The sequence below is a fragment of the Drosophila novamexicana genome, unplaced genomic scaffold, assembly GCF_003285875.2.
Source record: "Drosophila novamexicana strain 15010-1031.04,08,12 unplaced genomic scaffold, DnovRS2.1 tig00000770-arrow-pilon, whole genome shotgun sequence".
NCBI lineage: Eukaryota > Metazoa > Arthropoda > Insecta > Diptera > Drosophilidae > Drosophila > Drosophila novamexicana.
The window spans coordinates 1,883,556-2,023,614 of NW_020824821.1; the positions used below are offsets into that span (position 1 = coordinate 1,883,556).

The 140,059-nt window shown below is 41.1% G+C and overlaps 16 protein-coding genes and 1 non-coding gene across 51 annotated transcripts in view; 7 read left to right on the plus strand and 10 right to left on the minus strand.

The window, feature by feature from the left end:
- Positions 1-2,381: 2,381 nt before the first annotated feature.
- Positions 2,382-50,203, minus strand: LOC115763644 (afadin). 7 transcript variants are annotated; one of them, XM_030706279.1, is made up of 20 exons: positions 49,795-50,203; positions 35,049-35,303; positions 34,882-34,990; positions 34,614-34,807; positions 33,693-34,226; positions 33,542-33,623; positions 18,418-18,770; positions 15,710-15,831; positions 15,165-15,219; positions 14,815-15,092; positions 14,275-14,487; positions 12,326-12,791; positions 11,715-12,239; positions 11,410-11,657; positions 11,229-11,347; positions 7,082-7,369; positions 6,744-6,960; positions 3,634-5,719; positions 3,435-3,556; positions 2,382-3,369 (listed from the first exon to the last, which is right to left on the minus strand). In XM_030706279.1, exons 2-20 carry the CDS (start codon positions 35,151-35,153, stop codon positions 3,177-3,179), a joined length of 6,309 nt encoding a protein of 2,102 aa, XP_030562139.1. In that variant the 5' UTR covers positions 35,154-35,303; positions 49,795-50,203; the 3' UTR covers positions 2,382-3,176. The 7 variants fall into 7 exon arrangements, with proteins under 7 accessions (XP_030562139.1, XP_030562140.1, XP_030562141.1 ...); XM_030706280.1 differs by lacking the exon at positions 7,082-7,369; XM_030706281.1 differs by lacking the exons at positions 14,815-15,092; positions 15,165-15,219.
- On the minus strand, positions 27,313-27,440 carry LOC115763911. Its single transcript, XR_004017963.1, has one exon. It is a non-coding gene; the product is annotated as a U4atac minor spliceosomal RNA (small nuclear RNA).
- A 407-nt stretch (positions 50,204-50,610) lies between the features above and the next one.
- Positions 50,611-52,367, plus strand: LOC115763660 (RAB6A-GEF complex partner protein 2). Its single transcript, XM_030706332.1, has 5 exons — positions 50,611-50,962; positions 51,016-51,230; positions 51,288-51,559; positions 51,610-51,990; positions 52,055-52,367. The coding sequence occupies exons 1-5, from the start codon at positions 50,817-50,819 to the stop codon at positions 52,337-52,339; spliced, it is 1,299 nt and encodes a 432-aa protein (XP_030562192.1). The 5' UTR covers positions 50,611-50,816; the 3' UTR covers positions 52,340-52,367.
- Positions 52,368-52,535: 168 nt separating this feature from the next.
- LOC115763665 (vacuolar protein sorting-associated protein 37B) lies at positions 52,536-53,411 on the plus strand. The gene has a single exon (XM_030706336.1). It carries the CDS (start codon positions 52,645-52,647, stop codon positions 53,314-53,316), a length of 672 nt encoding a protein of 223 aa, XP_030562196.1. The 5' UTR covers positions 52,536-52,644; the 3' UTR covers positions 53,317-53,411.
- A 231-nt stretch (positions 53,412-53,642) lies between these two features.
- LOC115763653 (katanin p60 ATPase-containing subunit A-like 1) lies at positions 53,643-57,960 on the minus strand. 2 transcript variants are annotated; one of them, XM_030706321.1, is made up of 7 exons: positions 57,824-57,960; positions 56,620-56,778; positions 56,282-56,344; positions 55,604-56,219; positions 55,417-55,538; positions 54,452-55,011; positions 53,643-54,387 (listed from the first exon to the last, which is right to left on the minus strand). In XM_030706321.1, exons 1-7 carry the CDS (start codon positions 57,833-57,835, stop codon positions 54,189-54,191), a joined length of 1,731 nt encoding a protein of 576 aa, XP_030562181.1. In that variant the 5' UTR covers positions 57,836-57,960; the 3' UTR covers positions 53,643-54,188. The 2 variants fall into 2 exon arrangements, with proteins under 2 accessions (XP_030562181.1, XP_030562182.1); XM_030706322.1 differs by lacking the exon at positions 57,824-57,960 and adding an exon at positions 57,193-57,361.
- A 165-nt stretch (positions 57,961-58,125) lies between these two features.
- Positions 58,126-62,019, plus strand: LOC115763649 (MMS19 nucleotide excision repair protein homolog). Its single transcript, XM_030706316.1, has 7 exons — positions 58,126-58,541; positions 58,597-58,820; positions 58,878-59,261; positions 59,322-59,671; positions 59,738-61,192; positions 61,259-61,681; positions 61,763-62,019. Exons 2-7 carry the CDS (start codon positions 58,736-58,738, stop codon positions 61,952-61,954), a joined length of 2,889 nt encoding a protein of 962 aa, XP_030562176.1. The 5' UTR covers positions 58,126-58,541; positions 58,597-58,735; the 3' UTR covers positions 61,955-62,019.
- A 4-nt stretch (positions 62,020-62,023) lies between these two features.
- LOC115763667 (MORN repeat-containing protein 4 homolog) lies at positions 62,024-62,850 on the minus strand. The gene is made up of 3 exons (XM_030706338.1): positions 62,759-62,850; positions 62,416-62,695; positions 62,024-62,354 (listed from the first exon to the last, which is right to left on the minus strand). The coding sequence occupies exons 1-3, from the start codon at positions 62,784-62,786 to the stop codon at positions 62,087-62,089; spliced, it is 576 nt and encodes a 191-aa protein (XP_030562198.1). The 5' UTR covers positions 62,787-62,850; the 3' UTR covers positions 62,024-62,086.
- A 318-nt stretch (positions 62,851-63,168) lies between these two features.
- LOC115763651 (tetratricopeptide repeat protein 30 homolog) lies at positions 63,169-65,495 on the plus strand. Its single transcript, XM_030706318.1, has 5 exons — positions 63,169-63,281; positions 63,337-63,515; positions 63,575-64,573; positions 64,625-64,841; positions 64,912-65,495. The coding sequence occupies exons 1-5, from the start codon at positions 63,222-63,224 to the stop codon at positions 65,422-65,424; spliced, it is 1,968 nt and encodes a 655-aa protein (XP_030562178.1). The 5' UTR covers positions 63,169-63,221; the 3' UTR covers positions 65,425-65,495.
- An 87-nt stretch (positions 65,496-65,582) lies between these two features.
- Positions 65,583-78,241, minus strand: LOC115763652 (putative cysteine proteinase CG12163). 2 transcript variants are annotated; one of them, XM_030706319.1, is made up of 6 exons: positions 77,955-78,241; positions 70,502-70,894; positions 67,199-67,329; positions 66,387-67,130; positions 66,146-66,327; positions 65,583-66,083 (listed from the first exon to the last, which is right to left on the minus strand). In XM_030706319.1, exons 1-6 carry the CDS (start codon positions 78,036-78,038, stop codon positions 65,818-65,820), a joined length of 1,800 nt encoding a protein of 599 aa, XP_030562179.1. In that variant the 5' UTR covers positions 78,039-78,241; the 3' UTR covers positions 65,583-65,817. The 2 variants fall into 2 exon arrangements, with proteins under 2 accessions (XP_030562179.1, XP_030562180.1); XM_030706320.1 differs by lacking the exon at positions 70,502-70,894 and having other exon boundaries at positions 77,955-78,238.
- Positions 67,375-68,101, minus strand: LOC115763671. The gene has a single exon (XM_030706341.1). The coding sequence runs from the start codon at positions 67,902-67,904 to the stop codon at positions 67,662-67,664; it is 243 nt and encodes an 80-aa protein (XP_030562201.1). The 5' UTR covers positions 67,905-68,101; the 3' UTR covers positions 67,375-67,661.
- On the plus strand, positions 68,180-80,884 carry LOC115763655. The gene is made up of 4 exons (XM_030706323.1): positions 68,180-68,546; positions 78,820-79,285; positions 79,348-80,320; positions 80,381-80,884. The coding sequence occupies exons 2-4, from the start codon at positions 79,030-79,032 to the stop codon at positions 80,829-80,831; spliced, it is 1,680 nt and encodes a 559-aa protein (XP_030562183.1). The 5' UTR covers positions 68,180-68,546; positions 78,820-79,029; the 3' UTR covers positions 80,832-80,884.
- LOC115763663 (enolase-phosphatase E1) lies at positions 80,874-81,874 on the minus strand. Its single transcript, XM_030706334.1, has 3 exons — positions 81,436-81,874; positions 81,121-81,377; positions 80,874-81,044 (listed from the first exon to the last, which is right to left on the minus strand). The coding sequence occupies exons 1-3, from the start codon at positions 81,786-81,788 to the stop codon at positions 80,905-80,907; spliced, it is 750 nt and encodes a 249-aa protein (XP_030562194.1). The 5' UTR covers positions 81,789-81,874; the 3' UTR covers positions 80,874-80,904.
- Positions 81,875-82,052: 178 nt separating this feature from the next.
- Positions 82,053-89,976, plus strand: LOC115763659 (egl nine homolog 1). 2 transcript variants are annotated; one of them, XM_030706330.1, is made up of 5 exons: positions 82,053-83,035; positions 88,229-88,514; positions 88,579-88,659; positions 88,719-88,858; positions 88,922-89,976. In XM_030706330.1, exons 1-5 carry the CDS (start codon positions 82,554-82,556, stop codon positions 89,337-89,339), a joined length of 1,407 nt encoding a protein of 468 aa, XP_030562190.1. In that variant the 5' UTR covers positions 82,053-82,553; the 3' UTR covers positions 89,340-89,976. The 2 variants fall into 2 exon arrangements, with proteins under 2 accessions (XP_030562190.1, XP_030562191.1); XM_030706331.1 differs by lacking the exon at positions 82,053-83,035 and adding an exon at positions 87,047-87,574.
- Positions 83,137-84,072, minus strand: LOC115763664 (probable mitochondrial import inner membrane translocase subunit Tim17 3). The gene has a single exon (XM_030706335.1). It carries the CDS (start codon positions 83,907-83,909, stop codon positions 83,235-83,237), a length of 675 nt encoding a protein of 224 aa, XP_030562195.1. The 5' UTR covers positions 83,910-84,072; the 3' UTR covers positions 83,137-83,234.
- A 3,819-nt stretch (positions 89,977-93,795) lies between the features above and the next one.
- LOC115763646 (TLD domain-containing protein 2) overlaps positions 93,796-140,059 on the minus strand; it is a 59,766-nt gene continuing 13,502 nt past the window's right edge. Inside the window, exons 3-21 of one of the 26 annotated variants that reach the window (XM_030706312.1) lie at positions 132,973-133,281; positions 132,378-132,889; positions 122,954-123,025; positions 118,675-118,778; positions 117,083-117,394; positions 115,809-116,312; positions 115,637-115,743; positions 115,417-115,571; positions 114,523-115,081; positions 114,284-114,447; positions 113,902-114,033; positions 113,508-113,662; positions 113,285-113,447; positions 113,015-113,216; positions 112,446-112,535; positions 95,460-95,581; positions 95,232-95,391; positions 95,010-95,179; positions 93,796-94,933 (exon numbers count right to left, since the gene is read on the minus strand). In XM_030706312.1, the coding sequence (XP_030562172.1) occupies positions 94,798-94,933; positions 95,010-95,179; positions 95,232-95,391; positions 95,460-95,581; positions 112,446-112,535; positions 113,015-113,216; positions 113,285-113,447; positions 113,508-113,662; positions 113,902-114,033; positions 114,284-114,447; positions 114,523-115,081; positions 115,417-115,571; positions 115,637-115,743; positions 115,809-116,312; positions 117,083-117,394; positions 118,675-118,778; positions 122,954-123,025; positions 132,378-132,889; positions 132,973-133,233 (4,080 nt within the window). In that variant the 5' untranslated portion in view covers positions 133,234-133,281 and the 3' untranslated portion in view covers positions 93,796-94,797. Of the gene's footprint in view, positions 94,934-95,009; positions 95,180-95,231; positions 95,392-95,459; positions 95,582-99,976; positions 100,157-102,298; positions 102,915-107,284; positions 107,681-112,445; positions 112,536-113,014; positions 113,217-113,284; positions 113,448-113,507; positions 113,663-113,901; positions 114,034-114,283; positions 114,448-114,522; positions 115,106-115,416; positions 115,572-115,636; positions 115,744-115,808; positions 116,313-116,604; positions 116,769-117,082; positions 117,395-118,674; positions 118,779-122,953; positions 123,026-124,420; positions 124,471-132,377; positions 132,890-132,972; positions 133,282-140,059 lie in introns of those variants that run through there. The other 25 variants (XM_030706289.1, XM_030706288.1, XM_030706290.1 and 22 more) reach the window with 25 other exon arrangements.
- Positions 96,088-98,650, minus strand: LOC115763650 (putative uncharacterized protein DDB_G0271606). Its single transcript, XM_030706317.1, has one exon. The coding sequence runs from the start codon at positions 98,433-98,435 to the stop codon at positions 96,360-96,362; it is 2,076 nt and encodes a 691-aa protein (XP_030562177.1). The 5' UTR covers positions 98,436-98,650; the 3' UTR covers positions 96,088-96,359.
- Positions 119,202-120,134, plus strand: LOC115763668 (probable mitochondrial import inner membrane translocase subunit Tim17 1). The gene is made up of 3 exons (XM_030706339.1): positions 119,202-119,609; positions 119,665-119,879; positions 119,943-120,134. Exons 1-3 carry the CDS (start codon positions 119,288-119,290, stop codon positions 119,961-119,963), a joined length of 558 nt encoding a protein of 185 aa, XP_030562199.1. The 5' UTR covers positions 119,202-119,287; the 3' UTR covers positions 119,964-120,134.

Here is a 140,059-nt window from a genome sequence, read left to right on the forward strand (position 1 = left end):
GGTTTTTAATCAAAAATCTGGTTTTCGACCGATCGCACTTATGGCAGCTATATGATATAGTGGTCCGATGTTGATAGAATTTTGTATATATAAGAGGAGCATAGGTAAACTAATAAATGCCAAGTTTGGTCAATATATCGTGAAAAACAAAAAAATTGTCCATACATCAACTTAATTTTCGACAGATCGTTCCTATGGCAGCTATATGATATAGTAGTCCGATCTTAATAGGATTTTACATGCATATGAGGAGTATAGTAAAACTAATAAATGCCGAGTTTGGTCAATATATCGTGAAAAACAAAAATTTGTTCCATACATTAAATTAATTTTCGACCGATCGTTCCTATGGCAGCTATATGATATAGTAGTCCGATCTTAATAGGATTTTACATGCATATGAGGAGTATAGTAAAACTAATAAATGAAAAACAAAATGTTTTTTCATAGAACTTAATTTTCTACCGATCGTTCCTATGGCAACTATATGATATACTGGTCCGATCCAGCTGGTTTTGACATATGTGCTGCATGCAACAGAAAGAAGGAGTTCTGCAAAGTTTCATTAAGATAGCTTTAAAACTGAGAGACTAGTTCGCAAAAAAAAGAGACGGACAGACGGACATGGCTATATCGACTCGGATGTTGATGCTGATCAAGAATATATGTACTTTATGGGGTCGGAGATGTCTCCTTCTATGCGTTACACATTTCACGACAAAATTATAATACCCTCTGCAAGTGTATAAAAACGCACCATAATTCAGGACGGAAAAGATAGAAGAGAAAACTTTACAATTGTGTGGTAACTGCTGACGCCTTTTGTTTTTCTTTTCTTTCATTGTTTTCTGCTTTTTTTTTTGGCTTTGCTTTACGGGTTGGCAACTATAATTTTCCGCGATTTTCTTGATTGCCCTCGCCGCCTTTTACGTAGCTCATTTATCAACACGGCAGACCAAAGAAGCCGTGGCCAAAGTTTTATGGCCAACTTTGAATTTTCTTTGCACATTCTCATCTTTTGTGCACACCTTGCGCTTTTCTCGTAGCCATAGCCACAGCCACTCAACAGACAATTTACAGCTGGACATCGGAAAAACAGATGAGAGAGGAAAACTGTAGATGGAGCTGAAAGAAAGGTAACAGCCTGACCTAATCACTTTCTGATTTATTTTGTCCCAATTGTGTTCATCTTCTGTTGCTTGTTGCTCTTATGCGGGGCATTAGAGTTGGAGAGAATTATCATTACAAAAAATATATACAATAAAAAAATAAATACCTTGGGAACAGATTACAGCAAATGTCAACAGAGCTTTTCTTTGAAAAGCATATCAAAAATAAGTGTGTTTCAATTTTCACGTAATGTGCCCACACATACGCCCAAGTCCGTAAAATTTTCTGCCCACATTTTGTGGCCTTAAGTGTTTAAAGTTTGCCGTCTTTCACTGACTTCACTTCAGGCCGAGAAACTCGGCAGGCAACTTTGCCTAGTTTAGTCAGTAAATTGGAATGAAGACTGCCTGACTCATAATCTCTGCCTGTCCAATTAACTGTTCTGGCAGGCATATCCTTGCATTGTTTAAGGAGCAGGCTGAAATGGGCAACAATTGCAATTGGCTCGGACTTGAATATTTACCCCCCTAAAATGGTAAATATACAAGTTGTTAACTTATATGAAGCTGATGCAAACTTTTTAAAAGAGTTTATTTTTTTTACCCTTGCCTATCTCATAAATAATGCATTCGGGTAGTTCAATTCCAACACCTGTTGCAAACTGGGAACAAATCACTGCGCATGCTCCGAATTCAAATCTGTTCTGGGCGCCAAAGCTGGCAACTGTTCCCAGCTAAAAGTATCGAGTACCGAGTAAGTTTCAAGCTACAGGAATGAGAGATGTGAATTAAACATAGATTTATGTAAATTTATGTAATTAATTTAATAACCTTTTATTTGCATAAATATGCACAATATGTTATTCGTTTTGTGTTCGATATATTAAAATTTGTTTAAATTTAATCGCGCTTAAAGTTGAACTAAAAGGAAAATCTAAAAATTGTCATTATTTTCTTGCCTTTCTTTTTTTACGTAATATTCAAAATGTTTTAATTTGCATTATATATATTTGAAATACTCGGAATGCACAAAAATAAATTGTTGCTCTTTTGCTGTTGTAAGTGTATTATTTTCATTTTTTCGAATAAATTGTATGCTATAACAAATATAGGTGTATATATTCTGTTTTAAAGCCATTAGGTTCTTGTGTAGTGAAATCCTATTTGATTTAAATTGGTACATTTCGTCTATGCATAAGTTTTTTGTTTCTTTGTTTGTTGCTCTTAAAAGGTGTACGAAAATGTTTTAATTAAAAATGTATATGTATATATATCGAATCATTTGTATGTTTGTAAATATACATTTTGTTATTATACTCTTTAATAATAATTGAATAATTGGACCATTTGTTATTTGACGTCGTGGCTTATCATTTCCTAATATATTAATAATAATAATAAACATTTCTTGTGGTTCCGCACAATTCCCAGGTAAATATCTCTAAACTAACCCACATCATTTACACGTTATCGATAAGGTAAATACTAAATATTTTAATCTGATGCAACAGTTTGTCAAATATATATATATGTATGTATTTATATATATCTAATATATGTGCACATAAACATATACATATATGCATAGGCATACACTTTTTCGGATTGGGTAAAGAATTATGTTTAAAACGCTTTACAAATGTGGCTCGCCCAACTTTAGTTGCCCCGTCTCCAGGCTTTATATAATTAAATATAGATATATTTATGTATAGACTATTGATAGAATATGCTAATTTTGCTTTTCACTAATTGAATTCAGTTAACGTTTTGTCTGTAATCAATCAACTTGTTAAGATACACATACTACATAACTATGCGATCTTTAGATCGGATTAACGCAATAACTATGGATTGTTTATTGCCTTGCTAAGCAAATTCGTTAGGTTTGTCATATGTCTGCTATGTTTGATAAATATGTATATTATATTTTATATATATGTATAGCTATATAACGTAACAACTTGGCCCCCAATTCGTACTCCTGATTAGGTGATTCGGTGATTAGGTGTTTCTGGTTCTGTTTCTACTTTTGGAATTTTGGAATTCGACATCAACATCAACTGATCCTTAGTGCACTGCATCGATGTCTCTTTGCGCTCGCGATATTTTCAACTTATCCTTGGGCGTATTATCCTCGCCCGATTCCAGGGCAAACATCTTCATTTTCTCCTTGAAAGACAGTTTCTCTGGCACCGCATCTCCAGCCCGTTGCTGCTGTTGTTGTTGCTGCTTTTCCGCCAGGCGACGTGTTCTCGGATCTCTGCAAATATTTCATACAAATCATTAGCATCCATACGGGGATAATACCGCTATCGAATCACTTACCTGTACACCTCCTGGGCGCCAATGACGCCAGGCGTTGATTGCACGCTGGTGTTCCAGAGCGCCGCATCTGGCGTGGCCGGCATCGAGGGTAACATGGAGGCATCTATATTGTGCTGCATATACTGCGACGAGCGAATAAGAAAATGTGTGTGTCAGTAGCTGAAACATTTTTAGGTACCTTTTGATTAAAATAACTCACGCTCGCATCCTCGCGTATGGGGTCCAAATCCTGATGCTCCAGCGCGTAGCTGTCGAGCAGATATTGTTGCTGTTGCAGCTGCTGCTGCTGGATGACCAACAAGTTGTTGTCCTCATCATGGAAGCTCACCCGCTTGTTGTCTCGCTGCAGCAACGGTGGCGGCGGTGTGCCCATGCTCATCCCCGTGCCCGTGGCCGACACATAGGCGGCATTTAACTCCATCGCACTCGGCGAGGCTTGCATCGTATTGTTGTTGAGGCTGCCACTCAAGTTGTTGTTGTTGTTGTTGTTGTTTGTGGCGCCGTGCATTGCCGCCTTTTTGACCTCCACAGCGGCTGCCTGATTGCTGGTGGCCGTCTTAAGCAGTCCCATTGAGCTGGAGCTGGAGCTGCCGCCAACACTCGTCCGCATCTTTTGCTGTGACATTATCAGATAAGAGCTATTGCGTTCCGGCGGCGGCGGCGGCACCGAACCATCCACCGCGGCCGTCTCATTGTTGTTGTCCTTGTCGAGCATGGTGAGCTGTGTCAGCTCCTTGACCAGACTGGAAATGGGATGCTCCGTTTGCAGATGCCGTTCGTCCGCAAAGCTAGCCGACTTCTGCGACTTGGAAGGCGAGGAGGGCGCACCAACCGAACTGATACCAGAGCCGCCCTCAGAGTAACGATTATGCTTCAGTATGCTCTTCGGTTGCTGTGTTCCAGCTGCTGTTGGTGTTCCAGCTGGTGTTCCAGCTGCTGTTGCTGCTGCTGTCGCTGCTGGTGATGGCGCCGCAGGTTCGACGGGACTGCTCTCATTGATCTCGGCCAGCTTGATTTCCGTCTGGCGGTAGCTGGTTATGGGTGTTTGTATGGCACTGACCTGTACACCGCTGGCTGACAAACGGAACAGCTCCTGCACGTTGTCCTTATCGTAGGGCTGATCCTGGTCCTCCTCCTGCTCCTGCAGCTCCTGGGCGCGCCGCTCAAAGTCACGCTCCAAAATGAGCGTCTTCAGCTGCTCCTCCTGCTGTGGACTGCGCGCCAATATGGCCGACAGCTCGGCAATTTGCTGCTCACGCCATTGTCGTATATGCTCCCGTCGCATTTCCAGATCCTTTTCGCGCTCCTCACGCTCCCAAGGATTGCCGCCACTGTGCAGTGATCGCGCTGCTGTCTGATTCGCCGGCAAATAGCTACCCTTAGGCGGATCCAGTGTGCTGGCCACATAGTTCATGCCCGGCGTCAGCTGCTGCTGCGTCGCCTTGAACAACGGATGCGTCGCTGTTGGCGGCAAAGGTGGTTTATCCTCGCCCAGCAAATGGCTGGCCAAATAGCCTGCTGCCTGCTGCTGGAGTCGCTGCTGTTGCTGCTGCTGTTGCTGTGGCTTGGGCGCGGTGCTGGGCGGCCCTGCTGGCTTACTGGGCGATTGCAAGCTGCCAATCGGTTTTGGTGGCAACGTTATAAAGTTCGGCGACGCCTGCTGCTGCTGCTGCAGTTGCTGGTGTTGCAGCTCGTAGAGAGCTGCTGCCTCATGCAGCTGATTGCGTCGCGCATGTTGCTGATAGTCCAGACCGCCGTTTTGATAGCCTGCCACATATTCGTTCACATTCTGCATGCTCTGGCTGGCGCTCACCTGCTGCTGCTGCTGTTGCTGCTGCTGTTGTTGCTGTTGATGCTGCTGCTGTTGCTGGTACATGTTGCTTATGTTGGGCATGGATGGCGCCAACATTTGCTGCATGCGCAGTGTGTGCTGGAAGTTTTGTTGGCTCTTGGCGCGATTGTTGAGCGTCAGTTGTTGTTGTTGCTGCTGCTGCTGTCCATTCAGATTGTTGCTGCTGTGTGCGAATTGTTGCTGTTGCAGAGCATGTTGCTGTTGCTGCTGATGTTGCTGTTGCAGCTGCTGCTGTGCACTTTGCTGGCTGTGATAATAGGCGGAAACGGGACGACTCGGCAGATTTGCGCTAGCCTGCAAATGTTGTTGGTAGGGTAACGCCTGCTGCTGCTGCTGCTGCTGTTGTTGTTGCTGCTGTTGTTGTTGCAGTGCAGCAGCATGCGGGGAAGTGCCATTGTAGGCGCTCATGGCGGCATGTGCAGACATGCTTGGTCTGTAAATAATAAATAACACGAAGGCTTATTTCATTTTCTTCAACCAGCTGCTGTTGCTGCTGTGAGTCACATGTGTTGATGTTGTTGCCGTGTTCCTAGCAATTTTAGCCATTTGCAACGAGTTGTGTAATTGCAAAAGGAGTGCCAACAAGGTGCCCAATAAACTTGTGATTCGTGTAGCTGTTGCTCTTGAACTTCGTTTGCAGGTGCGCCTGTACACAGCAGCAACTCACATAAATATTGTCAACGTGAACAACAACAACATGTTAATTACTCACATTCCGCATTTCTACCACCTGATATTCACTTTGTATGGGAATAAAGCCATATATAATTTCTTTACACGCAATGTCATCCTAGAATAAGCCAAGTAATTTTTAGCGTGTACTCACAACAGCAACATGTAAAAAGATAAACCCAAAGGAAACAATTGTTGCTTAATTTTAAGTGCACCCTGGCATTCAGATAGGGGCTGAATTAACATTAGACTTTGCCCTAGAAGGTTTCATATCTGGATTGATTCAACAACGAAATATTTTTAACTTGAAATAATACAAAATAAATAACTTAGACGCTGCCCCATATATTTCTTTATATTGAAGCGTTCTTTTAATTGGATAAAGATTCGCTTCTGGTTTCATATTTGAATTAATACGACATCTAAATCTTATTGAAAACCTTCTTAAAAAGCTTAATATGGCAAATATGACACTTGTTCATAGAAATCATAAGAATCATAAATACTCATAAATACAACACTCAGTCTACGTTTAAAAAGGAAACCTGATTAAATTAATTAACCTAAACATGTCAAATAAAAAAAAATTCAAAAACATCAAATTTCTAAACAACTTTTGAATAGAGTAGAATAATATATTCCCTTCGGCTGGCACGAATTGCAGGTTTGAAATAAGTAATAGAAATTGTAATACTGAGTCTTATTTTAAAAAGGTAATTTGTTCATATTTATATATTTTTAAATTATATATTTAAGTTGTTTGAGTTAAAAGATGAAACACTTACCGCTCATTCAAAATGGGTTGACTTTGATTTTGTGCACGATACACGCTTAAATTCTGGTAGAAGCCCTGCTCGTTGCCATTTCCATTTCCATTTGCATTTGGATTCGAGTTCGGATTTGGATTGTTGTGACTGCCGTTTGCCTGACCTCCGAGGACGCCACCTCCGCCCGCATTGTTATGCAAGCTGTGCGTGCTGCGTGACTTGGAATTGGCCAGGGCTGTGGGCCAGGTGAACAGAGAGAAGGGCGAGAGAGAAATCAATTAAGACATGTACAGACAGTCGACAGATTGTTAGTGCGGGGGTGGGGGCAGGGTGTAAGCAAACACACACAGACTTACATATGTTGCCAGATCCCGTGTGATGATGCAAGGCCGGCACCGATTTGCTATTGGGCAGGTGTGCAGCTAGGGGACTCATGATGCTACCGCTGATGTGGTTGTTGTTGTTGTGACTGTGACTGTGACTGTGGCTACTGTTGATGTTGCTATTGCTCAGGTTTAGGTGCTGGTTGAGGCTGTGACTCGTGTGGCTATTGGCAATGAGCGGCCCACCGATGCCGCCCAACGATTTGGAGGATTCGGCGCCGCCCATGCGACTCAAATCGCGCTCAGACATGCGGCGATTACCTGATGGTTAACCCCATTATCCATAGATAGATAGTGGAAGGGGAGGGGGAAGGGAAGGGTATGTAGTGTTCGCATTGTGGGGAAAGAGATGGTAAAAAGATAGTTTGTATTTGTTTTAGTAATCTTCAAGGTAAGGCTATAAGTAATTATGTGTATGCATGTGTGTGTGTGTGTGTTTTAATAATTTTAATGATTAATGCATACAAAATGTAATTATAATGTGCAAATACAACTACAGAACAAACGCAAATGCAAATACAAATACGGTTATTAAATAACAATACACATATTACCAAAAATTATATGAATATCTAATAAAAATACAACATAAATGGATAATAGGCAGCGCGCTGATAAAAACCAAAATTATTACGCATAAATTGCATTTTAATTGCATTAATAATAAATGAATAGCAACAACAACAGCATGCATTAGTTATCTGCTGGAGCAACAATAAAGTAAAGGTCAAAAGGTGAACATTTCGAATTCCTTTGCTGAAATAAAAGAGTTCTAAAAAAAAAAGCGAATACCTAACTAATAAAAATAGCCTCAAATCGAAAGCACTTTTAAGCACACACAAAATTAAATCTATAAAATAATTTATAACTATACAGTTCTCTAAGGCGCGTAAGACAAGCCGAAGATTAGATACCCTTGCCGACAAATAGGATAAATGTATATAGACCAGTTCTTTATCTGGGAGCTAGTTACACGATAAGATTTGAGTCTGTTTTAAATATCGTAAAAGGAATCGCAGTAGTTATATATATATAAATATATATAGTGCTCCAATACGTTAAATTTCGAAATCTGCCACAAAAAGACAAAACTATGCCAAGTTGCAAAAAGAATACTGTATGACAGACAAACGATATATCGGCTCGTCTGTTCATGCTAATCAAGAACTTGAATACTATGTCCGAGTTGCATGTCGTGACAATATTATAATATGCTCTGGAAATGTAGAGTATTCTTAAATCGATTATAAAACAATATAAAATTGAATTGTAATTAAATACAAATAAAGCGCCTAACTGAAAAACTAAATAACGCATTGCAAAAGTTGGAATAAGAAAAAATAGACAGGCAAACGATATATCGGCTCGTCTTTTCAGACTAGACTAGTCAAGAATATAAATGCTTCTATATATATTATCTATTATATGCTCTGCAAGTGTAGATTACTTTTAAGCGATATATCGGCTTGTCTGTTCATGCTAATCAAGCATATAAATGCTTGTATATATTATCTATTATATGTTTTGCAAGTGTACAGCATAAAATCCAATCCGAAATAAATATATATCGCCTAACTACAAATAATACAACGCTTTGCAAAAGTTGGAATATTATATATACAACAACAAGAAGAACAAGAACCTCGGTGCATTGCAATTGGTTTGTCATCTGTAAGCTGCGCAGAGCAAAGTCGTTGCAGTTGCTCCCAAGCGCCCAGTTCCTGGCCTGGCATTGGCATCAGCATCGGCATCATCTTTATTATTAGCTGCGCACTGTACGCAATCGGATGAGGAGCAGGAGCAGGAGCAGGTCTCATCTTCGTCATCATCGTCGTCGTCCTCGCTACAGCTGCAATTGTTGCTGCCGCTGGCCAAAGACAGCAGCAACTTGGCCGTGGAGGGCGTTGAGCCGGTTCGCTGTTGTTGTTGACGTTGATGATGCTGATGGTGGGGTGGATGGTGTGCTTGATGACGGTGCTGATGTTGGCGTTGGTGGTGCTGTTGGTGTCGTTGCTTCTGGCGCTGTTGCTTGTTGCGTTTCAATTGGCGCACGCTGTGCGCCTGACGATTGTTGCACATGACGCTGCGACGACAGGGCAGCTGACGTGCCAGGGCCAGGGACTGGGTTTGCGGAGCAAGTGGCTCCTTGTCTGCCGCCTGGCAGCTGTCATAGCACTTGAAAGTGGCTGTCACATTGTCGTTGTTGTTGTTGCCACTGCCAGCTGCAGGCCGTCTGTTGCTGTCGACGCCACGACAATGCTCACAACAAGGACATTCGCAGCTGAGCTGCGGCAACTGTACGTTGTAATCCTTGCCAGCGCTGCCAAAGAGACTCCACTCCTTCAACTGTTTGATAATGTCGTCCTGTTCGTTGTGCGTCAGACGCCCACGGTCAACGACGGCCAGCGCCGACGTGGACTTGGATTTGGGTTTGCTGGGCGCCAGACTTTGCTGCGCATCCAAATGGGCGGCCATTTCACGCACCATGCCCTGGCCAAGGGGTGGCAACAGAAATCTAGGACTGAGATTCGTATGACTGGAGGCGCGACGGGTGCTGCTACGATTGCTGCGATTGCTGCTGTTGGGAAATTCTGTGGTGCTTGGCTTAAGAGTTGTTGTGCTGGCACAATATAGATTGCTTTTATGTACATTTTGTGTGCGGGAACAAGCACAGGAACTGTTACTAGGAACTTGTAGGCTGATTAAAGGATCACCAGCAGCAGCAGCTGCTGTTGTTGTTATTGTTGGTGTTGTTATTGTTGTTGTTGTTATTGTTGTTGCTGCTGTTGCACGCAACCCTGACCTTGTATGCGAACGCTGAGCGTTGAGCTGACGCCGATATGGCGACTGTTGCTGCTGTTGTTGTTGTTGTTGCTGTGTTGGCTGCCGCAGCAGTGGCATCCGCTCGATGGACTCGCTGGAGGAGCGCTGGCTGTTCGAGCCGGAGCCACCGGAGCTGTAATCGACTGCGGAGCAATTGGTGGCACGTTTCGTGTTAAGCTCGCGTCGAATTTTTTGTATAAGCGGCATCCGTTCAGACGTCTGCTGATCGGTGAGCAGCGACTCCGTTGAAGAGTTGCTCACGGCAAAATTGCTGATGGCATCGTGCGTATGATATCGGCGATCGATGCTGGAGCCGGCTGCTGCAGTTGGCGCAGGCTGCTCCAGATCAAAGCTTACGGTTTTCCGATAGCCAGCGGCCGGATTGCGTTTCACTGTGGACAACGGGGCAAAGCTGCTGGTGCTGCTGCTGTTGTTGTTGGCAGTGGCAATGCAGAGACGCTGCTGCTGTTGTTGCTCCTCCTCGTCGTCAATGAAAGGTATATCGCCCGAGTCGGCCATGGAGGCGATGCCCTCCTCGTTGAGCGGCTGATGCGCATCGCTGTAGCTGGCGAAATTGGTGAACGATTCCTGTGAATTGCGCGCTTCCTGCTCCAAGGGCGCCGGCTCATCCAGATACTCCTCAATGTAAATGGAGGGCGGCGGTGTGCGGCGCAGCGGACGCATTGGACTAAAATGCGGCGCCGCGACAGGCGGCTGATAATAGCCCGAATTTGGCTCATTGGACAAATATAAACTGCTCGCCGAACGGGCTATCGGCCGGGTATCTCTATAACGTGGATCGATGTGCAGCTGATGGCCCAAGGCGCACAGCTCCTCCTGCAAACAGGAGGCGCTCAGGCGACGCACAGGCGGCGAGGCGGAGCGCATGCAGGCAAAGGACTCGCGACGACTGCGATTCAGGCTGTCGTCCGATATGGAATTGTTGTAAAAGCGCGCCTGCTGTTGATACGAGGAATGGCGACGTTGTTGCAGATGTTGTTGCTGTTGTTGTTGCTGCAGTTGCAAATAATTGCTACTGCTGCTGCTAGTTGCATCTTTTTGCGGCGGCATGTTCAAAGAGCGAATGCGGGTTAGGGGGAATTCAGTTACTTTGGATTAGCTTACACAACAGCTTGACAAGACCTGTGTTCGCGTGTGTGTGTGTGTGTGTATTTATTATTGTTATTTACTTTTGTTTAGCAGCTACCCAGCACCATGTCTGTGTGTCTAATGTGAGTGTGTGTATGGGTGTGTTTGTGTATATTGGCTGGGCGTGGCCGAAACTCCAACTACTCACCACGCTGTATAACCGGACTGGGCTGCTGCAGCAGCGTTGCCAGACCGTGATAAATGGCGCCCTGTTTGGCAACTTCCAGACTGACAACCGGACCCGTGCGCACCAAATAGTCCGCAGCACTGCATATATTTTGGGGGAGAAGGGTATAAAAAGGTCGAATTTTGATTTGAGCCACGCTTACCGCTCCTGTGTTATGCCAATAAGGCTCTGGCCATCGACGCGCAGCAGCTGATCGCCCGCCTGGAGACGGCCGTCAGCATCGGCAGCGCCGCCGGGCACCACGCTCTTGATGTAAATGCCCAGACGCTCCTGGCCCGCACCCTTGGCGGCAACGATGGACAGACCCATGCCATTGCTGTTCTTGTGCAGCTTGATCAGCTGCACCTCCGGCTGGGGCAGCTTATTGGACATGGCGCTGGAGCTGCGCGCCTGTTTCGAGATATATATATATAGAGCTTGTTGGGAATATTTAATAACAGAACTCACATTGAATTGATGCATATAAACCGTCCAGAGTCCAATTGATGTGGGCTGGGCCGCCAGACGGCACATGCTCTGCTGCTGCAATGGATTCAAAAAGTCCACCAGGCCGGTGGGAATGCCGCGCACCACATCACAGCTGAAGCCATCGTCGGGCAGCAACAGTGCCAGATGCAGTTCGGGTGACTCCTCCAAACGCACTTCGCGGCCATCGGCACGCGTTAGCTCATCCGCCACGGATTCGGCCATGCGTATGGCCGTGTCCACCAGATTGCGTGGTATCTTTTCCTGTTGCAGCAGTGCACCCATTTGCAGCGAGTTCAGGCGAAAGCAGGAGCACGCCAATTGCTGTATCTCCTCCACTGAGGATTTGGGCGCCTGCAAGAATTGTGCACACTGATTGATCTTGGCCAGATGACAGTCAGCGGCCAGCTCCAGGCCCTGGCGCTCAGCCCACAGCTCGAGCAGCTGCAAGCGCTCCGTCATCACCTTGCCCCACTCCCCGGTGCACATGTGCGAGTTGGCCACAATCTAAGATAGAGGGGAAGATAAAACAATCAGCATGGATTCATGTGGGGGCACTCGGAAGCCTCGTTCGAACCGCCAGCGCCGCTCACCGTATTGAAACATATGACATTGATGTAGTGGAACAGCTGCGAGAACAGCTGAATGGTCAGAGCGGCATTCACACGACAGCGCCGCAACAAAGCCATGGCCGAGCCGAGCACGGTGAGCACCAGGCCCGCAGCGGAGTCATGATCGATAGTCTCCGAGAGGAACTGATTCAGTGTCTGCGAGAGCTCCAGGCGAAAGCAATTGACCAGATTACGGAATGCCGTCTGCACCGCCTCGGCGAGCACCTCCTGCGCCTGCACGCTGAATGCGCTAATGTGACGATCCGATTTTAGGAAATGCAAAAACTCCGAGCTGTTGGCCATCCAGAAGGCGAGTATACGTGGATCTGTGTACTGCTCCTGGACGACGCTATAGATCAGATTGGCCACATGATGCAGAAATATGGTCAACTTGTGGGCTCGCTCCGTGGGCTGCAGCTCGGGACGGTAGTGGGTGGAGGCGCGGTATCTGCAAGCAGTAAACAAATAATAATTTTACGTTAATGAGCAGCTCATTATAACCCAAGCGAAGCCATTTATTGATTTCGATACCCTGTAGCGCGATCAAAACGGGGTATACAGTAGTTTTACAAAAGTGTGTAACAGACGGATAGAGCGGCATGCTTGAGGTAAAAAAACATTTATTTATGGTCTGTCTGACAGGAAAAGTCGATCAGAGCTAATAATTTCTTGAAAGTCGATAAATACCGATAACCGTCCTCAGTTTTCTGGGTTTATCTCGTAAAATCTAAAAGCTAGTGACACAACATTTTGAATGTAGCTTCTTGTATGGAATATAGAGATCAAAGTTGTTTTAACTTTTGAACACTTCCTGAGCTTTTATTATAAATATTGATAACCGACCTCAGTTGTCTGCGTGTATCTCGTAACTTACCAAAGCTAGTGACACAACATTTGGAATGTAGCTTCTTGTATGGAATATAGAGATCAAAGTTGTTTTAAATTTTGAACACTTCCTAAGCTTTTATCATAAATATCGATAAATATTGATAACCGACCTCAGTTGTCTGCGTGTATCTCGTAACTTACCAAAGCTAGAGACACAGCATTTTGAATGTAGCTTCTTGTATGGAATACAAAGATCAAAGTGGTTTTAACTTTAGAACACTTCCAGAGTTTTTATTATTATATCTTTTACTAGTTACTAAAGGCCATTTTTAGTACCTGCAAATTAAACAATGATCGGACAATAAACACAAAAGTTATCCACTCATGAACTGAGAGTAATGTCTATAGGGTATATCATAGTATGTGACTTTCGTCTAGAGCACACTTGTCATTTATTATATTCGCTCTACTTTTGTGTGGCCTTGTCAAATGTCAATTGGACTACAGCATGTGGCTGCCGCAGCGCTGCAATTTCCTGTGTTTACATCGAAACCCCTGCACTCCCCACTATGTCCGGTCAGTATTAATATTAATAGCGCACAAATTGGGTCAGCAGCCAGGATAAATCATAATAATTGATAATGAATTGTTGATATTGGCCACGACACAGCTGGGAATTCAGCAAATGGGAATACCAAAATAGCATCAGCTCAGTCAAGAGCTCAAGTCAAATCAATTCATTTTAAGAACGCACATTTGTTAGCTACGCCTAACGACCTGGCTTAGTCTTGTGGGAGCATTGATTTCGGGCTAAGATTAAATACACTTTAACGGTAGTTGGAAGAAAGAGCTTAAAAAGTGCAAACTATTTTTTGGATTCGACGTCAGAGTTTATTGGCTTTAGATAAAGACGAATTATTAGACGAATTATTACTCAGTGTGACCGCATTTCTGTTCTAACAATAAAGATAATATAAAGTTATATAGATAAAGTTAGCAAAGCTAGCAGGCCAGCACAAAAATATAGCACACTTTTTAGCCAGGCAGGTTAACATCAAGCTATAAAAATTCAGTCAATTTTATTTAGGGGCGTTTTTACGTACCTGGCACACAGGTACAGCGAATAAACTGGCGCCAGCTTAAAGTGCGGCACATTCACATCCAGTTCGCTTATAATGTGGCGCAGAAAGTTCTCCTGATGCGTCTCGGGAAACTCCAGAACAGCTGGCAAAATGGGCTCCTGCCCCTGGACATCACCAGATCCGCTGCCGCCAGCGCCGGAGAGAAGACCACCAGCGCCTGGCAACTTGGGCGATCTAAAAAGCGTTTAGTTTGGTTGGTTAAGGTTAAAAAAAATATATTTATTAGTCAAGCGGCAATTCAGATGAAAGAGAATGCATTATAAAGCACATAAAATAAAGCGCTAAAATATAAAAGTGAACGTAAAAAAAAAATTAAAGCGCACACGCACATTAAGAAACTGCACAGGTGATACACATAGGTATTTATGCGTGTGAGTGGGTGTGTGTATGTGTGTGTGAGAGAGAGGTGTGAATGTGTGTTACGCTGTTGGCATTATTTAAATTTTGCTGCTTTAATAGACTTTTGTAGTTAGACGACGTTTAAAAAAACCGTATTCTTACCTGTCCTGACTGTTGGAGCCATTGGATTTCATGCTCGATATGGACTTGATTTCATTCTCCAGATTACCTTCTAAGCTCTGACCATCATAATTGCCGCCACCTGGGCTTGTTAGCTGCTGCTGTTGCTGAAGCAGCTGCTGCTGCTGCTCCTGGCCGACATGCTTGCTGTCCACCACATCTCGCAGGTTGTGCAGCGGCTGCGTCTCTGCGGAGCTGCTGTGGTAGCCGGCAGAGGATTGATTCAGCTGCTGATGCGGCTCATATTCGCTCTTCTGCGTCTACATGGAAAGAGATGGACGAGGACGACTTGACTCCAGACTGATTCGCACACCAGATGAACCACTACTCACCGAACTGAGCGCCCCATCCTCATCGTTCCAAGAGCCCGGCGATGTTGGCGACCGACTAAAGTTCCGTTTTTTGTCATTTGTGTGTGTGAATTGTAGTTGGTTGTGTGTTGTTGGTGTGTGTTGTGGTGGAAATTGGTTTGCATATTTGTTGGCGAGTGCATGGACGGATTAATGTTGTACACAAACAATAAAAACAAACAAACAAACAAACACGTAACGAACATAAAGCCACATAAAAATATAAAAACACAAAATGCGATCGCATAAATATGAATTCGACTTAAATCACAAATGCCAAAATATCGAAGAGATTGAGATACATGTAATGTACATATACTCGGGGAAAGAATATTGCTGCTTGAATTATCAATAAAACTTATGCCCAGCATTATTTTGACTTTCTCTCAAGCTCTTCTACAATTAGCATTAAATAAAAGCCAAGTAAAAAAAATTAGAATTACAAATGAAATAAATTACACTTAACTAAAGCGCAGCATTTATAGCACACACATTTGAGCATTTGATAGCACACGTTCCCAACTCACCTTTCGTAGAGGCAGGCCGAGTCCAGCTGGGATTGCGACAGGGCCAGATTATAGCGTCCATCCGTGGGCGAGTCCAGGAAGCGGTAGGAGGCGACCCGCCCGAACATGACAACCGAGCCGTTCTGTGAAGGCCAGATTACATTACATTAATTACAGTGTACACGCATTATGATGGCTTAATATGATTTCATTAAAGCACTTCAATTATATTTTTCAATTCACTTGAATGCGACGATTATTTATAAACTAATTAACATAATTAATGAAATCGACAGCAAATTCTCAGCGTGCGTTCGTTATGAACCCTTCTCTAGCACTGCGAAGATTCGAAAATCTCAATTGGAACAAATGTGGGGCGTTTCGAAACTAATGTCATCGATCGAGACGCCCCCCTTTCACAATACCCTGCCCAAGTGCGGCACATGCATTCAGGCATTTAGGTTTGTGATATCATAAATGGTTAAATAGAGCAATTCTTAGTCGATTTATCTGACTTTCGTTTGAAAAAGGTTTTTTTTTTATTCATGAAAAACTTCTGAAAACATTTTCAAACTGATTTTTTTTACTTGCTTTACAAATTTGTACAAACGAAAAAAGTTTTTTTTTTTGTTTGTTTTTAATTTGTTTCCAGTTTGGTTTTTGGACATTTGTGAATATTTGTTGTTTGGGTTCAGTGAACCGCAACCGAATCCAATTTGCCAATACTAGAACAAAAATTAAAACAAAAACAAAATATATAACAACGAAACAATCGAATGAAAAAATAGAAAACGACTGCGACATACGCTGTTCAGAGTGTTAACAAAACATGAAGAACGTGGGCAATATAGAAAATAGAGATTTTCACTATTAAGTCGCCACCCCCATGGTGGGCGTGGCCAAGCAATAATACAAATATAAACACATTAAACTTACAAAAATAAATTTTTCAAATGTAGACTCAACTAGCCTAATGGCAAGAAGCTTTTTCACATTGTGAACAGTGTATAAGAAGTCGAAATGATAAATTTTGTTCACTGAATTACACAAAATTTATGTCTAGCTAACTCGACCACACGCCCCCCGCTGCCTGCGTCTCTCAAAAAGAGTCTCTGGAGACAGTTTGACGTTATTGCCAAGCATTTGAGGCTTATCTCGAGTGCGTAGCAGGAGGGGCAGGGGCAGGAGATTGTCTCTGTCGCTGTCTCTCTGGTTGGGGCGTGAGGCGGGGGCCTCAAGTTTAGTTTTGTTTATTTGGTTTCGAATTCATCAAGCGGAAAGTCAGAAAAGTTTTTACACTTTTATTTGTTGCTGCTGGGGGTTGTGCATTTGGCCAAATGCGTGAGAACGCAGAGTCAACTTGTTGTTGTTGTTGTTGTTGTTATTTGTGTTGTGTGCGTCGAAAAGCTGTCAAAACAAAAGATAAATCAACTGCGCCCCGAAGGTTGTAAGCATATAAATCCAAAGTTGTGTAAATTAGAGGAATGGGTTGATAATGAACCTGAGTAGAGAATGTGTTTGTAACTGAACGCGATTTCAAAGCAAATCGACTACCCATAGAGTGAAATAAAAGTGCGACAGGTAGACAGTGCCGAATAGCAGAGGTTCCCTAGGTTCGGGGTACAATTGGGCACTGAGTAAAAGATCATGGACAATATCAAGGCTCAGTTTCGAGTCCTATTCAGTCTACCACTGCACGAATCTTGAGCGTTTGAGCTGGTTGCTAAAGGCAAGCAAAAAAAATCTCGATCCAAAACAAGGTACTTATCTATAAGGTAATCCTTGAACCTGCGTAGCTCCATGTTTATGGCACGCACCTAAACAAACTCCGCATCATCCAAGCCAACACCTTGCGACCTTAAGGTTCCAATAATAGGTCACGTTATCAACGAACAAGCAGCAAGCTATCTGATTAAGCTCCGCAAGCACCCTAACGTCCTGGCAAGGAACCTGCTAAGGAGCCGAAGAAATAAGAATAGGCTTAAAAATACCTAACCTATAGACCTGGCTAACAGACGCCTTTAGTGAATCAAAATAAACATGTTCATAAATATCCTACACAATGTAAATATTCTAATTAATATCTTCTATCTATAACCAAGATACTTATGAACCCCTGATCCTCACACTGATAAAAGTTGCTAAGCTTCCTTAACAGCATATTAGCTGTAAATAAAAGAATTTTTATAAAAAAAAATAATAATAATAATAATGAACCTTCCACAAAATGTAAATATTTAAATCTATCGCAAATCTAATTTCCCGTTTTTTTGTTGTTTAAAAACATTTTAATCTGGCTATTGTCAGTGCTGTACTTGAACTGTACTTTCGTATTTAATCTTCATAGAACCTCTTCCAGCTAATTTTGTTTGGCACATTTTCAACTGTCTCTTAGCAAACGGAAGGCTGTAACAATAACAAATGTCTGCACTTTAGTGGACTCCGGGCTTATTTTTGGCCGGCAATCTTTGTCGTTTTCCATTACACTTGGAATACATGAGCAATAAAATGCGAAAAGCCTGAGCACATAAAATTCTGCAAATGTGAAATGGAATTGCGTGACAAATGCCAAAAGACAACAGAGCAGGAGCACAGCTAAGACTTTTTGTGGGTCAAGGTTAACAGAATTAAGTGGAAAACTTGGGTCTTTGAGAAATGGCACCTAAATTGCGTGTGAGCCGCGTGTGAATTTTCGGGACTTAGAGAAATTAGGTGAAATGGCAACTCACATGCAAAATGGTCGGCTGGCTTATGTGATGTCCGTTGACGAAGGTCAGCGCATCCGTGTGCAGCGGCGTTACGGTACAGACACCTTCCAGCAGCGAGATGAGGCAGTGCCTCGGCTGTATCGAGGGTCCGAAGAGCTGCAGGCAATTCGTGTTCGCTGAACCGACCTCAACCGGATCGCTGCCCAGCTTAATGCGGCGTCCGCCGTCGCCGCTGTGCGTCACCTCCACTAGGACGGGTCCCTCGCGATCGCCGGACATGTGATTCGCGCCATTCGCAGATCCCAATGGTTTTTTCTTGCGTCGACGCGGCTGCGAGTCCGCCGGACGGCGTCGCACATGAAACATGATAGAACCTGCAACAGAACGAGAGAGAGAGGGAGAATATTTTAAAAATGTTCCAAATACTTAGTGTACACATTTTCGCCAATGGCTCTTTCTAGATGTCATACTAAGCCACAAATGCAGCGACAGCATTTTTCAGCTATTCAGCTTTTCGCGCCCTTTGTGCTGTGAATCCTTTCTAAAAGTGCAATTTAGACAAAACATTTATTGCCACAACAGCTGCCACAATATCCAAATATCTTTAAAAATCACAATGACATTATACAGTGTTGGCCGGTTATATTGTGACAGGCTGAGCTTAGTTGTAAAAGTAGAAATACAAATGTTAAAAATTGAACTACATATTCCAAAAAGGCAGAAGAAAAAGAAGTTAAGAGCTGCCTTTTGTAAAAAATTCAAATAAATAGTATAAAATATTACAAAATAGTCAAACTAATCTCAAATGGATAGTCGCACATTTCGCACACGAAACTGGCTGGACGACACTGTTAAATTGCAATTTCGCACAGCTCTTCTCGCAAAATCTGAACTCATTTTGTGTCATCGGCTCATTTCAAATAGATATTTCCAAAAACGACATCCAATCAAATGCGGGCTGCATATACAGTGGCGGCCGTGCACATTGTGACAGGCTAAGCTTAGTTGTAAAAGTGGAACTACAAATCTGAAAGCTATTAAAAAAGAATAAAACTGAAGAATAAAGAAAGATAATAAAACTGTAACAAAGACTCGAATAAAAAGTATAAAATAGTTTGAAATCGTCAAAGCAACTCCTTACGATACTCGCACATTTCGCACGCTATACACACTATTGCTGAACGGTACTGTTAAATTGCAATTTCGCACAGCTCATCTCGCAAAATCATTTTGAATAGATATTTCCAAAAACGAAATCAAATCAAAATCGGGCTGCATAAATTTCCGTTTCATTTTCAGAGAAAAAAAAAATCATTAAACAAATCCGAAAGTCGGTTTAAGGATCTGACAGGCTGACAGACAGGGAAACTGCAGGCAAACTCGTTCACTCCGAGAAAAATCAAACTAAATTATAATTCAAATAAATTTGGAACCAAATGGGTTTGAAAAATTCTGAATTTTCGTAATCGAAATAAGTTGGAAGCATTTATAGAACCGCATTAAGATATTTTATATTGAAATTCCGGCTTCGTCAGAAAATCCTGATCTCAGACAGTGAGAACTTGATTTGAGATGTAAAATTCAGAATTTTTGGCTGAGTGTAAGTATTAAATTCCTATATGTATGCTGCTGTGGCAGTTGCAGCTGAGCAAAATCGGCAGCCGTGTATTTTGCCTTGCTTTGCCTTGTTGCTTGTTTTGGCATCGTACAGAATGTTAAACCAACCATGCAAAATATGATGCCAGAGAGATGCCCCCGGATGCATACCATATAGTAGCTTTAGTTTTGGGCGAACCAAATGAAGAGTGCATCGTCTGGGCAGAAGGGCGTGCTGAGTGGGAGAGACTGTTGTCCAGGCATGGAACATGGCTGGGGCTTGTCCGGATCTAGCTGGGGATGTGGGGCATGTCGAGCTAAAAAACTTATTAAAAACTAAACTGAACTCAACTCAGCTGAAAGTGGAAACGTGAGCAACAAGACCCGAGCACCGGGCGTATGAGCAATGTAAAAATTGGATTTTGACACTGGGGGAAAAATGGCAACGCTTTCAATTCGACAACAAAAAAAAATAATAGAAAATAAAAAAGGCACACTATACACACACATACGACAAAAACACTAACAACAAATACAAATGTCATATACCTTTTTTGCGCAACCAAAAGAACCACATTTGATTTATATATGGACGAAAATTTGTTCTCTAGTTTGCTTTTAGTTTGTTTGATTTATTTTTTAGCAGCAGCAACAGCTCAGAAAATTGCGTAGAATTTAAGAATAAGTAATACAAGAGAAATCAGTGTCGGGCAAAGGAATATGAAAAACGTAAGAATAAAGGTAAAGAGAATTTATAGAAAAGTTTAATTGGTGATTCATAAAATAAAGCTTAAAATTGGGAAAAAAATTTTTAAGAGAAATAAGGTTTCTCAAAAATTTTGTCTTTAGCAATGAAGTAACATAAGGTAAAGAGAATTAAAATTAATTTGAAGACAGCTTAATTGGTGATTTATAAAAAAAAAATCGAATTTAGAAAAAATAGGGGGAAAAATGCATTTAAAAGCATTAAGTTTCTCAACAATTTCGTCTTCGGCAATATTTTAATTTATGTACAAGTTGAAGTGATACATATAAGGTAAAGAGACTTAAAATAAGTTTAGAAAAGTTTAATTAGGGATTCATAAAAAAAAACTTGAAATTGAAAAAAATGGTGCATTGAAACAATAAAGTTTCTCAACAATTTCTTCTTCTGCAATATTTGAATTCATGTACAACCTCAAGTAATATAAGATAGGGAGCATACAAATTAATTCGAAGATTGCTTAATTAGTGATTCATACAAAAAAGCTCGAAATTGGAAAAATACATTAGAAAACAAAATAGTTTCTTGAGCAATATTTGAAAAATGTGAACAAAATGCTTCATTTTCAATCAGACCTTGACAAGACCTTGACTCTTAAACAGAGTCTTTTATAAGGAATATGCCGAGATGCATATGTATGTCAGTGTGTTCTCCTTGGCAGTTGACATTTGGAAAAAAAGTCATAAAGCATTTTAATTGTTCAGTCAAAGGTAAACGCCAACGCAGTACAATACACACCCACACAATTGCGCCCCGCACACACACTAAATGTTGACAGTGGAAATTTCGAGGCAATGGACACAATAGGGAGCTAAAATGCCTGCGAGCCATGAAATTGATTTGGTCAACAATGCGCCAGGATCATGTATAAGAGCTGACATGTGTGTGTGTGTGTGTTATTGTGTGCTATTGTGTGTGTGTGGGCACGTGCATAAGTGCGCATAAATTGGCAACAGGACGAAAGCAGCGAGAGAAAACAAATTTGTGCAATGTTCAAGCTGAAAACAATGCAAACGACGCGCTGCGATGGGAAAATTGCATAACATGTTGAGTGAATCTCCCCCTAACCCTATCGCCCGCCCGCCTCACCTTGCCAACGATTCCCCACTCAGGAATGCCACAGTCATGTATGTATGTTGCCACACAATCCTTCTACACCCCTTCAGGGCGTGTATGTGAGTGTGAGGAGCAGCCAACGCCGTGCACATTAATTTTAATTAGCCCAGCTTTTTTTTCTTCTAATGACCAACGTAATTTACTGCGTTGCGGTCAAAAGCTTAGCCCTTGATGGACTATGAGCTACCCTAAAAGCAAGCGAGTGTCACTTAAATCTAGACACACTTGACTTTAAGACAGGCAAATGGTATTTTACTTAAAAAGTAGTCAGATGTAATCGACTGCGAAGTTCTTTGTCGCAGAGCAATAAAAGCAATACAAGTTTATATAACTGAGTCTTCTTCTATAGTATGAGAATTCTTGAGTCCTCGGTTTCTTCATGTCCGCCCTGCTCAACATTATAAATCCTACTATAGATAGATACAGACGTAGATATAGATATAGATATAGATATAGATATAGATATAGATATAGATATAGATATAGATATAGATATAGATATAGATATAGATATAGATATAGATATAGATATAGATATAGATATAGATATAGATATAGATATAGATATAGATATAGATATAGATATAGATATAGATATAGATATAGATATAGATATAGATATAGATACAGATATAGATATAGATATAGATATAGATATAGATATAGATATAGATATAGATATAGATATAGATATAGATAGATATAGATATAGATATAGATATAGATATAGATATAGATATAGATATATATATAGATATAGATATAGATATAGATATAGATATAGATATAGATATAGATATAGATATAGATATAGATATAGTTATAGACATAGATATTACTAGTAATGAACATGTGTATTAAACTCCTATATTATACAACTCTCCATCCGTATTTTAACAGAATCTTTATAGATTTTTTGATGCAAATGACTTCTGGCTAAGAAAATATAAACTCTTCTTAAAAAACCCATAATTTCTACAACGCTTTTAAACAATGAACTCCTCACTTTCTGAACAGAGTATTAAGTAAAGAATTTAGTTAAACGTGATTTTAAAAAGTTTTCTTAAGCTCCTCCAGTCGCCGCTTTGAATTATGAGTACTTCAATGGGCCGCATTTTGTTTAGCCTAATTGAATCAGGCTTATAATCAGGCTGACGGTGTTGGAGCTAGGGGTGCGTTTTGGATTAGTGTGCAGCTTCCGTCCGGCATATAGATTAGCCAAATTAGCCGAGAAATGTGGCAATGTTTTTAACTTTGGTCAAGAAAAATCGCAAGCGTCGAGCAACTTAAATCTTTTTTTTCTTTGCTTAACATGCAGCTATTTAATGTGCACATGTCTGACACCGGCACACACGCACACACACACAAATGGACAGCTACTGAAGTAGTCAGAATACTCGACCGATCACACACACACGAGTTGCGGTTGGCGTTGTGCAAATTAAAGCAATGAAAATTTAATGGGCCAAGTTTTCTCTGCCAACCCAAGGATTGCGCTTAATCCCTGGTTAAAGCCTGGACACATGAAGTCATTTCAATTGGCGAGAACTTTGTAACAAGGACACGAAACAGCTCTGTGTGGCGAGCACATTTATGTTGGTATCTTGGTGAAAAGTTCAACATATATAATTGGCATCTGTATAATGTCCAAGACCAGACTTTGGCATAGTTTTATAAACTTAGTTGAATAAAAGAAAGGCCATTAAGGTGTCTTTTGGTATTTAAAACAAGCTTATGCACTTAAAACTATGCCAACGAACACGCTTATCGAACGGACAATTTCTGCTAAGCCTTTATAAAGCAGGCCATACCCATTCTCTTCTTCTATTAGGCGGGCACGGCATTTCAGTTTTCACTGTAATAATATTAATACTTAAATAAAACTCGTATCTTTAATTCCCTGCCTTTAAACAGGCAGCTGAGAGTCCTTTCTTTATCCTTCATAAATAATGTTCGGCTGTCACTAAAGTTAGGGAATCATTGCACAAAATCGAATTACACGTCGAGCTATTAAGCATGTACACGCGTTCGTGCATGACCTTTCGACCCCTCGACCCAGCCGGGAGACCGAGGCATTCCGGCCTCATTTGAACGCACTTTTGTGCCGGGCCATTTGGCCAAGTGCCGCCCGAGGTGGCTATCAACAATTTTGCTAGACAATTTGGCAGCAGCAACAGGGACAATAAAAATATAATTTCCACACTCAAAAAGCAGCGGGAGCAAAGAATTAAAATGGAACAACATTGTTAGACATAACGCAGATAACGGCAAAAGTTGACAACCCTTAACAAAATTGATTAGTTTCGGTCAGACAGGACTGCTGTCCTTTGATCGAAAAAGCTAAAATGATTTGGCTGTACGTCGAGTACATTTCTGTTGTCATAACTTACGAAATTTATTGATTTTTGTCTGTTGTTTGTTTTGGCCGGGCCATAGACGGAATAACACGGGCCAGGTTCAGCCCTTTACATATATGGCGCAATAAAATTACATTTATTTTATTTTTATTTTTTTATATGGCTTCTGAAATTAATGGCCCGGACCGTACTCCCCTGTTGCCCTTTTGACGCCGCAACGCTATGAGCCTTGACACGGAGGAGCAGGAGAATAAAATGTGGAAAACGAATAATAAATGTAAACCATGCGAAAATTCAATTTGCGCTTAAAGGAATGCAACAAAAAATAATCCCCCAACGGGCACAATGAAATTTAAATTAAAAGCAAAATAAAGCTGTCCGCGCATTAAAAAAAAAAACGATAAATTAAATTAAATAAATTGCAATCGAATTAAAAAGAAAAAAAACTAACGCACAGACACAACAACACTTTCCACACGAAACAGACGCGACAAAATTAAATTATTTTCTTTTTTTTTAAATATTTTTTTATAACTATTTCGTTTTGTAGTGGGTCGAGTGACTAACCGTCTGGTGGATACTGAGCTGCGCTGAGCTAAGCTTCAACGGATGCCGGGCGGCCACAACAATACGTTGACACAGCGCAAGGATAACTGAGAACTGAGAACCGAACACCAAGCACCGAGCACGGAGCACTCAGCACTGAGCACTGAGCCCTCCCAGCACACAGAGCGTATGAGAAACGCGACAAAAGGCGCGCCGACTGACTGAGTCACCTACTGACTGACTGACTGACTCACCAACAAGCAGACTGACAAACCGAGAGACTCACTCACAGCGAATGAATGAATGAATGCACGACTGAATGAACGAATGAATGAAATAACGAAACAAGCAAGAATGCGCAAGTATCAGCTGCTCCGACCAGCAGCTACCCTGCTCAGCAGCAAGCTGCCAGGGTGTTCGGTTAGAGACTGCCCAACTAGGCGATAGCCTTTTTAGTTGCGAACTATCAAATACATTTTCAGCAGTTCTGCAATTGGGCTTCTTCTTCGTGATTCCTTCATAAGATATTCTTTAATAATTTGTATACCCTGAACGCATTAAAAATGGGTAAAAAGCGTATATTGTATTTGTGCAAAATGTAAATGTATGTAACAGGCAGAAGGAAGCATCTCCGACCCCATAAAGTATATATATATTCTTGATCAGCATCAACAGGCGAGTCGATCTAGCCATGTCCGTCTGTCTGCCCGCCCGTCCTTCCATTTTAGATGTAGTTCCTCCTAGTGCCTGCGCAGATCGAGTTTGTTCCGATAATCGATAACTTACTCCGTTTCCAAGCAATCGACAAAAATCGATATCGAAATCCTGTTTTTGCAATTTTCGTAAATAATAAGAGCTAGAGTCACCAAACTTGGCATGTAGCTTCTAGAATAGTATAGATATTTGCATTTGGTGTTGGAAGAAGAGGGTTCAGGCTATCCCCTAGTCGGGGCTCCCGACTAGAACCTCTTACTTGTTTATTTATGATCGTATTGCAACTTTTTGAGCTTCAATTTTAATATGTGTAAATACCAAATAATTATATGTTAAACTCATAATTTTAAAGATATTCTTAATGTATGCCGCCTAGTTTGTTGCCTCTTGCTCTGAGACACGACGAGTAACGCTCAAAACACATGGTTATCGATATTAATCGATTTTGTGGCATTCTTCTGCCTGTTACATACATTTGCATAACAACAAAATACCCCTTTTCTTGAATTGAAGTACAGGGTACAAAAATAAACAAGGGAAGTACAGTCTGGTGTTAGTAAGAGAAAAAAAAAAACATTTAGTTTACACTGCATTCAATGGGTGCGTTTGCTGTGTGCGTGTGCGTGTGTGTGTATATGTATGTGTTTGTTGTGGATTGTCTTTGCGCTGCTCCGTGTTTGAGCTTAAGTGCGTTCGCCACAAAGTTACTTATGTATGCGTGATACAGGACAAAGACAGTAGCACGCCCCCATAGACGGACACACAATCCAAAAGCATGCGGCCAGTACAGCCAAATAAATGCTCGACAACTAGGACTTGCTCAGGTATCACATTTTGTATAATGCGTTAAAGAATTTAGGATCTTACAGCACTTTGAATATGTAGCTTCGAGTAAAAAGATTTTGGTAAAAATCCCAACTTATCGATTTCAGAATCGCAAAGTTTTTGCTCTTTAATATTAAAATAGAGTAAAAACATGGCGTATATTATTTATTGATTGCTTACACTAATTCTACCAAAGTTGTCAAAATAAACCTTTTTAATTTTTAACTTGAAATTATTTTCCAAGTTTAATAATTTTTTTCTACATTTATTTTTGATAATTCATTATTTTATTGTTAAGTTCATTTAGTGATAGAATAATCCTCGACAAAAAAAAAGAATAATTTGAAATACTTTTTCCTCTTTTTGGTTTAAATAGGTATACACAAAACCTTGGTAGAAATAGTGTTAAATCACAACAATTTACATTTTGCACGGTGTATATCACAAATGCTTTGCTATCATATTCAGATTTATTCGAACACACACCCCTCCAAACACAAACACACACACACACACACCCACACACACACATAGCCCGCATCATATGAGCGCATAAATCAAGCTGAGCATATCATCATCATAATTTGATGCTCTTCCAAACAATCGATATACCCAGCCCAGAAACACGCAGAAAAAACAAAGTGAATTCAGCAACAATGAAGATGTCTGTCCGTGAGTTAGTATGCGGGCACACACAAACACACACTGTTTATATATGTATATATATATATGTGTGTGTATATATACTTGAAGCTACTTTTCGGCTTACGAGCAGCGCTCAGTTAACGTCTTTATTGTTGGCCAACTTGCACTTGAGTTGGTTTTCTTCGTCTGAGTTTCGGGCTATTAAAATTGTGCAATAAACTCGCGGCGCCATAAACTTGAAAGCCACAATATTTGATGGTAGCGAAAACCAGCAAATGCAGCGCTGAAGTTTTTATTTTTACTTTTTGTAATAAATGCATTCTATAGACGACCCCCTATAAAGTAAGGGAGTCTATTTCCAAAAATTCCGAGCGCCGATCAAAGATCAGCGAACGGGGGTTTTTTGTTATATCATTGGTGTCAGCAGCAATGTCCTCACTAGACGTTCATTGGACATTTCTGCTCCCCAAGACAAGGAAGGTCGATTGTTGGCAGTTTGCGCAACCTAATGCGACCGTAGCCAGAACCATTTGAGAATTGCAAGCGCAAAAAGCACGCGAACGCGTGTAGAAAACATTGCCTATTTACCAGAGCAGACGCTCGATCAGTGCAGATCGGATCGAGGAAGGATCGTAATGACCGGTTTCTGCACAGCTTTGGGTGCTGCAAAAACAATAAAAGCTTGTTTCGTGCAGGGTGTTTCCCAGTCAACCCTTCCACAAACAACCCCTAATAGATAGAAATATCACAATTGATGCTATACATTAAATGAATAGCTATAATTTCTGTTTGAGCTCATAAGTAAACACCCAATTTCCGAGCACAATCACAAAACTACGTGTAAATAATTCAATTTCAGCAACAGAAAATATGGGAATATATTTATCAAATGCTTGAGCTTGGGCCTGTCTCCGCGCATTGGCAAGGAGCCAATAGCTTAATTTGCATGCTATTAGCCATGATTCCAAATGGCTAAGTGTGTGTGCGTGTATGTGTGTGTGTGTTTGGGGGGCCAATGGGCGCAGTACTCTGACTGTTGGCCCAGCTCATCAGCTATCCCACAGGTCTGCTCTCTTCAATCAACTTTAACAGCTGACAAGTGACGCACAAGAGAAATATGAGAAAGCAATTGAGCAGCATCATGACAATTGTGATGAGGACTGTTGACAATAAATTGGCTGTTGATAAAATAGATTCAAATGCGCCACCCTAAAAATATTACGCATTGAAAAGAAAGAAATTAGATCGTGCAGCTACTATGTGATAGACGACGTTTCATCTGGCACACGACTTTCATATTCGAGGTCACTGAGCAAGGAATAAGCAACAGCAAAATATAGTTTATAGAGATTATGGAGTGGAACCATCTTCACGTAATCTAACCTAATCTGGAAAGATATTCAGAATGACATTTCAGAGAAAAAGAACATTAAAGTTTTATAACAATTTTCCAACTGAAATACATTTCGATTTTTCTGCCAAAAGTGTTTAGATAAGCTAAAGGAATTTCTTCGTCAAAATTAATTAATTTAATTTTCTTTAAGTTTCACGTTTTCTGTTTAGCTATAGTTATTATTTATTTTTAAGGGTTCGACAATAATCTCTTAGATACAATTCTAATTTCAATTCATAAAATAAATATCTCAAAATCAAGAAAATATCTAAAGCCCGTCTTGAGTATTTTTGGCAATCCAATTACTATTAAAAGCCGAGCGCTTTCCTCCAAATTTCTAATGGCATTTATGCCGCCTTTTTAAAGCTTAAAAGCCCAGCAATGACAACAAGGACAAGCACAATATAGAAAAAATATAAGAAAAAGGAACAAGTTGTTAACCCAATTTGCTGTCTTATGGCTTCGCATCGCTATCAAATTCCTAAGCGAAGCAGAAGCACAAGTCTGAACAGGAGCAGAAGCAGGGGCTCAGGCTGCTGAAGAAGAAGCACGACCTTCACAATGAACTGCACTAGATGAGTTTCGCGGGGAGAACAGCAAACGATAGAAAGAGAAAGAGTTGGGAGGGGGGGAATTATGAGTTGTGGACTCAAATGTCGCATAGTTCAACAGGGCTGAAGGTGGCATCAAAATTATGCGCGTGCATTTTGCAAGACTTACGGGCGACACAAGAGCGTGGTTGGGTGTGAGTGGGCGTGGCAGCATATTTATGAGCAGCCACGTTCTAAGCACTCATTAGAGCAGAGTCCTCCGAGCTTCATTAGACCTATTCAATCGCATGACTGGTCATCAGCTGCTGATTCTGATTTCTATTATTTGTAGCAATTTCTTTTGGCTGTAAATGTTTTTTTTTTTTCGAACGCAAACGAAATGTCAACAGGGCATTTAGCAGCGTCATGGTCCGATATCCTGAATTATATATGAATGTGTCCTCGTAAGCACACGTCATTTAGCCGCAAGCGATGACCAGAGGATGGTTAATCGGTAAATCAAATTATTATGTACAAGGACATTAGGTAAAGCTTTTTGTGTTTCGAAGCAATTGATCGTACAAATTGTTGATTTGCGTCAGCTTTGTAATTGAATTTAATTACATACATAGATATTAATAATGAATAATAGGCGAACAGTCTAATTGCAGAGTATTCGGTCTTTTCGTTCCTTAACTCAATAAAAGTCAATTCAAAACACTTGAGAACTTTTTGACAGCAAAAAAAATTGTATATTTGCTGAGCAAGCACTTTATTATGCAGCAAAGAGAAATGTAAATTATTTTGTTGGCAGAGCAAAAGAAAATTATTTTAAAAATGCAACGAAAATTAAGTTTGCACAAAACTTTGTCTGGCAAACAATTTCGCATTTCGTAGCACACTTTTTGGCGATGCAGCGTTTCATTAGGCGAAAGACAAACTGAGAGCCAAGCGAATGGCTGATGGCTAAGCAAATGGTCAACATCCCGTGCACGCCACTTACGTCTTATGCCCCAATCCATCATTTTGTTGCCTTTGTTGTTGGTGTCGGAAATTAAATGGCTGGCGTTGCTGTTGTTGTTATTGTTGATCGATTGCAACTGTATGGCAAGTGGGCAACATTAGCGACAGGACAAGCTTTGAAATGCAGGACAGGAACCGGCTGCGACTAAGCAGCAAAAGGAACAACTTCCATCATAGCTAACAGAGCGCACTTTTGTGCGACAAGAGCAACACGAACAAATTGAATTGAAGCGTTTCTAATTTTGACAATTTTATGTATGCCTCAAGGAGCCGCCGGGACACGCAAAGGAAACAGAAACACGGCACAGCACACAGCACGGATACAACAACTACAACAACAACGACGACAACAACAACACAAAAACTGTTGCCGCCGCTAGGGCGCTCGTCGCTTTGCCAATTGCGATGCCGATTTGAGTTGCGATTCCGATTCCGTTTCTAATTCCGCTTCTCGATTTCCCGGGCTGTGCTGCTGGCCCGAGCAGCATTTACTTCATGACTGAAACCGAAACCCAAACCGAAAAACTGAACTCAAGCGCACAGACACAATGCGCTGCCGACGCCGACGCAGGCAGCGACAGCGAAGTGTGACTGTGACGGCGCCGAATGTGCATGGTGCAGATAACAGTGGGAGCTGCGAGCAGGTGGAGAGCGTGTGCAAGAGAGAGAGAGAGAAAGGGAGAACGAAGGCCACGACAGCACAGACATGCTTCGGCACTCGAGCTGTCGAGTCGGGCGCCACGACATTGACGAGGACGTTGACAACGACAACAGCAACAACAAGTGGAGTGTCGTATTCGAAAAAGTTCAAGTGGTCACTGTGCGAAGGTTGCTCCACTTGCTGCTGTTGTTGTTGTCGTTGTTGTTGTTGAACAGGTGGCAGCGTTCGCAATCGAAAATGTAGCCATAAAAAATAGCATTATCCTTAAAGGCATTCGTCAGAGATAACAGAGTCACAACGAACGGCAGTTAGAGAGAGCCAGCGGGCGATAGAGCGCGGACGAAGCTGAGTGGAGCAGGAGCGCCTAAGCAAGAATTTGCACAGTGGTTAAACGCAGCCTTAAGCCAAGTTAAAATTTATTTCACTTATAAAAAGCTTGCCAACTGAGTTTATGTTAGACTAAACAGTAAAATAAGTCGTATTGTAAATATTCACATTAGTTTAATTAAAGTTTTTTCCATAATAACAGCAAAATTTAAATAAAGCAAATAAAAAATATAAATAAAATAAATGCCAAATGATACCACTGTACGGAAAAAAAAACCAGTGAAACGACGACGCAACCAAAATGAAAGTGAGGCAAAGAGAGCAGTAAGAGCATAAGCGCTGCCACAGCTGGCTTTTACGCTCATCTCCACTCGTTATTAAAAGCACATTAAGAGAAAACAATATGTACAAGAGAGCTAAGCACTAAGAGAGCACGTCCAAGGTAACAACAACTTCAAATAGACAAAAGCAATAACATCGAAATGCTGTTAAAATGCCAAAAACAAACCGTTATAGTAAGCAGACAGACAGGCAGACAACATGGAGAATAGAACGAAACGAGCTAACAGAGGGCCACGTTGGAAAAATGGAATTTATAAAATAAAGTTCGAATCAATTGCAGCTGCTTGGCTTATCAAGTGTGTTAGATACAAACGAATAGCTCATTTGAGGCAAACAATAATTTGTTCTTTTTATTTACTGTACACCTCCCAACAGTAAGATTAGCTATCCACTTTAGCTGGCCTTCACTGTACTAATGTACATTTAAAGTCCTTTGGGCAGTTGACCCCAAGCGGATTGTTTGGCTGCTCAAATATAACAAAAAAATGTTTAAGGAAATTGCGACGTTTAAGTGAAATTTATTAGTGCGCGCCTAAAAGAAGCAGCCCAAATGAGCCACGCAATTAAGACAGAGACGGAGGCAGAGGCAATAAGTGGGAGAGGGAGAGGACATGAAATATTTACACAAATGCGGTCGCATTTACATTTTACACCTTTTGAATTGCACACGCAGCCCAGCAAGACAAAGAGAGACGGCGAGGCGGGGAGGCGAAGCATGTGTTTGTATGTGTGTGTGTTTCCGAGTGTGGAGAGCAGCAGCTCTGGCGGCAACATGTGGCTGCTAAGTGGCTGCGCTGCCAACCTCAAAACTTTGGCTGTGTGTGTTTCTGTGAGTATGTGTGAGTATGTGTGTAAGTGTGGATGAGGCCAACATTTCCGGCCGCATTTTTTTTTGTTGTCCTTATTTAAATGTCATTTATGTTAGACGTTTTGCTTAACTGTTGTTGTTGGCAGACATTGAATTCCCAGCGGCCTTTTCGTGTAGAAAGTTTGTCATTAATGTAAATGAAAGTGGATGAATGTGTGTGTGTGTGCGTGTGTTTGGGTGTGTGTATCGCCTCCTATATACAAGTCTTGTGCATTTTTTCTTGTGTCCAAAGTTTTGTTCAGTTTTGTTGCCTACTTTGAGGCTGGCGGCGCATTCTTGACACGTCCTTGCACGTAATCGGCTGAATAATGCGTGCAAAAAATAAAATATTCTAAATCAGAGATGTTTTAGCCAGCATTCGATAAAAAACTACTCGAAGAAAATTGATATGTGCATTCATTGATAATTCACTTGAGTTTAATTAATTTTGTAGCTTTTTTCAATTCAGTTTTCGTAACTGTCAACAATGTGCGAAATTTAAAATAGATTTTTAGACATTAATGTACTAAAAGCTTTGGTTTGCTACTTTGATGCACTGAAAGCGTATTTCATGAAGCTTTTGTTCAGCCTAGTTCGTTATCCTTGCCGTGCGGGTTTGTGTACTGGGTAAGGAAATAACTTAAGCATTTTTAGTATTCTACATATTAGCAACCACTGCAACCACCTTGCATTAAACCTCCTCGACAACAACCTGCACCCCGACGACTTAAAAACCACCACCCACTCGATTTGCCTTTTAGGCCGCCCAAATAGTGGTAAGACCGTTTAAAATACCAATGCCAATACACACAAAAACCACATGCAAATATCTACACCGCATAATTTACTCATTATCGAAGAGCTAAAAAGTATTCTACATATTTACTGTTTTTTCGTTTGCTGATAGAAACTAAAAGAATGATAATTTCCATTCTCAAAGTATCACAATTCTTTGTCCCATTGAGTCTAGTATTCATGTAAAAAATTAATTTAGCTCGAGGGTTTTTAACGTTTTTACTTGAACTTTCTATCATTTCTTTCTTCACTTTCTATCATTTTCTTTGTAACAGTTTACACTCACGTAGCCTTTCACACAGTTCCTCTCGCATCTTATCAGCTTTACTCTAGATCTTGATGTATTGAGAAACTAATTTACAACGTTTTTTTTTTCTTATCTATTTTCGCTCTGTCGCAACACTTTCAAATGCCAGCAAAGAACTGAAACTAGTTTCAAAGTTCTACAAAATGTCGTGAAATTCGAAACAAGAAAATAATAAAATAGCAACAGTAACAAGTCGCTGTTCTTTGTTGTTGTTGTTGATAATTATTGATAAAACAATGCCAATATTTATGAATGAGCTGCTCCGCCCTCTACAATCTACATAGTATCCTGGAGCTGGCACACTAAGTGATTTCTAATGGGCTACAAGCAGGCAAAAAGGATTTCGAGCTGCACTCACCGCGTGACGTCGGATGATTCATGAGTATTGATAAGGGGCACTCGTCGTCGTCAAGTATGTACTCGGTTCCATCGCTGTTAACCTACAAAAATGGAAACAAAGAATGAGTACGCATGATTTCAACAGCTATGGTATTCAGTTCTATTCAGACCTGGACGAGGCAATAGTGCAAGGGATCGGCCTTCTCCAGGCCATATTTGCTGAGCATTTCCCTAACAACCGCCTGAGCGCAGTCGCGTATGGAGAGCAGCAGCGTCTTGTAGGGCACATCCTGGCAGAGGCTCTCGCCGTAGATTTTCAGTGTGCCGCCCGTGTCGGGTCCGCCGTCGCGTGATCGAAACTGTTGCAGCTTCTTTTCCAGCTTTTGCTGTCGCCGTCGTCGCATCACCGCCTCCGGATTTGAGATCGAGCGTGTGAAGGACGTTTCCGGCAGCTCTGTGTACAGCTTGCCGGCCACCGCATCCCCAGCATCGCCGCCGCTGCCGCCCGCGCCGCCTGACGCGCTGCCGTTCATGTGAGAGGTGCCGCCAGCGAGGTTGCCAACGCCATTGCCCATGCCTAGTTGGCTGCCATTGGAGAGGGGCACATCGGAGCAGAGCTTCGCCAGCTTATCCTTCTTCTTCAGCTCCTTCTTCTCACGCTTCGATAGCTTGCGCTTGAAGTTTAATTCCGACTGCTCAATGGGCTGTAAAAATCGAAGATTTGTTTAGATAAAGACCAGCTAGTTTGTTAATCGAGAGCGCACCACTTGCAGATACTCTGTATCCCACAGTATAGGGTAAAAAGATGTCATTCGGATCTGTTTATTAAAATCCAAATACCAACGTTTTTATACCCTTGCCGTGAAATATAAGAAGGCAAGTATCAATTTTATTGGTCTGCTTCGGCGTGCCGTAGATATTCCTTCTTTCGCGTTATAATTAAGTTTGAAATGCAAGATTCTTCATCATAATCGTATAAACAAAACTAATACATTTGTCGATTGATTATTGTTCTAGCTCTGATATCCTAGATCTGACTCGACTCCACATGCCGAACTATTTATTTATTTGAAGCTGTAAACGGAACTTACCGTTGTCTTCTGATCGATATTCTTAAGCAAGAACCGACCCTCGCGATCGTCAATATGCCAATTGAGCTGGACGAGCAGCGGCTTCTCATCCGCATTGAGGCGACGCTCCTCGCCATTCGCGTGCACCTCGTAGAGGGCGTAGTTGGGCACCGACAGCATTCGCATATCGGGCCGAAACTTTTCAATTAATGTGTCTGCAAAACGGAAATTCGAATTAGAATTAGAATAAGAAGTAGAAGTGGACGAAAGCAAATGCCTCGCGACTGACCTATGACATCTGTGACTGTGGCATCGCTGGCGACGCGAATGCATTTGGTGGCCACCTTCTGTCCGGCATCTTGAAAATAGAAGCGCATCACGCCATGGAAGAGCAGATTCTGCATGGAAAAAATGGAATTTAGTTAGTTGGCCAGCATCAAATGCACGTGGACTTACCTCGTCTGGTTCGGAGAGCGCAAAGAGATCCAATCGATTGGCATTCCATTGCTGTATAACTGAACGTACTGCCTCGCGATCCAACATTTTCTTATCATGTGACATACCGAGCGAGCGGGACAGAAAGTTTTGGGTGGTAAACAGAGAGATAGAGCGAGAGAGAAGGAGAGAGGTAATATGGAATTTTTGGAATGTTTATCGTATTTGTGACTCCAGTGTGACGTCGTGTATCTGTTGCTGTGTTCCTCCGGCTAACTGAAAAAAAAAACAAACACAAATGGAGTTAAAATTAGTTTCTAGGTTTACAACTTCCACGAGGCATCGTTAAATTCACGCTGCACTCGCAGATGCGTTGCGTGGAAAATTAGCTGGAAATATATATATGGAAAGTCCATTTGGATATAATGATTATATGATATCATATTATATCATGTTATTAACTTTACTGAAAACCCCTAAGAGTCCATTCGCATGGCACATGCTGCTGTTTACATTGTGTCGCCAATTAAGTTTTCCCCCTCCCCACCGTCGGCGAACTCCTGACCGCTGACCCCAGACGTGAAACAACTTCATCGGGGCACAGCATGTTGAAGACAAATAACCTCGAGTTGTTTTCAGGGCGTGGCATTAAGGCTCAAAGTTCATCAGTAAAAACATTGAAGAGCAAGACAAAAGCGGAACTATGCCTGAAACGTTACTTCAGCACCTCTCCCCTCTTCAAGCCCCGCTTAACTGCTTTTTTTCGTGATATCTGTCTGCTCGCTCGGCCTCTTCTTCTTCGGCTTCTATATAGTTTAATAACCGTCAACGGTTACGCTTCGCAGAATTCGTCGTTAGCTGCACACAAAGAGGTAATAGGTGAGGGGTGTGGTGTGGAGTGAAAAAAAAATGACACAATGAAACATATAACAAAAAACCCCATAAGAAAACGTTGAAGTAAAACAATTTTTTGTACTAGGCGAGGGCGAGGGCGAGGGCGAGGAAGGGCGAGGGCGTATTGTCTGTTGCAATTTTTGGTGTTGCCCCGCAACGGACTTGCAGGTACCTTCCCCCTTCATGGCCCATGCCCAGCAGGACGAACGAACTGCAGCAGTGCGTAACCAGCAATGGTTTTATACCCTGTACTCTTTGCATATGAGCATTAAAATTGCAAAACTTTTGCACGCAAAATTACCAATATATTTTTAACGCCATTTTAAAATGTGTTTGTTCTTTCAAGTTTAATAATGTTCGTACAATTAACATAGAATTATTATAAGCAATAAATTCTCAGACTCAGCTGAAATTTTTTTCAAACTCAAGAAAGAATATAAAAAAGTTCGAGTTTTTATTGGTATGTAAGAAGCTACCAAAATATATTTAGCATTTTTTTATAGCAGGCTACAGGGTATAGCTTTGTCGAGCTTTCTGACAAGTTTCTGTATGTTTTGGTATTTAGCTTGGCTTGGTTTTGGATTGCATTTCAATGCCCGTTGTTTGGCTAGTCACAAGTCGGTTGCTGAGCAGCTTTTGAGGGTTGTTTGGGGTTTGAAATATGTTGAGGATACGTTTATTTTGTTTGTTCTATGATTTTTGAAAATTCCTACACTATTTTCTCTTAAATTGTAGTGCAGTTGTTAAATATTTGAATTGCAATGCGAGGCTTCGCTTGAAAAGGTTCACTAATAAACCATCAACGGGAACGTTTTTTGAATTTGTTTGGATAATTTTACAACATTATTAAAAATACATAAAAGAGACACTTAACGAGCAGAGTCAACAATTATTGTTGTTTGTGCACTGGGCCCAAAGATTGCGCTTATTGATAAAGTTTGTAAGTAAGCCGGAAAACCGCAAAGCAACGCAACAGAAAAGAAACAGACAGGAAAAAAGCAAACGAGCGGAAAGAAGCAAAGAAAAACTGTCGCATGATAAATAGACAGACAGATAAATATATAAAATAAAAGTACCGCAACACAACACAAGACAAGAGACAAAGGCCTCGTTGCCAGAGGTGAATGTCCCTCTCTTTGGATTGGGCGCCAACTCGGTTTGGGCCAAGTCAGGAACAGTTCTTCCGCGCAGCTCTGGTTTACCTGCGCATAGCAAGTCACGATGCCAATATAAATATATTTATATATAATTATACTAAGAAAAATAAACTCATGCTTTTTGCTTTACTTTCTTTCTTTGTGAATTATAAACAAATTGAAATAACTATTGAACATTGCTGTTGAATTTGAGCTAGTGACCTCCCCTTTGTTAGTCCAACTTCCACCTAAGTCACGCATCTTCTCATTTTCCGTCCGAACAACATTTATGTGTGTTTGTGAATGTGGAAAACTGCACATTCCATAATCAGATAACTAATTGAATTAGTTGCCATTGAGTGGCGCCTAATTAGAAAACAATAATAAAAAAATAAAAAAAACAAAGACAGTAAGTCAAGTACAACAACAACAGCAAAGCGCATCTGCCATTCGTTCAATGACAGCGCGTAAAATGTGTCTCAATCAGCAGAGTCAAAGCTGGGCCAAGACAACATCTTTAGCCATGACACAAACCTTTACGCCCCTTCTCCTGCCCCTTCCCTGTTGTTACTCGTTTGCTTCTCTGCATTGTTTCGCTTTGATGTGTTTTTCTGTGGCTTCTTCTCTTTTGCCGGGTTCTAAAAACCAGCCTGTGACACTTTTGCACTCGGCCAACCAACAACAGTCAGCAGAAAAACTTAAGTACGCGTGCTCGACCAGCAGTTACTCTACGCAAAGATGGAGAGTTTGCAATAATAGATTAAAAGAGAAAAAAAATGGGAGAAAGTAAAAAAAAATGTTAAGAGAAGTGAGAAACAAGTCGAGAGATTGTTCAGATCCACACGAATATATCAAGCAAACAAAATGGTTTCTTCTTGTTCCTTTTGAGCGGCAAAACCGTCATGAGAATCGCAGAGAAATGCGACATTTGATATTTTCTGTTTATATGTGTAATTATTCTTCTATTTGACAAGGTTGAATTTGATGGCGCTTTTTTTGCAAATCGAATGAGACAGCTGGTAAGACTCTTTTTTGAAAGAGTATTAAAAAACACACAACACTTGGCTTTATAATCCAATTTAACAGGCGTCATTTGCCGGTCGACGTTTGTAAAAAATTGCTGGCGACATTTTTTATGAAAAGTGTATATATGGAAAAGATACATATATAGAGATATGTATGTATTTATGTATCTTTGAAAGTATCTTGTTTTCTTGTTATATGCGATTTAGCCAAGTGTAACTGTTGTTGGCTTAGCGATGCTTTTGTTGTTTCTCTGGACAAAATAAATATAAACACAACTCTTTTATTTTTTACCTTCGTATGTGAAAACAGAAAACTTAAAAACAACCGGCGAATGCGAACCGGCGTCAAATGGCATACCAAAGTGGTTGTTGACTCTTTTTTTTGTTATTGTTGTTGGTTTACCCTATACCCTATATCCACGGTAAACGGGTATGCTAGCTTTGTTGGAATATAACTGGCACACATTTGGTTGTCATGCTGAAGCACTGATAGTTTCAGAAAGTCTCTCAGTCTGGAGCTCAGGCAAAGGGTAGCTTCTAGTCAAGCACTTCCGGCTGCTCGCACTATTGTTTGCATTTGTTTTTGTTAACATACATGCCCAACGCTTTTTGCCATTACCTTTTTTGTAGCCCAGCCACCAAACACGGTTGAGCTTTTTAGTCAGACGCAAATATGAGTCAAGTTTTCTTTCCGTTTCTGTTGCTTAATTGGTTACTGGAATTGGGTTGAGAGCAACATTTTAATGAGTCCCAGCCCCAGCCCCAGTGTGTAGAACAATCATGAATCAACGGGGGCAAATGAAATGCGGCGGCGTAGTTGGATTTGAATTTAAATAGATGATTATGCCCAACAGGAAGGAGCATGCATGGTTTTTAACGATCATGGACTAATTCGTGCAGATCAGCCCCGTTTCGGATACAGAAACAAAAAAAATTAACTTTTTCGAGTAGTTCAATGAATTTGTAATTATCATTTGTCACGATCTGTCGTGATCACACCTTTAAAATTACATTAAAGTTTTCTACAGATAGTACATTAAAAAGAGGCCTATTAGAGAAAATATTCACGAAATGTGCGTGGTCGAAAAAATGCGGGTATAATTTGGACTTGAACTCGAGCAACTATACTTCGCTTGATTTCAAATAATTACATGAATTTTTATACAAAAAAGTTAAATATTATTTTGATTTTTATTTAGAAAACATTTGTACTCGAATTGAGTACAAAATTCTAGTATTTTCCCTAGTTGGAATTACACTATTCGACTATTATGACGGACATCATAATTATTGTCGTTTATTTCGGGAACTACAAACTTAACTAATTGCAACAAATTGAACCAACTTCTGGCCGTGCCACAGCCCAAAATCAACGTGATTATGCATGCCACAACATCAACATCATTTCGTCAGATGCCCCACCCCACACGGCCTGTTGCTCCTATGCATACTTAATTAGTTGCTTTCCCATAAGCTGAGAATATGCATAGAAAATGCCAAATACTCGTATATTATAGTACGCAGATGTGCCTGCCTACGGTATGAAAATCAAATAAGCAAAACACTAAAAAAAATAATAATTATTATATGCGCATGCAAAAATGCCCAGCGGTGTGAGAGAGATAGAGAGAGATGGAGAGAGCGAGAAAGGAAGAGCGAGCGAGATGGCAAATAATTTGCATATCAAGCATGGGACGCATTGCTCATACGCCGCATGGGCTTGTTTTTCTTATTTTTTTTTAATTTGCGTGCTACGAATTCCCAATAAAAATCAAAATATTTATTAATTCAGGCAAAAACAAAAACAAATGACATGAAATACATATATATAGGTGGGCAATACATAAACGGAAACCATTAATAAACTTTCACTTGTTTGTTTTTTTCCTCAAATTTTAAAGCCCAGTTTGTTTTTTCTAGCCTTATTTGGCCAACCAATTTTGGGCCAATGTTTGTTTATTTGATGTGTGCTTCATTCGTGGTTAACAGAGTCAACAGGTTATTGACTGATTGTGCTCACGGCTTTATCTATTTGCCATTATCTTTTGACTACGTCTCTTGATTGCCAGGCTTGTTTATATATTTATATATTTATATTTGTTTACAGGTTGCAATTAGAATGAAACTTGATTGTTATCTAATTTTAATTTTTCATTTAAAGCATAGATATACACATATATACATATATATATATATACATATGTAATATAACATGTGCTAATTTGTTGTCTTATCTGTTGAATTGGCATCAAAGTTTTCAGTTTTTGTGGTTTTCAGGCCAATGTTACGAGCGTGTTTGGAATTAGTGTGGCGTTTGATAAACAGTTGCCATTGTTGAGGTAGCTGCTATGCAACAGGTTTCTTCTTTAACCATACACGTGGTCATAACTCGAAACAAAGCTTCAATTCCCTTTTGAAAAAGATATTTTAAATACTCTCTTCAATGTGTGCTCTATAAAATTGCGCAATTCGCAGAAACGTGATGTCACAGCGAAACGCAACTGAATCGAAACAAATGTTCGCAATCTCTTATGCAACTTTCATGGCAATCACAATATTCATGCTCTTTTAACCAAATCATAAACAAAGTGAAATTTTTTGTTAACGGTTTTTTTAAAAGTGCGAACCTTAGTTGACATAAACTAAACAACTTGTGCTGGTCAAAAGCGTTCAACAGTCCGAGAAACAGCTCCAAAGCTGGCCTCAAGCGATGTTGTTGTTGCAATTAAACATTGTCGTTGTTGCTGCTGCAGTCTAATTAGGCCAGGAAGCAATCTAAGCGGTTAATAGCTTTGCCTGCACTTGGCAAAATGCGACGACACGCCACTTAAAATAATATGAAGGTATAGAGACTTTATAGTAGAGCCCCTAGCTATTAGAAGTCAACTTTGGGTGCATATTTAATGTGGGAAAATCATAAGGTTTGTTAACTGTCCGGAACCCGCTTTGTTGATTACCCGCCAGCCAGCAGACAGCAGCCAAATGGCCAGGCACTTATAACCTAATGGCAAAATATATCCACATGGATAGTGCCAGTATGAAAGCACAACTATTGCCCATATAACTCGGCGCACTTCTTGGAAATGCGCAACTTTCACTGCGCCAAACAACGCCCATAAAAAGACCCAAGGAGCAGACAGATTTAAACACAGCAAGTCGGCGATAAAACAGAGAAAGACAGACAGACAGACGGGCAGACAAACGGGCAGACAGACGGACAGACGGACGGGCAGTTAGACAATGCGACAATTGACAATCGGCAATAAAATTTCAATCAACGTGAAAATGTCAAACGCTTGAGAAAATGAAATAAAGACAAATAAACATTACGCAGAGGCGCAAGTGAAAATCAAGTGAAAACCAGAAAGAACAATTATCTGCGTAAAGCCGAAGTCTAAATACCCTGGCCCACACATATAACCCGGATGTGCTGGCATACATTAAAGAAATTTAACACATGCTGCAACTCGTGAAAGAAATTGTGAGATAAAGTAATTCAATTTAGACTGCAACAAAATTACGAACCATCAAATAGCTATCCGACTGAGAGGCTAGATAAACAATTCGCGATACCCTTTGTAAGGGAATATTATTTGAGAAGCTATAGACATGTTATACAATTGGCCTGCGATTAATGCATTTGTGCATCTGTGCAAAAATGTTTGATCATATCAAATAGAGGAGTTTTTGAGCTGTGCATTTGATTTGCATTTTGTCAGTTGGTTAGCCCCATGTGAATCATAATGAATATGGGCATACATATCAAATCGCAACCGGTTAGCTGGCCACCCAGGAGGAAGGCGGGGGAACGTGCCACGCTTGGCTGCGGCATCTGTGAATGCCTCAGAAATGTGGCATGTTTAATTCATATGCAACCGGCCTGTTCATTGCGCAGTCGCAACTGTCAACTGTGCACATTGGCCAATAGATAAAAGTCTCCACACGGACAACTCGGAAAACATTTAATAGCTGGCAAGATTTTTGTGCTTAATTATGTTTTACATCAATTAACATTTAATTTATTATTGTTGCGGCAGCTGCAAACTTGGGTCAAGGTTTTATTTTTAATGCCGGCCCCCCTTCACTTTCCGTCGATCCTCGACCTCTGCTGTAGCTTTCGCTTTCACGCAATCCGTTAGGCCCATAGGCAGAGGCCAGTGTGGTAGAACAATTGCCACTTTACTTAAAATCCAGTGTTGTAAAAGCTTAACATTTTAGATTGTTGAAAATTGTAATGATATCTTTCTCGTCAATTGACTGTACCTGCTTCAAGTATTATAATATTGTCTCGGAATGTGTCACGCATAGAAGAAGACATATCCGAACCCATAAAGTATATATATATTCGTGATCAATATCAACAGTCGAGTCGATATAGCCATGTCCGTCTGTCTGTTTCCATGCGAACTAGTCTCTCAGTTTTAAAGCTATCTTTATTAAGCTTTGGCTGGATCGGACTATTATATCAGATAGTTGCCATAAGAACAATAGGCCGAAAAGTAGGTTGTTGTTTGAAAAACTTCTTTGTTTATTAATGATATTTGCAAAATCCTATCAACATCGGACTACTAATTCATATTGCTTCCATAGGAATTATCGGTCGAAAACTAAATTATATGAACAACTTTTTTGTTTTCCAAGTTATCTTACAATTTTGCAAAATCTTATTTACATCGGACCACTATATGATATACTTGCCATAGGAACGATTGGTCGCAAATGAGGTCAATAAATGAAAAACCTTTTTTTTTTCAATATATCATACTCGGCATTAACTATTTTCCCTGTGCTTCTTAGATACGAGCTAAGTGTCATGAAAAGCTTCGATCGGAAAGGGTATTAAATCTTCGGTGTGCGCTGCTTTCTTGATTTGAGTGCTTATTTTCTCTACACAGTTAGTGATTTTTAACATTTTAAATACTATTCTTTTCATCAAACCTTATGTAGATGATAATGTAATCAAAAGTAAATCTTAAGTTTTTGACCAAACTTTCTACAAAATGATGTAATTTGGGTGTGCAACTCGTAGCAGCAGCAGCAGCAGCTGTTGCTGTTGCAATGTTGTTGACCCACAAAATACGGCAAACAGATCAAATCTTTGTAATTACGTGTAAAATAGTCTGTGCAGATGAGCAACAGCAGCCGACGAGATGCCAAGCGTGAAAATTGCAGCTGTTACAAACGGGATTTAAGGCCAAATAGGTAACAACAACAACAACAACGAGAAGACGTGCAAACATCTCGTACAAACAACATTTTGTAGAGCCCAAGCCAAAAAGCAAATAGCCAGAGGTAATCAGCTGGCGCGCCCGCCGCAACGACAAACAGATCAACGAAATAATTAGTCGAAAGACGGCACTCGAGAAGAACTCAAAAAGAAAAGAAGTTGATAATAAAGATACATTTGCAGACAGACAGACAGACAGACGCACATTAAGAGTACATTATGCATGCATTTGACTGCTGAGAGAAACAAACTCAAACAGAAAGACGGACAGACGGGCGGACGGACGGAGGGACGAAAAGACTCTCCTATTCAGAGAGCGATTCATATTATCATTTGCAGATAAATGGAGAATTCTGTGAAGATTGACGAACATACCAAATTTCGGCATTACAGCTCAAGTGCTCACTGAGATATTATAGAGATGAATACTACATTATTTTAGATTAATAAATTGTAATACAATCACCAACTCTTATGGACTGTTACGCCTGGAGATACCAATACAATGAAACACGAGACGGCACGCCGAACATTTAATACCCTTGCAGACCGAACCTTTTCAAAATACTTTGCCCGTTCTAAGAAGCCCAAGAATAATAGTCAATGACGAGTTCTGATATCTTGAAAAATAAAAAATTCTTTCGACCGATCGTTCCAGCTATATGATATAGTGATCCGATCCAGCCGGCTGTGACATATGTGCAACAGAAAGAGAGACTAGTTCGCATAGAAACAGACGAGAATATCGACACGACTCTTGATACAGATCAAGAATATATATAATTTATGGGGTCGAAGATGTCTCCTTCTATGCGTTACATATTTCAAGACAAAATTATAATACCCCCTGCCAGGGTATAACAAGGAATGTTGGCCTGGTAACTGTCAACTTGCTGTTAACGTTAGGGGTGGAAATGTTCGCTCCACACAAAATCGAGCCGAGCTGCCAGAGGCCAGGTACAAAAAACCGAACGTACCGGCAAAATCAAGATCATCAAGAGGCAGGTAGCTAGGCGCAGGCCACAAAAATGAGCGCACCTTAAACGTGAGCCGAAGGGAGATAGAGATAGAGCGAAAGAGAGAGAGGGAGATACAAAGGTAAGCAGGATCGGTGCACTGGCGCAGAACGTGGTTGTTGGGAAAACAGTTTTTCAGTTTTTTGAATAATACCAATTGACAATTCGAGGGCAACATTCCAGAACTGAATTTATCAAATAAAAGTACAGTCAGTCAAGACGCTCAAATAGCGCACTCTGTTGCATAGTGTAATCCCCTCTTATTCTTCTTCTTGGCCATTGTCGCACCTTTTGTCGCACTGCTATCCATCAATCAATGCATACATCTATAAATCAATCATGAGCCAATCGCATGTCGAAAGATGAGCATGAAAAGTCAGCGAATCGCTTGTAAGCAAATGTTTCGATTATAATTTCTAAGTGCCAGACACGCCCTGCCCAAGCCCCCGCCCCTTCCTTTTTCTGTTACTGTCCAAAAAGAAAATATGCCTATTTTTCTTAGACTTTTCCATTAGGTGAGCTGTGAGCTGACGTCTAATGAGCTTCAGTTTTAAATAAAATTATATATGCGAATCTGTATGATTACTACACTGAGAAATATTTATTTGAACTTTTTCCTTTTGACTTCCATAAGCCAGAAACGAATCTTTCTTCTATTCAAGGGTGCACTGTACTGCATTTTGACCTTTTTCTTTCATTCATAAGGGAAAAATATTAGAGGAATTTCCATTCTTGAAGGTAATTTAAAGATATTCATGCCATTAATCGCAGTTATGTACGCAGAGAGCTCCGTTCCGCAAATGGAGTCAGATGGAACTGGGAGCTCTTTGGTATTTCGTGTAGGCTTGTTTTTGTTGTTATTGTAGTTGTTGTCGTCGTCGTTGGGTAATGCGAGCCTTGTGTCTGTTTGAGGAATGTGCGGGAAGAGACTCGACCCCAGGGCCGGATAGCCAGTGGGAACTGGGAATGAATTTCATGAATTGACTGGGCAGTCAGTCGGATGAGGGCGTTGTTGGTGCAATTGCGGTGTTCCTCTTCTCCCCCCTCTAACCCACCCGCTCTTGTTGGCATTGGTTGCTTGGTCAACAACTTTCTCACACGACAAGACGAGTCGAGTCGAGTCGCAACGAATCAAAACGAAACTAGAGGAGACGAAACGGGGCACACGATGAAGTATATCTTTGAAAATGCATGAAACCGCACACGAAATGCAAATAAAGTGGAACAATATGTGTACTACATTCACACATGGGCATATATGTATACATTTATATGTGTTCTTACTGAACAGGCAGAAGGAGAAGAAGAAGAGAAGCTACAATAACAATGACATTGGCTGAATATTTATGTATGTACATACATGTATGTACATACTTATGTATGTATGTATGTATGTCCATACATATGTATGCATGTATGTGCATATGTTTGCATGCATACAAGCACACATGCATACACACATATACAAACATGCATACATATATATATATACAGACATGCACACAAACATACATGTATGCATGTATATATTTATGTATGGAAAAATACATACATGCATGCATATATATGCGTGTATGTATAAATGTATATGATGTATTAATGATTGCATTTATGTATGTATGTAGACTCCGGACATGTATTCATACATGCACGCATGCATGCATATTTGAATATCAACAAAACAAACATGCGTACATGTATGTTCAAACAGGCACACATATATATGCAAACTTAAAACTTCGCCCAAAAAATGGATTTGTCGAAAAGTGTGCAACAGCCTTCAACAAAATTTGAACAAATATCTTTGCAAATAAATATGAGGCCGATCGGATGGCGGACAGAAAAGTTGCACATAATCGTTTTTCCGATTTTTCAACACATGCGAGTGGAATTTCCCGAAACCCTATCTTAACATGTACCTTCATCACATAAGGTAAGGTTAGTGAACATTTTAGCTTCACCAATCACCAATCCGTCAGTCAGTCAGTCAGGACAAAACTGTTTTATATATACAGAAGATATATGTACATATGTATATAATACACAGATCGGGACTCGGACAATAGCTCACGTTGCCGCCAGCTCATGGACAAACATTCAGCTCAAAATCATGGTCAGACGGTAGACAATAAAAAAAAACAGGTTAGCTGTTGGCGCATTTGATTTGCGAAACGGGTTTCGCTCCCGGCTTCGAGGGCGGTCCACGGCCTGCGGCTAGGCGTGGCACTGACCGCACTAAATCAACGAAAATGTCTAATACATTCGGATTGCTCCTTTTCCCTTTTTTTTTTTATTTTATTTTGGTTTTGGTTTGCTAAAAACTCTTCATTTGCATTTCAATTTCAGGTTTAAGGCCCAAATCGAATATTCCGTTTTAATAGAGCAAGCATTTTAATATAATTACATATAGAAGCCTGCTTTGATCGGACCAAGTGTTTTTCACTACCTTTAACATTAGCTTTCCACCCATTCACTGGACTCAGCAAAGTAAGATGAAACAGGTCTGACAAAGCTCGTTACAAATTGCTTGTTTAATTTCATTAATTATTCACAATATATTTTTCCATGCTTTTAACAGTATTCAATTTACATATTTACATATGTATTAACCTCCTCCCCCTTCGTTTACAAACGCGTTTATCTAAACACGGCAAACGTACGTTTTCTTTGAATTTTTGTTGCTTAAAAAATATGGTTTTCGATTTCGCACGAATTGGACGCAATTAGAAATTCCGCGTTGTTTATAGAACGGCAAAAGGCAGCAGCGGCAGCAGCTGCGCCACCAAAAAGCTCGAATTTCCAGCTAAGGCGCAAGCATAATAAACTATAATTTGTGCATAACAATAAGCCGACAACGATACCGATTCCGATGCCAAATCCAATTCCGATACCGAAAACGATGCCAAAACGAAAGCAAAAGTAAACAAAGCACGGCATGCATATGCCAAAAATAAAAATTGTGCAGAGACTCCACTCCGATTACGAATTGCGAAATAGGCACAAAAAAGGAGATTGCGAAAAGTGGAGGCTGGAAGGGTTTACCGTTGTGGTGAGTATCGGCTTCCCAAAGCTGAGCTAGAAATACGCTCTAATTATTCCCCATTCCATTCCGCATTCCCCACTCTGTGCTATTTTTAGAATTCTTCGATTGCAATGCTGTAAAGTAATTATGACAACACATACATACGAATATTCACACGCATAGGTATGTCTGTATGTGTGTGTCACAGATTGTTGCAATAACTGCGGCACATTAGAAAGTGCGCCCTCAATATACGTACACACACACACACACACACACACATTCAACTAACATTTTTTTGTATTATCAATGGGCAAATATTTGATACGAGTCTACGCTATGTCGTAATTAGATTAGCTGGCACCTGTAACTACACACACACACACACACACACACACACACACACACACGCGTGTGCCAGTTTCTCTCTGCTTCTGCCTGTTTGGGCGTTTTCTTCTTCTTCTTTTCGATCGTTTGGCCTATATTTGACGCATTTTTGTTTTGCTTTTGCGTTTATTTGGTTTGACGCTTTTTTTTCTTTAAATTATTTGGGTTTTATTTACCTTTCTTCCTATCACCTGCTCTAAATGCAATTGCATTGTGCGTATTTTCGTTGTTATCGCTGTTGTTTTTGTTAATACTTATGTATTTTTTATGGGCCATTACATATTTGGCTTATCTTTCGCCTTTTTGGGACACGAACCACTCTTGTGTCGCATTATTGATAAGGCCAAGATTACAAAAAGCGAACCTAAAGTCTAGATATGACAAATATACGCCACATTGAATGAACGAGCTTTTAATTAAAGTTTTTCTCATTCCAAAAGTCGAGCTAAGGCTGGGCCTTTTTCCAGCCAAAGCCCAGCTAAGCCGAACGACTGTGAGTCATGCGGCGAGCCAAAGTACAAAGTTCAGTTTGCAGCGCGCAAAAAAGCAAAGCAAAGCATAAAAACCCAAGGCGCCAAAACGTACATAGCTGTAATTTAGCGTCAAATACATACATATACATTAACCAAGACAGCAGCAAAACAAACTTGCACAAAAAAAAAATAAACAAAGAATAAAAACCATGCTGCCTGCAAAACAAAAATTAAGCCCCCTACATAACTCTATGCCAGTGTTGCCGTTTTTTTTTTTTTTTTTGCTGTCAAATATGGCTTGTTCGAAAATGCAATTGCGAAAGAAATTTGAAAGAAACGTAAAGTTGATATCTATTCGGAGCCCAATCAATTTTCAGCGTTTTTTATCACAACAGAATCTCAGCTTCTCTCCCTTTTCCTTTCCCTAGAGCTAGCTATTTTTCTGATGCTCAAAAGTTGGCATCACTGCTCCCACACACACACTCACTCACACACACATACATACATACATTGGTGACTGCAATTGTTTTGTTGCAGGCGGTGGGCAAGACAACAATACAAACAGTACAATGACCGAGAGCAGTAGCTAAAAAAGCAACTCGGCCATGCAAAAAAAGGTAGTCTGCATAACACCCACCGCAGCGTGGAAAACGTAGTAGAATTGAGTAGCATGTAAAAGCTACTCTATGCCAAGTGTGTTTGTGTGTGTATGTGTACTTATTTATAAACCTGTTGTCAAAGAAAATAGCAACAGCAACAAGAATAACAACATGTTGCTGTTCGCTGTTGTTGGGCTGCACTAAAAATTCCGATCTTCCAGTCGTCGGCGTCGGCGTCGTCAACGTCGTCGTCGCGCCGGCGCTCGGCTCCAATGGAGTGAGTCCCCGCCATAAAGTGCTCGCGAGCGCGGCGGCTGCGCTCAAATAATAAAACAGGTATAACTGTTTGCATGGGTATGCGTGAGGGACTGCGTGCGTGTGAGTGAGTGGAGACTTTAAGAGCTGGGAGCCACAGCAAGCAACATCTTCAACGAAACGGCAGATCAAAATGTACGCTGTGATAACCGTACGAAGGTGAACAGCAAAAAGTAAAGCAGCAAAACACAGTAAAGGCGAGACAACAACATTGAATGTCGACGCACCCTTTTCTTATTGTTTTGTTGCTGTTGTTGTTGTTGCTTATGAAGATTTTAAAGCGCAAAACCACATCCGAATTAACGTAGCTTCTTTTACCTATGCAGATGGAAGCAATAACAATAACAGCAACAACAACGAGCAAAAGAGCGTTACAAAAAGAATGTAGAGTATAGCGGGTGGCGTCCGTCGCTCTCCACAACTAAAAAAAAAATAAAACAAAACGGAACAAAGTATGTAGGCAAAATGCCGACGGCGTTGGAATGCGTTGCTACTGTGTTGTTGTTGTTACTGCATTTTGTTGTCGTTGTTGCTGTTGCTGTTGTTGTTGCTAAGCCGGACATTGCAATTGTTGTTTGTTCTCCAACAAGAGATGCATTTATTGCTCTTCCGCTCAATTGACAATAATTACTAGCATCTAAACTGGAAATGACACAAATAATTTATGGCTTACCTTTTGTCACGTTTCGCCGCTCTATTTAAATCCAAAAATGAACACGTCCAGTATAATCCCAGCATAAATGAACACTTTTTACAATTTTTCACCATTGACACTAAAAAATTAACAGCAAATTTATTGCCACGCTTAATTAAATTAACGCAGCACTTAAATCATTTTTAACTTTGCTGCTGCACATTTTGACGCACAGATCGCGCAGATCGAAGGCCAAACCAAAGAATGGCTATAAAAAAGCAACTTATATAAAAACTGAAACACTCCGATTTGTACAAGAAATTATTTTGATTTACGCATTCGCACAACACTTTACACTTGTTGCGTTGTTGATGTTGCAATTTACTTTTTTCTTGGAAATTCAACGAATTTGTCAAACGAACAAAGCGCGAACCACGCGCGTAACACGTTTGAAAGCGACGACGTCTGAATTGGTACTCAAAGGGGACGGCAAAACGAAACGCAATGCAAGCGGGGCGAATTACAACACAAAATGAAACGACAAAGAGTTATCGATAGTATTGAATAGCTCAACTGTTGCTCGCTGTTGAGAATAGTCTAGCAAATGTTAATGTTGCGCCAAACAATTTACACAAATTGAAGACAAATCTTTATCGATTTTCGACGCATATAAACCGTTCAGCAGAGAGAAGTAAGGTTGTTTTTAGGGTGAGAAGCCAGTATTTGGATATATAAAAACAAAATTTAACAATTGCGTACGTTAACGTACGCAGCAATATCTATCGATATTTAAGGTGAACTAATCGCAGCAAACGATAGTCGATAGTGCAGACTATAAAATGTATCGATGAAACACAAAAACACAAACTGATTTAATTACAAGGAATTAAAGAAATAATTAAAATACGTAGTTTAAAAAAATTACAAGAACTCTAGATGTCAAAGACTGATTTTCAGCTGATTTTAACTGCATGCTTTCCCATTACCCATAACAAACAAGGCAATTAGTTCTTGTTTTTCGATTTGGAGTAAACAAAAAAATAATAATAAATAATGCCAAAATGATTGAAATTCAAGCAAAATTGGTGCGTGCAGACTCTGCAATTTATGCCACGGGCGAGTGCGTCGAGTGTTTAATTGAATTCACGCACAAGCTCTTTGCCGAGGAACAGCAAAAGACGACAGATCGAAACGCCAACGCCGCAAGGTAAGAAAATCGGTTTTACAAATTAATAAAAATAACTTTGATTATGCGCACAGTGTGGAGAACCTGGCCTGGGCCTCGGTCCAGCTGCATTGCTATCGAAAGACCAGCTATAGCACGCCCGCGGGCGACAAGACGGCGGAGCTGGCCGAGCTCATTGGACGCACTGCGCTGGATGCCGTCACCCAGACGCCCGGCGAGGTCATTGTGGCCACCAAGCCGAAGATTCTGTTTTGCGATCTCAAGCTGCTGCCTGGCGAGACCAAGATGTGTGGGTGTCGACCAAGCACGGGTCTTGTGTTCCCTTTAATTCAGATTTCTTTTGCAGATTTCTTCAACGAGTTTGTGCCGCGGGATGGGCCGCCCACGTATCGTGGCCACGACATACGCTACTTTTACAAAATCACCATTGCCACGCAGCGTGTGAAGTCCAAGGTGCAAACGCTGACCGTGCCGATCCGTGTGCTGCCGATACCGTTGATAGCGCGACCGGACGAGCTGCCGGTTACGGTGGAGACTAACGAGGAGCTGGCGCCAACCAATCCGTTTCTGGAGAAGCGCGAGATAAGCGAATTGGAAATATCCTGGCATCACCTGAAGGTGTGTATCAACAATAAATCCTACTAAATAAATCAACGATTCGTTTGCAGAATGTGACCGCACGGCGTGCTCCCAAGTTCTATCGGATTTCGAACAAGCGCGGCTTTGTTGGACGCTTCTGCCTGTTCAAGCCCGCGTACAAGCTGGGCGAGGACATTGTGGGAAGCCTGGATTTTGGCAATTGCCAGGTGCGTTGCGTGCAGTTCTCTGTGAAGCTGCAACAACAGGAGCTGCCCATACGCCCGCAGCTGGAGCCAATGCAGGCACACGCCTGCGATGATGCTTCCTCGCTGAATTCCTTCGATATGGCCAGCATAGCCAGTGGCATTGCTGTGGATAATATGCACAAGTCGGAGACCTCGGGCAGTGCGCGCAACAAGGATGAGCCCACGCCCACGGGCAAGCTGAGCACTATTTCCACGTCCCATCAGGTCTGTGGCCAGCTGAATCTCTGTTTATCTCCTAATCCTTTATCATATTTGGCACACTTTCCAGGTCTGCTATGCGACGCTGCAGACTCAGGTAGTTGTGCCCATTCCTCTGCATGTGACGCCTACATTTCGCACGGATCTGGTGGATGTTAAGTGGCGTCTGCATTTTGAATTTGTCACCAGCACCCTGATGGACTTTGGCACACCGAATCCTGCGTCCGGCGAGCTCAAGGCGCCCGCCGAGCTGCCAGTCGAGACAATGGTGTGGAACTTGCCTGTTACAATTTACGCGGCGAATCCGCTGCAGATATATGCGCCGAATCAAACATATAATCTCTTGATTAAGTAATTACATAAATATACATTGTTGCTGTAAATAGTTTGTACTTGTATGAGTTAAATTCGATTCAAATTGGCGCGCTACGCATTGTTGATATTTCAAACACGGGGTGGCAATACTAAACGGCTCGCCTTGCCAGACTATCAAATATGGTGCTGTTAATAGCAGTTCAGCATATATTGGTGTTATTCTCACTGTTAGAAAACAGTGTTGTGTGACTGCGAACGTATAAAAACAATTTTTCAACAAAAACTAAACATATAGATAAAAACTAAAAGTCCGAGCTGGGCAACCTCAGAAAAGGAAACGCCATCATGTACCAGGAATATCTAAATCAATTGCAATCGTCACTCTTTCCGATGAACTCGGACCAACTGAAAGAGCTGCTCAACAACGATGACAAACTGGACGAAAAGGTGGACGAAGTTCTCGAATCGCTGAAAACACAAAAAGTCCGCTTCTTCGAGGAGAATCGCAACAGAGCCGAAAAGAACATTGAGAAGGAGCCAAAAATCATTGAGCTGCGCGGCAAGTTGGCCGAACTATCGGAGGAGGGACGCACCAGCTGCGCTGCTGTCCAGGAATTGCTGTCACAAATCAAGGAGAAAACTGGAGGCGTCAGCCAGGAGACCGCGTTGGCTCTGCTCCAGACAGCCGCCTCCGAGAGCGAGGAGAAAACAGAAGAGATTGTGAAAAAGTTTACCGACAACGAGCTCAACGTGGAAACATTTCTCGATGAGTTCCTGACCAGTCGACGCACAATGCATCTGCGCAAGCTGAAGGCCGAGAAAATGCAGGAGCTGATCCGCAAACAGACGGCTCCGCAGCGTCACAGCACGGGCGGCGGGGGAATGCCCGCCTATGGCAACCTGCCTGGCACTGGCGGCGGCTTCTATCCCAATCCACACATGGCCGGTGCAGCCAATGTGCCCTATCCAATGATGGGTCCCATGATGCCCATGCCGCCGCCGCCAAGACCCTACTGAGAGTTAAATGTAGTTCTAATTAAGCCCGATTCGGAGACGCTGCCGAAGCTGCCATCACAACGAGAATGACTCATCCGAGTGCTTTGTTTACATATTGCGTGTTTTATATACAAACAAATGAAATATTACGGAATTTGAATTAAATTGGCAATAAATGCAGGCTTTTCGAGTTAAAAATCTTGGGTTTATTGTTTAAAATGTTTCAATATTGCATTTTAAGTACATTTGCAGCTTCACAATTCTCTGGCTGTGGTTTATGTTTCATATATTAAAAACTAAACTCTATGATATATTATATTTTATATAAATTAGGCGAAAATTAATTACATTAATTAGACAGTGAAAACTCGTGAGTGTGTGTGTTAAATATAATTTTAATTAAAATGGAAAAAACAACTTATATTGTATGATTAAATTGGGGCTAATGTTAAATGAAGCCATGGGCTAGGAGGCATGTTCATAATAGGCTTAGTTGCGATTGGAAAGGATTGGAAGGATCGTGCACATGCTCTATGATTGCCTTAGATTAATCTCAGGGATCAAACAAATTTGATTGCCCGTCTGAAATCAATGATTTGTTATTTTGTTGCTAAGCTTTCAATTTCACTTTTGCTTAGGTTTCTTATTTTTTTAATATTTCCTCTTTAAGAACTGTTAGTCTTTTGAATTCCAACGCTTCGTGTATATATGCATATATCATATATACACATATATATGCAAAAGATTATATATAAAATATGTTCAACATTTGTCCGGCCGGTTTACACTTTAAAAGCTTTTGTTAAAACTATCTGTGTGTATTGGTTGTTATCAAAAAATATTTATACATATAGATAGATGCCTAGGTTTGTTGAAATCCGTGTGTAACGCCATCATGACGAACCGAATTCCCTCATCCACTTCTCATACTTGTCCAGATCGGCTCTGGACACACTTTTATTACAGCGACTGATGGCTTCGTTGAAATCCTTAACCGATACCGGCAGATCCACCTCCTCGGTGGCCAACTGACGGATTTGTTCCGGCGTCAAACCGGCTATCTTACGCCGCATGGACATCATGCTGGCCTCCCTATAAAGCAACCAAAAACGCAATTTAAACTTTAACACCCATTCCTGATGCAACTCTCACATACCTGCACACATTGGTAATGTCTGCGCCGGAGTATCCCTCCAGCTGATTGGCCACATAGTTCAGATCGACGCTATCGTCAACCTTCACTTCGCGCAAATTGATCTTTAGCAACGCTTCACGGCCCTCGTCCGTGGGTAGTGGTATGTAGATACGCTTCTCCAGACGCCTTCGCAGCGCCTCGTCAATATCCCATGGAAAATTGGTGGCTGCCAGCACCATGACAACTTTTGCCTGCTCTTCCCCGCCGCCCACGCCATCCATTTGCACCAAGAGCTCCGATTTGACGCGTCGCGATGCCTCGTGCTCCGATTCAGAGCCACGCCGCGAGCACAGAGAATCAATCTCATCTATGAAAATTGTGCTGGGCGCATAAAAACGCGCCATCTCGAACAGAAGACGAACCATTTTCTCAGATTCGCCACGATACTTCGAGGTCAGCGTGGCGGAGCTGACATTGAAGAAAGTGGTGCCACATTCGGTGGCCACTGCTTTGGCCAGCATTGTTTTGCCCGTGCCAGGCGGGCCAACCATTAGGACGCCCTTCCACGGACGTCGTATGCCCTGCATAACACATGGAAAGCATTAAAGAACAATTGATAAACAGGTAAAGTGGTAAAAATTAGATGCATTGCTTATCAGCTATACTTCTGAGTTTTTATCAACAGTTTATAGCGATTAAAGCTGGCTTTACAAGTCAGTACCCGACTATGATTTGACCTGTAACAAGCTACAAGCGGCACGTAATATTCCCAAATACATATACAAAATCGGAAAAGCAACGAAAGTATTCGGATCTTAGTCTCTAGACGTGTTTATGCAGACGGACGGATAGACGGACACGTGGTGGGAGATGTCTGTTCTTTAATTTCGCTCTCAACCATAATACCCTAAGTTTTCATTGCCCACAGGGTATAACAAATAGGCTTGCTGATGATTCAGCCAAGCGCAGGTGACATGATGACGCACCTTGAAGTAGTCGGGCATCAGCATAGGCAACACAACGGCCTCCTCCAGCAGTCGCTTGGCATCGTGCAGATCAGCAATGTCGCTCCAGCGCACCTTGGGATCTTTTTGGAGTATATCACGTTCTGAGCAGGATGCAGAAGAATATGTTAGCCGGGTCAACCGAGCAGCTGAGGAGCTCTTTACTTACCCAATATGTCGACCAGCTCTGCTTCGATGTGATTGTTGGGTTGAAATTTGCGCTCCTCTTCGACTGCCTGTTGCTCACCCGCATCGCCGTCGGCTGTGGAGCCATTGATGACCGCTGCTGTCGCGTCGTCATCTTTGTTGTCGTTGTTGTTGTTGTTGCTGGCGCTGTTTGAGGTGGACAATTTACGTCCGGTCACGCGGCCATTGACGCCGCCACGTGCACTATTCGATGTGGAGGCCGATGGACGACTATTGCGCGCAGTTCCAGCTCCATTGCGGGCAGTGCTTTGTGGGATTGTGCTGGGCCGGCCGCTGCTCTGCGTGCCGGCTGCTGTTGTACGGCGGCTATTTGCTGCTGTTGCCCGCCGACCCACCGTCTGTACGGGCGGCGGTGGTTTGGGCGGGCCCCATACATCTGGATCTTTCGGTGGCGGCGTCCATATGTCGGGATCGGGCTTAAACCATGCAGCAGGATCCTTATTTACATTGCTATCTTCGCTTAGCTGCGAGCGCAGCTTATGAGCAAATTTTGTGTTTTGCAAATCCAACGAAATGTCCTGCAGTGTGCGTTGTATGGCCTTTACTTTCGCATGCTCCTGATTGATTTGCTGATTGATCTGTGATGTAAACCATGGCAACCTTTAATCTCAAAGAAAGAACTTCAGTACCAATCACTCACCATGCTCCATTTGCCCTTGCGCATGGGATCTACAGTGCTTTTAAGCAGGCGCGCCAGCATGCCCTAAAATAAAGAGGATTAGCAATTGATTTCTCTAGTTTTTTATACCCTAGCAGAAGGTATTGTAACTTCGGCACATATATTCTTGATCAATATCAACATTAGCTATTTTCTAGCTAAATTCGGATATTCTTTTTCAAGTGAAACTTAGCAGCTTCTAACAGATAAGCAAAATCTGATCAGTATCCACATACTACTTCAGAGAAAATATAGGGTATTTCATCTTCGGCAGTTCGTAAATTTAATTTTTGTTATGTTTCTCTATGCTTTATTCATACCTGCAATCCCTCGTAGTATATGCAGGCCGAGTCGTAGTTGCCTGTCAGGGCCATGTCTCTTGCTAATTTGGCATTCTCGCATATTTCTTCAATTGTAGTTTTGGCCATTACGGTCATTCCTACGCAAGTGGTTGTCTTTTGCTTGCCACCTCGCAGTAACTGTTCGAAATCGGAACAGGTTGTTGTCGTTGTAACCAAAAACGAAACAAAGATTAGTCCCAATTAAAGTCATGAGCACTGTTGTTGTTGTTGTTGTTATTTTTACTGCTGCTTAAATGCGTAAGCTTATCGTTCTCTCACTCTCTCACTCCGACTGTCTTTGTATTTACTCTCAGACAATAGAACGGAAGCAACGCAGCGGCTTTGTCACTCACTCACACTCACACACACACACACGTGCACACGTACAGGCGGAGACAATCGGACACACACACTTATGTAGGTAAAAATGGAAAGTAAGTATTGGTCGCGCTATGCTTCAGCCTCAAAATAACCGAAAATAATAAAAGAAGATAGCAATGGCAACGACCGAAGACAACTACAAAATGTACTAGCACTTAAATCCATACATACATATGTAGACACAGACGGCAAGTGCGCTAATTATAAGCACAATTGTTCGAACCCGTTGCCACTGTTGCTGCTGTCACCAAATTTAAAACAAGAACGTGCAACTGCGCCGCGCTCTCATTTCCGAGTTGTTAGCCCAAAGTGAATCGGAATCCGTTTGGCGAAATGTAATAAAATAAATATGAACCTTGCCGTTGACAAATAAGGCGCTTGACCTTGTTGAGTCGTCGTAGCTGAGGCTTTTGAATAATTCTTTCAAGTCAGCGACGTTAAAACTTTGCAAAAAAAAAAAAAAACTAACACAAGCGCGCGCACATACACATACACACAAACACACACATACACACAACAAGAATGAGCAGAAGCAGAGAAAAACAGAGCTCAAATTTCCGCGGCGTTTAAGTTTCGTCAAACACACTCACACTCACACACACAAACAGCCGCTTGCTGCCTTCAGTTTAAATGCACATAAAATACAATTTTTAAATAGAATAACGATAATTAGTTGCAGGTAATTCTGTATGCGTTTCCACTTGCATTGTTAACAATTTTAATCTCGTATGCGCTACGTGGGGGCGTCAGCAGTGACGACTTCGTCCAGTTCCTCAATGTTTTCGTTAACCAGCCTACTTACGGTTATGGACATTAGTACACTGGCTTTGTTACACGGCGTTACGAGCCTAAACTGTATGAACAAATTTATTTGTTCAAATTTAAAAGCAAAGCATTAGCTAAAATAAACGGGTGCTGCGACTTTTGCGGCGATTGTTGTTGCTTAATACTAACGCAATGCCAGTGATGGCTTCAAATATCGAATTATTTTCTGTGTGCCGATATTTCATTAGATATCGCACTTGCCAATGAAAGCTGGACTATTTAAATAAATTGTCATTATTGTATTATTTCCATTAGACTACATCGGAATGGATAATTTTGACAGTTTTTTCTCCATAAATTTGCTTAAATTTATCCAAGATCTTTATTTAGCACAGTGGCAACCTAACTAATGCTGCCACTTGTCGAAATCATTCAACGATTTGTACACTGTAAATTCTGACTTTTGACAAATATATTGTAAATTTTCCAAAAATAATCTGATAAATACAGTAAAAAAAAAACAACAACAAGAAATTGTTTGTTTTTACAATTCAAACAAGGTGGCAATATCGATAATTGCACAAAGCGATCGATAGCTACAAAGCGGCAGTTAAGTTCCACCTCTAATTGGAAGAGCGGTCGAGATACGGTCAAACTGACTAAATAAGGGGGTCTTGCAGACCTAAACTTAATTTATATGAATGCTAAACAGTGGCATACGTAGTCACACGCACTTGCAAGAGCGAACATAACATGTAAGACAACCGACTCAACTTATTGTTTAGGCTACTTAACATGTTCGACCTACAGCTTGACCGTGTCTGGGCCCCCTATAGATAACAAAAGAAGCAAGCACACCATTTGAGTCTCATAATATTTTTGGCTTTAGATTGCTTAAGGAAGGTATTTGTGTGTTAAATTTAGCGCTTACGTTAGCGCCGGATCCAGCATGGCAACGCCCACACGAGCAACACTCGAGAAGGCCCTGAAAAGCGAATCCAAGCTGCAAGCAGCGGCCACACAAATTGCAAATGGTAAGCGAAACACTCAAATCAGCTGGTCTCTATAGTGTCTTTTTGTCTGCGAGCCAGAGCTTACCGGTGGAACCTACAACATTGCTGATCTGGCCGAGCAATTGGGCTTTGCATTGACATCGCCGGACACCGAACAACGCGTGGCCGGCACAAATCTGTTGTCGGCTGTGCTGAGCGCTCTGCCCGGTGATGTGTTGAGCTCAAAACAATTGGAATTTCTGACGACCTTCTATACGGATCGCTTACGCGATCATCACAATGTTATGCCCGCCATAATTGAGGGCCTCAATGCCTTAGTGCGCATGAAGCAGCTGCCGGCTGAGAGTGTGCCCCTCCTGCTGCACGCGTTTTTCCAGTACACCACCTGCCAGTCGCAGACGCGCGGCGATCGCACCAAGGTGTTCAACATGTTGAAGTTCCTGACATCGCATTTCCAGCCAGGTGAGTTTTGCTTTTTGCTGACCTTCTGAGTGTTATACGCCTCGTCTGTTTGCATTGCAGAGCTTGTGAAGATGTCGGGTGACTTTTTGTACGGGCTGATTAATTCCATTGATGGCGAACGTGACCCGCGCAATTTGGACATCATTTTTAGTTTCATGCCAGAATTTATATCGCAATATCCACTGCTGCATTTAGCCGAGGAGATGTTCGAAATCTTCGCCTGCTATTTTCCCATTGATTTCCATCCCAGCAAACAAGATCCGGAGGCCATAACACGTGATGCTCTGGCCGAAAAGTTGACCAACTGTCTGGTCGCCAGCGAACAGTTTGCCGAGTGGACCGTATCGCTGGCCGTGGAGAAGCTCGACAGCGAGCTTTTAGTGGCCAAATTAGATTCCATTGAGCTTCTGGTAAGCTACACCGATTTTAAGCCTTACAGTGAAATCGACTAATCCGATTTCAATTGCGTTTAACAGCATCAAGCGGCTCTCAAGTTTAAACCGGACGCACTGGAGCCGCATTTCGCTCAAATCTGGCAGGCATTGAAGGCGGAAACATTTCCAGGATCTGATAATGCGGATGTGCTTAGATGCGCACTCAAAGCACTCGCCGAGCTGCTGAAGAGCGCCGCCAAAGTGCCGAGCATCAGCCAAAACTATCAGAGCACCGTGCTGGGCGTTGTACTGCCTCATTTGAGCGATGTTCACCATCGTCTCTTTCATCCAGCCACTGCTATATCTCTGATGTGTGTGTCTGGCGATGCGACATATGCCGCCGACAAGATACTCAACACATTTCTGCTTAAGCTGCAGGCCATCGAACTGAATTTGGCGTGTTGCGAGGAGCGCATAAGATTCTATCATATTATCGCGCAGGTTTATAAGCTGGCCGCTCTGCGGGATTCCCTGTTGAAGCTGGACAAGACCATACTGCTGCCACTGCAGGATGATGTCATACAGGCGCTGCGTCTGTGTGAGTGCGACGATTTTGATGCCAAGCAACAGGATTTGGAGCTGCAGCGCGCCGCCTTGTCCGTGTTGTGCGAGTGTGTGCCCGTGCTGAGTGAGGAGCAGCGTGCGCTCATCTACAAGGCGCTGGTACAGCTGGTTAGCCATCCGCACATTGATCTGGACTTTAAGATGCTGACCGTTAATCTAGGCGCACTGCAACCCGTCGAGCTGCAGTCCAACTTCATAGACATTTGCATGCGCAACTTTGCGATATTCTCCGAGTTCATCAAACGTAAGATCTATGCGAATTTGCTGCCGCTGCTGCCGCAAATAGCGTTCACCCAACGCATACTCGACCTGGTTATGAAGCAGCTGTTTACGGAAACTGTCGCGGAGCCGGGTCGTCTGTTGGCCTTGGAAGCGCTGAGCGCTCTGCTTATTCAGGAGGATCAACGCTTTATTGTCGAGCTGCAGCAGCAGTCAAATTTGCTACACAAGCTCATCGAGCTGGCGAACCAGACTCCCGAATTACCGCTGGCATCGTTGGAGATAATTGCCGCCGCACTGAGTCGGATTATGCAGCAGCTGCCGCTATCCGAGCAGAGCGCCATTGTAAGCGAGTATCTGCCGACGTTGGAGTTACACCAGACAGCCCATCTGTACGTGGCCAAAGGTCTGTTGGGTTACTTGCACAAGGACATCAGTTTGGATGATCATTTCGAGCGGCTGCTGGACGATCTAACTAAGCTATCGCTAAGCACGGATAACGAGCAGCTGCGTGAGATTGCGCATCACTTGCTCTGCAGTCTGGTCAATAAAATGGACAACAATGAGGCAAACCGCAACCAAGTGAAGCGCATCGCGCATCAGTTAAAAGCTGCCGTCAAAGCTGGCGACGAGCGCGCCGTCCATCTGCTGGCCTGGCTAGCCAAGGGTCTGGTGGTTGCTGGCTTCGAGGAGGCTGCCGAAATTATCAGCGATGTGAGTACTGAGTCCAACTATACTTAAACAATTGACAACTGTTTGCTTCCTTTTTTATTTGGTCAGCTCACGGATCTGCTGGAGCATCCGAACCTGAGTAACGCCGCCGCCTTAGCCTTTGACATTATCGCTGCAGAGTATCCAGAGTTGGATTTGCCTGTGGTCAAGTTTCTGTATAAGCAAAAGTTCTTTCATACCATTATGAACAAACTGGGCACAAAGCTCTCCAGCTGCTGCGAACATCATATGAAGGCATTCATCTATGTGCTGAAGGCAACGCCTCATTCGGTGATAAGGCTGAATATCAAGCAGCTGGGTCCGCTGCTCTTCAAGACCCTGGATGCCCACAATGATGCCCATTCGCTGTGCATAGCTCTGGGCATTTGTCAGAACTTTGTGCAGCAGCAGGATGCGTATTTTCAGGCGCATCTGGGACACATTCTGCCCAGTTGCCTGGAACTATCCAAGCAAAAGACGCAGCTCAACATGGTGAGTGCAGCGTCGGGCCTTTGCTAGCTAGCTTCCTTCCTTATTTCAATTAAATATTAATTTCCCCTACTCAACACACAGCAAGTGCGCATAGCAGCCCTCGAGCTGCTTTATGACATAACCAAGTATCCAACTTATGTCCTGTTGCCCCACAAGGTGGATGTGACGCTGGTTCTGGCCGATGCTCTGGACGACCCCAAGCGCCTGGTGCGGAATGCCGCGGTCAAGGCACGCAATGCTTGGTATCTTGTGGGCGCGCCTAGCGGGGATTAGCAAGCCGGCAAACGAATTGTTGTTAAAATATTGATACAATTGACAAACAAAAGCAAATACGCACAACTGTTAAGATAACGACTATTTATTTGATGTTTCTCTAGGACGGTGGGACGATGGGTTAGCTGATGTTCAGTAGGGATGCTCGCTCTGCGATCGCGCCATTAGGGCACATTTTTGGGCACGTTGCACCACGTCCGGGCAGCGACGCCTCCGCATGAAGCGGCAGTCCTGAAAGTAGCCCTCGTTGCGTGGAAAGCCGTGCGTAAAGTCTTGAAAGGTCAGCAGACCCAGACCCCAGATTTTACCGCCACGAAACTCACCCTCGTATTTCATGCCATCCGAGCGCCAAAAAATGCCGTTCCCATGAAACCAACCCTGATGGAACTCGCCCTCGTATCTGTACAGTGCAAGTGTTGTCATTTGAGGTGGAAGGAAGCCAAGGCAAGACAATTACTCACTTGGCACCATCGGGAAACCAAAGGCAACCCAGTCCCTGGCTCAGTCCCTCCTGAAACTGTCCATCATAGCGGGTGCCATCGGCAAACTGCAGATGGCCAATGCCATGCTTCTGTCCGCGTTGATTCCATTCGCCAATGTAGCGACTAGCGTCCTCGTAACGCCAGCCGCCAACCTTGACGGCGCCCCCGCTGCCCTGTCCCTGTCCCTGTCCCTGCTGATGGCTCTGCTGGTGGTGCTGTTGGTTCTCGATGCGCGCCGTGGTTACGCCCACGCTGCTCACTAGGATTGGATGAGGTTTTTTTAATTAACGAGCAGTTTTTCATACAAAAAGCGTCCACTAACTGTCATCCTCGTAGTCGTCCATGGCCATGGTTCCAGCTGCCGTAATATACTCTGCACACGACGCGTTCCAAGCAGCTACTGGGCCGGGGCTGGCATTAACCGTGCCGCGTCTGCAACTGATGCATTTTTTCTGTGGCTTCCATGCAGCGGCCCTTGCTTTAAATCTAATTAGCATATTGAGCCACTGCACAGTGGTATAAAATAATAAAAAAAAAAAAAACAACTTAAAAAGAATTCCATTCGTCTAAAAGTTATGCTACATCCAGATGTTAGACGTTGATATGGATGGGTTTTCCATTGTGGGTTTCTCCCTTTGATGCATTTTTGCATTTTTCACATGGCATTGGCCAACTGTTTGCCGTTGCCAAGGCTAGCCAGACGGGCAAGGGTAACCATGACTACGTCGAGCGACGCCACAACAAATCCCAGCTAGAAATTTTCATTACTAAGCAGAGCCGGTAAAATGCTGCACCAGGGCATAATCCTGCGCGAGGGACATGTCACGCGAACCATCTACAATCTGGTAAGCTGCACATCCAATTGCACATCATCAGCTAAACAAGCCATGCCTTGGCCAGATCAAGGACAAACGCTATGAGGACGTGGTCGAGTGTATTGCGAGCTGCGGCGAGGCGGCCAATACGCGAGCAGGTCTCTCCACGCTGGGCCATTGCTACTATCATGCCCAGAAATACGAGGAGGCGGCCAGCTGCTATGAGCAGCTCTGCCAGCTGGTGCCCAAGGAGTCCAAGTACAGGTGAGTCTGCTGAAGATCAATTCTAGATCCCATTTACGGTGACTGCAAACGCTTGGCAGATTCTACTATGCGCAGTCGCTCTACCAGGCGGGCATTTTTGCGGAGGCACTGCGTGTCCTGAAGCAGATTGGTGACAAGGAGTCGGAGCTGCATGAACTATGCCTGCAGCTGCAGAGCGCGATACTCTATTCGAGTGAGGATTATGCTGGCGCCCAGAGCCTGCTCAATCAGCGCGCCGGCGGCACTGCCGATACGCTCAACGATGAGGGCTGCCTGCTCTTCCAGGCGGATGAGCACGAGGCGGCGGTGCAGCGTTTTCAGTCGGCTCTCCAGGTGGGCGGCTTCAATCCGCTGGTGGCCTACAATGTGGCACTGGCGCACTTTCAGCGCAAGCAGCGCGCCCAAGCCCTGGACTACACATCGGAGATTGTGGAGCGCGGCATGCGCAATCATCCAGAGCTGGGCATCGGTGCTCAGGTGGACACGGATGGTAGCGCACGCAGCGTGGGCAATCCCATTACCATGGCCTTGTCCGGAATTACGCAGGCACTCAATCTCAAGGCGGCCTTGGAGTATCAGGATGGCAATGTGGAAGCGGCACGGGATGCCCTGCTTGATCTGCCGCCACGCGCGGAAAGTGAGCTGGATCCGGTCACGCTGCACAATATGGCCCTGACCGATGCCCAGGGCCCGGTTGCGGGCCTACGCAAATTGGCGTTCCTGCTGCAGCTGGGTGCACCTGCCTGCCCCAAGGAGACTTTCGCTAACATTCTGCTTACCTGCTGCAAGCACGAGCTCTACGAGACGGCCGCTGATATTCTGGCCGAGCACACGGACCTCACATACAAGTATCTATCGCAGTATCTGTACGAGCTGCTGGATGCGCTGATTACGGCTCAGACCAGTGGCGAGCTAGCCGAAAAGAAGCTGGGCACGCTCGCCTCCAGCTTGTCGGGTAAGCTGCGCAGCCTGGCCGCTCGGGTGCAGGAGGTGAGGGCTACTAGTGAGCAGCAGGCGCTAAGGGATGCCCTCAAGGATTACGAGCAGGCACTGGAGCTGTAAGTGAAACTTCTTGCCGATTGACTAGATAAACATATATTCTTCCACAGCTATCTGCCCGTGGTCATGGCACGTGCCTGGATCTCTTGGCGGGAGGATGACTTTCTGGGCGCCGAGCGTGAGTTTCGCTCCAGCGCAGAGTTTTGCTCCGAGAACGCCATCTGCTCTGTGTGGCGCCTGAATGCCGGCCATGTGCTCTTCATGCAGGACAAGTACAAGGAGGCGGCCGCCTTCTATGAGCCCATCGTGCGCCAGCACTCGGACGATGTAAATCTACTCCCTCTTACTCATTCAGCCTGCCTACCACGTACTCATGTGTATCTAAATCTCTTTTCAGATCATGTCCGTGTCGGCAGCGGTGCTGGCCAATTTGTGCGTCTCCTACATTATGACGTTCCAGAACGAAGAGGCTGAGGAGCTGATGCGCAAAGTGGAGAACGCCGAGGAGCTGAAGGGTAATCAGGGCAAGCAGTATCATCATTTATGCATTGTCAACCTGGTAGTGGGCACCTTGTACTGCGCCAAATCGAACTACGAGTTCGGGCTCTCGCGCATCGCGCACGCCCTCGAGGGCGGCTCGGGCGCACGCCTTTATGCGGACACCTGGCTGCATGTCAAACGCTGTGTGCTTGGCCTTCTCACCGGCATGGCCAAACAGAACATTATCCTGCCGTATCCGGCCGTCCAGGAGGTGCTCAATTTCCTAAAATCCTGTGAAGCCTATGGCCTGTTCACGCCAGCCAACATTTATGCGGCCACGGAGCAGCCACCCAGCGAGCCGCTCACCATTGGACTAGAAGCCCGAAAACTCCGGCTGCTCTTGATAAAGTTAAGCGAGTATGAAAATTAATGAGATTATTTTTAGAACGTTAGTCATCAATCAGTCAATTAAAAAACCTGCTAATAAAGTTCTCGGTAGATGAGCTCAAATCCGAGCCTAATATGCATGTAGCCACATATGGGGACTAAATATAATCGGAAATCTGTTAGTGTTATCTTCACAATTCGTAATTTTATAAGTTTATTTCAATATATGCTGCGCTGTTATAGGGGATTGCATATGATTTTGGGAATGGGCTACAAGTGTTGCGACATGATTATAGTGGAACAAAAAGTCCAAACGAAAAAAATACACAGAAATGCCAAGTGCAAGCCAAAAAGAAATTTGTGCTGTAGCTCCAACATTAACATAGATACATATTTATATTAATATATATAGATGTATAGATGGGCGGGCGTGTGTCTAGGCCAGCAGTGCGGACGTGGCCATCTCGCTGACGCCGCAGGTGTTGTCGCCGCGGTAGACGCGATAGTAGCCCTGCTCGCCCCAGCGCGGACCCCACGAGTTCTTAACGATCCAATAGGGCAGCGTCTTGTGGAAGTTGGGATAGTCGGAAACGCCGTAGCCGACAATCAGTACGCCGTGGTCGAGATTCTTTTTGCTGCACAGCGGCGACCATGGATGCGAGACACCGCCGCGATAGAACTGCATGGCATTGGCATTGATGCCTGTTGGGCGAGTCGAAACGAGAGTTAAATAGAATATATATATATTGAAAGGGTCTACGCACCGATGGAAATGGGTCCGTTTGCGAGCAGCCACTCCTGCATGGCAGTCTCATTGCCCTTGGGTAGGTCGACAAAGCCGGACACTTGCACATGGGACAGCGTCTTGTTGAAATGGCACTGCTTCTTCTTGCCCTCGTATGGATACTCAGACTCGTATTCCAGGCCGCCAATGTCCTTGATGGCTCTGCGAAAGTCGTGTTGCGATTAGAGTGCATAAATTGAAATTGAAACTGCAAAACTTACTTGTAAGCATTGTCCATGAGTCCACCATTGCAGGCACTATCCTTGGAATCGCAGTCGAGCAGCTCCTGTTCGGAGAACTCCTGCAAGTCGCCAGTTTTGATGGCATACGCGCCCTCAATGTTGCCGGTCACACTGAATGCCCAACAGGAACCGCACTGTCCCTGGTTCTTGACATGCGTCACTGCATTCTTTTGCCGCCAGTCAAATTCCTTGGGCAACTCACCCGCATGGGCGGGCACCACAGCAGCTGCGCCGCCCGTCGGCTTGTCCTCGCTGCGCTGCCAGAGACCGGCGCGCTGTGCGTACTCCGTGCTGGTCATGTCCGCAAACTCGGTAATGCCATACTTGGCGCTGCCTTGCTCATTGGCATTCAGCTCCTGGATAGTCTTCAGGCTCTGGCGGAAAATGCGCAGCCGCATCTGATGCTCAGCGCTGTTGGCATAGCGACGCTTGTACTTGACTTGGAACTTGTGGAACAGATGCTCCACCTTGTTGAGCGTGTGATGATTGTGCTTCTTGTGTGTCTTCTTCTCGGCCCACTCCACGGAGCGGCTGTGGCGAGCATGCACGGCTGGCTGATTGTGGCACTTGAACGTCACTTCGTGTCCCTGTTCCAGCCACGGCTGCGCCCAGATCTCCACAATGCAGCGCCGCTGTGCGTCATTGCTGTCAACCAGGTCCGCATCGATGCGCGTCAAAGTGCCCGAGACAACCTGACGCGTGGCCGAATAGACCTTGACAATTCTGTGCGACAGAAACAGGTTTTTAAAATGTGAACACAAAATGAGACGCAGCTCAGATCAGTCACCCACCTGTAGTGCGGTCCCTCGCCAGCGGTGAGCTTGTCCAGCGTACGCTGCAGCTGCTCCTCCGCCTGTTTCTCATCGTAGGGCTTGCGGCCGCCCACGGGCACATCGTTGAGGCTACGCCTGTTGCGCGATAACTGCAATTGCAAAGTAAGCTGAGGTTAGGAAAACTACAGTGAAAGTACTCTTGAACGGACAACCACGGTTCCAGTTTATTGTCGTGGAAATTACAGTAGTTCGGAAAAACATAGATTCATTCATCATTTGTACATATTGCCAAAAGTAAATATATAGAGTTTCGAGTTATTTAGCTGTCACGAGAACTGGTCTATTAATAATCCGACCAAGAGTATATCCCCAAAAATATATTTGCTGTTTATGTGAATCCCGTAACGTAACGTCTCCTCATAACCAGATTCGGGCGTATAACATAATTGACGAAAATTTTGATAGTTCCTTGCTCCTTTACTTAGAAACCACACTCGGCCGGGATAATGTAGTCGTCCATTACACGAACGATACGCAGTTTACCCTCAGAGTCAACGCCCACTTGACCCACTTCAGCCTCTAGCTTCTGTTCATATTCAAGGCGCTTCAGATTCTGTTCTCGACGACGCACCACCATCGCAGCTGCGGCCAAAGCCTCGTGCCGCAGCCAACTGGACATGATCCAAATACTGCGTAGACGCAATATTAGCGTAGATGGTTTCATTTTTCTGACGCTTTGTACGCGGTTGAGAATCGGAAATCGGGTGTCCAACACACGCAGTATTATTTGTCTATGTCCAATACTATGAAATTTGAAAGGAACTCTCGGTCAGGTCAGTTAAAAGGAATCACATACAAAATGTGTAACAAATGTAAAAATATTCTGTATTATTTGAATAGTGTTCTGCTTGAGTTTAACTGAGGAACGTTTATAAATTTGGAGTCAACTGGGGGAGCAAAGGGCTTTCAAAGTTTCTAGCTGCGCCTGCTGAGTATTAAAAAAAAAAAAGAAGAAGAAAAAAATCCCATTGCTTCACTAATCTTTCTCTGATAGCTCAGCCAGCCAGCAGGCCCTGACAGCAATTCGGAGACCGCCAATCCACTTGGCCAGCCAAAGAGAGAGAGAGAGAGACAGAGAGGGGGAGAGGAGCATAGACATGTGGCATATAAACCATTCAATGGCAAACGCAAAACCAATTAAACCAAACATTCTGGTTGGAAATACATTGCCTGTGGGCATCGCTAGATTATTGTTGGGCTGCGGGGGATTAGGTGGGCCAAGGGCCAAGGCCTACTGCGTGGTGTGGGCGTGTAATTGACGAACAGCAGCCGAATTCGGAAGCAGCAACGGGAGCAGGCAGTGCAGGTGAGTTGGAGAATGCAATGACAACAATACGAAATGAAATGTAATGACAACGACGTGTGTATAATTAAAAAGGTAGCCAGGTTGGCCCTGTTTGGGCGTCCGAGCAGGGCTCGAACAGCGGCGGCTTCTGTTTCCGTTTGACCTGCCGCGAAATGAATTCATTAAGCCGCCTGTTCTCGGCAGACTCCCAGGCTCCTCGTCGCACCTCTACTTAGTCCTTCAGTATTTCAATGCGAATTAAAACGTAATTTATGTTCAGGGACACCGCTCGACCGTTTTGTTGTGTGGCAAATGACCCGTAAAATGCATTTCGATATATTGACAGTTGAGTGCCCGACATTCGATTGCATATTCTCTAATCCCGCAGATTTCAGATCAAAGCAGCACAACAAAAAGCCACATGTCGGGTAGAGTTTGGACAGCTTGCTGTCCGGGATTTGAAATGCGATTGGATTCATTTATTTACATAAATGCATCGACTGCCCATCAATTGTTTTGACGAGCTTGCAATGAGTATATAATTTGATTTAAAAGTGTGTAGAAGAAGGAACCCGCATAATTGCTGCTATATTTTTTGGCGTGTCTCTTTATTAATTTCACAATTTAGTCTCAGAGCAACTCTGCTTAAAAAGTGACTCTTCTCCCTTTTCTCAACACTGTCAATTTAGTGATGAGTAAATAGCAAAGATCATCAACAGCTGACCAGCAGCTAACTAGACCTTAAAACAGTGCTACAGTATTAACAGTATATATGTAGATATGTATATCATATATATGATGAACAACTATTTATGAAATGCTGTTAAGTATATAATATTCGACATATATTGTTTTTTAGCTCCGCCAATAATATTCGACATATATTGGTTTTTAGCTCTACCAATAGTTTTCAATCTGATATTCCATTCAGCACGGACACTGTACAGAGCCGCTCTGCGTCAGAGTTGGGTGTTAAAAGTAGAGCATCAAGGATAATGAGAACACTTTCACGCAGCACTGTATGCTGCTAAGGGGCACACACACACACACGCACACGCCACTTGAGGTCGGCCACCCTAAGATATGTACATATAGACAGTTAGAGTAACGGGGGCAGGGGCAGATGCGACAGGGGGACGGGTTAAACAGATTGCGGCCGTAATTTGAAAGCGAAAACTCATTTGATTATTAAGCTGAAATAAATGCGACAGGGAGTTAGAGGGGAAGCAGAAGAGGAGGCGCTTCGCTTGGTTGGACTATGCCAACAACGCCCCCTTTCAAGAGCCCAGGTGTGCTTGTGTGTGTTAACACAGGGCAGGTGAGAAAAACGAGAAGCTTAAATAAATTTAATTAAATAACATTTTCCTTTTATTGTATTCATTTACTTTACGAGCATTCGTATGTATGTATAGGAGTATATAGGCGACACAAGAACTGTGAGTATGTGTGTGTGTGTGTTATATGATTGCAAGATTCATTTCTCATAATGGTTATGATAATGTGTCCTACTCCTGCTCCGGTTCCTGCTGCTGCTGCTGCTGCTCCGGCTCCTGCTGCTGTTCCGGCTCCTGCTGCTGCTCCCCCTGCTGCTCGCCCAGCTCCTCTACCTGCTGCTGATGCTTCAACTCGGAGCGCTGCTGCTCAATGGTCTTTTCAAAATTATACGCACCCACCGATAGGATATCGTCCAGCCAGCGCTTCTCATTATCATTGAGCTCCGCTGTGGGCATGGTGGTCGCCTCCCCAGCAGCAGTGGCTGACTCGTTACCGTTAATTGATGTGCTAGGCTCATTAGCGGGTTCCGCTAGTGAGGGTATAACTGTTGTGCTGGTGCTGGTGACTGAGCTGGTGGCTGAGCTGGAGCTGCCCACCCGACGCCTGTTCGCGTCCGTTGTTAGAATCTGTGCTTCCAACTGAGCCATTTCACTGTCGCTCAATTCGTTCCGCTGCCCGCCATTGAAGATGCTGTTACTCACATATTTGTCGTTGAGCAGCTTGGAGCGCTGTTCGGTATCGACGGCCAGGGCATTGTCGGCCAGGTCGCTGCAATTCGTGTTGACAAGCTCGCGCTGCTTGTCGCCCCACTGTGTGGTGATCCAGGGCTTCTCCAGTATGACCAGGCGGCAAATCGTGTCCGCATCGTTCGCCTTTGTGTCCACTGCATTCAGCAGAATCTCGTAGCGCACCCCGTTCACAATTTCGCGAAAGGCATCGATGATATTTACAAAGTTCATCGAGAGTGGCAGAAATGTCATCGCAATATTCTGCACGCCAATCAAATTGGGCGACAGATATTCCCGCTCCCCGGGATTAAGCACATGTACCAATTTGATGGACGGCTCGCTGATCCCTGCCTCATCCGTGCTCGTCTGCGTGTTTATGTGTGTGTTTTGTGTATGTGTGTGTGTGTGTGTGGCAAAGACAAAAACAGAAAGCAGAACACAAATTTGTTTAAGGAAAATACACACACAAAAAGAGAGAGAGAGAGAGAGAGAGAGAACATAAAATTTGGAACATGGACATAATAATGAATACAGCAAAGCCATGTGCCATGTGCCATGTGCAATGTGTTCCAATTGCTAAACGTGTGTATGTGGGTGTGTGTGTGTGCCAGCACCATAGAACAGGATGGTTAATAGCTCGGGTAAATTATTTAATTAAGTGTTAACCCACTATATAATATAGTAATTGCATTAAAAGCACGTTAATTTAGCTGGCTAATGCGTAAGAGCTGAAAAGCTGAATTTTGGGATTTCCATGAATTGGAGAAAATCTATATTCAATTTAATGCAAAATATTTTTAACATTGTATGTATGTATGTATGTGTATTTTTAACATTGTATGTATGTATGTATGTATGTACATATGTATGTATATATCGCAGTTGGTTTACTGCATATTGCTGTAGACCTATAGGCGCCCGTTATAACTCGATTGAGTGTAAGCATAGTAGCAGAGACAGAGAAAGAGAGAGAGAGAGATTCTGCTGCTGAGAGAGATCTGATCGTAAAGCGCTGACTGAAGTAGAGTAACGGAGAGAAGAATAGTAACACTATTTTGAGTGGCTAAGTGATTGGTGAAATTAAACTAAAGGAAGTTTTAATAACTTGCTGTGCTGCGAAATTGCGAATACAATGGATAGCAACCATTATGCTCCGACATATACAATACATGACATTCCGTTAATAGGTTAATTTGGGCCTGTGCCTAGGTAAGGCTATAGTAAAAAATTAATAGGTATTACGAATTGATTTAAAAACCGGCAACAGCTTTAATTATGTGGTAGGCTTCCTCCCTTTGGGCGGCCTAATGAACTCAGCATAATTGCAATTACATTGCGGCAACGCAGAGAGGTGGAGGGAGAGAGAAATCGAGTAGGGAGTGTGGAGTGAGTGCAGAGATAGAGGAGACATTTGACCAATTAAGTCAATCAGTGGAGCAACGTTTTGCTGAGCTTGCGGCAGGTCACACAAACTAATTAACAGCCGATGCAAAATGGGTTGCACATCACCCCACCGCACCGCATTGCACCCAAAAACTAGTTTGAGGATTGCAACAACAAAATTCATCGATAAATGATGAGCCACAAAATGCAGCAAATAGACAACAGATGGCGACGCCAAACGGGTGAAGCCAACGCTGAATAATTTACGAATTAAAAGCATAAAATAAAGACTGAAAACAACAAATACAGTCGACCAAGAGCGAGTACCAGACAAAGAGAGAACCAGAGAGGGAAAGGGAAAGGGAAAGCGAGAGCTAGAGGGCAAGAGCTGAGATTGCATAGCAGCATGTTGACGTTTCGGTCGTTCATCCTCATTGCGGCTGACGTTTTGTGACTGCAGCGTGACAAAAAGCCGAAAAGTGCACAAAAAAAACTTTTTGACGGCAATTGCGTCACTGCAGCAGTCAACGCCAGCAGCGACAGCGCAGTCAGCGTCAGCATCAACTATGTTGATGGCTGGCTGATGTTGAGCTGATTATGTTGTGTGGGTGGTTGGCTGAGTTGATTCGGTCTTGGCATTGTTGATGCAGTTTGTTGCTGCTACTGCTGCAGCTTGTTTGCAGCTTGTTTTTCAATTAAACTTTACGGCACTTTAAGCAACACCCCAAAGTTGCCATAGAACACAAATAGGGCATGTTAACTGAACTAGCAGATATCCTGTACTCCGCTTACATTAACATTTGTGTTCGATCCATATCAAATTTGCTTGATTATAGCCTCCAAGCGTGCCTATACTATAATATAAAAATATTCCTGATCTGGTTAATTAAGCTCTTTCAATTAGCGACTTGTGCTTACTATTTTCTACGAAAATTGCCGTTGACTATAACTTGAAAAACACTAGGCCTTATACCGCTAACAATAGAACACAAGGTACCCTTACCAACAATAACGCGGTAAAATGCAAGAATTTCGCATCGACGTGTCATTATTTTATATTACTCGTTCTTTTGAAAGGGAATAAATGCCTCCGACATTTAAGACAATTTGAATTTTTGCGCATTGTTGCTTGTGCGGACACATACACACACATTTAAACGATCTGTAGACATAATGAGAGAGCACTGAGATTAAGCCAAAGCAGTTTCCTGTAGTAGGAGCGGGATAAAAGAGAGCGATGCCGTTATACCACACAAATCATATGTATTTCTTACTCTCTTGCTATGAGACCACGTGAGCGTGTCTTGAACTCGAACCAGTCGACAAAAATATGCCTGGTCCTATTTTTTTACTCGAATTGTCCAGTCTATATGTTCTAAGGTTACTTCTCATACTCTCTGAGATCGTGATCAAATATGCCTCCAAATTACCGTTAGTTGATATACAATATACCCTATTATTGCCATTGCAATGGTTACAGGGTGTCGAAAGACGCTGATGGCTTTTGCAGATTGCCATTTGGCTATGTTATGAAGGCTTCTCCGTTTGGTTGTCCTGGCAACTTATTGCGCAACCAAGGAGCACACGACCAGCCATGCTTCACTTCTTCAAGCATATTAAATGCATTTGGTTAGCGCATCATTATGAATTATAATTTTCGATAATTAGTTCAGGCCCCTCAAAACTAAACAATTCGAAATATGTAGTTCTTGAATTGGATTGTGATAGCAGCACAAATTTCTCATAGATTCTGAGTGGTATTTTTTCATCAAGCTAAAGTTGTTCAAGCATTTTCATGGTTCACATTGGCCCGGCTTATGTCGAAACTTTCCGCAGCTGACAGTTGATGCCAAAGTTGCTGTTGCTGTTGCAGCTGCAGTTGATGCCGCTGCTGCTGCTGCAACGTGCTGCGCATCAGTGTTAACAGGCTTTTATGAATAAATATTGCACTGGGTGTGGGGCTGGGGCTGATGCATAAAAGAGATGCGCTGGGGTATTAACTGATGCAATGTTGAAAAACTTTAATTGAATTGATGGAAAAAACAAATAAATATTATATATATAAGCCAGAAAGAAGGCCAATCTGCAAATGCCGAAGATTTAATACCCTTGCAGACCCAAGTTTTCACAATGTCACAATGCTTTGCCCGCATCGAAGAAGCACAGTGAAAATAGTAAATGCCGAGAATGGATAAGATATTTTGAAAAACAAAACAAAACTCTATGCAATCAATGCACAGGGAACAACTTAATTTTCGACCGATTGTTCCTATAGCAGCTATATGATACAGTATCGGAATAATGATAATATTTTTTAAATAATTAAGAAGCATAGTAAAAATAAAAAGTACCGAGTAATACTCGATAAACTTTTTTGATAACCAAACGAGAAAGAAAGGCTATCTTCGGCACGCCAAAGATCTAATACCCTTGCAGACCCAACCTTTTCATAATGCTTATAGTGCTTTGCCCGTATCTAAGAAGCACAGGGAAAATAGTTAATGCCGAGTTTGGTCAAGATATCTTGATAAACAAAAAAGGGTTTGTAATCAAAAACCTAGTTTTCGACCGATCGTTCCTATTGCAGATATATAATATAGTGGTCCGATCTTAATAGGGTTTTGCATATATATGAGAAGTAGAGAAACTTTTTTTCATACAAAAACTAAATTTTCGACCGATCGTTCCTATGGCAGCTATATGATATAATGGTCCGATCCAGCTGGTTTTGACATATGTGCTGCGTGCAACAGAAAAAGGGACTTCTGCAATAATTCATATAGATAGCTTTAAAACTGAGAGACTAGTTCGCAAATAAACAGAGAGACGGACAGACGGACATGGCTGTATCGACTCGGCTGTTGATGATGATCAAGAATATATATACCTTATGAAGTCGGAGATGTCTCCTTCTATGCGTTACACATTTCACGACAAAATTATAATACCCTCTGCAAAGGTATAAAAAAAGTTGTTCATACAACTACCTACATTTCGTCCGATCGTTCCTTTGGCAGCTATATGATATAGGGGTCCGATCCAGCCGGTACCGACATATGCGTGCAACAGAAAGAGGGACTTCTGCAAAGTTTCATGATAATACTGAGAGACTAGTTCGCATAAAAACAGACAGACGGACATGGCCATATCAACTCGACTTTTGATACTGATCAAGAATATATATAATTTATGGGCTTGGAGATGTCTTCTTCTATGCGTTACACATTTCGAGACAAAATTATAATGCCCCCTGCAAGGGTATTAAAAATGAGACAGCACGCGAAGGGTAAGGGCTCACTGGGCAAATTGCAATTTTGTAAATTGGCAATTTGCTGTAAAACTGTTGATTTTAATTAAGGCTTAATTAAAGTGTTTACCAACGTATAAATAAATAAACTTGGCCAGAAGTCAAACGTCTATTTTTAAATATGTATGCTCACACACAAAAAAAAAATATTGCATAAAAACCGGTATTGCCCAAAACTGTCAACATCTAGATAGGCTCTGATAGGCTCCAGCGCTCGGGAGGGGCGGGTATTGTGCAAACAGCTTAATATACCCTTACATAGGGTATTACGACTTTATAACGAAACATTGCCTCCGATATAATCAAGTTTTTCGAATATATTCCTGAACAGTGGGAAGAGCAAATACAAATTTGATCTTATAACCCTTCTAAGCTATATGCCTGCTAAGGTATTTAGTATTCGGTGATGTTCTTGCTGGTTACGTTTATTTTGCTCAAGGTCAGTCGCTTCTAGGTGCTGAATAAACGTGTGAGTTTTACAAACGCTTCAGCCACATTTTTAATGAGCACATTTACCTTGGCCAAAGCTCTTTCTTTGAGCCTTCTGCACGGGAGCTTCTTAGCCGACGGCCCTTGCGATTAAAAGGTAACTATTTTGCAGTCACCTGCATTCGACAGCGTTCTACTCTGTTCATTATCAAAGAACAGCTTAAGCGAAAGCGGCTCTTAAACTGGCGAAGCTGTACGTTTTCTTAATTTATCAGGCCATTTATTCAGACAAGGTACTGCTGAGTCTATGCAACTCACGCCTTCGACGGGATATGCCCTGCCAAACTTACCAATCACACAGCGGGCACAGCTCAAGCTCATTATAAACTTTGCCTTCAATACTCCCCCGGGTGATTATTTGTGCTGTGTGTGTGTGTGTGATATTGGATGCTGTTGGGCGCCTTTTAGTGGATTGAATAACGTCATTTTCATTGGCATTTGCCGTATTAGGCGACGAGTCATTGGTCGAAATTGCTCAATGACACAATGGCATCGAAATTGCCTCAATGTTTCTTACTCAGGAGAAAAGGGGGTAGGTGGGGGGAGGGGAATCCAATTTGCATTTAGAGCCGGGGAAAGAGAGAATCGTATTTGACAATCGCTGACAATTTGTAGGCAAACTGTGAATTCACTGAAACGGATGCCGTTTGTGTTTCTGAATTTCCGAAATGACAAAAACAGTTGGACGAGAGCCACAAAAAGCCGCCTCCAGCGACGGTTCCTCTACATTCTGAGCTCCAGCTATAAGTTTATTTTTCTTAAAGTTTGCAAATTTTTTGAGAGCCAGTTTTGTCTCCGACTGAATGAATATGAATATGAATATATGTATATGCATGTGTGTGTGTGTATTCACACATTTAATCACACAGTTCCGCATTTTATTCATTTATGTAAATATTTTTATGCATTGTCCGGCTGTGTTTGTTAGCATATGGAAATCGCCGACAGTTGCTTTGTTTCTTTAGATTTTTAGAGCATACGTTTAACAGTTAGTATATTGAGCATATTAGTGTAAACAGGTTTTGTTCTTTAGTATCGTATTTCGATTTAAGCTTTAGTGGCCTGCATATAAAGTATTTCATGACACAAATTTATTTACTTTTACTCGAACTCGGCTTAAATTAAAACAATAATAAAATTATGCGCTTCGAAAAAGAGTCGTTTGTTATGTAAAAATGAAATCATTTATCGAAATTCTTGAATTTTTTTATTACACACGCGCTGGTTTTTCTGCCAAATGAAAACATTTAATTGATATTGATGACCATGCCCGGCGTGGCTACGGTTTTCCGAGAGGGAGTGAGGGACAGCTTGATTCGCCAGCCTCCTGCCACAGACAGCCTGCAGGCAATTAATCTGATTTTTTGGTTCATTTTACTTTTTTAGCGGGAGAAAAAGTGAACTAGGTGAAATATTGCCTATTGTTATAGTAATAACTAATTATATACCGTTGCTGATTCATGAAAATGTACAATTTTAATTGAAAATTAAACAGGTTTGCGTATCCAGGTGCGCCAGTGGGGACATTATAGTACATTCATATGAGTCAACATTTTTGTTAAAATAAAAACATTTTTGCTACGTGAATTCGAAATAACTCGTTCTTGACATACGTAAGTAAAGATTCATTCTAAATAACAATTAAATAAGTCCAAACTAATCAAACTTAAAGCTGAAACGCAATTGCTGGCTCATAAATAGAAAGAATATCAATGGATCAATGGGGTCCCCATTCTATCGGTCAAACTGATACAACAGCTGATTGCTAAGCTGAAATGGCGACGCAACAAAAGAAACAACAACAACGGACGAGGCGAAGCGACAACAAAAACAAACGGCAGAATTGCAAATTTGATAAGCGCTAAAAGCGCCAGCACCATAAATATAGATATACATATATATGTATATGTTTACGTTCATGCCAGAATTATTTTCTTATGGTTATGTAGTTTTCCATTGCAGCCTTTTATTTATGCATACGATTTTCTTTTGCTGACTAATCAAAGTTAATGTGTGGACGAAGAGACAATCAAAAAGTAAATAAGTATGGCGTACGCGAGCATGCATGTGTTAGTGTGCTGTGTTTGTGTTGTGTTTGTGTGTGTCGGCATTGTTAAAAACAGCAAAGCAAGCGAAAATACCGCAATTTCTGTAAATTGTAATTTCTGCTACGACCGCATTTACACTCAAAAAGCGTTAAGCTGTTGTCTAAAACATTTGTAAATTATAAACAAAAACATAACTCACCTCCTGATCCTCGGCATCCGCTGGCGTCGTTTGGGTTATGGCCAACAGAAAGAGCGCAACTGTTGCTGCTGCGAACAGCTTCATTGTGACAAGTTTTTTGATGTCGAAAATGTCGACAATATAGGCGTTTAAATTTTACGTAATTTCACACGTACACAGATGGCACAGACTGTTTGTTTTGTCGCAATTTACGCCAGTTTCAATGAATTTTCTTTTTGTTTTTACACACACACTACACACATTACAAATCGTACTAACCGTCGTCGTTCACTGACGAACTCGCACTGTCAAGTAACCGTTGCTCATCTATTAACTTTACATTTCATAATGTTATTAACAGCGGGCGCCAACGTTATTCTGTCGATGTTTGAAGATGAAGATTTGTTGCAATATGAATATTTCATTTGAATTCGGTTTGATGGAAAAAATGCAAGTGTTAATTTAAACTAAATGTATTTTTCTAACCAGCAAAACCAACCAAATGTTGAAATTAACAGCTGCTGACTAACAGCTTACAGATTCGTATCAGTTCCCAACAGCTAACCAATCGATAATTACAATGCGATAGTTAAATGTGAGTGACCATAGACAACGATAAAAACTTACATCTCTAGAAGGTGGAACATGCTATATTAATTAAAGCTGAACAGACACACACCAGCTTACTGAACCAACACAAACAACTGACTACACACAGGACTGCCTCGAGCTATCCTAGCCATAACGTATCTGGTCATCTGCCGCAGTACTTTGCGTAGACCAACCCCATAGACAGTTCTCGCAACTGTCTTCACCAAATCAAAAAAAAAAAAAAAATAATTAAAGCTGAAATAAAAATGGAAAAATCTCGCTGTTTGTTTCTTAGGATTATTATCATAATATATGACAGTCATTGCTACCAATTTCATAACATTAAATCAGAGAGCGTGGGGGAATGAGAGACCCGAAACCAGGACATGCTGCGGATACGTTGCCCAAAACGGATACGCTTAAAAACAAGGTGCAAGCAATGCTTGGTAACCGCTGGCAACAGTGACCCCCAAACATAATGGATCCAAAATATTGATAAAGCGCAATGCATTCTGCCATTTCCACTGGAGCAGATATGAGCACTCACATGGGCCGAACATATTTGAATTCCTGTGTCAAAGTGCCTATAGATCCGTGCAATAATTGTCCGGCACCCGTCTATAATCGGCCCAAGCTTTGCATGGGCAAAAAAACCAAGGCGTCCACATCGAGCTGCAAGCAGCAAGATGCGGCAGCCGCATCAACCTGGACAGATCAGGCGGGCATTAGAACACTGGCCAAGTTCTACGACAGCATACCAGGTATTTCATACTTATGATGCATTTGGTGCAAAAAATTGACCTAATTGGAACTCTTTTTAAAGACTACTGTGAGGTGAAACATCTACACAAAGCCGAATTCTACTCAACTCTAGAAAGTTTACGCACCACCAGCCGAGAGCTGCGCGCTCTGCCCACACACCCAGAACTGAAGGAAGCTCGCGCCAGCAGCAGCAGCAACTGCAGTGCAACCAAACCGCGACACATCAAAGGCAAGAAACTAAAGAAGAAGACGCGCAGCATACCTCCGCTAATCTTGGCAGACCAACCCACCATGCCTACTCCCCCTGACATCACGCACAGTTCTAGCTGCCTCAGCGATGAGTATGAAAAGTGCGTGCGTGATTTGAGCCGCATCACAAATTTCAAGCAAGAATTTGCCCTAGAGGTGGCCGACTTTAAACGATCTCTTAAGCTGTTCGAGAAAGAGTTCAAGCGCAATGCCGAGCGACCCAAATCCACCAGTAGTGGCACGCAAGCCAGCAAAGCTGCGCCATCAACCAAGGTGCCAGCTATGCACACCGCAGCACGCGCAAAAGTCCGCAGCGAAATGCTGCGGAAATGCTTTAGTGTCAATGATTTGAGTGTCAGTGCGACACGACCGCCCAAGTTGGAGCTTCTAACGCTGAGCAACTATTTTCCGACGAAAGAGGTACCCAACTTACACATCGAATCCCCGCCGGCATCTTCCAAACGTAGTAGCTGCAGCGCCGCTTCAGGCTCAAGTGGCGTTCGCCGGCGACGTGCTCGAAAGGCGAAAGTAGCGGAAGTGGAGACGGAGCAGCAGCAGCCTGAGCTACTGAACATCTTTGAGGCAGAACAGGTGCCAACAAAGCGCACATCTAGTGTGTCCCCACAGCATCCGGTGGCACGCCCTAATCTAGCAGCCACACTACGAGCCGAGGTTTCACGCAAAAAGGTTAAGGAGCTTCAGAACAACTGCACGTATCACGATCCCACGCCTCAATTTGACTGGGAGGTCCGAAAAACGCCCGCCTGGAAATCTCTTTCACTTAAGTGAGTTTAATGGATCATATTAAATAATACCAAATGTAATTTTATGTTTGATCATTCCAGCGAACCTCATAAGGCTTTGTTATCCATACGCCTAGCCACGCGCAAGGCGGAGCAGGCGCTGCAGGAACGTCAGTATGAGCTGCACATGCAAATGATGCAACAGCGTGTCAAATCCGCACCACTGCTTCTAGAGGGCCCCACCTTTTGGGGCCCGGAGGTTGGCAAGCTCAGCCACAGTTGCCGCAGTGAGGGCATGCGACATGCCTGTGAGAGCAGTCTACATCGTCGAAGTAAGCAGCCCAAGAAAAAGTGCAGCAGTAGCCGATGCCCCACAGCCGTGACCGATGCAGAGGCCAAACTGCAACAGATACGTAAAATCTATGGCTCTCCGCTCAAGTGCAGCTCTCGGCAATCTCAGCGCTCCACTTCGCGTCGGCGTCAGGTAGAACAGACGCCCGAACCGCACGACAGCGGCGATGATTTGTGCAGCGTCGATCGCGCCTTTCTGTAAAACAAAGACAACAACACACAATACAAATTACGTGAAACATTTCTCTGATTCTGACAAAGTCGTATTCCTTTATTCAAGGCTGTTTTAGTGTGTGCAGCGCCACAAAGTCTTTTACAACAGGATAAGCGCTTCTCTCCTCCTCGCTGAGCGAAACATTACCAGGCCGTTGTAGCAAAATGGTGAGCATACCTGCAGCACGAGCGGCTGCGGCCTCTGTGAGGTGGAAAAAAAGGTAAGAACAGCAGAAAAGCCGAGTATAATTAAAATATATAGCTACTGCGAAACGTACCGAGCGGCACATCCGTGAGGAAAAGCACATGCTGCGGTTCCACCTGCAGTATTTGGGAGATTTTCGTGTACGACTCCGTCTGCTGTTTGTGTCCCACGTGGGTGTCAAAGTGTGCACTGAGATATGGCAGCAGGTCGCCAGCTATGCTGTGCTGGAAAATCAGCTTTTGGGCAGCCACGCTGCCGCTCGAGTAGACGGCAATGCGGAGGCCAGCCTCACGCCAGGTATTGAAGGCCGTGGCCACATCCTCGTATACACTGCAATGGGAGAGGGAATAATTGTCAAGTTTAATCAGCCGTACTGGGTTCAACTTACTGTCCCCTTAGCTGTCCGGAAGCATAGCCTTTGGCCCAGATCAAGCCCTGCAGCGTTTTTAACGGTGTCACCTTCAAATCTCTCTCGATAAGATAACGCACAAAGCCAGTGATAAGCTGTGCGTCTACTGCGGTCTGAGTACCCAGAGTCGAAGCATATTCTGCGAATTGAGGCAGCAGTTGTAAATCTTGCACAATTTGTTTTGTCGCATCCGTTTCCCACGTTTCTAGCAGATAGTGCTCCGCATTTTGTTTGGCATACGGAAAAAGTACTTCATGCACGAAACTTATTGAGGTTGTTGTGCCCTCAATATCCACTAACACTACTTTGGCGGTTAAATCTGGTATTGTCATATTGAATCTTTTTTTAAAAAACGTATTTAGAATGTAGCAATTGAATTTGTTTTAAATGTTAAGAGCTCTGCTAACAACGACCGGCTTGCCAACATATCGGTAGTTGTGCTTCGAAATCGATTAATCTTATTAGACATCGATATCACTGTTATAATTGATATGGTGCACACTTGCGCATTTCCAGCACACAGGGATGTGTATGTACCTTATATCGATTATTCTTGGGAGTGAAGCATTGCTATCGATAGTACTAGTTCATTTCGGAACGACACTTATCATCGTGAAAGTGAATAGCATAATTTTTATTAATTTGCATTTGCAAGCAATTTTTGTTGTTGGTAAAGTACGCACAGTTGGTGCCCACGAGTAAATGCAACGTGTGTGTTACTGTCGAAATAAAATGCAATAACGTGCAAAACGGTGAACGGTGAACGGTAAAGAAAGCAAAAGCAGTGGTGGCCGACGCATCTGGCAGCAACAAAAACCACATATCATCTTATTGTTGCTATTTTTTGGCTGGGCGTACGTGATTAAAATGCTTACAGTATAGTATAGGCAGAGAGTTCAATAGCAAAATGAGGTCAGGTGAAATGGCCTGAAAACTAATTGGCCCACACGCGCCGTCGTCGTCGCCGCCGCTTTGTTGTTGTACAATATTCCGAAGTGTGGCTATATATTGCGGGGGAGTGGAAAATCGGCAATTAACGTTGCCAGACAGACTTTCAAGGCTGCCAATATGCTATAAACAGGGGACGCGACAAGGACATGCAGAAGCCACAATTGTCGTCGTCGCGGGCACGCTGCGCCATATGCGGCACAGTTGAGCAGCTGCTGCGATGCGCCAAATGCAAAAGCATTTACTATTGCTCCATACAGCATCAGCATCTAGATTGGCCGACCCATCGACATGATTGCCGCCAGCTGGCGCGACAAAAGCAGAACAACAACAACAGCAACAAGATTCAGCAGCTGCAACAGGCGGTGGCTGCCACAACGCTGGATGTGAGTGGCGCCAATTGCTCTACCGCCCAAATGATGACGCCGGCAGCACAGGCTCAGAGCTGGCCAAGTGAACTGGACGAGTTGTTCAATTGCTTTGGACAGCCCTCGCTGGCCACCCAGACGGCCCAGGCCGACATTAATCAGCACCATGGGCATGGGCATCATCATCATAGCCAGCACAACGGTGAGAAGAGCTCTAGCTATCAGATTGGCCAGGCGGATGCCAGCTTCATGGGCAACGGCAGGTGAGTTCACAATGAGTTCTCATCATCATCAAAATATGCCTACTTCTATCTGTTTCCCTTTCGAACAAGGTATTAAAAGCAAATGCAACGTTTACAATATCAAATCTCAGGTCTTTTTAGTAAACATCTGGTGCACATGCATCTAATTTTGAAGTAAATTATGACTAATATATGATGGCCGAAAAGGTTATTAAATTAGTTAAGTTTTAAAAATGTTAGCTAGTTTCACCAGCTCCAGAAGGGATGGCGACTGTTTGATATAGTCTTCGGTCTCCATGTACTTGGGCTTTTGCCTAGCCCTTCTCGTTGGACTTTTGTACGTATTGCACTTGTCCAGCACACGCTCAATCTCCGCCAGGGCATCACTGCTGCTCTGCTGTCCGTTGTTGTCGGGCGCCACAGACATCTGCTCCCATTGCGGTCGCAGAGGATGGGCACTTTCTGTGCAGGATGGCTGGGCCGCATAAATTGTGGCTACCGCAGCACCAGCACCCTCGATCATGGCCAGCACCAATCCTCCGACCAAGGCACCATTGCCCATTGCTTTGATGCCGTTGCGGGCAGCAAGTATGCCGCCCGTGGCAGCGCCACTTACGATCGAATTCCAAGAGTCCTCTCGCTGCCTGTAGTAGACCATGGTGCAGTCAACCGTGCTGAATGTGGCGCCCCAAACGGCAAAGCTGCCGGCTATTGCCGGCGTCTTCATCTTAACGGAGTCTAAGCCTCCGTAAAGGCCGCGCAAAATACCAGTTGGCGCATTTCTGAAGCCCCTCATATACTGGAACATGGAGCCACCGATACAGCCCATCATAAAGGCACAGCCGCAATCCTCCACAATGCGTATTGGACATGGTTGACGTGTGTATTCAACCATTGTTATCAAGACTTCAAGATTTGTTCAATTGGTTCTTTTGCTAGCTAAATTTCGTAGTGTCCAAGTGTCGGCGGGTCACTGTGAATGTTCGATCTTTGGGCAAAATTTTTTTACTATACAGAAAACGTGTGTTCTTGAAACTAATTTTTGAACAAACATTATATCAAACATTTGTTACACAAAATTTACAAATACCACAAACCTATTGATCAAAGCAAGCTGTCCAACTTTCTCTTCAATGAATTTCCTCTAAAAATCCAAGCGGAACTCTTTAAAAACTTTCAAGCACAATGGGATTCGGTAATGGAACATCAATTCGGCCTTTCCAGTCCAATCCTTATTAAATATTCACCTGGGCAAGGTGTAGTATTAAGCTCCTAATATATTTTAGAAATACATTCCAGAAAATGGTTAAAAAATGGGAATCTATCGAAAATATATCTTTCCGACCCAGGACGTCGTTCCTGATCAACATTAGATACTTTTTAATTTTTATTTTAAATAATTGTTTTAAGCAATGGATCTCAATATGTATTTTTTTGACAGAGTTCTAAGAAAAATAATAAAACGGAAATATGGAAAATATGAATTTTTCGCTTTGTCAAAAGAATTTCTTGACATAATCTTGTATATGATTTATTGGATCGGAGATACCTCCTTCTGCCAGTTATATGCAATTGCACAAAATCTCATTTCACCCATCAGGATATAAAAAGATTTAAATAACTTTAAAGTTTCAATAGTTTTATTTATTAAATTAAGAACAATTTAACAGAGAGATTCCACATAGAGATTCTTATTAACACATATATGTAACGCGATAAAGCCAACGCCCCGGAAAATGCGTACTTATGAATGTACATTCTACATTCGCGGCTGCATACATACATACATAGATAGTTACTTACACACATGCACACACAAGGCGCTAATTAGCGATAAGCTATACGTGCTCGGATCTTTGGCGCTGCTGACTGCAGGCCCGTTAATTTATGGTGTTCTTTTTTTTTTTTTGCCAAAAGCAAATATATGCCCTGCGATTAGATTTGGTGCAGTTGCGAATATGGCGCATGGCGTACGTCGTCTGGAATGTTTACTGTTTATTATTGCCGTTACGTGCAGCGTCATGTAATGCATATGGCCGAGTTGAGACGAATCGAGCCGAACTGTCGCGATTCCCATACCGAGTAGGTGCACGTACACACCTGAGCACATTGTTTGATTTGTTAACACCTCTTGCGAAGTGCAGTCGCATTTTCTGAATGGCGCCGCTTACTTTGTAATTATTCTGTTGCGCAGTTGGCCGGTCCAAATTGTTTCTACATATATTTTCTTTTATTTACACATGCTGTTTAAACAGATACATATAAGAAAACACACGAACACAAACCAGCACACAACTGGCAAAAATTCTAATTGCAAATGGCCGGCCGATGACTTTAGTGCTGATTCATCGATAAATTTGCGAATTTCTTTTGTCGTTTTGTTTTGCTAATCGTCTTTGGTGGGTGGTCTTCGTGCTTCTTCCTCTTGGGTGGCCCTTCGCAATTGTTTTGCGTACGTGCCGTGCGTACGCAAGTCGTTACGTTTTTATTTAGCTTCTTATCTGATTGGCAAGTCTTTGCTGCGTTTTCAATCTTTCGTAGGCGCTGCTTCGCGTCTCAAGATTGGACCGGGTCTGTTGTTCTTTATTAAACAATTAGAAATGGCATGTCGCATGACTTAGTTCGTTAATTTCTTCTTACAAGCAAACATATGTATGTCATCTATGAAAGTGCCTAATTTGTCAGACTCGCGGCACAAGAAATTAGCAAAAGTTAAATGAAAAATGTTTTAACGATCAAAATCAACAAAATCAGTTGCTGCCATTATATGTTACAAACATTTTACAGCTGCCTTCTGCTGCGTGCATTGCAGGTGATACAGTTTGCAGCCCCACAATATGCCCAGCAACAAACAAGACGACAATCTTACATACATACTTACGTATGTATGAAGCTTGAACTACGTCTGGCCGCGCACGTCACAAGGTCGCCATGAGTGCGTGCTCGCCGCCCTCGACAGCATCGACCACAAACCAGTGCTGAGCAATGGAATTAGCTGTGACTCGCACGCTTTTGCACATTATGTATGAATTTATAGTCCTGCACTTTATTCTCTCGAGAGGCATTGTTTTATGAATTACGTTTTATAAGGTACCCGCAAAAATGGCTTGTACATATTTTCTACAAATTCCTAATTATTTTCTACCCGTCGTTGCCAATGTTAATTGTGACTGTAAAGAAGTACTATGTGGGACATCTCTGTCGCGTGGTGCACGTGCCATGTTCGCTGACTGCGCACGTACTGTATTTAAGGGCTACAATCAATCATTGCGCTTTGTATGTATGTTTTTGTGTATGTTTGCTGCTGGGATCCCTTTCAAAAATGAGTTAGACGGGTGACTTTGAACTGGGCCGTTGACCCAAATTTTGGAGTACGCGCCGGTCTTCATCTACATATATACTAACATATATTTACAAAGATACACATATATACACATTCTTATAAATATGTATGCCCATGCATGTATTTACAGCTGTTTCTTTAGTTTCTCGTATTTTTCCCCCATTCGCTTTGGCAAACAGATTCAAACGCCTTTGTCCATGCCTCTCTCTCTTGTGGCGTCTTCTCTTTCAGTCGGCCGTTTTGATTTTCATGCATGTGCCTTTGTTTTTGTACTGTACGATGGGCTACGTGAGCGCTAGCTCGTTTATTGTGTGAGTGCTTCGCGTTTGCCTTCTGTGTTTGCATTCGTGTGTGCTGGGGACAGTTGCAGGCAAGTTGAAGGGCACGCGGAAATCAGTCGTAACCAATGAAGTTTGATAAAGCCAAAGTTGCCAGCTGTTAGCATTTTCAATTATTTGCAGCTATAAACATAAATATATATTTATATATATATATATATATGTATGTATATGTAAACACGCAAAGGTAGCTCTATAGCAATAATTTCTGCTGCTCATGCCTCTAACGCAACTCACAGAGAAATACGTATGCGTTACAAATACATGTGCAATATAATCTCCCACGGTGCGGTCGAGTCGGTCGGCAGTTCACTGCTGCTGCTGTTTCCGTCACCTCAGTAATGAACGTGCGGTCGACGCGAGCGGTTCGTTCTTTGATGCATAAAAATAAGAGTAGTGCACATGGGAGAAAAATTAAATAAAAACAAACACACTTGCCCAAAAGAACTATTACAATTGAAAAACAATTTACAACAGCTGGTTCTTTATTTGTACCGGTATTTGCCGGTCTGTGCTTACCAACACTGTGTCGATACAAAAGCCGGTGCTTTCTCTCTCTCTCTCTCTGTCTCTCGGTCTCTCTCTCTGACTGTTGCTTCCCACCTGCTCTCAATCGGGTATATAAAAACAGGCAGGCAATTTAAAACGTTCATCAGTTGTGCGTGAATTGTTTCCGGAGTCGTTTCCGATTATCAAGCCTGTGTTAAAGAACAGAACAATTATAAAAGCCCAAAGTGTAGAACAAAAGAATAATTAAAACCGATAAATCAAAAAACGCAAAATGATTACGTCCACGACTGCGGATTATAAAAATTTCTTCAAGCATTCGGCGCATCCTGCCAATGCTGAACAATATTTTCGCGAACTTTTGGATAAACGGTAATTCAAATTGATAACTGTTTTTAGCATTACATTTTTTTTTTATAATTAGCATTGTTGTGGTCGATATAGAAACCGGTTTATCACCGTTTTAATGTTGCGATGTATAACTTGAGACATTTTAGTAATCGTTTTTCCAACTTTAAAGTCGAACGCGATTTCTCACAAACTTTCAAATCATATATGTATTTAAGTACCTTTCTGATTTATTGTATTTTTGCATATTACCTTAAAGACCAAATTTGCTGCGGCTTTCAAATTTATACGAAAATTGTTATTTGCTTTGCTTATCCAGACTTCATCTCTTGCCTCGAATTCTCTTTTCTTTGTGTGTAGCTGTGTGTGCTGTGAGTTTTTGGACTACGTGACTGAAAGATGTCTAATAAATACAGCAACAATTTTATGGGTTGGAAATCATAAAAACGATATAAAACATGCAAATGCATATTAATTAAATTAAACAAAATAATGAATATTACTAATTATTTGAATTTCAATGAGTTCAAACGTTGGCTACTCCCGGGCTAATATGCCAAGGTGACCCAAGAGCTGCAAGGGGGGAGTTGCTTATAATCACAGACGAGATGAGTTCAGATTAACAGGGGATTATTTTAACTAATTTAGCTGTTTGTTTGTTTGTTTTTGTCTCCACAGCGAACGCCGATATGAAGATCTTTGTCGCAATATTATCAACGACATGAATCAGTACGGACTTTCTGTGGTGGATGACTTCCTGGGCACGGATAAGGGTCTTAAGATCCTGAACGAGGTGCGCAGCATGTACAATGCGGGCGCCTTTCAGGATGGTCAGCTGGTGCATAACATGAGAACCGATGCGCAATCCTCTAAGGTGCGCGGTGATAAAATTCGGGGTGATAAAATTAAATGGGTCGGCGGTAATGAGCCCGGCTGCACCAATGTGTGGTATCTGACCAATCAGGTGAGCTTTCGAACGGTCTGAACATTCCGACATCTGACTGACCTACTGTCTGTCTCAATTACAGATTGACTCTGTGGTGTATCGTGTGAATACAATGAAGGATAATGGTATCCTGGGCAATTACCATATCAGAGAACGCACGAGAGTAAGCACAATTCAAGTGAAAATATGCGAACATTTTATTTAAGCTCATGATTTCTGCAGGCTATGGTCGCTTGTTATCCAGGCTCTGGAACGCACTATATTATGCATGTGGACAATCCCAACAAGGATGGACGCGTCATTACAGCCATATATTACCTAAATATCAATTGGAATGCCAGTGAAAGCGGCGGCATACTGCGGTAAGTTAATCAAGCGTTGGCTTACAAAGGAGCTTTTTTTTATAGTTGTATTTTTGTCAACAGGATCCGGCCTACGCCGGGTACAACTGTGGCCGATATTGAACCCAAGTTTGATCGTCTGATATTCTTCTGGTCGGATATACGAAATCCGCATGAAGTGCAGCCCGCGCATCGTACCCGCTATGCCATCACCGTCTGGTACTTTGATGCAAAAGAGCGTGAAGAGGCGCTAAATCGTGCCAAGTTAGAGAACAGCAAGACAAACAATGCCAACTCTATTGCCCAGCTGGCGGAACCCGATTCAACAACTACACCCGCGTCCCCAACAGTAGCATCAGCATCAGCAGCAGCATCTGTATCTGCATCCAGCTGCTCCACGAACAAATCATTTACACCCGCAAGCATGACTACGGGCACAGGAGCACTGAACGCAAATGTGGCGAGCAGCTCCTGCCCGGCCAGTAACGAGATTTGCACGTAGCCCATTGTCGTTTAAACTGTGTATATATATCTAGACCATGTGTTCTGACTAACGGCAAACCGATAGTGGGCAACTTAAAACTGTACATTATATCAATCAACAAACACATTATATAAAGCTAGGTAAAAACTATTTATATGTAGTTCTTAAGTACGTAATCTTATCGGATACATGAAGTGCAGTCAGGCATAATGTCATTTGTTTTGGCTTTGCCTCAAGACTGCATGAATCTAACCTATATAAATGTGAATCAAAGCTCCTTTAGTCATTTAAAACTATAGTTGTAGTAGCTAAGTCGTATGTTTAGTTCTTTAGTTCGCAATAACCTTTAGTTAACTGCCTTATCAGCGTCATGTTGATTGTTTTTTTTTAATATTGTATCTTATTATTTGCATATACGCATTGTAAAAACTATCAGAATTTGCGTAATTTGCCAAAGTATTAAAGCTTTAATGAAGCGACATTAAACGTGTTTTCCCATCTCAAAATTTTGTTAACGAAAAACTAACTATTTTGGTTGTCTCGCATTGCCACTAAATTCGTCGACTCTCACGCACAAAGATCGAGATTTTAGTGCAAGCAACAACAATAACAATTAAAAATCTCTTTAGCACAAAAAGCACAAAAATATTAATCATGTACAGAAATGCATATATCTATTTTTTGTATTAAATGACAAAATTTACGAAATGTTATATAAATCCCTGCGCACAAAAGTGTGCTCTACTTTGAATATTGATGAAATTGCTGCAGCGCCATCTGTTGTTCACATTTCTAGCATTTGCGACTCAAGGTGTTTGAAAACCTCAAAGCTCGAATATCTTCGTTATTTATCATCTGAATTTGAAATGATATACCTCATTCGACTCGTACTTTCGATTGGCATTCTAAGCATTCTTGATTCTGAAAGATGGAAATATTCGGCTTGTCCTGGAATCAGAAATATTCGGTGCCATTCGAATATATGGCCATTTAAAGTTTTCATAAGCCTCCTTCGGCTCCCATGTGACAGGATATTCTATTTAGTCAATAGCCATGGCTAAAATCAACTTGATTTGGAATATCACAATTCTATAATCTGAAAAATGGTAAGCAAGGTTATGGATAAAATGTAAGTATAGTAAAAATGCGTTAGTTAATATTTGAATATACACTTTATTTTTCAGAAAAGTTGTTCATCTTTGTAATGACTTTACATTTACATATAGTATATATATATATATATATATATATATATATATGTATATATTTAATCATATGTTATATGTTTTTATACGTGTGTTGCAATTGGTGTTCCTGTGCCCACATTCTCCACTCTGCGCCGATACGATACAAATTATAGCACACGTGATTTAAATTTCGCTTTAACTATAATTATATTAAAAACTTCAACAAATACGAACTGAAATATCTATGTGTTTGACGAACGAACAACCAAACGAATTTTAATTGAACATTGCTTTTAACATTTACAATATCCATTTTCATTTTGCTTCGAAACTGTTTAGCTCCTACCAAGGCATATCGACATAGCTCCGCCGACATATCTCCGCCCAGTTTATTTTGCCGGCGGAATTATATGTAATAGACACGCGGAGATATGTCGCTAGCCCCAAACAATTTTTAACAATTCTGCACCTATGTACATATTTCAATGTCTATTTCCATTTTCCAAAAATATTTATGCATATGTATATGCATCATATATATGTACACGAGCGATCTAATTGCCATATCTATGTGTATATGCATTAACATGCATATGTTTGTATGCATGCATATGGGTAACTATATTAACAAGTTGTCTCTATTTTCCATTACCTGCAATTTTTCGGTGGAAAAATACAATTTTCTGCTTGAACTTTTTATTCCTTATATCTCACTGCGCCCACTCGATCTGTTGGGCTCTCTATCACTGTTAGTTTACATACGAGTATGTATCGCTATGCACTGTTAGTTGACTTTTCTCTTATACTGTTATACAAGTCAATTGCAATTTTATCAATTTTCAAAGTTGAGATGCTATAGTTGTGCTTAGAAAAGTTTTGTATTAAAGTGGTTACTGAAATTTGAAAGGAGGCATAATCCGATCGACGATATTTTCATAGGCATAAGCTTAATGCTAGGCATTTTAAGCAGCTAACTTCCCTGCAAGACCTACAAAACCAGAAAGGGCTCTATTATGTTCTTTACTTGGCAAATATAAATTGTATTTTGAATCAATAGGGTTTTCGTGTTACAAGGTGGAGAGTTGCGCCCGAAATGAGACGCATTTACAAACGCCAACAATTTCGGCTCTCAAAATTATTAAATATTATTATTATAAACATTTAATTCTTAACGTTTGTGCGGATGGTTTATTTTACGTTATGTTTGGTGCACATCTACGAATTTTCGCAACTACTCAACACTGTTTTCTTGAATATTCACAACAACTATAGTTCAAAGCAGACACCGTAACACATACACAGCTAAACAAAATAACGGCAAGCAAGTTAAAGTCGCGGGAGTAGGCTCTATTACACTGGCCCTCTGGATTTACTTGATATATATGTATATATGTACATAATTCGGCTGCTCTCTTATGAAACAATAATAAAATGGGCGCTCACATACATAATCTATATATATTTATGTATATATATATAAGTATATATATGTATATTGCTAGTAATTTAGCAGCAACGAAATGTGCGTTTGATTTGTTGTTTTAGTTTTCACTTGGTATATGCAATCTACAGTCTACAAGTTAATTGACAAAAGTTACAATTCAAAAATGTTTTTTCTTTTCGCATTGTTTGATCGCACAACAAAGTTACATATGCAACCCATAGGACTACGAAATTAATGATAACAATATTACAATTTTTATGCATACTTGTGTATGTATGTGTGTGTGTGTGTGCGTGTGCGTGTGTGAGTGTGTGTGTGTGTAGGGCATAATTGACGCACAAATTAGTTGATAATCGATCCACGTTCTTTTTATGATCCATGCTATATATGCATATATATATATTTTCTTTGGTTTTACATTTTAAATAAACGCATTTTGGTCTCAAGATTTTAAGTGTGATTTTGCGCATAGCTTAGTTTTTTTTGTTTTTTTTTGGATCATTGATGCGTTGTGTAAACAAGCCAACATCTTGAGGGGTCTCGTAAAAGTCTTCCGATTGCACAATACAAATCTAAGTTCAATTTGATTAATTCAATTTTCATTGACTTCTTTTGTGTGTGTGTGTTTAAAGCTCACAGAACTCATGCGTTTTTTTCTTTGAGGGAATATATAGGCTTATATGTATACAATAATATCATGTTCGGAAAGGTATGCACACATATATCTTATACACAGCTAGACAAAAATTGTTTATCAACGTTTTTAAATAACATCTAAAATAACATTTTGCGATAAGCGACCACAATTTTGTTGAATATATAGTAGTATATCATATACTTGGTTCAACGTACTTTGCGTTTAGTTAGTTAGTTTAGGTTTTTTGTTTGTGGGCCTTAGGGTGCAAAAAAGTTTCAGCTAAGTTTCTCTAAATTGTTGCATGCTACATTATTTTAGGGCCTAGTTACTTGGTTGAAATATTTTACATCCAGCAAACATTTTCAATTGAAAAGCAATGTTAAACTTCGATTTGTTTTTCGAACTGTGTTCAGTGTAAAATATCAGCAATTTGCTCTCTCAAATATGTAGTAGTATGTAGCTCAGATATTTAGAATTTATTTTATATAAGTATGTTGCACGTTTCTAGGGAGGGAGGGAGCGAGATATTACAATACTTATAATACGTCAATAACAAGAGGTCGCGAGGGCTGCACAAATACACTACAAAAATGACACTTAATTACTGCTTAGATTCAAGTACATCCAGACATCGTGTTTATGTATATATATATATTTGTAGTTATACTCAATAGTATCTCAAAAGGGATATAAAGCCATTTAAGTTTTCAAAACCATTGCATCCACAGCTGCGCCCTTATGTTTAGGGGGCTGGGGGATGTAGAAATTTGTGTTTCTGGTCGTGTTCAAACATGTGTCCAACATATATAGCTAAAACACTGATCAAAAATTAATATCTATCTTCTGGAAGAACCTTTTCACCGCAATGCATTTCAAAAAGTTTGCTGCACTTTTGGATTTTCGGAAAAATCCATTATTGGACTTCAGCTTCAAACAGACCTTTTGCAATCGGTTAAGTTGAATTGTATGTTAATAACTAGACTAAAAGCCAATAGCTCTTTATGGTTTAATTGCCTTTAAGAGTGTCAATTTTCGACTCGAATTTACTTCTCATTTGTTCACCAAAGAAAATTCTGCATTTGTAATTGTTGTAATGTATATTATGTGTATTTCAAACTTGTGTTGTTTCCTTTTAGTATAATTGCATTAAAATCAACATCATTAGCATAATTAAATATATATATAGTTGGTGTTAAAACTAAAGAAAATAAACGCCTTTATATGTATTTCTCTCTCTCTCTCTCTCTCTCTCTCTGTCGCTGTCTCTGTCTCCTGCTGTCTCCCGCTGCCATTCTTTCGGTCTCCCATAAAAGTTAAATCTTTAAAAGATATTTTCGTTTCACTTGCAAAAAGTGGAGGCGTGTCAGCGCCATTGCACTAAAATTATATCGACATTTCTTTTCTTTTTTTTTTCTATCTGCACATGTTTCTAGAGAAAAAAGCAAAGGCACGAATCAAAATTAAATAATATTAGATTAACAAAATACAAAACAATTAATCGAATCGAATCGAAATGAAAACTTGTTTGTTTTGTGTTGTATTTTGGTTTATCATCATTACATTTAGTATAAATTTTGATAATAAAACTTAAGCTTAAATGCATATGTGTGAGTTGGTGTATATATGTATGTGTGTATGTGTGTGTGTGTATGTATGTATGTATGTATGTATGCGATGCTTATGTCCAAAAGTTTCCATATGTTGTTTATTTTGTGAGAGGCGTCGTTTGCCTTAAATTTAATTTTCAATTGTTTTTCTGTTTTCGTGTTTTCCGATTTCTCACTGTTTAAATCTACTACATAATTTAGTTACCTCTTGTTTAATAATATATAATATAAAAACTAAATAATTAATACGTTTTAACGCATATAGCAATTATCTTCTTGCTCACAGACATTTTTTAGAAGCTTTCAACTGCATCCGAAATTAAGGTTAGGCTCTCAGTTATTCTCGTCTTTGTGTTTTTGTATGATTATATATTTTTGTTTTTGTTTTTTTTGTTTGTTTTTGTTTTTGTTTATATTTATTTTTTGTTTAGACACGCGTTAGATTTTGATATCATTCTCAGGTTGTTTGTTATTGTTGTGGTTGGTTTTAGTTGTAGTACACATACACATATAGATATATTTATATATTTAATATTATCAATTAATTAAATAGGTAGGCATCGCTCTTCTCATCGAGAACGCGCTCTCAACACAAATCCACTTAAACAAATGCCCAGCATTCGAGTGTTTTGATAACAAAGTCTTCTTGTGGTGCCAATGGCTCGTTGCCATATGTGCTGCAATGCTGCGATCGGCCCTGATTTAGATCTCCGTCCAGCCACAGGCCAAAGCGACCGCTAGAGTGCAGAGAAATTTACAATAATTATAAGTATAATTATCACACTTTGCTTCTGAATAATATAAGGTACTTACTCGCCAGCGCCAATCGATAGGCTCTCCATGTTGCCCTTGATAAAGTACATATTCTCGCCAGTCCAATGGAATACTTTGAAGCTGGGATTAAATTTGTAGAGCAGGGATTCGCCGGTGCCATAGAAATGATCGGACACATGCAGCGAGCAGGAGGTCAGGGCACCAAATACCTAAAATTACAAATTATTGATACGATTCTCTTTATGTTCGCATTGTACTCACATTGTGCTCTGTATCCTCGATAACAATCAAAACTGGACTCTCCAGTCGCGCCATCTTGCGATACAGCGAGTTGAGGGCGAAACCATGTTGCGATGTGCTAAAGATTAGGGACCACGAATAGCCCTCGGCGCGCGCTGGCAAATGTGCGCATAGTTTTTCACTAAAGAATGTATTTCATTACACGTTAAGACTTCTATTTTAATTTGTATATATAATTAATACACTTACCGATGCTCTTCTGTGAGTATCTCTGTTTTGCCAATTAGATCTGGTATGGGAAAGTCCAGGTCGAAGGAACCAGTTGCAAAGAGTGAGGTCTTGCGATATTCATCTGTGCTCATAGACAGCACCTGAAGAACGATCGAAACATCAGAGATTAGTATATATCTATATATATCAATTCGTTTCTTTAAATTAAATGGTAAAATACATATAATGAAAAAAATCAGCCCAATTCTCTAGTCTAGTCAGGAACTGGGCCGAGTACTCAAATTAAATTTTAGCAAAGTTTCTTGTTTTTATTTATAATTGTTGGATATGGTGTAGCAAGCTTTAAAATTCTGGTGCAGAGTAACTAAGAAATTGTTTGACAGTGGTTCGTTGATTTAAGTTTATAATATTGAAATATATATATATATAAATCTTTTGTAGAATGCTAGAGATACGTGGATTATGGTTTGGTTTCAACAAAATGTACTACAAATAAAAATGCACGCATTGAGCTTCGAACTGAAATCGAAATATGATGAAGTATGATGTACAGAGCGAGAATGAAGAGTATGATTTCCCGATGAATGAAACAAATGAGTTTTGGCACACACACAACTTTTAATTCTACGTAAATTTCGCACAACTGTTGCATTTTGTATTCGCCTAGATTTATTTATTTGATGCTACATATACCGGGATAAAATTTGGGACAGTAAACGTTTGTGTGAATAGTCTTTAAACAGGACAAAATTTTGTTAAATTTAATTTGGGAGCTCTATCGAACTGCACGGCTATATTGGAAGATCATGCCCATTCGAATTGCGGGCTTGCATTCAGGTTGATGTTTAAAAAACTGACATTTGAGAGGAGTTTTCAGTGAATCTTTGTCGTCGTCCTTTTTTTAAGGCCGCCCAGTAACTACTGGCGTGCGCGCTGCTGCGAATAGTGGGCGTGGCTGGTGCGCTTTTCGAATATATTGCCCAAACGCTGCACCGCCGACTCTTTGGTATATTCGTTTGGCATCAGAACGTCATTTTGCAACCTTTCGCGCGTATAATCTTCATCTGGCTTTTGGGATTCGCGCATCTCGCCCAAACGCATTTGGGATCCATGCGGTGCCTGGGACATCTGGCGCAGCTGCTGGTTAGGATTTCCGTGCTGCCTCGGCTGTTGCCTCTGCTGCTTGTGCTGCCTCTGCTGTTTGTGCTGCTTGTGCTGCTGTTGATTGTGCTGTTGTTTCTGCTGTTTTTGCTGCTGTATATTGCTGGTGCTCCAGGAGGGACTATTGGACTTGGAGCGCATTGTTTTCTCCAATTTGGTGGCCATGTCCTGTTTCGATTGTCCCAGCCCGAACAGGCTCTTTTTGGGCATCATTTTGGGTGCAACTCGTTTCGACTGCACGGCAATGGGACCACCCTTAGCCTTGGGGCTAGACGTCGTTGTGTGCTTCGACTTGGAAGAATTGGGGCGGCCCATCGACATGAGACGGGTTTTGGGTGCCGGCGGCTTGCTGGGCACTTTGACCAGCGGCGTTGGACTGACCGACTGAACGATATTCTTGGCCAGCGATGCCTGCACGGACTTGCTGCGCGCATCCAGCAGATAGTTGCGATAGCCCTCGTACTGTTTGTTGATGACACGCTGCGAGGCGCTCATCAAATTGGCGGCCATCTTCGACTGATAATGCAGATCATCCATGCGACTGCCGGCGGCATCGGCCGCCGCAGCTGCCACGGCCTCATCTTGTTCAGTTTTTAGGACATTGCGCTCGATATACTCGCGCTCGGATGACTTTTGCTTATAGCGCTCATCGTGCGTCAACATATCCCGATCCCAGCTGCTTGGCGTCGCCAACAGCTCAGAGGAAAGCGAACTCTGAAAGTGCTGCTGCTTGCGCAGGTCGCTGCGTTGCTTCTCGGAGCGCAGTTTCGCGGAGCTTGAGTACAGCTCGCCCAGCTGGGCCTGCAGCTTACGGCTGTGCAGACTGGGCTGGACAAACTGCTGTTTGACTGTCTGCTGCTCACCGCTGTCGTCCTTGTAGCGTATGTTGGTCGGCTTGCGGCGCAGCGGCTTGCGTTGTTTGGCGAGATTGTCATCGTTGGCGGTTCTCATCGTTTCGACATGTTTCAACGGACGCGGGTGATTCCAGCCCTCGAGCGGATCGTAATGCAACGGCTGATGGAATTGCTGTATTTGCAGCTGCTGCTGCAGTTTCTGCTGCTGCTGCTGCTGCAGTTGCTGATGTTGCTGATGTTGCTGCTCCTCATCGTTGACGTCGTCGTCCTCGTAGCTGGCCAGGTCCGATTTGCCGCGAGCGCAGCTGATGAGCCGCTTTGTGTTCGGATCGACCTGCATCAGCTCGGACTGTATGGAACGACTAATGTCTCTGGCCAGCTCTCCGTTACGCTTCTCCTGCACAACGCCCGCCTGATTGTAACGCTGCTGCACAACGGAGCTGTGGGTCAGCGGCAGCGACAGCGACTGGTGGCTGCTGCTGCTGGACAGGTGACGCCTCTGGGCGACGGGGTTGAAGAGGGCGCTGCTGCTGCTGCAGCTGCTGCGCGCCTGCAGGCTGCTCATCGAGGAGAAGAGCTTTGTCTGTCCGTATATTCTATACTTGGCGCTAGTCTGCGGCACGCCCTGCATCACAATCCCTTGCGATCTCAGTTTTGGTCGCAGTGTCTGCACCATGCCCTGCATCTGGTTAACCAGAGTCTTCTTAACGCCTATCACCTTGCTCAGGCGTCCCACATTAGACACCCTTTGCGCACCGGTGCGCTCCACCTTCCAGTTACCTAGGCGCGCACCTTTCGCCGCCGCCTTAACCAGCTGCTTTTGCTGCTGCTGTTGCTGCTGCTGCTGCTGATGCTGTTGCAGCTGAAAAACATTGTTTGCTGCACCCGCAATCGCGTGACTCTGATAGAAATTTCGCATTGAGCTGAAGGCATTCTGGGCGCTGCTGCTGCTCAGACCAAACTTCTTAGTGCTGCTCATATTTGATGTCTATAGAGGTGTGGTTGTGGGTGTATGGGTGTGTGGGCGTCGGTGTATATAAGGGAGAGGGATGACGCTGTGTGCTTAAATACGTTGAATTTTGACACTGACTTTCAAAAGAGTCTAAACGTTCTTTAGATAGACACACAAACAAAAAATTACACAAAAAAATAGAAAAATAAAACTTTTTCGAGATGTGTGCTCTATGGAGCTAACTATAAAACTAAATTGATTAACTAAACGAACTAATGTCAGCCAAAAAGAGCAGGCTGCTCTGATCTCTGTACAAATTCCAAAGCCCGCCCGCCTACTCGGGCCCAATTTCTCAACAATTTCCACATTTGTCACAATTAAGAGCTGAGCAAAAAGCCAATTTATTAGCTCATTCCGCACATCATTTTTTGATGATGAGCTGGACAGAGACTTTTTTTGTAGATCTTCAGGGACAGGTCGAAAAATGTCAAAAAAAAAAAAAAAAAAAAAAACAACTAGCTTTTGACGTCAATGGCCAAGTGCTAAATGCTTTGCGACACAATATTTTGATAAATTGATAAATATGCGCTGTTAAATATTTGATAAATTCAAAACTAATTCTCGAATTCGCTCAGCGCCATGCCAAACCCCCTAAAGCTAACAATTATTGAGAAATTGGACACATATTATCGTGTCGCGTTTTAATTATACCCCTGCTTTAGGGGAAAAACTAAACAAAATCCCTTAATGACTTGTTTACAAGTTTATTTGTTTATTTCGCAAGACACAATTCGACTCTTCCATGAACTCAACAAGTTAGCAAATCGAACGTGCTTGAACCATTTAGCAGCTGTGTCTGGGGCTGGATGTGGCTTTAATTGGATTAATGCCTGCTCGAAGTGAGCTCTCGTCAAGATTTGACACTGATTCGATCTCAGCTTGACTTTAATGTGCCACCAAGAGCTGTCCATATGGTCAACATAAATCAATTATTTTTTAGTTATTGCATGAATTGCATAATTTATGATTGAACTTTAAGAGCATAGATTAAGCTTAAACATGAGTCAGTCCAAAAACTCCCTCATTAAGCCTGACGACTAGATAAACATGTTAATTAGTTGAATTAAGCTTCGATTGAGGAATATAGTTTCGTGCTTTTTGAGAAAGTTGGCATGCAAATGATTCAAATTTTCAAATTGGGAGTCTTTCATTTTAGGCCAACTGAGCTGAGCTGTCTAACTGGGCCGCAGAACAGTTCGAGCTAAATGCAAAACTCATTTGAGAGTCTCTAATTATACGGAATCCGTCATGCAACGAGTGACAACTCAAAAGCAGCGAACTGAAGCGTGACAATTGCGGCAATATTTAATTTCAAACAAAATACACTTGGCCCCCCGCACATATTGTCAATTTAAGATGTTTATATACATAAACCGAATAGAAGTCAAACGTCAATGACAGAGGCTGCTCTCAGATCTCGCATCAGCTAACCAGTTTTCTGTTTGCATTTGATCTACACACTTTTTGGTATTTTTCTGTATATGATTCATTTGGCTTGAATGTTGTACCTGACGTTGATTGACAATCAGTTCGCACATTTTCATCTGCTCCGTATGAATACGCGCAATATTATGTTAAGTAAACTCGGCAGCAACGGCACGTGGTACATTTAATTGTTTTTTCTTTTAACGTGTTTGGGAACTTTCGACCAAGTTCATACGGATCGGATATCGCTCGACTATATCGTAACGCGTTCAAAAGCCAACTGCCAACTGGCAGCTGTTTTGGTCCGAGCCGTCGTCGTCGTCTCTCAATTAACACAAAACTCAGAAAATTATATTTTTTTCCATTTTGTTTTTTTTTGAGAGCGGAACAGACAAGTTTGTGTGTTGAGTTTGTTTTCAGTTGAGTTGAGTTGAGTTCAATCGAAAGGCGCGCAATAAATAAATATAAATAAAATATAAAATTAATCAAGTTAATTGCCTGCTGGCGAGTACTCCTAAAATACCCTGTAACTAAACGAAGCCAAGGAGTATTTTAATGACCAATTTCGAAAGTCTAGAATGCGATTTATTTTTGTTATTTGCAAAGTAAATTTTATATAAATATAAATATATAAATATTAATATAAATATAAAATTAAGCAAGTTTTTCCTAGAATACCCTGTAACTAAACGAAACCAAGGGGTATTTTAGTGCTGTGTATATCAGATAACCAATTTCGAAAGTCTAGAAAGCGATTTACTTTTGTTAGTTGTCAATTAAATTTAGCAGGGTATGTCAGAGTCGGGTTTGTTTTATTCGTATTAAATTAATGGCGTGCATGGCTGTTTAGCTGATCGAAAGAGCTAGACAAGATGACGTCAGCTCATATTGTTTTCCTAACAATATTTATTTAAATGTCGTTTAAAGTCTGCTCTGATCCTGTCTTTGACTCCATTGCAGCTGGGATTGGGATTGTGGGATGCAACCGATGCGTTTATTGATGAAAAGTAATTTTCCAATTTTTTCCCAGCCCAAGCTGAGCACTTCATTTGCAGTACAATGCCCCATAAAGTGGGCTAACTTGGTTAGAGGAAGAAAACTTCTAGACTTAATTCGAATCAATTTCAAAACAAAACAAAACAAAACACATATGTAATATATGTAGAGATTGGAGGTCAAAACCGAAACAAATTTTAGCTAGGCTCCGTCCTCTGTTGCCTGATAAGATAGTCGATGTCTTTTACCAATTGTTGACTTGGAGCACATTTGTTGAGTCTGCCAAATATACTTGGATACACTATTTGGAAAACTTGGCAATCACTTGGGTGCACAACTGCATTTGTACCTTGTGTTTGGCTTTGGCTGTGGCCGCGGCAAACATGTTCTACAACGGCTGTGCATTAACTGGTTTGGTTATTGCGTCTGAGCCAAAAGTCTGGGCCAAAAAGCCAGACAACAAACGTGTGCAAAAGTGGAACTCAACCCTAGAGCCGGGCCGGCAATCCGAGCGAAAAGAGCCAAACGGGCCGGTCAAACGAGTATTTAGCCGGGTCTTTAAGTAACCTGATACCCTTTTTCTCTCGCAAATTGGAAGAAAGTCACAAGCGCAAATAAAGGGCCATGCGAAACCCTACAGAGGCCAGAGAAGGAGGCTTTACTGTGCCGCAACAAATGTATCTCAACAAATATTTACATATCTAAGATACTTTTGCGTACTCAGAGAATTATATTCATATTACGACTTTCTTGTTATTGAAGTTGGAAACTTAGAAACCAATCTTTAACAGAACAAGTTTTGTTTCTTTTTTCTTATCGTGCCGAAACGAAACGGAATATAATTTCCTTATTTTTTCTCATTCTGTTACTTATCGGCGACTTTTTTTTTGCTTCAGCAAATAGCGAGGGCATGAAATTAAATGTTGTTGTGGTGCGAAGCTTTTCTCGCCACATGTTAGATATCATTTCCTTTTATTTCGCGGCAAGAATTCATTTTAGCTGCTCGGGTCGTGTTAGGTAAGTTAAATAGGTTATCATTTTAAAGAGCCATCATAAAAGTTGCCCCTGTAGGGCATTTTTAAGCGCATTGACCCAAACTCAGTTAAGCAATTAAAGTGCTTGGCATTTGACAGGCGGATAAATGGGGTTCATTTGGCTGACATTCACTATTATACTGTACACGGGACACGTGTAACGTATGTAATAATATGATGCCATAATAGCAGAAGCATCTCAAGCCTGGAAGAGAATGTAATTGGAATACTTAACAGAATAACTATAAAAGCATATAAAATTACATGCATGTATGTACGTATGTAATGTATGTATATTGTACAATTCGCGATTGTTTCTGACAAGCTTCTGTTCTTTGGGCATTCCGATATTTGGTTCTTGCTCTTCCCACTCACCGTTTCATGCATTTCGCCGCTTTCATCTAGCAACGCCTCCAAGCTCTGATCGTCTTTGGTTGGCGAGAGCGGCGGCGTGGGCGAGCGATTCTTGGCCGTGAGCATCGAGCGTGGCAGCAAGTGGCGCCCGTAATGCAGGTAGAGGTATCGACCCCATTTTCGACCTGCAACGCCGCAGACGGCGACAATTGCAAAGAGTGCCACAACAAACCACATGTTGTAAACAATAACAAAAGCAAGAAACGAGATTTGCTGCTCACTTGTTTACAGTTAAAGCTCACGTTGCTCAACGTTTTTGGCCAGCAGTGTGCTTAAAAGCTTTCCCACGCTCAGCCGCATTGCATGCGCTGCTCTCTTGTTTCCGCGCTCTTGCTCTCTCGCACAGCTGCTTTGGTCTTGTGACCCACGAGACTACAGCTTTATATTTTTTCTTTTCGTTAACGTTTTGTTGTTTGTGCTTCTGTGTTGTTGCCTCTGCTTTTATCGCTCTCTATGCCGCCTTTCAATTGCTTTTCCAATATTTTCTTACACGTTAACAGCAAAATGTTAATGTTGTTTACTTTTGCCACAACACATCATAAACTTTGTACACTTTTGCCTATTTTGCTAATAGTATATATGCATTTCAGCGAGCGAAGCGTATAACTGTGTGCGTGTTTCAAAAACAAGTTGCTGACTGACGGAATGAGCGCCGACTGGCGTACATAATGGCAACTAAAAGAACAGGCGCACACAGTGGCCCAAAAAGAAGTTGAGCAAGAGAGAGACAGACAGAGAGAGTGTGACTGGGAGAGGAAGCATACAGGAGAGTGCGGAGTATTCTCTTAAGTATTGGTGCTCTTAGCAAAGCTTTTTTTTAGTAATCAAATTTATTTTGTTGCTGGCTATTTATAACAAAAGTGAGGCGGGAGGGAGGGTAATGCTTCCGTTTAAAAATGTGCTTTGACTGGCGGACACAGATTTTGTTACCAGCAACATGTTGCTAATGATACGTATACGCAATTTTGCGGCGGTTGCCGTTTGGTGTGTAATTTAATTTGAGTAGTGCAAATCGCATGTTTATTTGCGGCCAGTTGTCGCCCTTAAGGGGTCGCCAATTAGATGCCCAACAATTGGGGCATGAGTTGGCGGCAATTTTTTACATATTTCGTTTTGCTAGACCACGTATCATCATGTGCTCTGGCCCCAAAAAACAGCTTAATACTTAATTTGATTGTTGCTACTGTGTTGGGCCAAGGCTGTTGTTGTTGTTGTTGTGCATTTTTTGTGGGTTAATTTGATTGTTTAAAGTGCTGCTCGAACAGGTTTCTGCTTTGGCATTACCTGATGATATTTAAGTTAACTGGTCGCTTTATCGCATAACGGGCCAAGTCAATTGCTGGATACATATATTGACATGACAGATCAAATACAATTATAGGGCAGACAGGCTAGGGGATAGGGTCATCCCATTTTAATTTAAGTGAAACTAATTCACAATTAGGTTTGGCAAATTTTTTCATCGGGAAAGCCAACAATTTAGTTCCAAAATTGTTAATTATTCGAGAGTTCTGGATTATGATCTGAGATGTAAGGTTCTCCAATCGATTAATGTAATGCTGTTAGTGAACCAATTTTTATACCCTGAACCTATTAAAAATGGGTATAAGGGTATATTGTATTTGTGCGAAAGCCAAATGTATGTAACAGGCAGAAGGAAGCATCTCCGACCCCATAAAGTATATATATTCTTGATCAGCATCAATAGCCGATTCGATCTAGCCATGTCCGTCTGTCTGTCCGTCCGTCCGTATGTATGAACGCAAGGATCTCAGAACCTTTAAGAGCTAGAGACTTGAAATTTTAGATGTAGATGCTCCTAGTTCCCGCGCAGATCGAGTTTGTTTCCGATAATCGATAACTTACTCCGTTTCCAAGCAATCGATAAAAATTGATTCGACATCCTGTTTTTTTTTTTTAGCAAATTGGGTAAATAATAAGAGCTAGAGCCACCAAACATGATATGTTGCTTCTAGAATATTATAGATATTGCAAGTATCTTTCATTTCATACCTATCGCCACCTCTCCGCTACCACCGCTGAGCTATAAATCAAGTTAATAACCCAACTTTTATTGCCAACCAATTTAAACCACAATTTAAATGCAATTGATTTTTTCAGAATACACAAATATTCTATGGTACAATAAGATATACTGTAGAAAATTTCATAAAGATCGCTTAAGAAAAACAAAAGTTATATGCAACTGCGCAATTAAATGGGGCAGCAGCTTTAAGAATTTCTGTATACATGTACACACACACATTCATGCGCGTCTGCTTCGCATTCTAATAGAATGGTAATTGCATCTTTTTTTTGTAATGTTATTTTAGTTACTTTTTTTATCATAAGTACTTAATTGTTGGTGTGGCTGCTGAGTAGAGGCATAGCAAGTGGTGCGGTCCGTCGCGAGTTCGAGCCCTACCGGGGAAAGTATTATTATTATTTTTTTTTTTGCTGGCGTGGCTGTTGAGTAGAGTCGACAGTAAGTAATGCGGTCAATTGCAAATTCGAGCCCTGCCAAGGAAACTTTTTTTTATTAATTTATTTGGTGTTGGAATAAGAGGGTTCAGGGTATCCCCTATTCGGGAGCTCCCGACTAGAACCTCTTACTTGTTATGATTGATTCCCCAGCTAAGTTTTACTAGGAATTAATTTTTTTGGAGAAATTATCACTCGCAAGTGTTTTTAAGCGTTTGTTGGTGTCAAAGTTAGTATAAATCAAAATGAATCATTAATAATTAATTTATGTCGAGGGTATCTTTTTTCTTGTCAGAAATCATGTAAATATATATGAAATTATAGACGAAAGCGGCTTTTATAAAAGACTAGCGGGTATAGCCCGGCCTGCCCGTGGAACGTTTTGTGCTAAAAATGTAAGATATTTCTTTTTCAGTAAGTACACGCCCGTGGAAAATTAAAATCTACCCGTTCCATCTTAAGCGTCCCAACGTTCGCTTTCATCACGTAAGGTAAGGTAAGTGTAAATTTCAGCTTCCCAGCTCTTAGGGTTTGGATTGTGCGTTGATCACCAATCAGTCCGTCAATAAGTCAGTCAGTCAGTCAGTCAGTCTGACAGTCAGTCAGTCAGGACAAACCGTTTTATATACATATAGAGATATCATTTTGTTCGTGTTCTGATTTCTATAATGATTATTGCATTGCGGAATTCCTGCACTTTTCAATATTTACCTCTTCGCCTTCTTCTATGTATATTTTCTACCCAATCTGTTTTTTAATTGCCTTCAGTTTGCAGTTTACAGCCCTTAGATTGTCTTCCACGTTTAATCAACAGGTGGCGCTTTCGCATAACAACAATAGCAAACCGCAACAATAACAGATGTCGTCATTTGCCACACCTTCCTCGTATGAATACATACGTATATATACATGCCAGTCAACCATTGGAAATCTAAGCCAAATACATAATATGTATAAATATACTAATAGTATATTTAAATACGCAGTTCATATATATTGCATTGCACTCTTTACAAATGGCTGAGTTTGCGAAGAGGCGTATTGAATTTCGTTAGTTGCGGGCGAGCACATAAAAGACTTGTGGCCTTTGTTTTGATTTCGGAAGCCAACAACAGGGACTTAATTACGGCCAAATATCAATTGAAGCAACGTAATTGCAGTCCCGGCCTGTTTATATATCGTCTAGTTAAAGGTGAAAGAAATGTCAAATATTGAAAAGGCTTACGTTTGGTCAAAAGTATTTCGGGCATGAGCAAAACAACCAGTCAGAACCAGCTACCCAGGTCCAGCTACCAATTATGAGAGATCTAAAGAAACTCCTAACAATGCCATAAAATGCGCTAAATTATGGACTTATGAATGTATATAAAGAGTTTGAGTCGAATTTATTGGACTGGTAATACTAAAGCTTTCTTTTCCTCATATTGAATCAGTTAAGTTCTGATTTTTAATCTTTAGTTTAGATAAGATTCGTTTTCAAGTTTTTATAACTCAAGCAAACTGATTTGTCCGTTAAAATATCGATTTTTGATTCAATTTGAAAGCAGATTTCACCCAAAATATGCATTGAATTTTCTATAAAATACTTTGAATCTCTCTGATATGATAACAAAGATAAAAATGTAAACAAGTGGAAAGTGAACGATGGGAAGCTTTCAGAATATTAGAGTACCTATTGCCAAGGCTAACAAGAACTATGACAAACAAAGAAAAAAACGTTTTCAATCAAAAAGAGAATGCATTGCGTTTAAGCAATTCAGTTTTCTTTTGTTGTGCGAAAAATCAGTCAGAGCATTTTCAAGGCTTTTCAAGTAACCTATTTTAGAGTCGCATCTGACTATGATTGGTATATTAGTTAAACCCTGGGTTTACTTTATATCATCCGTTTAGATCTAATGCAGTAGATGCAAACTTGTCACTTGTATAGACCCTGACAAAATATTACAGCACTTTAAAGTCAATTGAAAGCAATTTCAATGTGCAATGGCAACATTTAATGGGGCAATAAGACGACTTATGGCGACCATTGCCCGATCTCTTAAAAGGCACTAATTATAACTCATCTTGTGTACATGATCATCATTGTTGTTGTTGTTGTTGTTGTGGTTGTTGTTGTTGTTTGTGGCGGACATGGCGCAAATGAATTTGCATGCGGCGGGCGGAACTTGTCGGCCTTATCGATGGTATTGCCAGCTTTTTTGTACTATTCAATATGGACACTTGTTTTGCGCTATCGGCATTTATGGCCAAGGCATTGAATATATATCAATTTGTCTGTTTTATTTTTTTTCGCTTTGTTTAACGGAATGCGCTCCGATTACAAAATGCTGCAAATTGATTGTTTTTTTTTTGGCAAACTTTCACCCAAAAAAAAAAAACAACAGCGCGCGAAAACAGAAAATGTGACCCGCAAATCTCAACTGAATTTTTAATTTAGAAAATATTTCAGTTTTGCCAGCTGTTTACCTTTTTCCTAATATATTTGGCTATTTTTGATAATTTGATCGGCTTGACGCTCATTTTGGCGACGAGTTTTCGTTTCTGTGAATTTCTGTTTCTGCTTCTCGTTTGTTGTCGTCTTCTTGCGCAGGCGTTGCTAATTTTGGATACGCTCTTTGATTGGCAGCACGGGCATCAGGCCAAGAGAGCGTAATATCCCAAACAGTTGAGTACATATGTCGATGTTTATATATATCTTAAATATATGTCATAAATGTGTGCAGCTGACCACAAAAGTGCAATCACATTTTAATTACACTGGTGCACAATTTAACACGTTCGACTTGAATTTAAAATTCAAATTCAATCTTTTTTCGTATACAAAAGAAACGACGAAAACTGCGACGATGGGTTTGCGACTGTGCGGCTTGAATGTGTTGCGAAAACTAAAACAGAAACAGCCCACAAAACACACCCAACGGACGAAGCCTCTGTTGTGGCTGACGCCTCGCCGACGTCACCGTCAAGCTGTCGGACGGCAGCGGCAGCAGCAGCAGCAGCAGCAACAACAATATACGTGGCTCAACAACAGCGGCAGCGTAAACGTCGCGATGCTCTGCTGATAACTTGTCTAGCAGCAGCAGCAGCCAGCCACAGCAGACATGCAATGTGGGACCATTTGTGGGACACTAGTGTAGCCGCCAAGCCTAAGCCGCGTGCGTTTCTTTTGCATATACTGTGCAGCGAGGCGGCGCAGCACTAGCAGAGCTTTTGTTGCTTTTGCTGTTTTGCTCTACAGCCACACACACACACACAAACAAATAAAACCATAACATATGTGCGCTCTGCATTTCAAGTACAGTTTATTTAAAGCTTGCAACGCATTGAGAAAGATAAAGAGACAATAATATGCAATGCAGCTGAAGATCTCGACTAAAGACTTACTACGGAATGCGTTAGCTACTTATCTATCCTAAAAAAAAATATATACGAACTTTTTTGTTTAACCGGATATTGGAAAAAAAAATTTTAGCTGTATAAGCAGCGACTTTCAATGAGAGACTATTCCAGAAAAATGGGCACCACTTTTTTGTTGTTTTTATGTAGTTAGATTCATATAAACACGATAGGTATATTAATGTTTACGTTGTTTACTTTAATATTTATTGTAAATACCCTATAAAATGTAAACGGTTTATGAGGAAGATCGCTTGATCATATACACCATGGGTTAAGCTTTTTGAAGAGCGTGGTGCCGTGGTGCCACACCTTTTCCACATCTTGCGACCAACTTAAAAGTCGTCAACATTGGGCTGAGAGGGATTTTCATACGTGCTGATCCATTGATGTAATGAGTACACAAAATATTGTGGATACTGCAAAATGCAAAGTGGATATTTAAAATAAAGATGACTGGGAATCGCACATTCCACAATTGTTCAGATACGTTGACGTCTCGTTTGGATGGCGTAAAAATTCATTGAAACTAATTGATCGTACGCCTTCTAGGGGTATATATACATATCTGCATACATACTTTCCATCTGTATAAAAACACTTGACAATTAACTGCAAACGTGTGGGCGTGGCATGACCCGACTGATCGGCTAATTGGGCAAAGCAAAGAAGGGGCTCACAAATGTGCTAAAAAACCGGATGCGGGCCAACAAAATAGTCCCGGATGATGTTAAAAAACGAACAATAACCGGCTAAACGGCAAGCGCTTTACAATTGAATAAAACGTAATTCGCTTAAAAAACGTAATCAATTGTTTACTTTATATATAATGAAGTTCCAAATGGATCGGGCCGAATAAAATATAGTTGCCGACTACGTGTAGCACATGTATCCGTACACCATCAAGATCAGCTGCCGCATTTAATGGAGAATCTGGCTCAAATGCTTTTGTTCGTCTGGCTCATCTTCGAGCCGTTCTTTATATGCAAATTTGCTGTTGTTTAATGAGTGAGCCATTTGGTTATGTTTGCTCAGATATGGAGCCAAAACAACTACAGCAACAATAACAGTATCAACAACTATAAAAACGGAACCGGTTGATGATGCTGCGCGGTGAGAGCATAAAAACTTGTCCACTTACTGCCCAATAGAAATATGCAGCTATATTTATATTATTTATCTTGAATACAAATATGTATTAATTATATTATTTTTTTGGTCAACCCCTTTAAAATGGCCTGCAGTATAATTCATTTTTAAAGTGTGCCTAATAAACGGGTTTCGCTATTGCTTAGTTTATGAGACGACTTGTTTACCTGTTTTTTCTGCATCGATTATAATTTACATACATTTATATATGTATACAAGCTTGAATCAAAGAATATGGTTTAAATAAAAATTATATTGTCTTTTCTAGAAACGATATTTTTACGCAGCAAAACGCGGATTTCCCGCAATCTTGCGTGGCATTTTTTTTGAAATTTGTGAAAAACTTCCACATCAACTTTTACCACAGCTCTTTGTGAAAAAGTTTGAAGTCGATTATATGCTAAACAAAAGTTTAATACAATCGTTTTCCATCCAGTTTCCACATTTGCGGGTGGAATCCGAAATTCCGTCTTAGCAGGCATTTTCATTGATTAAGTTGCCTCACAGTTAAAAATTCAGCTTTTAGCTCTGAAAGTTCTTCCCGTGCGCTGATCATCAATCAGCCAGTCGGTTAGTTGGTCATCAGTCAGTCAATCAATCAAGCAGTTAGAACCAATAGATTTATATATACATAAATATACAAGTACGGAGGCATATATGTGCGTGTGTATATTTGTGTGTATATGTGGACGTGCGTGTGTTAGTGTATGCATGTATATATGAATGCATTTATGTGTATATGTATGCATGCATGTTTGTTTTCTAATGCTAGGCACAGACCAAGGTTATTTGTTGCTGTGCAGCAAATTTAAATAAAATTTCTGCCAAGTGCTCTCCTCCTTGATTCTCAAGAATTCAAGTGGGCTCTGCAGTTTTTCATGCCTAGAAAGTGTTGTTTTTTATGTTTTTTTTTTTTTGTTTCTTTTTTTTTTGTTTCTTTTCGTTTTTTTTTGTTTTGTATGTATATATGTTTGCATATACTGATGTATGTGTGAATGTATGTATGCATGTACGCATTCACGTATGTATGTGCATATGCATGTAAATATGTATGTATGTTTGCGTGTATGCATGTATGGATGTATGCATGTATGTATGTATGCATGTATGTATGTGTGCATGTACATATGTAGCTATCCAGACATGTATCGTGTCAAATGATTTTTATATAGATCCTTGGAAATAAATTTGAACACGAAATATCACCCACCAATTTGATGACCCCCATTTCCACCAAGGAGGAATGCATATTTCAAGAAGTGTGAATCATCCCTCAAATAAATTTGACCAAAGATCTTTGAAAATGAGTTTGAGGCCAATAGGATGGTACACAAATCAGATTGATACAAAAGTTTTTCGCGATTTTTCCACACGTGCGGGTGGAATTTCCGGAAACCCCGTCTCAACGTGTGTTTTCATCACATAAGGTAGTTTTATATCTAGAGATATCTTACCACTAATCAGCACATATTTTCTTGGGCATCTATAACTAGTATGTGTGTTTTTTATTTACGGATACATTTTGAATGTGGCTACAATTGTAATACTGGTGTAGGCAGTTTATCTCACATAAACTTATAGTATTTATTTATGTATATGTATACACATGACCTATATGCTGGCTTTATTTTTTAAAGCAGTCAACGATAAGCGCAAAAAAAAAAACAATTACGTAATTTGGCGGCAGCTCGAGTGAATGCTCTGAACAGGGGAAAAAATTCCAAAATCCAATTAAAAGTAAAAAGCGCAAGAGCGGCAACTGCGTATAATCAGATAGAAAGCTAAAAATCTTTATAATATTTGATTCGATAACCTCTTGAACTGGCTTGCTTGCATTATATGGGGTTATCTTCACAACCGACCCTGCATATATACTGTAATATTCGCTAATAAGGAAACAATTTGCTTTGATTCCGCTTTATTTACAACTGATGTGGGAAACACTCGGCGTACAGATAACAGATGGAAGGAGAAGCACCTTAGACTTAAGCGCATTATTCAATAACAGACTATTGAAACTTCCTTAAGAAAGCCAACTTGATAAGAAAATTGCAACTCGCCCAACAATAATTACTCATACGACGTGTGAATCGTGCACACATCTCGAATGTACTTAATTTGTGGGCACGCTTATTGGCTGAGAAAAACGTGTCCAATGAATATTGCGAAACGGCCAAACAAATAGAGTTAAAATGCGCTAATTATTGGATGAATCAAGTCAGGTATGCAGACAAGTAGAAGCTCAGCTAGACGATAAAGCCTTCGTAAAGCATCGATCCAAGTCGCAGACGGTGAACATTAATTATGCAAGTGTTAATTGGCATATTAATTGGATGTGTTTCAGCATACAGCCAGAACATGGTTAGCTGGGAGCAAGGCAAGGCAAAGCAATACAATTGTTTTATAAAGCCCACATATCTGTTTGGTTTGGTATTGTTATAGGTTGTTATAAGAGAGCTTGACAAAAACCATGCCACAAATTGAAACCCAAAAAGTGTGCACCGCAGACTTATGTAATTGATAATGTGACTTGAGATAAAATTAAATAAATGCCCAAGCTCAATTTCGCAGTCGCAGCTGAAATATAGTTTTGAATCACAAGAATCTCGATGAAACTACATATGTAGGTTGCCAAATATGATAATATATGTTGTAAGAAATAATTATTTAATGTTTTCTATGGAATGAGCCAATGCCAAGTAACTAATAAAAAACATAATTGACGAATTTGTGCTCAATGTGCCACACACGCACACAAACAGATGTGCTTGAACATGTGCGAAGAAAATATTACATTACCAGAAAAAAATAGTATATAAAAAAAATAAATAAAACCATAAAACATTACGCATAACTACGAATAACGAAAGAACGAGCGAGCCAAAAGGGAAAACCAAGTGTGGCAAAAAAATAAACAATTGTTCTTGGAAAGGAATATACGTAAAAAAAAAAACAAAAAAAATACTCATAATTTTCACAAGTTTCAAAGGTGGGTGGGTGGATTTTTCATTTAGTTGTGTGCTTAAACAACACAGTTTAGTTAAGGTGGAAGAATTCGTATTAAAAGGTTTTTATTCCTAACCTCGCCGCCCAACAATTCCAAATCATGCGATGCGGCATGCGAAGCCGTTTTTATGATCTTGTAGGTCTTGGCGAAGGGCGCCTTTAGAAGCTGTCGTATAGAGATTTATCACATAAAGGTTTCAGTTTTGGATTTGGTTTTTTTTTTTTTTTTTTTTTTTTTTTTTTGTTTTTAAGCCCATGGTTTGGCAGATTTGGTGTTGTTTTTAAAAATAAATGCAAATTGAAACACAATATAGACACGATAAGAAACAGGACAGATGGAAACGCGTGGACAATATAAATGTAAGAAAAAGTATACAAGAGATATATTAAAATACTTTCAACAATTTCGAGGCATAACCTAAAAGATTTTTGTTTGTTTTGTTTTTTTTTTTTTCGTTTTGGATTCAAAATTTTGAGAGAGAAACTTTTTTTTTTAATTATATATGCTTAGTAGAAAAATTTGAGAGAAAAACTCAGAGCAATAGGTTAAAAATTATATATATATATATGTATATGAAAGGACCCACAATGCGATTTCTGCGGCATTTTATAAGAAAGACAAAAATTTACAAAAATTGAGCTCACCTCCCAGGACTCCCGGGTGAGATCGCCAATTTCCTCGCCATCCTGGCTGTCGCTGTAGCCGCTTGCTTTGATGGCGCCACTCTTTGTCCATTCGGTATCCTCCTGGATTAGCTCAAAGCCGCGCGCCTTTATTTGCTCTTCGTCCAATTCACCGTACAGGTGTTTCACCCAGGTGTTTATGAAACGATAGAGCTCGTCAACGCTATAGAGAATAGGCATACAGTTAGCTATACAGAATAGATTCTCAGATTTCTCAGGTTGGTAACTCACCGATTTTTGGGCACACTGAACCAATATTCGGCGCGCAGCTTGTTTTTGCCATAGGACATGACTGTGGTGCCCTGTGGTATTGCCTTGCCAATGGGCTTGCCCATGCGCAGGCGGAAATACAAAGGTGGGTCAGAGCAGGCGCGTGCGGGACGCGGTATAAGCTCTGTAAGGAAGACAGCGATTATTAAATGGGATTAAACATAATATTTAATCAACTTCTTACTGTCCACGCTGATAAACAGTTCCGGCTTGTCATCCATCGAGACCATGGAGCGGTAGTCAAGCTTGGGCGGCGGCTGTTTGGCCTCCTTCAGCTTCGTGCTAGACGCAGTGCCCTCCGAAGAGTGTGGGCGTATAAAAGTGCCAATAGAGGAGCGCCTGTGGAGACAATGGAACAAGATATTAGCAGTGCAAATTGTTAATAGTCCGCATCCGATAATCAAGACTAGTGCGAGTATTGAGTATGATTCTAGTCATTGGCTATGATGCTTTGAGAATTTAAATTAGCTGGTGAACAAAAGTGGGAACTGAACTATAAAAGATGTATTCGTTGAATGAGTTACACAACAACACTACAACATCAACAACACAGTGCACAGGATCCAATCCGTCCTTACCCATAGGTCATGTGACCCTCGGAATGTGTCGAGTGTGGAGTCAATGGCGGCACTGGCGACCCACCAGATTCTTCGGACGGTGTTTTCGAAAACAAGTTGCCGCCCAGCTCTGATACCAGAGTGATGGGCGAGCTAAGTAATTCATATATATATATATGTATATCATATAATGTGTACAATTGTTGTGTACGTGTACGTGTGCATGTGCGTGTGAGAGTGTGTGTGTGTGTGTGAAAAGCATAAGTTAAAATTTGCAAAAGCAGCCGATCCGCATTAACCGAAGGTAAGCATTTTGTTTTCCAATGAAATAAACAAATTTGGGGCACCAATTATATAGGAGTTAATATGTTGTTAGCTTTTAACTGAGATTTCATTAGCGCACCTTGAGAATACTTTCGAAAATACACTCTGGTTGGAGTCACCCGTGTTGGGCGCCGAATCTGTGTCCGCCGACTTATTCAGGCCGCTGCCCGGTGCAGGCGGTGCGCCGCCCTCGCCAGTTAGGCCCTCCACCCAAGTCAATGGATACGACAGACGTTTAAGCATCTAGAAAGCGTACACAATATTAAATTAATTGTGACATATGTTTCTGCAGCTTGTTTACTTGTGTTTTTAGCTCACCTTATTTTTTTTGTCAGCCTGCTTGTCGCCGCTCGCGGCAGCTGCCGATGCGGCTGCCTGTGCCTGCTGTGCTGCCTCGTCGTCAACGGTGAAACTGACGCTGGAGGTCTTCTTGCGAGCACCGCCAGCGTCGAGGCTCTGGCCAAGAATGGTGCTACGTGGCGGTGACTCGCTGAAATGCGTGGGTACAATGGTCTTCGGCGGCACCCAGTCTGAGCTGAGCACGATGTCAGCGTCGCTGTATACGGTTTTCTTTGGTATCGGCTGTATTGTGGGTATGGGCTCGCGAATGTCGATGCCTGAGTCGTAACAGGACTGCTTCGACAGCTCCTCCAGATGCTCCAAATCAATGCCAGATGGCGGCAGCATGCCCGGCACCAGACCACCAACAGCACCTGATGCAGCAGCAGCCGCAGCCGCAGCAGCAGCTGCAGCGGAACCTCCTACGGCTCCTTTGGCATCGCCGCTAACCGAGCTCGCTGTCGACTGTGGGTCCTGGACCCGTGCGCCGCTGTCTATGGTAATGTTGGACTCGTTGTCGGCCTCGTCTTCCGATGATCTTCGGGAATTAGACAAACAATAGCTGAGTATTTGGAGTGTGCAGTGTGTGGTAATTTACAGTAACAGATGCAGGTTCACGTGTGTGCGATTGTGGGTGTGAGAGGTGTGTGTTTGTAAGGCACAAATGGCAAGTATGGTTATGTATTTATTGAGGGAACGTTGCGGTTTAAAATATGAAAATAAAAGCACAAAAAAATGTAGAATAACAAATTATTAACAGCAATACAATTTGTTTCGTTTGGTTTTAAGACTCGGTTGTGTTGTGAGTTAGCAAAAATAAACCATTAAAATAAATAATTATTTTTAAGCACACACAACTGGCTAAATACGAACCGATCTTTGCTGGGTATGGCCCAGTGGTGATCCAATAGACTCTTGCGTCGCTCCTCCAGCGTGCTGCGTGTGTTGGTCGGGCCTAGCGTTTTCTTATCCTCGTCCTCGTCCTGAGCGTCAGTCTTAGCGCTATCTTTGGCATCCGTTGATGTATCCTAGTGGACGCGCGGTAACAGAATCAGTAATTGTATAACCAAAATTATAGCTTTGATTTGCTTACCGCAACACGATCGCGCTCAAAGGCCTTCGGGAAGGCATCGCCATCGCGACCAGTGCTGGAACATAGTGACTCCTGATCATCGGTGACCTCCAGTGAACCAATTTCGGCTAAAATTATAAACAAAAAATACAGGATCAGTTATCATGCAGTCTCTTATGGTATTTAATCTTACCCTCCAAGCGTTGCTTGTTGGCTTCCAGGTCCTCCTGCTGTTCGGGCAACTCCTTGGAATCTTCCTCAACTAATACTGGTTTGGGATAATAGATTTCGGGCTTCTCTGCATCACTGCCGGCACTAGCAGACGCTGCAGCCACACTCGGCCCGGCACCGCCAGCCACACGCATGTGCGCTATGTCATGGAATATGGCTGCATTAACAACTAGATCCATGGGTGCTATGACCCCGTAGCTTTCTGGGCCATGCTCAATGACCAGCGGATCACTGACATTTGGATCAAACATAACAGCGTTGCGTGTGACCAAGAGAACGCCACCGACAACGCCCTGGCCATCGGTAATGTGGCGTACATTAATCTTGAGAAAGCGCTGGGTAATCACGGGATCATCGCTTCTGTCCGCATTCTCCTCGGCCTGGCTGTTGCCAACGCTGCTGTTGCCCACAACGCGCTCAATGTGTCCCGGCTTGGGCGAGCCTGGGCGCAGGCCTTCAAGAATATCTGCAATACAAGGATTTGACGTGAATATAGATATTTGTGGGGCTGTTGCAAAACGCGCAATTGTCTGCTGAGGGGCAAGCGCTGTGATTTTTATCTGCCTGATAAGATAGTGTGTGTGTAGCCCAACCAGGCCAAATTGATTTATGTGATATTTAGTTTAAATGTAAATCTCTACAAATGCGGGACATGTGACATTAATAGCTTGGCGAAATGCGCTGCAAATTTGCAGTGAGGCCCGCACTTAATTAGCACATTGATGTATCAAAAAGCCAAATGTGATTCCGGCAATAACCTCCGTTTCGCCAAAATACAGCCGTATGCATGCTGAGGCTGATGACGTCTGGTTTACGCGTCGGTGCACTTTACAACACTTGCAATCCAAAATGGTCAACGTGCGTGGCCCAAATGTTGAGAACGAACTTCTTTCGTTTTATCTATTCCCGTCGTTTGGGCCACACAAAACAAATACAATGGCTCAACTGTCACGAACACATAGCAGAGTTAGGGCTGGACAGCTTTAGCAGCTGTTGGGCCAGGGCTACACATAACGATAAACGTATGTGCAAGGTGTTGTTAAGCACTGTTGCGCGCACAGTGTTGCCAACTATCTCACGGCGCCGTTTAATTTTTGAATAGCGAATGTATGCATGCAAAATGCAGTCAAGCAAAAATGTTAAATTAAATATATGACATAAGCAAAACTAGATTAACTCCAAAATTAGCTTCAATATCATCGCACCAATTGCACCATTTCCAGCAACGTCGCTTACCTTTCTCCTGCTTGCTCTCATCGCCAGACAACTTGCGCTCAATTGGACTGGATTTGCCGGAGAGACTGCCGCCGCCCCCGCCCCCGCCCCCGCCATCAATCGTGCCAGAGGAACTGGTGGAGGCATCGTCTTTGGCACTCTTATCGGGCACCAGCAACTGCTGGCCCGGATATATAAACGAGCTGTTCAGCCGATTCAAATGTGTTAGCTCCGATGGCGTGGTATCAAAACGTGCCGCCACCGATGTCAGTGTGTCGCGATTTCCCACAGTATAGGAAATGGTGGGTATGGTGGGCAATGAAGACTTTTGCCCTGTGAAAAAGAAAACGGCTTCAGTTAATTAACCGGACACCTCAAAATACAAACTAAAATAATCACAATAAATTATATATATAATGTACTAAATTAATTATGTAATATATTCGAGTAATTTTTACTTTGCGGCTTCTTCGGTAGCTGATCAAAAATCACGTACTCCTTATCAACAGGCCTCAGGCGCGAATAGATAACATCTGTTTCTATTGCATCCTGCGCCACCTGTGCGAACTGGCGGCACAAATAGATGACAACGAATTCACTGGCGGACAAAGGCGGTTGTCTGTTATTAACATTGGAACGCCAATAGATTTCAACAAATTCCAACATCCTGTACAAGATCTGGTATCTCATAAGTTATGTACTCTACGCCTGTTGTACGTATGTATTTGCTTTATTGCGAATAACTTAAGAGGAATAACGCTTTTTAAACTCTGTTTTATTGCGCGTCCTTCGCTTCTCTCTCTCTCTTTTGCTTCTCATTCGTCCGAGCAGCAAAAAAATATTATACCAGCAGCAACATCTTCTTTGACAGCAGACGCTGCAAAACTTTGGCTGAGTCGGCAGTTTTCCGTTTCGAAAAGCAAATACGAAATGTAACGCCAAGGCTGGCGGCGCGAAATCAACAATGTGCTTAGTTTTATGTTGTGTGTATTTTTCATTATGTATGTATACATTTGATAATGCCTTTTTATAGGGATTTTGTTATCAATGTGCCGCAACTTTAACATAGCCCATGCGTCAATAACTGTTTCCGTATACCGTTAAGTCGTGGCTGAGTCAACAGGTCGAGAATGATTGATTTTTAGTGTTTTCTTAAAAAACTTTCTTGTTATCAAAATGGAAAGTCGACAAATTTATTTCACTTAATCATTTTTGAATTTAAATTATTTGCACTAAGCTGCATCAGGAACAAAATTCGAAGTTGTTTTCTTGTTTACTGGCGGCCAAAAAAAGAACGAACAATTACAAGATTATACGGTACAGCAAAAACCGTTATCCCCCTTAATAAAACTAACAGATCAGATATTTGGTTCGCTGTTAGGACAGCTGATAGCTCCTGTTAAAACCATTTATCAGCTGTTAAATTTTTAATATTTAGCTTTTTTAAAGTGCTGATAACAGTGGTGTGCACTGTTAAAAGACGTGAAACATTTAGCAAATCGCAGCTAACTTCGTGTGAGTTCAGTTTGCGCGCAAAACCATAGATGGCGGTAGTGTGCGGTAATTGCGCGCGCCTTTTAAAAATGAAATTGTTAACAACATGAAATACTCACTTGACAGTTTGTCGACGCTCTCAAATCGCTGCTCGACTTTCGAACGCAACGAATCCAAATCGAATGGTGCCGCAAGGCCATGATCCACACTGCGCGATTTGCTCCTGTAATATAAACAAATAAAGAAGAGAACACGTGACGAAGCACAAATCGATTGTTAAATTAATTGGCAATATAAAGCGATAGCAACTTGTTGCTGCGATCTTTATCACTTACAAATTTTCCAGCTTAAATTGTGGCCATAACCAGCTAATAACAATTTATTTATGTGTTTATTTTGTTGTTTTTATTTATATGTAATACTATTTTTTATCTGGCAATCAACATTTGTGAACTGACCAAAAATGGACAACAACGAATTTTAAATCGTTTACTGTTTTTTTTTTTTTTTTTTGAGTTTGTAATTGTTTTACTCGACGTAACCTTTAAATGCGTTCGTCGCCTGTCACGAGTCTGTGCTCAGAGTTTGCTATGGAATTTCATAAAAATCCAAATTTAAATGGAAAGCATTGATTCCATAGCATAGCAGGCCAGCGAATATCAGTCTGCTGTTTAAAATAAGTTCATCTGCTGAAGCTGGCATATTCCTGAGCTATTTCCTATTGAAAATATTATGGAGGAATATACACGCGAGCCGTGCCCCTTTCGCATAGTCGAGGACTGTGGCGGCGCCTTCACCATGGGCGCTGTGGGCGGCGCCATATTTCAGGCGATCAAAGGTTTTCGCAATGCCCCCTGCGGGCTGCCGCGTCGCCTAGCGGGCGGCCTGGCCGCGATGCGTGCTCGTTCCGGACTGGTTGGTGGCAGCTTTGCCATTTGGGGCGGCACCTTCAGCGCCATCGATTGCAGCCTGGTTTATAGTCGCGGCAAAGAGGATCCATGGAATTCAATTATCAGCGGCGCCGCAACTGGCGGCATACTAGCTGCACGTGGTGGCAAGTGCTCGAATACGACAGTCCATTTGTGATAAGCATTATGTTAACATTTCAGGTGTCACCGCCATGCTGAGCAGCGCCTTGGTGGGCGGGGTGCTGCTGGCTCTCATCGAGGGCGCCGGCATTGCCATGTCGCACTATACGGCCGATAACTATCGCCAGGTATCTGTGCTGGAGCGCATGCAGCATTACAATGAGCGTCAACTGCGTCAGCAGCAGCAGCAGCAGCAGACTACGACGATTCCCAGCTTCTACACGGATCCAAATGAGGCGAGTCTCCGTCTCGTTTAATCTTCTCATTGAATGCATTCGATTTTTGTCTTATTTTTGCAGGGCAACTCGATGCCGGCTTAGATACCTGCTGCGTCATCGATAGACAACGACCATCGAATACAAATGTTGAAATTGTGTTTTTGTTTTTTTTTTTTTCTGATCGGCGGGGCATGCGGCAAGTGCCTCGAAATTGAATAGAAACACAATTGCTGGCACATTCAGTTTCATTAAAATTCATTTGCCGTGCACTTAAAGCTTTTTTTGTGTACGTTTCATTCTTTTTTGTAGTAGAATGCTCCTAACATTTGGATGTTGTCGCGGAATTTTTGATGACGACATGGATATTAAAGCCGCGTGTGCTTCCTAGCGCCAAGTTTGTAAGCGGCCTTTTAAAGTCTGCTGCGTCTGTCTGGACTACCGCCTCGATGTATGATAATGCTTGGGTAGTTTCCTATACTCAAAAAGTATATATATATATATATATCATGATTCCTTTCGATAACAGTCGGACAACTAACATTGACAGTCTGTCTCTGTCGTGTGTGGCTCAGTTTTTAAAATTCTTTGTAACATCTTGATTGACAAAATTTAATTTCCGCCTGAACACACTGTCATCCGTTCGAAGAAAAAAAAAATCATCATTGAGGTCTTTATGTAAGAGATTGAATAACTGATTGACAGCTTGTTAAATGCAGGAAAATTGCCAATCTATATATGTGCTTATTAAAGACAGCTGCACTTTAAGTTCAGTTTGGCAGTATGGCATATATTTTGCCTGCAGTTCTGTTTTGTCTTGAAGTTTTTGATAAATTGTTTAAAAAGAGAACGCAAATAAAATTAATTTGCGCGTGTCTGCAAATGCGTTGGCAATTAGCGAATCCAACTGCGATAAACGTAATTGAATATCAATGATAAATGAAAAAAGAAAAAATATTTATTCAATTCTAGCATTTATGTGCGTTAAGGCAGCTGACAGAGCCTTTTGTCTGCAGATAAACAGAAAAACTAATTATTTAGCGCATATTTGTCGCGCTTTGTATTTATTCTCTGTGTATTATTTATCGCAATTTCCATGCCGATTGACTTAATACTGGAATTTTGCTTCCATTTTAATTAATTGCGCAGCTGAAATATGCCACAAATCAAATAAAATTCGCCGATGTGGGCCCAAACAATTCCCCCAAGTTGCCTTGAATCCATAGTCAAAAATATATATATATATATCTATAAAGTGGATGGGGACAACTGTGTTTGATTTGTAAGTTGCGACATTTGACGACAGGCAGATACAGATACATTATTGGTTTAATTTATTAAGCTCACAACAGGCAGGGAATTTCGTCGTTTACACAGTTGTTTTATTTCCAGCTAAAACGCGATCACATGAGAAAAATAACATTTTTTGTAGTTTTATTTATTATTATTTTAATTTGTTGCGCGCGCGAGTTCAGTAAATATTAATATTTTGGCACACTATTATGTGACTACAACAAGCTAATCCAGCCAAAGATCCTGTTTACCTTTTCCATTATTTTCCTAGTAGTTAAAAAAGGCCCATAAAAAGTAGCAACTGGTGGCAACATCTGAATACATTTGTAGGTACTTCAGGTACACACACATTAACTTGTATTTTGTAGCCGTGTTCGTGGCTATATCTTATCAGTATTTGCTTTCGATATTTTGGCCCTGGATAACAAAACGACAGCAGCAGAGTGTTAAGCTTTTTGGCTTTGCCAATGACAAGTGCCAGCACGGAAAACGAAAGGCTGGATGCAGTTGTTGCCACGAGTCACCCACCGATTCACCCTCTAGACTCAGCTGACATGTGACAGCAGTTTTCTTGTTGTGGGTCTGGTTTTTTTTTTTTTAGCTATTTATAAATTACAAACATCCATATACTATATCTACATACAATCATAAGTATAACTAGTTGGACTGCAGCATTAATGAATCCGAAATATTGATAAATTTGTTTTACCACACAGCTTGCACTTTTGATATTTATTGGAAAAAGAACAAGAGCTCTTGATTTTATGAAATTGAGACTGAGAGTTCTAAGGAGTATAACGTATGTTTCTTGTTAATATGGGCTCTCATTTAAGTCATCAAATCTGCCAATTGTTTCTAAATTTGCCTTAATTCTAGGCAATAAATACTCGGACTAAAATAGCAAATGTCAAAACGATTGATGATGTCATCTCTCGTGTTAGACACAACTGGCCCGGCTAAGTCGTATGCTCTTAGCACTTAGTTTTAATTATTTCTGTATCTTCAAATAAACGAAATATGATATCACAGAAATCTTAGTCTATGTTGATAAAATTTGTTAAAGAAAATGTAATGTATAATTGTATGCAAAACACGCAAAGCAAAAAAGGCGACAGCTCTGATTGATATGACGCACTTGCTGATAATCGGCTGGGTACTTGTGATATTTGCTCTTTAATCTAATCTCTGGTAATCTGCACAGCTCGAATATGTTGTCCCTCTGCCTTACTTCAAAATGTTTGCAATTGCTGTTGAAATATTATATATATTATACTTTCAATCATAATATCAGCCGTTCATTTAGTGCTTATTGTTGTTAACAGTTTTGTGGCTCTTATAAATTATCAATTTCGTTATAAGACAAGGTCTATTAAGATTATCTGGCAATCTATAAATAATAATAAACTGAACTGTGCATTTATTTATATAACTCGATTGCGCTCTTTATAAATTAACTTGAACTTTTGTTTAAGTTTTGATTTAATATCATATTGCTTTTGATTATTTTAGAGCCTAGTTATGGTCACAATTGGGCTGAAAAAAATGTTATGTATATAGTAGGGAAAGATATATGTATATATATGTATATGGTAAATCGTTAGGCAAATTCATGCTTTCACTAGTTATATACACCATGCAGATATATATACACACACACGGATATATATAAGGTGACCATGCGACATGCAAATGGCATTACACAATGATATAGGGCTAGCATATATATTACTGTTATGTTAAATTATTATTGTTTATTGTGTGTTGTAATTTACAGGATTTGTTAGCTTATTAGTTGGACTTACCTGCGCACGGGAATCGCCAAGTTGTCAACGCTACGCGACAAACTGGAAACATCTTGACTAGCCCTACGTGACCTGGCACGTTATTAATTTTTTAAAGAGCAAACGAAATTGTGCCAAAAAATAAACGAGAAAATCATAAAAAAAATCAATACAAAAAAAATATAAATCAAAAAATTTTCAAGTAAATTCACAATTATATCTATTGTGTTTGTGACTGGAAGCTCGATTTAAATTTATTTAGTTTAACAAACGTCAAGTCCAAAATGCGCCCATAACTTACGTCCCGCTCGAAGCTACCCCGAATCGGGCCAGATCATCGTAGAATATATTAGCAAAATGCTTAGATGTTTGGGTCTATCGATGGAGCACGTGGCGATAATGAAAGCACGCGCATTACTTCAGGTTTTTAACTATACAATTGTCACGTTCCTAAGTGCTGTCTATAATATATATGGCATAACGATATATATTGTTGTGTACTACAATGGAGCCTTTCAAATATTTTAGATTAGTTTCTTTCGCTCTGAGGCAGTAATTTTTAGTTTCATCGAGATATTCTACGAAATTTCAACTGGCCAAGGCCACGCAGTTAGCATGTTTAATTGCACAATTATTCCATTAGAACATGGCTAATTATAGCACGATCGCCTTGTCCAGAGATCCGCCTACAACAAGTTGGTCAAGCACCTCAGCCCCTCATAAAGCCGCCCTATCTTTATAACGCCGAGAATAATCAAATAGAAGTTTTGAGATAAATCAAATATTGGGCAAATAATCGAATGTTTGTGGAATCGTAACATTTTGGCCATTTATGAAGAACAAGCTGCCAGACAGCTCAATAAAATGTATACCCGAAACTTGAACGAATTGTTTGTTTATATGCGGAGTCATAAATTTAAAATTACAATTGATTAACACTTTTTACAATCAATTAGCGAGAGCACTTTTCTCAGTTTCCAAAAATATCCAACACACTCAACTGGAGTCTTATGGTTTTTTTTTTTTTTTTATTAAATGGATATAATTGATATTTAACACTCACAATCAATCGAAAAAAAAAAGAACCAACAAAAGTTTGTTTTGTTCAGCAATGAATAAAAGAAGGGAGCTATAGGGGAAGAGAGAGGGGGAGGGGGTAGACACATAACTGACCTTTTGTGGAACAAACAAAATTGATATAATTAAGCATGTTTACAAAGAGGGCCAGAGGGAAGCTTGTCCGCAGCTCCAGCACTATTGCTGCGTACGTGCCTTGAAGCATGTGTATAGAATGTTACGAAGATATGTGTAATAATATGACGAAGATCTGTCTATGGGAGATGACCTAGACCTAGAAAGAACTTCCATTACAAGAACAAGTCTAACTGACATTTCTTGCACTCAAACTTTCTTAGCTAATAGGTTAGAACTCCTACTAAGATAATATTTAAGATTAATGCTAGACTTTTATTTAGTGGTAGCTCTTACCAGTATTGTTGTGATGTAATCAAATGGTTTTGCATATTTGCAGTCATTAATTTTGTCAATGAATATTTTGCATGAATTTCACAGACACATTTCTCGCACACTGAAATAAAAACAAGCAAAATTCTCGAAACATTTCCCTAAGCAGGCAGAAGCTTAATTTCAACATTAATACGTATTTTGTTTAGAGGCAAAACTTGTGCATAAATAAAAAAAAAAAAAATATGGCCATCAATCATACGCACTGTCAGCTCGCTGAGATGACGACAGATGAGCTGTAAAAACGACAAAAAGAAGAAAAAGCTCAAATATTGTTGGACGACAAATTCTGCTGACACTCTGTTGACTTTTAATGACTCAATTTTGCTGTCGTTGTTGTATTTGCCGGCAATATTGATTACGACATTAATTAGCTTGTCAAATGTGCACGAAACGAGCGAATAACCAATTAATAAGCAACCGCAGCCTCACAATCACACAGAGCTCTTATCAATAGCCAACTGCAGCTGCGGCTGCTCAGCGCAAACGTGGCACGTGCTCCATGCAGGCATTGATATCAGCAGCAGCAGCAGCAGCAATCAGCATCAACTGCCAACTGGGCGGTGTTTGCTTTTTGGTTTGTTGCGGCTTTTCCAACATAGGAATAATGGATCAAAACTTGAACGAGAAAGAAGAAAGGCTATCTTCTACGCGCAGAAAATTTGATACATTTGCCTTTTCATAATGCTTATAATGCTTTGCACGCATCTATGAAATACAGCATAAATACTTAATGCCGAGTATGGTTAGGATAGCTCGATAAACAAAAATGTTTTTCATACAAGAACCTACTATATGATATAGTAGTCCGATATTGATAGGATTTCGCATATATATAGAGAGTATAGTAAAACTGATTAATGCTGAGTTTGGTTGAGCTATCTTGATAATCAAAAAAACTTTTCCATGCAATAACTTAATTTTCAACAAATCGTTCCTATGGCAGCTATATGATATAGTAGTCCGATGCAGCCGGTTCCGACATAAGTACTGCGTGCAACAGAAAGAGGGACTTCTGCAAAGTTTCATTAAAATAGCTTTAAAACTGAGAGACTAGTTCGCATAGAAACAGACAGACGGACACGGCTCTATCGACTCGGCTGTTGATGCTGATCAAGAATATATATACTTTATGGGGTCGGAGATGCTTGCTTCTGCCTGTTACATACATTTGCATTTTGCACAAATACCATTTTCAATGGGTTCAGGGTATAAAAATAAAAAAAACAAGGACTAATGTAAAGTTTCAAGACGATATCTTTGAAAGTGATGGACTAGACAGAAGGACATGGCTATATCAACTCGTCTGTTGATACTGATCAAGATTAAGTATACTTTATGGGGTCGAAAACGTCTCGTTCTATGTAAGAGTATAAAAATAAAGAATTAATAAATACATTTTTGTCCCATCAACTTTGGCCTAGTCAAGTATATATATATATATGTATATGTCTATATGCAGATTGAGTCATGTAAATTCGCTTTTGTATGAAAAACATTTAAATATATCTTAAGCATAGGGTATTTACTCGTCTCTAGTTTTTGTTTTCTTTGATAACTGAATCCAGTTTTTAATTCACGTTTCATTTTTCATTTAATTTGCTTTGTTTTCGTTTTGCTATAATTAGAAATTTTCTTAATGCCGCATTGTTATCTCGCTTTGTTGTTAGAGCCGCATTGTTGGTACCCGTTTGTTTGTATTTGCCAGATTACAAGCAGGTGGAAAGGGCTAATTGGACGTGTTCGTTAGCTAGCTGAAGAGCTCGGAAACCTGCAACAGCCAAAATTTGAATCAATCTGAATTGGTCTGTTTAAGAGCCCGTCTATATATCTGCTTTATGTTTAATCTGAAAACCTAATCTCAACTACGATTATTCGGTTTTATTAATGGTATTTTCCGCATGTGCAATTTATTCCTTTCACATTTGCACAAAAATTCACAAGGTCAAACGTTTTTTTTTTTTTTTGTTTCGATTTTCTTTTCAAGTTTATCATAAATCAACTTGCACTTGAAATAATCTCCTGCCAACAAAAACAACAACAACAACAACAAATTTGGGTTAAGGCTAAAGTTTCAGCTTTGCGGCAATTTTGTTTTCTTTCGTTGTTTTTTTTTTTTTTTTGTTTTTGTTTACAAAGAAAGCAAATACGCTACCGTTATCTTCTTTTTTTTTGGCAATGGCAAGTTATTTAGGCCTTTGTAAATATTTTCAAATGTCTTCTTAGTCATACAAAAAAAAAAAAGTGTGCAAAAGAAAAATGATTTTTTAATGCATAATAATTAATTGCATTTGTTTTTTTACTAAATATTTTTGTTAGGAGTCGTATTCTAAATAAATTGTGATCAGTAATTTGAATAAAAAATTTGTATTCGCGGCGCCGGTAAAAAAAAACATCAAAACGAACCGGTTTGATAAAAGAACAACATATTTTTTTATACTTTTTTTGTGTTTGGAAATCAAATTTACATGAAATCTAGTTTGGCTTTTGTGTAAGGCATTTAGCAGCCGGCCTTTAATATTCACATTTGGGAGGGGTGCGAACTTGTCAACTCGCCTGATTAGCGCCTAGTTGAAGTGTAGAATCTCGAATGTTGCCGGGCAGCAATTTTGGGCAACAATTTTCGGCCAGCTCGACACACAGACGAGCCCCTTAATAGCAGCAGATACAACAACAACAACAAGAGCAACAACATTGGCAAATGATATAATAACAATTATTATGAATTGTGGATCAACAAAAACGAAGTTATTAATTGAACAACCTGTGCCACGTGAATTAAGATAAGCAATGCTTATCAGCGCTTGCTAATAAAAATATTAGCGTGTTATCTGCATAATTATTGTAATTCACAAAATCATTTTTGTGTAAAATGTTAAAAACGAGCTAAATTCCGTTTTTGAAGGATTCCGAAAGATTGACATAATACGATTTAATTATTTCAGATATGAAAAGCTCACGCTTTATGCAATTAATATTTGAACAATTTGTTTTGCAAATAAAATATAAATTATTATTGTCTCCGCACACCCACATACACACACACACGCACACATACGCACACAATATCCAGTTTGATTGTTTGCACTTTGAATTTGCATAAAATAACAATTTCTCGACTTTTTTTTCTCGAATTATCGTTGTTTTTTTTTTGTTTTTGTTGATGGATTAACTTTTTGTTTCGCTTTTGGCGCACAAATGTCGCTACCCGTGTTCCGTCACCGACTGAATGTCGAGAAATGCTCCCGGTTTTGCGGGGGTCGCTCGTTATTGTTGATGAGATTGGATGCGTTATCATAAGTGCTGGATACACCCTCATATTTACATACACAAATGTACATTCGTATAGTATCTATACAATTGTATTGCTGGACCTTGGTGCCTGGCATTTATATATATACTATATCGGCAGTAAAATGCCTTTTGAACTCAATCATAGAGTGGACTACGAACCAGCCAGACACCCAATACTCGGTGGAGACAATTTGCAGTTGATATGCTGCAGAGCTCTTTTGTTGAGGTAAGTTTGTTCTATTTTTAGGGAAATTATAAAACCTTAATTTAAATTAATTGCTCAGCCGCAAAATTAATTTGTGCATATTTAAAAAATTCAGCAAGCAGCAGCAACCAGGCAATTAATTGCGCAAACAATTTGAATCAACATTGATTGATGATAAAGAATAATGATAAGAATAATATCTAGAGAGCTGACAACAGACAGAACTCGTTGAGCTGGATATCAAGGGTAAGTACATATACAAGATATACTAGATAAAAAACTAAGCTTGAATTTATTTAAAAAAAAAACATTGTAACTGTGCTGAGGGCATGTCCAAATTGTTTATAATGTCTAACCATAAAGAGATGGACGTCAAGAAAACGAGTCGTGCGCCCCCAATTTGGGGCTCAGTTTCGAAATGCGAAGCCGAGTCGAGTATTTATTATGGAAAACACGCCCGGGTCCAAAAATTATTTGATTAGAAAAATATATAAGAATACTTAAGGCTATCGCAAATTGTAACGCTAAAAAAAGAGTATACCCCAGTCAGTATTATCTATAGCCAAATGCCTCTCACGATTGTGATAAGAACGGCTGTGCAAAAAATGTGTTGATTGCAATAACTAAAATTCGAGCTTCTGCCTTCATATATAAATATACAAAAATATAGATGTAAGTGCACGTAAAATAATGTAAAATAACATATATAGATACATAAATATATATATGTAAGTAAACATAAGCATCAGTTAACTATCGTATTTTGCACTTGTTATTGAGACATTTTCAAGTACACGCTGACAGCTACAAAAACTATGCACATCGTATTGATATGGCAGCTAAAGTGCTTCCTAAACGAGAAATGAGTCATCTTCGTCAGGTTCAAGTGGGCTGAGTCAGTACTTCAAATATGGAGGAGCAAGACATGCACTTGAGGCCACCAATGTCCACCAAAAACGTACTTTAAATATAGAGGAGGAGGAAGGACAATGTCCACCATTTACAAATGATTGCAACAAATATGCTTTAACAATATTAAAATAGAAAAAGAAAAAAAAAACAGAAGCCACTCGCAATCCATATTTGCGATGCAGCTGCATTTGCAATCCTTCACATGAGCAAACATCACCTTGTTGTACAGTGTACTCAAGTGTTTGGCTATTTACTTCATTCCTGCGTATATCTGAAAAGCCCGCCAAGTAGCCGATTGTTCGTTATGTATTTACGCGTGTTAAATATTTGCAAAAATAGTTGTAGTATTTAACTAACTACTGCATGGACATTAAGCAAGTGGAGTGGGCCTAAACGTCGCCGTGTTAAGCCATTCATATTAAGAACGCGACTGTGGCTACGACTACGACTATTAATACGAATGTGAATACGAATGTAAATACGAATATGAATACTGGCATGTGAGCTGTTGTTAAGAGCGCATGACAGCAGAGCGCCAAAGGCTGTAGTAGAGAGCCAGACCCGTCAAACTGTGCAAATATTTGGGCACGTGAGATTACGCTCTGGAGGCTGTTTGACAGTGTGACAAAGTTTAATTAAGAATTTCGATCGGGGCAGAGCGGGGCGGACATGTGGAAATTGTACTTGTAAATTGTCTATGAAGTGTTATGGGAAGCATCAAGAGGCATAGAAATAATAGAACTAGTTGGATATGCGTTAGATCTTGAATTCAAAAAAAAGTATGTAACAGTAAGAAGAAAGCATCTCTGACCCCATAAAGTATATAGCCATGACCGTCTGCCTGTCTGTCCGTCCGTTCATACGCAAGAATCTCAGAACCTATAAGACTTGAAATTTGGAACATAAGTTCTTTCATAAGAGCTAGAGTCACCAAACTTAACATGTAGCTTATAGAATATTATATATATATATCAAGTATTTGATTGTATAGCTATGGCCACCTCCCCGCTATAAATCAAGTTAATAAACCAACTTTTATTGCCAACCAATTTAGGCCACAATTTTAGTGCAATTGACTTTTTGAGAATATACAAATATTCTATAGTATTTAGGGAAACATTTTGTTTTTTGTCAATTTTTTTTTATTACTGATAAGGCAAACAAGCTAGTAAGCAGGTTCAGGGTATCTTCTTGTCGGGTAGTCCTGACTAGAGCCTCTTACTTGTTAATCTTAAAGCTTTTAACAAGCAGCACATCTCCCTGCTAAAGCTCTTACTTGTTTCTTTGAATATTCATTAAACTCCTGAGTTTACAATCGCGTGCCATAAAGCGTGCTGCCTTATTGTAAATATGAACTACGCTAAAAGTCGGTCAGCTATTATATTGATATTGCGGGTTGTTTACATTTCATTTGGCAATTGGTTAGCTTTATTAATACTTTTTACAAGTTCAATTGACATTGAATTGTAAGTTGCGCAGTTGATTGCCCCTGGTTCTACCGTCTCCCCAGACGTATATAGAGGGGGTAGCCAGGTAAAGACAAATGAGTGAAACAACAAATACATAACATGCACACGATTGATTAATATATATGTATGTACATATGCATACAAATAAGCGATCTAGGCAGCGAACTGTCTTCGATGGCTGATTTGCATTGCAAAATTAGAAATTGCCTTTCATTGGAGTGTGGGTTCGACGGTCAGGTTATCAACAAGAATTTCAATCGCAATCGGCTTTGCTTTCATTTGATCGATTGCTCAATTAGTACAAAGAAAAGCCAAGCTTATTTCCAGGTTCGAGAAAATTGATGCCGATTCCCATTGGGGCTTATGCTGAAGCCAATGAATAAAATAACAATAAAAAATAATCAACGGTTGTGCAGTAATTAAAATGCGAACAAAAAATGCACAATCGCCCAATCGCAATAACGAGCTGAACAATAACAAGAATAAAGGCTAGCTGTCGCCGAAGTCTGAATACCCTCATGACCTTAAAGTGCGATGTTGCCAGGTACTTGTTGATACTAAAGGGTTTCAACGGATAATTCTATAAGATATATTCCGGCATATGCAATGCATGCATTTTTATACCCTGAACCCATTAAAAATGGGTACAAGGGTATATTGTATTTGTGCGAAAGCCAAATGTATGTAACAGGCAGAAGGAAGCATCTCCGACCCCATAAAGTATATATTATAGTATAGTATAGTATATTCTTGATCAGCATAAATAGCCGAGTCGATCTAGCCATGTCCGTCTGTCTGTCTGTCCGTCCGCCCGTCCGTATATATGAACGCAAGGATCTCAGAACCTATAAGAGCTAGAGACTTGAAATTTTAGATGTAGGTGCTCCTAGCTCCCGCGCAGATCGAGTTTATTTCCGATAATCGATAACTTCCTCCGTTTCCAAGCAATCGATAAAAATCTATATCGATATCCTGTTTTTTGGGCAATTTTGGTAAATAATAAGAGCTAGAGTCACCAAACTTGACATATAGCTTCTAAAATAGAATATATATATATGCATTTGATGTTGGAAGAAGAGGGTTCAGGGTATCCCCTAGTCGGGAGCTCCCGACTAGAACCTCTTACTTGCTTATAATTATTGTCAAGAATTTATATACTGTATTGGTTCTCAAATGTCTCATGCTAGCCGTGATACCTTACCCTGTCAAGGCATAAAAAGTATGACAAGTAAAATGAATCGAAAATATTTCAAGAAAATGAAATGTGCATAAAAATAAATGCATTCAAAATAAACAAACAAAAATTGATTTCAAGGAAGTGCAAAATATACAAAATAAGAACGAAATGTAAAAGATTTAAAAATATTTGTATAAGATAACATGCAACAGTCGAGTTTTTTAATGAGCCGGACAGGGCCCATGGTACTTAAAAGAATGCGTCTCTAATGGCTTTGCCTGTGATGCTTTTTAAAATAAATAATTATCATAATGAGCTCTAGTAGATAAAAGCCGGACCACTTTGAGGCAATGCTCGGCATGGGTCAGGTTGGGGTTATCAGAGGTCATAGCTGTGGCTAGGTCATTCTCATCTCTTTGATCCAATGAGAAGCCTGAACGATATTAATTATTGTCGCAAATGTGATCATTTACCCTGCGGCTTACAAAGCAAAAGTCAAGGCCTGAACGCTCGAAAATTCGCACAAAAAATGACGCAACAAAATCAACAATAAACCATTCAGCAGAGTGGACTCCCACACACGCCCATAAACACATATTTGAATTGAATATTGATCTTCGATCTTCCCTGGGCCACAGAGTCCGAGTCCGCATTCAGCGAAAGGCGGAAATGTTTTGAACTAAAGGAGCGTGGTATTAAGCACAGGGTTTACGCTTAGATTAGTTACTTTTTGCACGGGGGAAGGGGAGTCTAACTGAGCAATGCATTTTAGTCACTGGCAAGGCGTTTGTTAAACATAAATTGGTTAGAGAGCAATCGGATGATGCACAAACTGGATTTTGATTTAGTTATAGTATAGCGAACCTGTTCTTGAAGTTATCGGGCACAAATATATTCCACCAGGAGTGTCGCTTCTCGCGCGGAAAGTACTCAACATGATTGGGATCGACAATGTCGTCCTCATCATCGTCATCGTTCGCATAGCTGGCCATATCGCTGGCATTATTGGCTCCATTGGCCCCCATACTGTCATTGGTCAGATCGCTTTGCGACTCGCTGTTGGTCATATTGGAGTCCAGGCTCCGTTGATTGATAAACTCCATCTTCTTGCGTCTGTGTCGATCTAATTTTGTCTGCAGCGAGCTGCGACGTCGGCGTTGCCGATCGTTGGGCGTATCATAGGGATTCATGCCCTGAACGACGGCACGCGACTGTGTTCCATCCTCAAAATAGGTCAGTTTGCCGGGCTCATTGGGTGAGCTAGCGCGTATATTCTCCTCCGAGCTATACACTATCTCGGGACTGTTGGTGGGCGTGGCAGAGCCATCTGACTTCTCGCTGCGCACAGCCGATTCATACGAGTCTTTGGTAGAGTTCTGCAAACAGGGCACAATGAAATAGTCGAATTAAGATTAAGATTAGATCTTGATTGTTGAAATCCAGTTAAGGATCTGCTTACCTTATTGCTATCACGGCGCAGAAACGAGACGGCAATGGAGCTGCGTCGCTTCTGGCTCTTGTCTGACTTGCTGGAGAAGAGACCCAACGCCAGCGAGCTGCGACGTGGCGGCTTCTGTGGCGGCAGCGGCGCTGTTATATTCATGCTATGCTCGGGCTCGCCATCGCCATCCACATGCTCATCGATGTTGACCAATGACGGTATAGAGGCACTGGCCCAGTCCTTGCGCAGACGATACTTGCCGCTATCGATGACGCTCATCTTGTTAACCAATTCTTCACTCGCCTCAACTCAATTAACCGTTAAGCACTGCAAATATTACGTATATTAATCAACTATTCGGCCAAAAACATTTAATGCCAACGAGGCGTGGCAGCTGGCTAAACTACATTCTATGTCTCAATCCATGTCTCTCTCTCTCTTTCTCTCTGGTTAGTCAAACTTTTACTTTCAATGAACTCCATTGAACCGAGCGTAATTAGCAGGCCATTGTCGGTCGACGACGACAACGATGATATCGCAGCTCTAATATATGTCCGAGCTAGTATCTAAGTGCATGCAACGTAGAGCAATTATCAGGTAGGTGGGCGGGGGCACAGTGGAAAGGTAGCCAGGGGCTCGCATGTTGTGAATAGGGCGCGTTTGTTACGAGAATGAGTTGCAATAGTCAGACGATCACACTCTAGCTACAACGACTAGTTTGATCACCTGCAACAGGTGAAGATCTCCCTCTCTTCGCACTCATTTAGCTGTTGATTTAATCCATAGATTATTTCAGCATTATAAAATTATATAAATAAATGTCATATTTAAAATATTTTTTTTCATGTTACAACTTTGGCGAAATCCCACAATTGAGATACAAGTTCGTTAATATAATTATATATTAATATACACCTAGATCTGTTCGAATTTAGCAAATGCCAAAAAGTGATTAGCATCAAAATGGGTTGGGCTGCCATTAACGTTTCACAAAGCTTTAAAGTCACTTAAAAAATGTTTAAAACTTAATTCCTCTTTAGAATCGCCAAGTTGTTTATGTGATCGTAAATATTAATAGTAATAGTAGTAATAGTAATATTAGGAAAGCAAAATATCAACCAAAAAAAAAAAACTATTCAGCTAAACACATATGCCCAGATCTGTTGAGTGTGCTAAATGGAAAAACAACTGCTAATAATGCAAATTATCTGAAAACTTCATGACATCATGAACAATGGCCCAACCTACGACAACAACATGACATCTACCAGCTATCATAAAGCAGAGAAAACAAAAAAGTACACCTAATATATATGTACTTCAATGAATCTCGGCGCGGCGATGACGAAGTCGATTTGGACAAGCTGGCGGGTATTCCAAGCCACGCTGCGAAATCGAAAGTGCTCTGTTACAGGTGAAACAATGGAAGGGTTGAATCCAATTACAGCTAATTCCATTCATCTTAGTACAACTGGGGCCTGTAAACTGTCAGCTGTTATAGTTTAACGCCTGGCTGATTTGTGTGTCTCAGTGTTTATTTGACAGATACACAGTCAGTTCTCGCCGACAATAGATCACGGCAGGGCTATAATTGTTGCTAGCATGGCATTTAATTCCGAAGTGCTGGGCGAGCTGAGCTTAATAGAGTTTATATCGAAAGCATATAAATAGGTCGATTATAACTGGGCTTGAGTTTTTGATAATGATACTTAAACGCTGATAAGATAGAATTTAGATTGCAGCCCCTAAAGTGGGAGAGTTACGAAATTATCTAAGCAGTGCAAATTTTCGAGTGCTGCGAATTTTTTTCAATTGGCTTTAAACAAGTCAAGTGAGCTCTTCGACCGAGTCTTATCTGAGCAACAGATTCCAAAACATCAACGCTCTATAGGAAACGAGCAATTTGAATAAGGCCCGCGTATAATACTTATGAATATATATAGATATATATTTATATACACACACATATAACCTTGTATACGTTCAGTGCGCAGCTGAAACTGACCACAACCGGTCAGTCTCAAGGCGTCGTCGTTTACATTGCCGACCGAGAGCGAAGTGAAGTGAAGTGAAGTGAACTAAGCTGAACTGAAGTTCACGCTTGAAAAACCGGGGGAGCTCTACGAGCTGCGTCTCATATCTGTCTATTGGCTGCCATTGGGCCTGGGTCTCGGTCTGGGTCTGGGTCTAGGGCGTTTTTGTCAAATTGCATCCGGCCATGAAGGTGAGACATTCGCTTCGCGATGGGTCTCTTATATATTTTTTGGAGAGCTAACGCATTATAAATCCATGCTGTTCATCAATTGTGCAATGCGCATAAATGAATAGAAATCCGATTCGATAAACGAAATCTTACTGTGTCAATGTCACGGCCAGCCAACCGAAAAACTTGTTGTCTATTGTCAACAAGCTCGTACACTCTCGCGTACTCGAACCTACATTCATTTTCCCCACCCTCGCCCTCCCACACACTCGTGTTGCATGTGCCTATAATCTGTGACAAAATTTTCCACAGCAAGGAAAAACAAGCGTGCAAGTGGAAAACTACAGCACGTGATAAGAGTCTTCCACTGATAACGTTAACTAACTTCTCTATATAGAAACATACATATTTGGACAATGCACATGATCGAGAACGATGCTCTTTAACATTATTAATTTGCATGTCTGCTTTTCACACTCAACTGGCAATGCAACAAACAAGTGCCTATAAAAAGCCCAGTCCCAGTTCCAAGATTGAAGACGCCTTGTGTCTACAGATAAATGATGCCTGCCAGAGATCAGAGCCAGAGTCTGGCCACGTTGCAAGGCTGATAAACTTGAGGGCTAGCAAAATTTTCCATGAAAACCGATTCTATTTACATATATATATATATATATATATATATATATATATATTTTTAATACTAGAAGAAATTGCCCAGCGTTGTCGTGCCATGTTTGCAAAGCACAATTGCTGATGTTTTTTATACAAACTATGACCCAGCTCGGAGGGCGAAGCTTTAACTTAAGATTTGGCCAGTTCTTGATCAAACAAGAACATACGCCATTATTATGTATAGCTTACTTTTATGCTGAACAGATAATTTGATTAACAATCGCCAAACAAGTTTAGATCAATAAAATTCGTCATCGCTAGTGCAAAATCAAATTCATGGAGTCGTTGCTTCGAGTTACACAAATGTATATTGCAGTTGTGAGGCAGCCTGTATAAACAACGATAAGAACAACAAAGTCAGAAACTTGAGAACTTTATGTGGTTTCGTGTTGGTTATATTAACAATTCGACTATACAGCTGAAAAATCCCTTGGGTTTTGGCCACATGCATCGTAACTACGAGCTAAATTTATATTTTCCATAGCCACCAATTGATAAGCGTACTTTTAGCTCTGCGGGATATGTACGCGACATAGATTGTTGACACAAACACAAAACAGGGGCATTGCAATTGCACTTTCGCTTTTGTAAAACACATATATGCAGCAAATGTATCTCAAAGATACACAGCGCAGACGCTTCGCTAGCGCTTGGGATGTCAAGATGTCAAAAATATCGCAAAAGAAATAAATTGCAATTAAGCGTTTCTGATCGACTAGCAATGCCCTGTAAATACGTTTGCCTTATATCGACTCGTTTATCTATAGACAAATTTTTAGTATACATTTTCATATATCATACAAATACATGCCACATTGTTTTTTTGTTCTTTTTTCGTAAAGCATATTACCACACATCATAAGAAATGCGCTCACACATAGGCTAAAAGATACAAATGTATCTGGGGATAGTGTAAAAATCGCGTGCCTAAAATAAAACATATATGTACATACGTATGTTGTGTCTGCGATCTTTTTTTGTTTTCATTTTTATTTGAAGCTTTTAAAGTAGTAGCAGGAGAAACAAACAAATGCGACATAGTCAAAGAGAAGATCTATTTAAATGGTTCCTCGAACAGCTCGAGAACTATAGCTATACCTGGCCTTTGGTTACCTGATACCAGCATATATAAGCATGAGGGTTTTTCTTGGGATTATATAAACTTCATATTGTTGGCGGAGTCATGCACATACATATGTACCTTTACGAATATGCACTTGTGTCTGTTTGTCTCGTAAATCTCTCTTCAAATATTTTTATATTTTTGTATCTACGTAAACAACTGGTAATATTTGCCTGGCTGGCGAAAACCGGTTGCACAAACAATTTGCTAATAAGCAACTTCAGTTCATAAATTTGTCATATGAAATACAAGCCGCCAAATATTCACACACAAACAATTGCATGCATTCTGAAGGTATTTCCAAATTGCATTCTTCATTCTATAGTCGCGTATAGGGTCGCACAATGGGTTCAAGTTAAGAACAAAAATGACATAACTGCCACAGTTAAAATTAACAAAGCTATTTGCGCTTAAATAACTTGTCGCTTAAGTCATTGAACTGTAGGCGAACGAGCGTGCCTGTGTGCGTGCAGAAATGCACAAGATACAAATGTATCTACACGTGCTAGCTAATTCAATGCAATTTTCGCGGCATACCTTTCAAATAAGAATTAACGCGAGAATAAAGTTGTAATTTACTTATTTTTTCTTATACTTCCAAACATGGTAGTTGAGTTTTTAGAAATTTTAAAGCCTGTCCACTCGATTAAAAGCTAAATAGTTAAAAAGTTTCCCACATGTCACTTTAAATAATCTACAAGAATTTAAGCACGCTAGTTCTGGGTTGGGTTAGTAGCGTTGTTAATTAATCAAATCTAGGGTGAGGCCCGGTAGTAAGCACAACCCGTTAGCTATTTATGGTCTTTATAGTAACCAACCGTATATCACGGGCACAATTACAGTTCAAGGTGTACTGATTTAATGCAACTTTCTAGACTTGGAAATTGCAAAGTTAAACATCTCCGAGAACTAATAAAGGAATTTTGTAAAGTTGAGCTTAAGACTGGGTTTTGTCTGATTGTAGTATCATAATTAATAACTACTTTTAATGTGAGCATCAAGTTACATGGATTAAAATCCAATTGTTATTAAAGGCATGAACATTTATTTACACTTCCGTTATTATTTATACAATATTGAGTTGGGTGTAAATGTTATTAATATGCGAGCAGACACAAAACTGTGTAACAAATCCGCATTAGAACTAAATTTAAGCTCATGACAGTCAGAAACTAATGACGTGTGTGAACAGGAAGGCGGGGGAGGGGGGGACAAGCTCTAGGAGAGAGAGGGGGGTGCATTCTGGCTTATATTTTGTTGTGGTGATAAAGTGACATAATCCGTAACCGTGACACTTGATCCGATTTCGAGCGTGAACCTGCGCAGGCCGCAAGAATGTGGGCTTGCTCAGTATTTGTATCTGTATCGGTAAATGTATCTGTAGCATAGTTCGCATCTATCTTCTGTTGTCAATAATAATTTTTTGTTACTTGCAATCGTTCCTATTTTGTAAGTGTTAAAAATACAAAAAATTCAATGCGGAAGTGATCGACTTTAGTTTGCAAAAACAAAAAAAAAAAAACCGGTTCGGCGTTTTGCTACTTTCATAACTATGTATCTATGCATTTGTATCTGTATCTGTGTGCTTAATCAAACTCAATCAATCGTCAAGTTTGTGTTCCGCAAAACAATCAACAATTTTGCTTACAAGTTGACAACAACAACAACAAACCGAAAGACGGAACCAAACGAGCAAATTCAATGGTTGGCGACCCCTCCTAGAACGGTTAGCACTTATCTTGCCCACGAATGATTTAATATGCAAATCGGAAACGCTTCCTCTAACAGATAATGCTAGATATTCAGCAAAAGTCGGGATGAGATTTGTTTCATTCGATCTGTTTGCTAAGCAAAAACTGTAGCCAGTTCCTGCTGAATTGTAAATTCATTTTGCAAAACAAGTCCACTTAATATAGAATTTAAATAGAAGCTTAATTTGGTATTTACATCAAGAGGTTAAGAGTGACAAAATATGAATTTCTACATTAGATGTTGAATCGTAATGCGCAGTTCGATTAATGCACATTTTCCTCAGCGAAAAAAAAAGAAATATATATATATATACATTTATATATAATTATATATTTGGAAAGAAATATATATATTTAGAAATGGGAACAGTCTACACTACTTGTTTACATTCTATGACAAATGTGCAGTGAATAAATATTAAGGAAAATATCTCAATCGGTTTTCTAACAACAACAAAAATTGGAAGTGGAGGGCTTTCACTTTACAAATAGATGGGGAACCAAAGGTATCAGGATATCTGTTTTTCAGGTCTATAATAGAAGTGGGCTTATTTAGTCATCGACAATGTCAATAAATCAGACACACACACACACACACACACATACACACAGGCACACACACACACACAGGCACACACACCAATTAACAACAACGAGCCGCGTTTTAAAGTGCTCTTTGTGCAGATACAAAAGCCGTCAGATACTTGGGACTTGAAGAGCATATGAAGTGCCTTTGTGAGCGGCGATTGATTTTTGGCATATGTATGAGCTCGTGTATTTATTTGTGTAATTATGACATTTTTTCACGCCGCGTTAAACAAACAAACAGCACACAAAATGACAATAAGCCTCTTTGTTTGAGACAAGCACACAGAATTAAAAAACTCATAAATAAAATAAATAAAATTAATATATAAAAGATATCATACTATAAAGTGAACAGTGTGCGTGGAGTGCGGTCTCTGTCCTGCGACAAGCCTTTTTCGCTACGTCTGTAATTAAATTTATATTTATATATATTGTAAACTTTTGGTCTGCTTAACAGACAAAAGTTGCAGCTACTTACAACAAAAACAGACAAGAAAAAAAACCAGGCGATAACGATGCGATTCCATTTCACACTGGGAGTTGGTTGCTTCCTCATGTGAACACGATTTACATGAAGCATGTAAAGCTGCCCCACGCAGCGCTTGTCACTCAAAATCAATAAAAAGATACAAAAGTATCTACGCGATGCCACGCATCTTTTATTTTTGCATTTCCGCGTTGGATTTCGTAATTATTAACGCATTTAATTTAAATTTACAGTAATTGATTTGCATAGCCGGCCACGCCCACAACGATATGCGTCAA

Bases quoted from the DNA above. Each gene is read 5' to 3' on its own strand.
- LOC115763644 (XM_030706279.1), bottom strand. From the start codon at position 35,153: ATGTCACATGATAAGAAAATGTTGGATCGCGAGGCAGTACGTTCAGTT. The intron at 14,488-14,814 runs GTAAGAATACGG...AACGCTTTTTAG, and splicing joins GGCTCCAACAGTCAGGACAG to ATCGCCCAAGTTGCCAGGCG. The intron at 12,240-12,325 runs GTGAGCGGCGCT...CCTCTATCTTAG, and splicing joins ATGTCATATGTTTCAATACG to ATTGTGGCCAACTCGCACAT.
- LOC115763660 (XM_030706332.1), top strand. From the start codon at position 50,817: ATGATTGAAATTCAAGCAAAATTGGTGCGTGCAGACTCTGCAATTTAT. The intron at 51,560-51,609 runs GTGTGTATCAAC...ATTCGTTTGCAG, and splicing joins TATCCTGGCATCACCTGAAG to AATGTGACCGCACGGCGTGC. The intron at 51,991-52,054 runs GTCTGTGGCCAG...CACACTTTCCAG, and splicing joins CTATTTCCACGTCCCATCAG to GTCTGCTATGCGACGCTGCA.
- LOC115763665 (XM_030706336.1), top strand. From the start codon at position 52,645: ATGTACCAGGAATATCTAAATCAATTGCAATCGTCACTCTTTCCGATG.
- LOC115763653 (XM_030706321.1), bottom strand. The intron at 55,539-55,603 runs GTAAGTAAAGAG...CATCCTGCTCAG, and splicing joins AGAGCTGGTCGACATATTGG to AACGTGATATACTCCAAAAA. The intron at 54,388-54,451 runs GTATGTGAGAGT...GTTGCTTTATAG, and splicing joins GACATTACCAATGTGTGCAG to GGAGGCCAGCATGATGTCCA.
- LOC115763649 (XM_030706316.1), top strand. From the start codon at position 58,736: ATGGCAACGCCCACACGAGCAACACTCGAGAAGGCCCTGAAAAGCGAA. The intron at 58,821-58,877 runs GTAAGCGAAACA...TCTGCGAGCCAG, and splicing joins GGCCACACAAATTGCAAATG to AGCTTACCGGTGGAACCTAC. The intron at 59,262-59,321 runs GTGAGTTTTGCT...TTTGCATTGCAG, and splicing joins GACATCGCATTTCCAGCCAG to AGCTTGTGAAGATGTCGGGT.
- LOC115763667 (XM_030706338.1), bottom strand. From the start codon at position 62,786: ATGGCCATGGACGACTACGAGGATGACA. The intron at 62,696-62,758 runs GTTAGTGGACGC...ATCCAATCCTAG, and splicing joins GGACGACTACGAGGATGACA to TGAGCAGCGTGGGCGTAACC. The intron at 62,355-62,415 runs GTGAGTAATTGT...TGCACTGTACAG, and splicing joins TGGTTTCCCGATGGTGCCAA to ATACGAGGGCGAGTTCCATC.
- LOC115763651 (XM_030706318.1), top strand. From the start codon at position 63,222: ATGCTGCACCAGGGCATAATCCTGCGCGAGGGACATGTCACGCGAACC. The intron at 63,516-63,574 runs GTGAGTCTGCTG...AACGCTTGGCAG, and splicing joins CCCAAGGAGTCCAAGTACAG to ATTCTACTATGCGCAGTCGC. The intron at 64,842-64,911 runs GTAAATCTACTC...ATCTCTTTTCAG, and splicing joins TGCGCCAGCACTCGGACGAT to ATCATGTCCGTGTCGGCAGC.
- LOC115763671 (XM_030706341.1), bottom strand. From the start codon at position 67,904: ATGAAACCATCTACGCTAATATTGCGTCTACGCAGTATTTGGATCATG.
- LOC115763652 (XM_030706319.1), bottom strand. From the start codon at position 78,038: ATGAAGCTGTTCGCAGCAGCAACAGTTGCGCTCTTTCTGTTGGCCATA. The intron at 67,330-70,501 runs GTGAGTAACAGC...TTGCAATTGCAG, and splicing joins AGCTGCTCAACGACAAATAT to TTATCGCGCAACAGGCGTAG. The intron at 66,084-66,145 runs GTGCGTAGACCC...CTCGCCCAACAG, and splicing joins AAACGGACCCATTTCCATCG to GCATCAATGCCAATGCCATG.
- LOC115763655 (XM_030706323.1), top strand. From the start codon at position 79,030: ATGCATTCTGCCATTTCCACTGGAGCAGATATGAGCACTCACATGGGC. The intron at 79,286-79,347 runs GTATTTCATACT...CTCTTTTTAAAG, and splicing joins GTTCTACGACAGCATACCAG to ACTACTGTGAGGTGAAACAT. The intron at 80,321-80,380 runs GTGAGTTTAATG...TGATCATTCCAG, and splicing joins TGGAAATCTCTTTCACTTAA to CGAACCTCATAAGGCTTTGT.
- LOC115763663 (XM_030706334.1), bottom strand. From the start codon at position 81,788: ATGACAATACCAGATTTAACCGCCAAAGTAGTGTTAGTGGATATTGAG. The intron at 81,378-81,435 runs GTAAGTTGAACC...CTCCCATTGCAG, and splicing joins TCCGGACAGCTAAGGGGACA to TGTATACGAGGATGTGGCCA. The intron at 81,045-81,120 runs GTACGTTTCGCA...TCCACCTCACAG, and splicing joins CCTCACGGATGTGCCGCTCG to AGGCCGCAGCCGCTCGTGCT.
- LOC115763659 (XM_030706330.1), top strand. From the start codon at position 82,554: ATGCAGAAGCCACAATTGTCGTCGTCGCGGGCACGCTGCGCCATATGC. The intron at 83,036-88,228 runs GTGAGTTCACAA...TTGTCTCCACAG, and splicing joins AGCTTCATGGGCAACGGCAG to CGAACGCCGATATGAAGATC. The intron at 88,660-88,718 runs GTAAGCACAATT...TGATTTCTGCAG, and splicing joins ATATCAGAGAACGCACGAGA to GCTATGGTCGCTTGTTATCC.
- LOC115763664 (XM_030706335.1), bottom strand. From the start codon at position 83,909: ATGGTTGAATACACACGTCAACCATGTCCAATACGCATTGTGGAGGAT.
- LOC115763650 (XM_030706317.1), bottom strand. From the start codon at position 98,435: ATGAGCAGCACTAAGAAGTTTGGTCTGAGCAGCAGCAGCGCCCAGAAT.
- LOC115763668 (XM_030706339.1), top strand. From the start codon at position 119,288: ATGGAGGAATATACACGCGAGCCGTGCCCCTTTCGCATAGTCGAGGAC. The intron at 119,610-119,664 runs GCAAGTGCTCGA...TTAACATTTCAG, and splicing joins CATACTAGCTGCACGTGGTG to GTGTCACCGCCATGCTGAGC. The intron at 119,880-119,942 runs GCGAGTCTCCGT...TTATTTTTGCAG, and splicing joins TCTACACGGATCCAAATGAG to GGCAACTCGATGCCGGCTTA.